At 45.6% G+C, this 144,179-nt stretch overlaps 2 protein-coding genes across 4 annotated transcripts; one reads left to right on the plus strand and one right to left on the minus strand.

Moving 5' to 3' along the window:
- Positions 1-68,994: 68,994 nt before the first annotated feature.
- Positions 68,995-103,525, minus strand: Fam114a2 (family with sequence similarity 114 member A2). 3 transcript variants are annotated; one of them, XM_059270599.1, is made up of 14 exons: positions 103,405-103,525; positions 98,962-99,200; positions 98,514-98,613; positions 98,121-98,213; positions 94,460-94,548; positions 92,599-92,733; positions 91,971-92,129; positions 90,522-90,645; positions 84,180-84,259; positions 79,129-79,251; positions 78,218-78,357; positions 75,746-75,818; positions 72,300-72,353; positions 68,995-70,162 (listed from the first exon to the last, which is right to left on the minus strand). In XM_059270599.1, the coding sequence occupies exons 2-14, from the start codon at positions 99,181-99,183 to the stop codon at positions 70,028-70,030; spliced, it is 1,527 nt and encodes a 508-aa protein (XP_059126582.1). In that variant the 5' UTR covers positions 99,184-99,200; positions 103,405-103,525; the 3' UTR covers positions 68,995-70,027. The 3 variants fall into 3 exon arrangements, 2 of the variants coding, with proteins under 2 accessions (XP_059126582.1, XP_059126583.1); XM_059270600.1 differs by having other exon boundaries at positions 98,962-99,197; positions 103,405-103,513; XR_009380623.1 differs by lacking the exon at positions 68,995-70,162 and having other exon boundaries at positions 72,299-72,353; positions 75,746-75,873.
- Positions 103,472-120,151, plus strand: Mfap3 (microfibril associated protein 3). The gene is made up of 3 exons (XM_059270601.1): positions 103,472-103,574; positions 113,651-114,088; positions 116,788-120,151. The coding sequence occupies exons 2-3, from the start codon at positions 113,815-113,817 to the stop codon at positions 117,555-117,557; spliced, it is 1,044 nt and encodes a 347-aa protein (XP_059126584.1). The 5' UTR covers positions 103,472-103,574; positions 113,651-113,814; the 3' UTR covers positions 117,558-120,151.
- Positions 120,152-144,179: the final 24,028 nt, after the last annotated feature.

Consider the following 144,179-nt stretch of genomic DNA (forward strand, 5'->3'; position numbering starts at 1 on the left):
CAGGATAAGCTTTGTTCCAGTGTTGTTTTGTTGTGTAGGACAGAATTTGAAATTATAACTAAGTTTGTAATTATAATTTAAACTGCTAACCCTTAGGGTTTCTGTGAATATCATGTCTTTGGTCCTCACAGACTCCACACGTGATGATGGCATGAGAGACTGTTCTTTAGGACACTGGAGAGAACCAAGATGTCTACAGGGTCCCAGTGCATAGCCCAGGGGCCAGCAAGGAGCATATACTCCGGTCTAAATTTGCTTTTTCCAAGACAGGGTTTCTCTGAGTAGTTTTGGTGCCTGTCCTGGATCTCATTTTGTAGTGCAGGCCAGCCTCGAACTCACAGAGATCTGCCTGGCTCTGCCTCCTGAGTGCTGGGATTAAAGGCCTGCACCACCACCGCCCAGCCCGGTCTGAATTTGCAATTCAGCTCTATGAGCGTGCTTGTCACAGTGTGGGCAATGGTCTGGAGCAGAAGGAAGCTGTCTCAGGGATTGGAACGCTTGTTCCTCAGTACATCGCCCCTGCCCCCACTACACTCTACACACCACAGGCCAGGTGCCAGCACTGTTGCCTGCCCATCTTCAGCAACAGAGTCTAAACATGTCCAACCCAGCCGAGCCCAGGCTCCCAGCCCCTCTGTCCTCCCATCCAGGCTGGAAGCAGCATGGCCTTTGGGAGACAAGCATCAGCATTTATGCCAAAACTGCCTGCTGTGAACAATGTGGCAAAGAGTTAACATTGTGGGGGGGGCTATGATGAGAACTTGCTGCTGGACCCCTGAGCACCTTGGACCTCCAGATCTGATTTTCCAAATGGCGCTGTCCCTGGAGCCGTAACAAGTCAGGTTCAGCCACCTATCCTCAGTAGGCCAACTAAATAAGTAGTAATACAAAGCAAGGAACGGAGATTTATTAAATGTGGCCACAAAGGAAGAAGAACAAAGAGGTTCAGTGACCCCTCCAAGTTCATCTTTGATACCTTGACATGAAGTTTGGGTTAAAGTAGAAAGCAAGGAGTGCTCATAGCTAAGCAGTCCTGGTCAAGGTGTGCTCCCCACCCATCATCATCTTCTCAGTTCCCATCTCCCATGCAAGGTGGTCTGTTAAGCTATCAGAACTGTGGGAAATTTCTTCCTGGAAGACAGGTTCCCCCAGTGGCTGACACCAAACTTGGGCCTTTTCCTTCTCCTGACATGAGACTCCTGAGGACATCCTAATTCCTTGACCAATGTCTCAACAGTCGATACCTACATAGCAAGTCCAAGGCCAGCCTGAGCTACACAAGGCCCTGTCTCAAGAAAACCAAAGAAGCTGGGACTGTGGCTTAATAGTGGAGTGTTGCCCACCATGTGCAAGACTCTGAGCTCAATCTCCTGCACAGAAGGAGGAGGGAAGGGAGGAGAGGAGGAGGGGAAGAAGAGGAGGAGGGAATTTGCTATAAGATGGTTGCAGTGATTCATGCTTGTAGTAACTGCCCTTGGGAAGGAGAGGCAGAAGAATTAGGAATTCAAAGTCAACCTCAGCTACGTAGTTAGTTCAAAGCCAGCCCAGGCTACAAGAGACCCTGTCCTTTCTAAAAATAAACAAATAAAATCTAGTAGCTCTTTTGTTGAGAGTCCACAGTATCAGGAATTTAACGAGGTGTTCATATGTTGATCTATGAACCTGAGAGAGAGAGAGAGAGAGAGAGAGAGAGAGAGAGAGAGAGAGAGAGAGAGAGAGAGAGAGAGAGAGAGGAGGGAGGGAAGGAGGGAGGGAGGGAGGGAGGAAGGAAGGAAGGAAGGAAGGAAGGAAGGAAGGAAGGAAGGAAGGAAGGAAGGAAACCTGGAAGCCAGAGTTCAGGTTATCCACAGAGGAAGAAATTGAAGCAGAGCAATTAAGTGGCCTTTTCAATGTCATAATGGCAATGTCCAAAACCTTCACAGCCCAGCTTGGTTCCAAACATCCTCTCTCAGATATGTTGCTCGTGTCCCACCAACAGCAGAAAGGTCTTTAAAAGCCTCAGCTCACTAGCTCTGCTTACGAAGTTTGCAAGCAGATGACACCTTTGTTAGGACCATGAGCTCCCGGGAGGTTCAGCTTAGTCCTAACAAGAGGGAAAAGGAGTGTGTGTGTGCGTGTGTGTGCATGTGTGCGTGTGTGTGTGTGTGTATGTGTGTGTGTGTGTGTGTGTGTGTGTGTGTGTGGTGTGTGCATGTGTGTGTGTGTGCGTATGCATGCTGATATTGATAAGGGGAGAGTGCTGTTTTTAATTCCACCTCCTGTGTGATGTCATTGCCCGAGTCTGTCAGCCGTCCGTCCGTCCGTCCGACAGTGGGTGGCTCCCCCTCTCTCAGGATGACCACTCGTAGACCTCAAAGTCCCAGTGCAGGGCAGGAACGGAGACAGGCCCTGAAGGTGGTAGCTGCTGCGGCAGAGCCATGGTGAGACAGATGCTGTGCAGACACGCAGCTCTGGAAGGGCAAGGGAAAAGTTTAATTTAAGCTGTGGGGGCAATCCCAGCACTCCAGAGGCTGAACAGGAGGAGGGTGAATCCACAGCAAGACAGTTGTGTGAGACATTCTCACACAATAATCCTACTTCAAAGATAAGTTCCCCAGGCTCTCCTGACTTTGAAATCTTCATGAACACAGTCCTCTCTCTCTCTCTCTCTCTCTCTCTCTCTCTCTCTCTCTCTCTCTCTCTCTCTCTCTCTCTCTCTCTCTCTCTGTTTGCACAGCTTCTCTCAAGTCCAGATAGCTCCAGTCCCTGTTATAAAAGCCTTCCTGTCTGGGCATGGTGGCACATGTCTGTAATCTCAGCTCTGGAGATATGGAGGCATAAGGATCGGGAGTTTGAGGTTGGCCTTGGCTACACAGTAAAGTTGAGGATAGCCTGGGCTACATGAGATCCTGTTTTTAAATGAATAAAAATAAATAAGTAAGGCCTTCCAGAATCTTCCAATTTCCACAGGTTGGCTCTTAATTAATTCTGGTTCTCCTGTGGGATAGTATCCCACAAAATGCTTGATTCTGGCCAGCCCAGCCATTGCAGAGTTCCCGGCTGACCTCCCGTTCTGCATCCACGACATTGGCTGGATAGAACACAATCAGTTCTACCTCATGAGACTTTTCCATTTGTTGGGTAGTGACTGTCAGGAAGGCATGATGCTGAAAAGGATTAGGAAACCAACCCTAAAACCAGAATGCAGGACTGTTGAGACTGGCCGGTGACATATGCCATGGGCATCAGAGGGATGTGACAGATAGTAGCGTCTGCTCTCTGTCCCTGTAGCACACTCAGCCAAGGTGGACCCAAACTTTTCCACCAGAGCAATGGTGCAGTGAAGGAGCATTAACTCTCACGCCCCAAGAGTCAGAGGGAATGGAAGGTGAAGGAGAGCAGAGTGGAGTGCGAGGAGGCTCTGGGATTCCCAGCTCAGTCCCTAGGAAACCAGCTGGCACTCCTTTTCTTCTTTCATCCCCACCCTGTGGCACTCAACCGGACTCCTTACAACTAAGATGGAGCTGCCTGCTCACTCCTGCAACCAGATTTACTCTATTCTTCCCAGGAGCCTTTGACGGGCATCACTCACCGCAGACTCTCGGGACCCAGACATTCGATAAAGGACCGAACTTAATTTCATTTGGTCCCCACAATGACCCTGTGAAGCAGGCATCCTTGCTCCCACTCCACATGTGGGGAAACTGAGTTTCCACGAGGTTATGTCCTGTGCTCAAGCTCACTGGTACCAGGACCAGACATCACTACAAACCCTGTGTCCCCTTAACTCAACGTTCATAGCACAGCTTCCAAATTACATGCCAATTCATTTTGATCTTTTGAATGATTATTTGAGTATTTATTTTGTGTGTGAGAGTGCAGGTGAATGAACACCTGCCATGAGTGTGGAGGACAGCTCAGTTGTGTTCTTCCACCTTGCTGAGGTAGGGGCTCTCTTCTTCTGCTGCTATGCAGCTTGCTCGGGGGCTAGCTGGCCCATGGACTTCTCCGATGGATGTCTGTGTCTACCTCCCATCTCACCACAGGAGTGCTGTGATTACAGATGTGTGACACCACAACTGGCTTTTTATGTGTGTTCTGGGGATTGAACTTGGATCTCCAGACTTGCCGGGCTAATGCCGTTACCAACTGAGTCGTCTTCCTGGCTCTCACTTGAATCTTCGAAGGAGATGGGACATCTGAGACAAGCTATTGCCACAGGGTATGTGTGGTGTCCTGTGACCTCAGATGCCTCCCAAGCACAGCCCCAAAGCCTCAAAGGAAGTGCTTTGCCAATTTGAGAAGCAGAAAGTCCACTACTCCTTGAAAAGACAGGGGAAGTTATCCTGCCATCTCCCGGGAAGCATTTTGTAGTACGTTCCAAAACTGACAGCTAGCTCCCTATGTCTGTGGCCTTTGACAGCCACTTGGCCTCAGTGGCCTGCGCCTGACTGCACCCACTGTGGATGCCACCTCCTAGCTGGCATCCTCTTTTCAAACTCTCCCCCTCCAAAACGCTTTCATCATGTGGAAACGCGGCAATCAAATGTGTCCTGTGAGCTTCGGGGAGATTTAGTACTGTTCGTACTTAATCTCTTGCCCAATTTTTAAATCAAAGCTGATTTTAAAACACTAGGTTGGCCGGCTGGGCAAAAATAACATTCCTGAAAGTAAAGAGGTGGGTGCACCATCGACAGGAAGCTTTAAATTAATCTGGAGCCACGGGGTGGCGGGGAGGGGTCAAGATCATGATGGGAAAACCTACAGAAACAGCTGACTGACCGGGACCTAGTGGGAGCTCACGGACTCTGAATGAACCTGCAGGGGACCAAACCAGGCCCTCTGAATGTGGGTGACTGTTGTGTGGCTTGGTCTGCTCATGGGGCTCCTGGCAGTGGGACTTGGATTTATCCCTGGTGCTTGCTTTTTGGAGCCCACTTCTTATGGTGGGATGCCTTGCTCAGCCTTGATGCAGGGGCGAGGGGCTTGGGCCTGCCTCAACTTAATGTGCCAGACTTACTTTGTTGCCCGCCCCCCCCATGAGAGGCTTTACCCTCTCTGAGGAGCAGATGGGGGGATAGGAACTAGGTGGGGGGGAGGGAAGGAAAGGGGAACTATGGGTGGTATGTAAAATGAAAAATTTTTAAATAAAATAATATATATATAAAAATTAACCTGGAGCTATTTCCAACACAGACCCTACCTCCTAACACACTTATCGATTTTTGGACTCATGCACCTAGCTGTGAAAGAGACTCACACTTGTAAATTCTAAGCTCTCACAGACTGGTATTTCAAATTATTTGAACAAGAGGAGGAAGAGAAGGAGGAGGAGGCCCATAGGTCTTTAATTGGCCTGAAACTTGCCAATTAGACTAGACTGGCTGGTCACCAAGCCACAGGGATCCATGGGTCTCTGCCTCCCCAGAGCCAGGGTTACAAAAACACCACCTGGTTGGATATGGCACCTTTAATCCCAGCACTCGGGAAGGAGGCAAGGACAAAAGGATCTCTGGGTTCTAGGCCAGCCTGGTCTACATAGCGAGTTCCACCAGGACTACACAGTGAAACTCTGTCTGAGGAAGGAAGGAAGGGAGGGGAAAGGAAGAGAGAGGAAAGGAAGGGAGGGAGGGAGGGAGGGAGGGAGGGAGGGGGAAGGGGGAGCATGCCACTGTGCCTGGCCTATTTTACATAGGACTAGAATTTGGGCCCTCCTCTCACAAGGCAAGCACTTTACTGACTGAGACATCTTCCCGGTCCCCTAAAGAGATACTTTAATGGTTATTTTTAAATTAACCCTTCAAGGTAAAAGTAAATTTTTTTAACTATTTTAATTATTTAATTAGTGGATTTTTCAAAAGATAAAAAAATAATTCTACAGAGAGAGCATTTTGGAAACATCCATTAGAAGTATTTTCTCATTGCATAATGCCTAAGCCAGGTCCTGAATAAAAACTTCATCCCAGTCATACATTAGAAAATCTTCCAACTGAAGCATTCCAGTGGGTTTAACCTAGTTTTAAATTAAAAGAAAAAAAAAAAAAAGCACAAGTTGGCAACCAGTGAGAAAGAAATTCACTTGCTAAATCTTAACTAAAATCCTTACAGAAAGAGTCAGGAGCATTTAAAGTGAGCACTATAATTTACACGGCCCACCTGGTTATGCTTTCTTCTTCTTCAGAGGGATCAGTGTGTCCTGGTTTATGTATGTTTCTGATGTTGGCAGTCATTAAAAAGGAAGTATCAAAATAAACTGAGCCTGGATAAGAATTCATAAATCTCAAAGTCTTAAGATTTCAAAACAAACAATGGGGTCTGGAGAGATTGCCCAGTGGTTGGTTAGCAGCTGGCTCCCGCTGCCCTTGTGGATGACCTGATATCAGGGCTCCCCAGAACCTGTAGCTCCAGCTCCTGAGGACCCAACACCTTCTTCTGGTGTCAGTGAGAACTGCATGCAAACGCACAAACCCACAGAGGGACACACATAAACACATAACTGAAAATTAAACTCTTCTGAAAAATACAAAGCAGCAAGCTACAGTTTAATCCCACTGGCATCCTATGACATTTTAAATGCTTTTATCTTAAAATATCTAATTTTGGCTCTTTGCTTTTATATTTTCTAGCTGCCCTGTGTTTTTAATGTACCAAATTTCAAGTCCAGCAGAACGCAAACACAATTTTAAAATGTGTACAAATTTGAGATGCATGCTCAACTATATCAACTGAGAGGGGATCTGGTCAAGGAAGCTTAGTGGCCTGTGGTCTGAAGGCTCACAGCTGGGGGACTAGAAACCACTCTCAGCCTGCCAGACTTGGAACAGCTCAGCCTCAGATGCCAAGTTCTGGTCATGGTAGCAGGCAGATAAGAACCACTAAGCTGTGTGTTTTCCCTGAGGGTCACCCTGAAGCCGTATCTCCAGCCAAGCAGGCCACCAGTTCATTGAAAGCTTCACAGAGTTTGGAACTGTGTGCCAACCTGGAACCAACTTTCTCCTCTCTCCTCTCTCTCCCCTCTCCCCTCTCCTCCCCTCTCCCCTCTCCCCTGTCCCCTCTCCTCCCCTCTCCCCTCTCCCCTCTCCTCCCCTCTCCCCTCTCCTCCCCTCTCCCCTCTCCCCTCTCCTCCCCTCTCTCCTCTCCCCTCTCCTCCCCTCTCCTCCCCTCTCCTCCCCTCTCCTCCCCTCTCCCCTCTCCCCTCTCCTCCCCTCTCCCCTCTCCCCTCTCCTCCCCTCTCCCCTCTCCTCCCCTCTCCTCCCCTCTCCCCTCTTCCCTCTCCCCTCTCCCCTCTCCCCTCTCCCCTCTCCCCTCTCCTTAAAAGAGAGAGGAGTAGGAGGCTGGGAGGCAGAGCCAGGTGGATCTTTGTGAGTTCGAGGCCAGCCTGGTCTACAGAGCGAGATCCAGGAAAGGCGCAAAGCTGCACAGAGAAACCCTGTCTCAAAAAAAGAAAATCACACCTGCAAGGTCATTTGCTGTTGTGTTCTCCCTGAGTCAGAAAGCAGCCACTTTAACTTTCTTCCCTGCTTAATAAAGGATCTCTCTGAAAACAGTGTTTGAGTGCTGTTTATGCCTAATCCAGTTTGGGGAGCCCCCTCTGTGCAGGGGGTTTTCTTCTGTATATATGAGAACTTCACTCCTTCGGAGGTGCCAACTTTATGATTTCTGGTCTTCAGCTATAAAACCAAACTACATAAAACCTGTAACAGACAGCAAGTAGAAGCTCAGTATAAACCTACTGGATAAATGAACAAGAGTGAAGAAGAGTCCGAGACTTGGAATCTATACAGCTGTACCTCTAAACATAGAGTGGAGTGTGCCAGGAGCCACTGATAAAATTCACTGGTTTCTGTGGAGTGTTTTTCTCAGATACCCAAGTGAGGTAGGGATACTGCAGCAGCCCAGCTCCTGGAGACAAGTGCTGCCATAGCCCTGCTGAGCTTTCTTGAACACTACAGTGGTCGACAATTTTCCCACCAAGCCTTCCTCCCCTCTCCCATTCACCAGGAGCCGGATTTACAGTCTAACAGCTCTCCCACTCCAATTTTTCTTTCTCTCTTCCTCTAATACAAAGCTTTACATTTATTTCTTGGGGCATCCAGACTAATACAGAAGACACTGAGCTAGCAAAGCCTCTTGCCACCACGGCTTCACGTACTTCTTCCCAATGCAAGCATTAAGCCACATGGAAGCCAGAGGTCAGACACAAGAGCTGCTACTAAAGCAAAGGGCATGTGAAGGAGAAACTGAGGGAAGATCCTGGAAAAGCCTTTCCTAGTTCTTCCTATTTCTTACCATACAGGACCGTCTCATAGCCCTAGTTTAAAGCCCCTGTATATCTATTTTGGTGCCTCTAGAAGTTGGGTTTTTCATAGCTATCATTTCCATAATTTAGTCTTTGGTCATGCAGCAATTCCTCATATCCTCTGAGCTAGAATTGTATGGAAGAGGAAATAGTGATGTGGATTGTAAAATATTTCTGCAGTGTGGGCACCCAAATGTACACACACACACACACACACACACACACACACACACACACACACACATAAATATATAAATTAGAAAAGGTCTTGTGCATCCCAGGCTGGCCTGAAACTCTGTGTAACTGAGAATTGCTGTGGGATTGTCTGTATGGCAAATGTGTTGCTGATTAGTCAATAAATAAAACACTGATTGGCCATTGGCTAGGCAGGAAGTATAGGCGGGACAAAGAGGAGACTAAAGCTGGGAAGTGGAAGGCTGAGTCAGATAGACACTGCCAGCCGCCATGATGACAAACAGCATGTGAAGATGCCAGTAAGCCACGAGCCACATGGCAAGGTATAGATTTATAAAAATGGATTAATTTAAGATATAAGAACAGTTAACAAGAAGCCTGCCATGGCCATACGGTTTGTAACCAATATAAGTCTCTGTGTTTACTTGGTCGGGTCTGAGCGGCTGTGGGACTGACAGGTGAGAGAGATTTGCCCTGATCATGGGCCAGGCAAGAAAACTCTAGCTACAAATGGCGTCCAACGTGGTGGCAAGAGTTTCCACCTAAAAACTAAGAAAAAAGATTCTAAAACGGAGCTAAAAACAGTTCCTAATTGTCTCTCTCAAATGAGCAGCAGCTGCTGGTTTGAGCTACTGGTGGATACCCAGCGTGAGAGCTCGATCTGCAGTATGGTGGGAATGAGGCCTCTGCAAGTGGCACATTAAGCTGCATGGTGGATTTAGCCTTTGCTAATACAAAACAAAAAAAGAGGTTTCTGGGCTACATGCTGCTTTGATAGAAGCATAGACCCATGATAGCTCCCAGAGCTGGCGGTAAACGCACCACTGCCATGTTGGGAAGCTGAGGTGGGCGGAGCCAGCAGCTACAGCTGCTGCAATTTAAAGCAATAGATTCACAATAAGACAGATTCAGATGTAATAGTTTACAATGTGTGTAAAATATACATAGGCTTGAAACAGACAAAAAAGGTGATATATACAGTTATATAAACAAATACATAGTTTTAAAAAATAAAGTCTTTAAAGAGACAGTAAAATTAATATAAAAAATAAGCCACGTAAAGATGAATATTACACAGAGAATCTGGATTGTGTTGTCTTTGGGATTTTTTTTTTTTTTTTTTTTAGTTTCTCCATTTGTATATTGTTTTTTTTTTTAGTCTTTTTTAAAGATTTATTTTGAATTTTTTTTTAATTTTTATTTTGCAATACAATTCAGTTCTACATATCAGCCACAGATTCCCTTGTTCTCCCCCCTCCCGCCCCCCTCACCTTCCCCCCAGCCCGCCCCCCATTCCAATCTCCTCCAGGGCAAAGCCTTCCCCACAGACTGAGATCAACCTGGTGGACTCAGTCCAGGTAGGTCCAGTCCCCTCCTCCCATGCCGAGCCAAGGGACCCTGCATAGGCCCCAGGTTTCAAACAGCCAACTCATGCAATGAGCACAGGACCCGGTCCCACTGCCTGGATGCCTCCCAAACAGATCAGACCAATCAACTGTCTCACCCACTCAGAGGGCCTGATCCAGTTGGTGACCCCTCAGCCATTGGTTCATATTTCATGTGTTTCCGTTTGTTTGGCTATTTGTCTCTGTGCTTTATCCAACCTTGGTCTCAACAATTCTCGCTCATATAAACCCTCCTCATTCTCGCTAATTGGACTCCCAGAGATCCACCTGGGGCCTAGTCATGGATCTCTGCATCCAGATCCCTCAGTAGTTGGATGAGGTTTCTAGCACGACAATTAGGGTGTTTGGCCATCCCATCACCAGAGTAGGTCAGTTCGGACTGTCTCTCGACCATTGCCAGCAGTCTGTTGTGGGGGTATCTTTGTGGATTTCTGTGGGCCTCTCTAGCACTTTGTTTCTTCCTATTCTCATGTGGTCTTCATTTACCATGGTCTCCTATTCCTTGTTCTCCCTCTCTGTTGTTGATCCAGCTGGGATCTCCCACTCCCCCAAGCTCTCTTTCCCTCGACCCTCGCCCTTCACTACCCCCACTCATGTCCAGGCTGTTCATGTAGATCTCATTCCATTTCTCTGTCGTTGGGTGATCCCTGTGTCTTTCTTGGGGTCCTGTTTTCCAGGTAGCCTGCCTGGTGATGTGAGTAGCAGTCCAGTCATCCTTGTTCCACATCTAGTATCCTGTTATGAGTGAGTACATACCATGTTTGTCTTTCTGAGTCTGGGATACCTCACTCAGGATGATTTTTTCTAGATCCATCCATTTGTCTGCAAACCTCATGATGTCATTGTTTTTCTCTGCTGAGTAGTATTCCATTGTGTATATGTACCACATTTTGTTTATCCATTCTTCAGTTGAAGGGCATCTAGGTTGTTTCCATGTTCTGGCTATTACAAACAACGCTGATATGAACATAGCTATACAAGTGCTCTTGTGGTGTGGTTGAGCATTCCTTGGGTATATGCCCAAGAGTGGTATAGCTGGATCTTGGGGGAGATGGATTCCCAATTTTCTAAGAAATCGCCATATTGATTTCCAAAGTGGTTGTACAAGCTTGCATTCCCACCAGCAGTGGAGGAGAGTTCCCCTAGCTCCACATCCTCTCCAGCATAAGGTGTCTTCAGTGTTTTTGATCTTAGCCATTCTGACAGGCGTAAGGTGGTATCTCCGAGTTGTTTTGATTTGCATTTCCCTGATGATTAGGGATGTTGAGCAATTCCTTAAATGTCTTTCAGCCATTTGAGTTTCCTCTGTTGAGAATTCTCTGTTTAGTTCTATAGCCCATTTCTTAATTGGACTGTTGGGCATTTTGATGTCTAATTTCTTGAGTTCCTTATATATTCTGGATATCAGTCCTCTGTCAGATGTGGGATTGGTGAAGATCTTTTCCCATTCTGTAGGCTGTCGCTTTGCTTTGTTGACCGTATCCTTTGCCCTACAAAAGCTTCTCAGTTTCAAGAGGTCCCATTGATTGATTGTTTCTCTCAGTGTCTGTGCTACTGGTGTTCTATTTAGAAAGTGGTCTCCTATGCCAATGTGTTCAAGACTACTTCCTACTTTCTCTTCTAGCAGGTTCAGAGTAGCTGGATTTATGTTGAGGTCCTTGATCCACTTCGACTTAAGTTTTGTGCACGGTGATAGATATGGATCTATTTGCAGCCTTCTACATGTTGATATCCAGTTTTGCCAGCACCATTTGTTGAAGATGCTTTCTTTTTTCCATTGTGCACTTTTGGCTTCTTTGTCAAAAATTATTTGTTCATAGGTGTGCGGATTAATGTCAGGGTCTTCAATTCGATTCCATTGGTCCACATGTCGGTTTTTATGCCAGTACCAAGCTGTTTTTATTACTGTAGCTCTATAGTACAGCTTGAAGTCAGGGATCGTGATGCCTCCAGAGGTTGTGTTATTGTACAGGATTCTTTTGGCTATCCTGGGTTTTTTGTTTTTCCATATGAAGTTGAGTATTATTCTTTCCAGGTCTGTGAAGAATTGTGTTGGTATTTTGATGGGGATTGCATTGAATCTGTAGATTGCTTTTGGTAAGATTGCCATTTTTACTATGTTAGTTCTGCCTATCCATGAGCATGGGAGATCTTTCCATTTTCTGACATCTTCTTCAATTTCTTTTTTCAGGGACTTAAAGTTCTTGTCATATAGGTCCTTCACTTGCTTGGTTAGTATTACCCCAAGGTATTTTATGTCATTTGTGGCTATAGTAAAGGGTGATGTATCTCTGATTTCCTTCTCCGCTTTTTTGTCCATTGTATATAGGAGGGCTACTGATTTTTTAGAGTTGATCTTGTATCCTGCTATGTTGCTGAAGGTGTTTATAAGCTGTATCAGTTCCTTGGTGGAATCTTTGGGGTTGCTCAAGTATACTATCATGTCATCTGCAAATAGGGAAAGCTTGACTTCTTCCTTTCCAATTTGTATCCCCTTAATCTCCTTATGTTGTCTTATTGCTCTGGCTAGAACTTCAAGTACTATATTGAATAAGTATGGGGAGAGCGGACAGCCTTGCCTCATTCCTGATTTTAGTGGAATTGCTTTGAGTTTCTCTCCATTTAATTTGATGTTGGCTGTTGGCTTGCTGTAAATTGCCTTTATTATGTTTAGGTATGTTCCCTGTATTCCTGATCGCTCCAAGACCTTTATCATGAAGGGGTGTTGGATTTTGTCAAATGCCTTTTCAGCATCTAGTGAGATGATCATGTGGTTTTTTTCTTTGAGTTTGTTTATATGGTGTATCACATTGACAGACTTTCGTATGTTGAACCATCCTTGCATCCCTGGAATGAATCCTACTTGATCATGGTGGATAATTGTTTTGATGTGGTCTTGGAGTCTGTTTGCCAGTATTTTATTGAGTATTTTTGCATCAATGTTCATGAGGGAGATCGGTCTGTAGTTCTCTTTCTTTGTTGTATCCTTGTTTGGTTTGGGAATCAGGGTAATTGTAGCCTCATAGAAGGAGTTTGGTAATGTTCCTTCTGTTTCTATTGTATGGAACAATTTAGAGAGTATTGGTATTAACTCTTCTTTGAAGATCTGGTAGAATTCTGCACTGAAACCATCTGGTCCTGGGCTTTTTTTGGTTGGGAGACTTTTAATGACTGTTTCTATTTCGTTAGGGGTTATTGGACTATTTAAATAGTTTATCTGGTCTTGATTTAATTTAGGTATGTGGTACCTATCCAGAAAATTATCCATTTCTTTTAGGTTTTCCAGTTTTGTGGAATAGAGGTTTTTGAAGTATGACCTGATGATTCTCTGGATTTCCTCAATGTCTGTTGTTATGTCCCCCTTTTCATTTCTGATTTTGTTGATTTGGATGCTCTCTCTCTGTCTTTTGGTTAGTTTGGATAAGGGCTTATCTATCTTGTTGATTTTCTCAAAGAACCAACTCTTTGTTTCATTAATTTTTTGTATTGTTCTCTTTGTTTCTATTTTATTGATTTCAGCTCTCACTTTGATAATTTCCTGGCATCTATTTTTCCTGGGAGACTTTGCTTCTTCCTGTTCTAGAACTTTCAGGTGTGCTATTAAGTCACTAGTGTGAGATTTCTCCAGCTTATTTATGTGGGCGTTTAGTGCTATGAATTTCCCTCTTAGTACTGCTTTCATAGTGTCCCATAGGTTTGGATATGTGGTGTCTTCATTTTCGTTGATCTCTAGGAAGTCTTTAATTTCTTTATTTCTTCCTTAACCCATTGGTGATTCAGGTGGGTATTGTTCAGTTTCCATGAGATTGTAGGTTTTCTGTAGTTTTTGTTGTTGTTGAAATCCAACTTTAGACCATGGTGGTCTGATAGAACACAGGAGGTTATTCTAATTGTTTTGTATCTGTTTAGATTTGCTTTGTGACCAAGTATGTGGTCGATTTTAGAGAAGGTTCCATGGGGTGCTGAGAAGAAGGTATATTCTTTTTTGTTAGGATGGATTGTTCTGTAGATGTCGATTAAGTCCATTTGAGTCATGACATCAATTAAGTCCTTTATTTCTCTGTTAAGTTTCGATTTGGGGGATCTGTCCAGTGGTGAAAGTGGGGTGTTGAGGTCTCCCACTATTAATGTGTGGGGTTTTATATGTGATTTAAGCTTTAATAATGTTTCTTTTACATATGTGGGTGCCCTTGTGTTTGGGGCATAAATGTTCAGAATTGAGACTTCATCTTGGTGGATCTTTCCTGTGATGAGTATGTAATGCCCTTCTTGATCTCTTTTGATTGATTTTAGTTTGAAGTCTATTTTGCTGGATATCAGGATGGCTACACCCGCTTGTTTCTTAAGACCGTTTGATTGGAAAGTCTTTTCCCAGCCTTTTATTTTTAGGTAGTGTCTATCTTTGAATTTGAGATGTGTTTCTTGTATGCAGCAGAAAGATGGGTCCTGCTTTCGTATCCATTCTGTAAGCCTATGTCTTTTTATAGGTGAATTAAGTCCATTGATATTGAGAGATATTAATGTCCAGTGATTGTTCATTCCTGTTATTTTTTGGTGGTGATGTGTGTGTACTTTTCTTTGTTGGGGTCTACTGCTATGGCTTTATCTATTGCCTGTGTTTTCGAGGTTGTATCTGACTTCCTTAGGTTGGAATTTTCCTTCTAGTGCTTTCTGTAGGCCTGGGTTTGTGGATAAATATTGTTTAAATCTGGCTTTGTCATGGAATGTCTTGTTCACTCCATCTATGAGGATTGAAAGTTTTGCTGGGTATATTAGTCTAGGCTGACATCCATGGTCTCTTAATGTCTGCATTACATCTGTCCAGGACCTTCTGGCTTTCAAAGTCTCCATTGAGAAATCGGGTGTTATTCTGATAGGTTTGCCTTTATATGTCACTTGGCCTTTTTCCTTTGCTGCTCTTAATATTCTTTCTTTATTCTGTACGTTTAATTGTTTAATTATTATGTGGCGAGGGGACTTTTTTTGGGGGTCTAGTCTGTTTGGTGTTCTATAGGCTTCCTGTATCTTCATAGGCATTTCCTTCTTTAAGTTGGGAAAGTTTTCTTCTATGATCTTGTTGAATATATTTTCTGTGCCCTTGAGTTGGTATTCTTCTCCTTCTTCTACCCCTATTATTCGTAGGTTTGGTCTTTTCATGGTGTCCCAAATTTCTTGGACATTTTGGTTCATGACTTTGTTGACTTTAGTGTTTTCTTTGACTGATGAATCTATTTCTTCTATTGTATCTTCAACGCTAGAGATCCTCTCTTCCATCTCTTGCATTCTGTTGATTATACTTGCATCTGAAGTTCCCAATCGTTTTCTCAGATTTTCTATTTCCAGCATTCCCTCTGTTTGTGTCTTCTTCATTTTTTCTATTTCCCTTTTCAGGTCTTGGACTGTTTCCTTCATTTGTTTCATTGATTTTTCTTGATTTTCTTTCAGTATTTTATTGTTCTCTTCCAGGACTTTTTTGATTTCTTCTAATTTGTTTGCCCTTTCCTCTAGTTGTTTACAGCGTTCTTCACATTTTTTTGTCTTTTCCTCTACACGAGCCTCTAGCTTCTTCATGATGACATTCATAAGGCTATTTTCTTCTGCTTCTTCCAATTTCTGATGTTCAGGTCTAGGTGTTGGAGGAGGGCTAGGGCCTGGTGATGGTGTATTACTATTCATTTTGTTGTATGTGTTTCTGCCTTGACGTCTGCCCATCTCCTTGTGGTTCGTTCCTGGCCTTATCCGCACACTTGGTTCAGATAGAGCTGACAGATTCAGGAAGTCTCTCTCTCTTGTCCAGATGGGAGCTCTCTTGTCCAAATTGGAAGTCCAGGGCAGGATGGAAGCTCTTGTTCAGAAGGGAAGTCCGGGGGAGGATGGGTGCTCTCCTCTCTCTCTCTCTCTCTCTCTCTCTCTCTCTCTCTCTCTCCTGTGCTTCAGAAGGGAAGTCCTGGGCAAGATGGGAGCTGGGGGGCCCGGCCTCTAAGTCTCAGGAAGAGGCTTGGGGCTCAGGCGGATGGGCGTGGGGGCAGGGCGTGGAGACTGCAGGGTCTGCCAGGGGTCTTGGAGAAGGGGATCCTTCCCGGTGGGGCTAGAAGGACACCTGTGCTTCAGAAGGGAAGTCCGGGGCAAGATGGGAGCTGAGGGGCCGGCCTCTAAGTCTCAGGAAGAGGCTTGGGGCTCAGGCGGATGGGCGTGGGGGCAGGGCGTGGAGACTGCAGGGTCTGCCAGGGGTCTTGGAGAAGGGGATCCTTCCCGGTGGGGCTAGAAGGGCACCTGCCTGGGGACCAGAACCTGTGCTTCAGAAGCGTCTTTGGGATTTTTAACTGCAGAAAAACATTTGATTGTAAAAGCTGTTGAGTTATGCCAAAATGTATATTTTAAAGGTACCTTGACTTCAAAATTTGGATATAAGGATATGTTGCTTTGGAAAGGAGACTCTGCTTTTGTTCCCACAGAAAGCCAAAGGCTATGGATTTGTTCCAGATTAAGATACACCAGGTTTGACCAGCCAAGACCCCCTGAAAGGTCTCTGATGACACCATGGCCCAGATGATCCAACATCCAGAATGATTTGAAGGCAAATGGCTCAGATGATATGCCTTCATGGACTATTCCATAATTCTAAAATTTTCTTTGTGTCCCCATAAGATACAGAGCCCCCCTACAACAGGAAGTAGTAAGAGAAGCTATGCCCAAATTCCCAAATTATATGTAATTTTACTTTGTTAAGGTTAAAACCTTCCTTTTTGGAAAAAAAAAAAAGAAAGAAAAGGGAAAGTGCTGTGGGATGGTCTATATGGCAAATGTGTTGCTGATTGGTCAATAAATAAATCACTGATTGGCCATTGGCTAGGCAGGAAGTATAGGCAGGACAAGGAGGAGAATAAAGCTGGGAAGTGGAAGGCTGAGTCCTGACCGTGGGCCAGGCAGGAAAACTCTAGCTCCAGAGAATGGCCTTGGACTTCTGCTCCTCCTGCCTCCACCTCCCAAGTACTGAGGTCATGGCCACACCCACTTTATGTAGTGCTGGGAACTGGACCCAGGCCCTACTTCATAGCAGGTGATCATTCTATTGGTTGAGCCATATCCTCAGTTCTTACAAATCCTTAATAAGAACTTATTCTACCATGTCTGTATAAATTAAATGGCGTGTGCTTTCCACATGAGAGAATGGTCATTGATGAGCTTAATCAGTTCAAGAGTACAATCCATCATGGTCTGGGAGGCATGGTGGGAGAATCCTCAGACAGTTGATCATATCACATCCACGGTCAGGAAGCAGAGAGTGATGAACGATGGCCGTGTTAGTTAGGAGTACCACTGTGTGATGAAACAGCATGACCAAAAGCACCTGGGGAGGGAAAGGGTTAGCTTACACTTGCACATCACTGTCCATCATCGAATGAAGTCAAGGCTCCTAGGAACCCAAATAGGGCAGGAACCTGGAGGCAGGAGCTAATGCAGAAGACATGAAGCAATGCTGCTTACTGGCTTGCTCCTTATGGCTTTCTCAGCCTGCTTTCACCAGCCCAGGGATGGCACCACCCACAATGGGCTGGGCCCTCCCACAACAACCACTAACTAAGAAAATTGCCTATAAGCTTCCTACAACCCATTCCTATAGAGAAATTTTCTCAATTTGGGTTCCCTTCTCTCCGATGACTCTAGCTTCTGCAAATTTGGTATAAAACCAGCCAGTACACTGGGGCTCGGCTTTCTCCTTTTTGTACTATGGGTGGAATGGTGCCACCCATAGCTAACCTAATCAAGATAGCCCCCGCTCTACCCCAAGCAACAGCCATGCCTGGAGGCCTATCTACCAAATGGTTCTAGATCTCATTGGGATTAATCATTACAAGTTGCTAAACTTGTAAACTGTACAACACAGTGCTAGGTAATCCCTGCCTGGGAATGAATGCTTGCAAGGAGATCCCATGGAGGCACACCAGAAACACCATCTGAGCCACTGCACCCGGTTATGCCTGGTGCTGTTTTCCATACTTGGTGATATAAGAACTGATAGCTCCCTTGAAAACATTAGACAGCTTGGGCTTTGGTCAGCTGTAAAGAGTTTGAAAACAAATGATATTATACAAATAGTGTTAGAATCCAAAGAAACTCAGAAAAGAAAAGGAAGTAACTACAATAATTGTTATTATTTAGGTCAAGAATTTCTTGAGGGACCAGGAATGCTGGCATACACCTATAATCCTAGCACTTGGGAGGCAGAGGCACCTCAGCTGCATATTCAGTCTGAGGCCAGCCTGAGCTACATGAGATCCTGTCTTAGAAAAACAAAAGGGACTTCACACAGCTTTATGAAAACCAAGGGTCTTGCCATTTTTATAGCCCCACCCCCTTCTACCAAGGAGCAGAGAACAGAACTGAAAAAAGAAAAAAAGACTCAAATGCCTTTTCCTTTCAACTTCAAAAAGTCAGTTGGATGATTGTCTCTGGGTGTGCTAAGAGTTACACCAGAAAGAAGAAAACACAGGGTCTCTGATTCTGTAAGCCATAATCTATGGGGCGCTGGGCAGTGGAGGGGGTTAATGCTAACGTGGAGATGAAAGGTAGGAACAGAGGCATCTCCAGGGAAAGGAAAGACAGATCAGTGCTCGAAACGCCAGAGTGGCCAAGTACATTTCATCCCTGTTCTCCGTCCCCCTCCATTCTTCTCCAGACCACTTATCATTGAGCACGTAAGATATTTGTTTGTGTGTGTGTTTAATACCTGCCTCCCCGCAAGAATATAGGTTACATGTAAGTAGTGGTCATGTCTGTTTTCTTTATTATTGTGGCCCCAACTTCTAGAATCAGCTGGTGTATAATGGATGCTAATAAAGAGTAACTCCACATTTCAGAGGTATTTGTGTTGTTATATTCAAAAATATATACCATCGTATTATACATAACCAGAACAGTTCAAGATTACAAAGTATCTACAGATTGCAATGTTCCACTTTTTTTGTTTTTGGGGTTTGTTTTGTTTTGTTTTGTTTTTTGAGACAACGTCTCTCTGTAGCTTTGGAACCTGTCCTGAAACTCACTCTGTAGACCAGGCTGGCCTCAAACTTGCCAAGATCTGCCTGCCTCTGCCTCCCAGGTGCTGGGATTAAAGGTGTGTGCCACCACCACCACCACCACCACCCAGCTCAATGTTCCACTATTTAACTAGAGTTTTGTAATTATACAAACAACAGAAATGTGTGCTACGAGCCATTTATTCATTTACCATGCTAACTGGAAGTGGATGACTGAATCACAAAACATGAAGGTCTCATCTTTGTAGATAAAATACCTCACTGGAAACAAATAGACACAGGGATATATGTATATGCTTCATACACTAACCACCAGCCACATGTGACCACTGAGCACTGAGAGGTGGAAAATCTGAAATTAAGATATTTTAGCTAGCCGGGTGGTGGTGGTGCACATCTTTAATCCCAGCACTCGGGAGGCAGAGCCAGGTGGATCTCTGTGAGTTCGAGGCCAGCCTGGGCTACCAAGTGAGTTCCAGGAAAGGTGCAAAGCTACACAGAGAAACCCTGTCTCCAAAAAAACCAAAAAAAAAAATAAAAAAAGATATTTTAGCTATATAAAACATGGATAGACACACACAGGTGCAGAGAGGAGAGGAAGAAGGGAAGGAGACAGACAGACAGACACACACACACACACACACACACACACACAGAGGGGTAGAGAGAACGGGGCATACACAGAGAGAGACACACTAGACTTCCATGTGTAATTGTATGGGTGTATGTGTACGCACTTGTGCATGTGAAGACCAGAGGCTGACATGAATTCTGCTATTGTTCTCTATCTCCTCTTTTTAGATAGGTTCTGTCAGTGAACCCAAAGCTCACAGATTGGCTGGACTAACTGTCCGGTATGCTCTGGGCACCTTCCTGTTTCCATCCCCTCAGCATTAGGGTTACAGATGTGTGCGGGCTACACTATGGATCTGAACTTGGGTCTTCATGCTTGCACCTCAGGCTCTTTACCCACAGAGGTGTCTTCCCAGCCCAACTTCAGTCCTGGTACAAAAAAAGAAAGAAAATACGATAGCATTAATATTTAAAAATTACATTTTTAAACTTCTGATATATTAGGTTAAATAAAATTAGTTTCAATTAATTTCTCCTGTCCTCTTTTCTGCTCTTGAACATAGGTAATTTTAAAACTGTAGCATGAGTTTTTCATTCACACCAGCTACTTCTTTTTTTTTTTTAATTTTTATTTTGCAATACAATTCAGTTCTATATATCAGCCACAGATTCCCTTGTTCTCCCCCCTCCCGCCCCCCTCACCTTCCCCCCCAGCCCGCCCCCCATTCCCATCTCCTCCAGGGCAAAGCCTTCCCCACAGACTGAGATCAACCTGGTAGACTCAGTCCAGGTAGGTCCAGTCCCCTCCTCCCAGACCGAGCCAAGGGACCCTGCATAGGCCCCAGGTTTCAAACAGCCAACTCATGCAATGAGCACAGGACCCGGTCCCACTGCCTGGATGCCTCCCAAACAGATCAGACTAATCAACTGTCTCACCCACTCAGAGGGCCTGATCCAGTTGGTGACCCCTCAGCCATTGGTTCATATTTCGTGTGTTTCCACTCGTTTGGCTATTTATCCCTGTGCTTTATCCAACCTTGGTCTCAACAATTCTCGCTCATATAAACCCTTCTCATTCTCGCTAATTGGACTCCCAGAGATCCACCTGGGGCCTAGTCATGGATCTCTGCATCCAGATCCCCCAGCAGTTGGATGAGGTTTCTAGCACGACAATTAGGGTGTTTGGCCATCCCATCACCAGAGTAGGTCAGTTCGAGCTGTATCTCGACCATTGCCAGCAGTCTGTTGTGGAGGTATCTTTGTGGATTTCTGTGGGCCTCTCTAGCACTTTGCTTCTTCCTATTCTCATGTGGTCTTCATTTACCATGGTCTCCTATTCCTTGTTCTCCCTCTCTGTTGTTGATCCAGCTGGGATCTCCCGCTCCCCCAAGCTCTCTTTCCCTCGACCCTCGCCCTTCACTACCCCCACTCATGTCCAGGCTGTTCATGTAGATCTCATTCCATTTCTCTGTCATTGGGCAATCCCCGTGTCTTTCTTGGGGTCCTGTTTTCCAGGTAGCCTCCCTGGTGATGTGAGTAGCAGTCCAGTCATCCTTGTTCCACATCTAGTATCCTGCTATGAGTGAGTACATACCATGTTTGTCTTCTGAGTCTGGGAAACCTCACTCAGGATGATTTTTTCTAGATCCATCCATTTCTCTGCAAACCTCATGATGTCATTGTTTTTCTCTGCTGAGTAGTATTCCATTGTGTATATGTACCACATTTTGTTTATCCATTCTTCAGTTGAAGGGCATCTAGGTTGTTTCCATGTTCTGGCTATTACAAACAATGCTGATATGAACATAGCTGAACAAGTGCTCTTGTAGTGTGGTTGAGCATTCCTTGGGTATATGCCCAAGAGTGGTATAGCTGGATCTTGGGGGAGATGGATTCCCAATTTTCTAAGAAAACGCCATATTGATTTCCAAAGTGGTTGTACAAGCTTGCATTCCCACCAGCAGTGGAGGAGAGTTCCCCTAGCTCCACAACCTCTCCAGCATAAGGTGTCTTCAGTGTTTTTGATCACACCAGCTACTTCTATCAGACCAATCATGACAGAGTGCATGACTCCAGCCTGAAAGAAGAATCCTAGACACCTGTCATCCATTCTGGGCTCAGCCTGATCATCCCAAGAAATACCAAGAATCAATATTATAACCAAATCCACAGTGTTCTTCTCTTGAGTTGATTGTTTGGGTCCTTCACAAAATGATGCATTTAATATATATATATATATATATAACATTGTATTTCTTCTTTGAGAATTTCATAGACATATATAATGTGTTTCAATCGTGTATACCCGTCCAACTCACACCTTCAACTCCTCCCAGATCTTCTCCCTATGTTTCTCCCTCACAACTTCATGTCCTCCATTTTTTTTTAACCCACTCAGGTCAGTTTGTGCAGCCCATATACGCATGGGTGTGGATCCATCCACTGAGGCATGAGCAACCTATGGGGCCACACCACAAAAAAAAAAAATTGACCCTCTCCCCCAAGAGCTGTCCATAGGTCCTAACCTTGTACAGGTCTTGTGAATATTTTTTGCCAAGAATTTCCAGGCATGTGACTCCTGGCAAAGCAAGTACCACAAAGGACTCTGGCCACATAAATTTTCTGACTCGTTCATTTTCATGCCACAGACAGGTGGACCTGTCTTTGCTTATAAAGCACGAATATTAAATCAGTATCATTGGAAAGAATGAGCCTCCTGAATCCCGGCTCCCCACCACTCGGGGTTCATAACATACTCCCTCCCGGGGACTTTTCTCTAGTTTTTTTCATCAATTTCAAATGTTTTCCCATCTGATCACATTAACAGAGCTTCTTGAATTAGAACTTAATGACTTTTGGTGTCTATTTATTTCACTTTAATCACCCAGAGCAAGATCAAATCAGGTTTGCCCTCCCCTCCTCCCCACCCCAGCAACAGACCCTCTAATTCTTTGTTGCAATTTGAGCTCCCAGGAGACCGTAGTCAGAACGGATGGATGAGTCCACTGAGCCCCCAGAATATGACTACATCATTCAGCTAGTTTCCCAAAACAAACCACTCTGACTTCCCACTGGTGCTTTCCTGCCTTCCCGTGCCAAGTCCAATACAACTGGCTGGAAAGACTGTTTGTAGAAAGACTGTCAGATTGTGTCCTCAGACCTGGCCCTCAGGAATCACTTGGGGCTGTTGACAATGCCCATCTGGCCCCATATCACAGCCATGGATGGGAATCCTTTGGGTGGGCCCCCAAAACCTTTATTTCATCAAGCTTGCTGTTTACACACATCCTGGAGTTTGAGAACCAGAGAGAATGAAACCAAATGTGTGAAAGGGGACATGTCTGGAGATGATGGGGAGGTCGATGGGTGACCCGTCCCGCAGGCCACGTTATTTGATGAGACCCGAGGAGGCACCTCCTGAAAGATCAATGGGGGTGAGAGAGAAAGGAGACCAGGCGCGTAAAGGAAGACAAAGTCAGTCTGAGTTGCGTCAAGGTCTCGTTTATTGCAAGGGGAATCAGGCTTATATATGCTAGGAGCTAGGAGAAGTAGATAGGGGTATGGAAAGTTACTAGGAGGAAGTTAGGGTAAGGTAGGGTTCAGGAAAAGGTCTCTTTGTTCCAGGGCCTGATCAACGGACCATACAGCAAACCATTATGTTTCAGGGAGTAGATCAAAAGGTACATACTGTGGTTTTGTTGAAAAATGGTTGCTACTGAAACTGTTAACGGAAGATTGGGTACACAGCTTTTTCCCATGAGAATCAGTTAGGCTACTTGGCTCCTGACAGATGGGAAGGCAAGTCTTCGGCTTTCCAGAAGATTCTGTCACTCTAATATTTGAGCAGGACCCCTACCTCCTCTTTCTTGTATGAATTCCCCGCCTCTAATATTTTTCTTTAGGACACATGATACGACAGACATATAGGTGGCACTGTGTCCCCACGTGTCTTCACCAGAGGCACTGAAGCACTGTGCCAGTATTTATGGACAATGGTTGAGGCAGGAGCTATGGGTTCTTTGTTCAAAGGAATGGTCCGGGCTGGGGAGATGGCACAGATGGTAAAGTACTTACCTCAAAAGCATGAAGACCAGAGTTCGATTCCCCAGAACCCAAGCAAAAACCCAGACACAGTGGTGTGTGCATCCCAGCAAAGGCAAGATGAGAGTCAGAGACAGGCAGACCCTGGGAGCTAGGCCCAGCTAGCCTGGTCTACTTGGTACTGGTCTAGGCCACGAGAGATGCTGTCTCAGACAGAAAGTGGAAGGTGGACCTGTTGGTCACACCTGAGTTAAAGACTCTACAGACTGATTAAACCTCCCAAAATGATCCTTGTTCCCTTCATAGGCATTTCTCACTTACCTCTTTGTCTAAACTGACAGACACCCTTTCACTGCCAAGGAAAGTCTTTAGGATGCATTCATGAGCCACACTATTAGCAAATCACCAGCCTCCATCAACTCAGAAGCTAATGTCATCAGATAAAAATCCCAAACCTAGAATAGAGACTTCCGGGTTTTGCTTTTCCTTGCCTATCTGATGTTCCCGCCAATGTGTTTAAGACTGTGTTTCATTTTCTAAGTATCAAAGTTCATGGAGCCTTTTCCATGGTGGAATGTGTCATTTGGGACAACCTGAATCTGTGTTCCCAGGCCATGGTCACTCATATTGGGCTCAGAATAAACTCTCCTGTGTTCCCTGTGCAGACGAAAGTAAACAGTGGCTGTGGCTGAGAATTTGGAAACATGGAAGTTTTAATTCTGAGCCACTGGTTACCTGTGCACTGTCTCCCTCTTAACGTTGCAGAGACAACAACCACACACCCTGTGAGATTATCCGTCTCTGAATTTGTCTCCAGTTACTGTGAAGAATGAAAAGCCAAAGTTTACAGCTTGAAAGATGGAGACTCAGGAGTTAATGGTGTCATTCTTGTTCAAACCAAAGTGCTGAGAACCAGTAGAGATGACAACCTAGTCCAAACCCACAGGCTCCAGACTGTTGGCTTACTGTATCACTTCCAGCCCCAGAGCAGAAGACTTCCTCCCTTCATGGAGCAGTCAGGTGGATGGGACTCCCTCGTACCCACTCCAGTGAGCACATTGGTTCCAGCCAGCCTCTCACTCAGCAGCTGAACACTCACCTTGAGGAAGGTGAGTTTTACTGTCACAATTCAAATGTCGACTTACTGTGTAAAAAGATTCCCTTCCTCCAGACACTGGTCTAGAGATGAGAGGGAGAGCCTCACATTGAAGAAGGAGGTGTGAAGAGTGGAATAATGACCAAAAGTTGGACCAAAAACTTGACTGCCAGGCTATGGTGACATGAGTAACTACAGCTCTTACCTTACAAGTGTGAGGGCCTACACTTGATTCACCAAACACAAGGGGTGGAAACACAGGGTCCCTGTGACTTGCTGGACAGGCAGCAGCAGTTAGTTCAGTGAGTTCCAGGCTAATGAGAGACATTTGTCCCAAAAGTCAATGTGCATGGTGACAGAGAAATGAAGCTGATGTTGGACTCTGGCCTTCACATGCACGTGCGCACACTCATGCACTTTTACACATATGAACTCAGGCATACACAAACACACAAAGAACTGGACTACATACAAAGAAAGCAAAAAGACAGCCTCAATCATGAGAGTTCAGGGGGAAAAAAAAACAAACAGCAGTCCAGACAACCAAGGAAAAGCCTTTCTCCTTTGCAGCCTTAAATGTAAATGGGCCTCAACCCACCAGCAAAGAGACATAGAATAGGCTGTCTGGATTCAGAAATTAGATCCAATGGTCTGTTATCTCCAAGAAACATACTTCACCAAAAGTCAAAAAATTGGGGGGCGGGGGTGTTCTGTCTAGTGAATGGAAGCCACAAACATGTTGCAGTACTTGCAGACTGCAAAGACAAAATAACCAGAGAAGTAAAGAAGGCCACTGCATATCAGTAAGAGCAACAGCTCATCAAAGGGACATGACAATTATAAATATATCTATACCGTGCATCAGGGCTCCTAGTTTGATAAAAACAACATATAGGCACTGGGAGTGGGCAGCAGGGGAGTCTGTAAATACCACAGCCAGTAGAGTGTCAATCACAAGAGATAAGAAGGCAGTTTAGTTCAACATGACTCAGTAGCTGGTGCCAGTTCAAACTTCAAGAGTCTGACCCCGAGTACTTATTTTAGGCATATTTAAGCACAGTACAATTTGGTGAAAAAAAAATGTTTCCTGGCAATAATTAGCTCAACAAAGCTTAAGACATGTTCACATTGAAATTCTTTGTAAAGTACATGTGACATCTTCCACAAAAATAAGTTCTGTAGATCCACTGAGAAAAACAATCCCTATAATAAGGATCTAAGGGGGAATCTGGTATGGTCCTGGCCACACAGATAGCGCAAATGTTACCAGGCTATTAATCACCTCCACTCCCAGCCTTCTGGGTGGAAAACAGTTTATAAATATCTCCCTTTGAAGAGAAACCTTGCCATGTTTAACATGCCTGGTTTCTCTAGTGCTTATCTGTGGGCACAAAGGCTGCTGTGCCTCCAACAGGGCACAGAGTATAGACAGGTGATGTTACAATCGTGTGGGTGATTCTAATACTCCACCCTCATCTTGAGATAGGTCACCCAAAGTACAAATCAACTAAAAACTTCAGTTAAACTATGCCAAAACTCAAATGGGCCTAACAGATATCTACAGAATATTCTGTCCAACAAAAACAGAATATGCACTCTTCTCAGTAGCCCACAGGACTGTCCCTAAGCAGTCTACATTCTAGGTCACAAAGTGTGTCTTGATGAATAAAGAAGCAACTAAATTATGTCATTATTTTATTGGATTATGGTGGAATAAAATTAGAAATCAATAGCAAAAAAATCACAGAAACTACACAAATACTTAGGGATTAAACAATGAATTCTTGTTTGTTTGTTTGTTTTGGTTTGTTTTGTTTGAGACAGGGTCTCACTGTGTAGCTCTCACTGTCCTGGAACTCTCTATGTAGACCAGACTAACATCAAATTCACAGAGATCCACCTGCCTCTGCTGGGATCAAAGACGAGCACCACCATGCTCAGCCTTGAACAATGAATTCTTGAATTACCAGGGTATCCTTGAAGAAATCATGGCAGTGACTAAAATCGAATGAAAATGAAAGCAGAACTTTCTAGAACCTCTGGGAGGCAGTGAAGGCAGTTCTGGGAGGACAGATTACAGCTGTGAGCGCTTACACTAAAACAGAGTATTCAAATAATAACCAGTGAAGCAACCTCAAGTTTTAGAAAACAAGAAGCCAAACCCAAAAGCAGCAGAGAGCAGGAGAACAGTAAAGAGCAGAGCAGAGGTGAGTTAGACTAACGAACACCACACAGAAACCAAGAAACAAAAGGCAAGTGCCTTGACAAGATACACAAGGGTGACAAAGCCCTGGCTAAACCAGACAAAAGGAAGAGAGGGAAGACACCCCTTGATGAAATTAGGAACGGATGTATGAGTGTGACGACAAATCCCAGTGAAACCCAAATAATCTAAAACTCATAGTCAAAAATAACTCTGGAAGAAATAGACCAATTCCTAGACAAGCATGACCTACCAAAGTTAAATTTTTTTAAACAATGAGCAACTTCAACAGACCTATGAAAGGCAACACGCCTTAAAGGAAGGCCATGGCTGGACAGACTCACGTTGAGCTTTTCCAGATCTTTAAGGGAGCTAACACCAGTACTCCTCGCTGTATCCCACAAATTACTCTGATGTCAAAACCGGATCAGGACACAGCAGCAACAAAACAACCAAAGGAAGCTATGGGTCAGTGGCTCCTGGACGAACAAAGACACACCACTCCTAATCAAATTCCTGCAAGTCGTGTTCAGGAACACACTGAGATTAGGTGACAGAGGTCCGAGCTAGTTTCATCACAGTGCAAGGTTGGTTCAACACACACAAACCAATACATGCAACAAAACTCACAGGCATTATATAGTCATCACAAGGAAAAGGCCGGTGACGAAGCTCAACAGCTCTTTCTCATCAAAGCCCTGGAGAAACTAGGAAAAGACAGGGCTTGCAGATGAGAGGCATTTTTGTTTCATGGATCTCTAAGGCATAGTAATTAGAACTTAAAATGTAACCTGGGCTCTCACACAGCCCCCAGAATTCAAGGAGGTTATCTGTCCTCGGGCAGGTAGGGCTTACAGGTTAGAGGCATTCTTGTTTTATAGTTCTCTTAAGCACAGTAATTTTAAACTTTTAAACATAATGTTCACCATCACAAACATACTCCTTTGCACGCTAGCACGGGGACAAATTTGAAAAAGAAACTCACTTATGAGTCAAAGAATGTTGCCAGGAATACTTTCACTTTGGTCTTGAGGGTAGGATTACAGCTATGCATCGTATGTTTGGAGAAAACCCCGCTCTTAAATTAACCAGAGTCAAGGGCACTGTCGAGCAGAGGTGGGGTCTCTTCTGGTGGTCCATGATCGCTCTGGTCTCAAGGCTAGGCAGGTGTGCACTTAAAAACAATTGCTCTTTATCTGTAAAAGTGATTGCCTAAAAGTTCCTGGCACCATTTGAGAAAAACCTTAAGGACAAAGAGAATGTAGTAATGCAAACTGCCTTGAACTTGGAGGGTTGGCTACTCTCCACAGGAGACTGAAGCCTTGCTGCACATCCCCCAGGGTTCTTGCCCTGTGGCTACAGGGATGTTCCCTTTAAACATGTAAGTAGCTTTTGCAGTCATGAAATCCCCCTGATACCAACCCCAGGAGAAGACTGAAAACCAAGATGAGCCCATCTGTTTCCTGATTATAGAAAGCACAGACGCCCAGAGAGGGCGTAAACAATGTCTCCTTCCTTCTCCAACTCTATTAGACTGATAAGCATCTATTAGTAATTCACTTTTTTAAGACTTCAGCACAGAGTGTCTGAGGTCAAAGGCAGCTCCTATTTTGCTTTGCCTTAGCCAGGATCTCAGGGACTGAGAGGAGATGAAATTTCTCTTCCACTCTGGGGAAGACAAAAGGGTCTGTCCAGAGACGCAGAATCCAATGATGCATAATGCTGTGTCAGCATGGACAGAGGCGTGTCTGCCACTAAGGCTGTCCTGTGCCTTCCTCCGCCTTCCTTGTCATCCTCAAGGACCAGAAGTCATTTTGTGTAGTGTTTACCTTTGGGGGAAGATATTTTCTTCATGTTAAAATAAACTTGGTGGCAACACACGCCTTTAATCCCAGCACTCGGGAGGCAGAGCCAGGCGGATCTCTGTGAGTTCGAGGCCAGCCTGGTCTACAGAGAGAGATGCAGGACAGGCACCAAAACTACACAGAGAAACCTTGTCTCAGAAAAACCTAAATAAATAAATAAGTAGGCTTGGTGATTCTAGCCCTCACTAATCTGAATGTCAAAATGCCAGTTAGAGAGGAAGGCAGGGACTGAGCCTCTGGAAAACAGCAAGGGAAGAGAGAATGATGGGATGTCTTCTTGTTTCAGAGGATGATTCCCCTCCCCCACACCCTATCACTCTCTTGGTTCCCAAAGTATACTGTCTCCCCAGCTCTCTGTAACCCATCCCCCCAGAATCAGATTTCCGAGCTGTGTCAGGGACAAAATAGAGCAAGCCTGGTGCACTGTCTGTTTCAGAATTATGACAGCTAAGAATCTATTAGAGTTTATGTTTTTAAAAAAACACACTCTTTTCAGGGTCAGAGTTAGGGTTCAGAAAGAAGGATATTCTAAAGAGACACCCCTGCCCCTCTAGCTATTAGACTATGGAAACAGTAGACACCAAGGAACTGGATTTTCTCCTGGAATCTCACGCTGAGGAAAGGGAAAGGCTAGATCTGGTGTAACCAGGGGGGACTTGTTTTCCTAGACAGAGCTTTCCCTCATGACCTCAGTCAAGCAGCTTTGCCTTCTTAAACACTTTTCCTCTGATGAGCTCGACAAGAGAGTAACCCACCCATTGGATGCTGGGACCGAGGCTGCTGGGAAGGAAGGCGTCAAAGCCATAAGTGGGTGGGGCTCTCCTTGGGGATCAGAGGCCATCAACATCCTCAGGAAAAGTGGATTACCTCTTACTGTGTCGCATCAAATGCAACGCTTGGGAAAATGCCACGCCAAGCCATGGGTGAGTCCCCAGACACGTTCTGAAACAGTTTCTCAGCTAAAGAAAACAGCAGTCCCCAAGCCTGCACTAACAGTAATGACTTTCTTCCCCTGAGACTCCTCAGTCCCATGTAGCTCTCTCCCTTCCCCCACACCTCCCTCCCACACACATACTGTGCTCCCCTCCCTCCCACACACATACTGTGCTCCCCACACCCTTCTCCCACTCCAGCACCAATCCTCCAGGAACCTGGAAGGACAGCACCATCTGAGAGGCGACCAGAGAGACTACGGGGCTTCTTAAAAACAGGAATCACAAAAGGGCATCATGAAGGGCTCTGTAGCCCTCCAACCAGGCTTCACAGAACCCCTGTCTTTGAAACTCTTCCAGCGTGAGGCACCCCTAGTACACATTTGTAAGACGCTGTGAGAAGCCAAGATCGTCAAGGGGAGTAGAAGGAGGTATAAGGAAAGAGAGGCAGAGAAGCAGATAGAGTCGGTCCCAGCAGGCTGAGGCTGCCTTATTGAAGAGTGAGGGGCCCCAACCTTTCCAAGAGATGAAGGGTGAGGACATTTAGAGAGGCTGGGGGATATATACACATACATAGGTAGCTACCAGGAAGTTATAGCTATTTTGATTGATTGATTGATGACTGATTGAATGATTGACTGATTGGAAGCAGGGTGGGTGGTTTTTGAGACCAAGACATACTGTTTCTACAGATGGAGCAGAATGATCAGGCTGAGGCTAAACTTCCTTAAGGCTAAGGGCTGTTGTCCAGTGTATCCTGACTCAATTCCTCGTGACCTGAGACTATTGCTCAACACATGGTCTCCTCCTCTCCGGCCTAAGGGAAGGCAGAATGCACCCCTAGTGATGTGTGCTGCTGAGAACTGGGCTGGGGAGGGGTGGGTATCATGGGTATTAATCTCTGTTTACCACCTAGGGAAATGCCTGGAACATGGAAGGTGCGCGATAAATGAACAATCGAACCTAAGGAAATGTAGATTTGATTTGACTGGATTGGGGATATGGGGACGCAATTGGAGCCAGGAAGCTAATTCTAGAAGATTCTGATAAGGTGTGAAAATCTTGATGAAGCTTATGGAAAACTTTTAGCCAAAGAAATCCTAGTTTTCTCGGATTCTAAAACTAGTTTTAGTTGATTCTAAAACTCTAGACACTGTTACTTATTTACCAGGTGCAAGAAAACACAAGGTAAAACGGATTCCACTATAAGTGGTTTTATTAGGGACAAGAACAGGTGTAGGTGGGTAAAGCCTATCGAAAAGAATGGTGCCGGAGGAAGAGGAAGGGGGGAGGGAGAGAGAGAGAGAGAGAGAGAGAGAGAGAGAGAGAGAGAGAGAGAGAGAGAGACGCACTCTACCCCTGGTGAGAGGGGGAAAGAGCTGGGAGTGGCTACAGCCTGCTTTTATAGGTGGCCTCCAGCATGCGTCTATGGGTTTATGTAGCTATCCACTCTCATGCGCACCGATTACATAGGACGTAAGTCCCTGGAGTGACTAAGCATTTTGCCTGACTGCTGACAGCGCATGTGCTGTCATGTGACTCCAGAAGTGGCTAGGAATAATAACAGACACAACCAAGGGAGGACATCAATGGTCAGCTGTTTACTTTTTAGATAGAGATCACTGAAATGTTAAGTCTCCATTCTAATTATCTCCTTTTTATTATCAACTAACTCCCTGCCCCTCCTCCATGCTCCAAGGCAATAGAAGGATTTTTTTTTCTTTCTTTCTTTTTTTTCTTTCTTTTTTTTTTTTTTTTTTTTGTTTTTTGAGACAAGGTTTTTTGCTGCAGGCCGCAGGAATATATCATAAGAACTCAGCTGGTTATGGCAAAGTCACTGCCTGGAGGAATCAGGGAATTCCTCCAGAGGAAGCCAAATCCCAAAGAGTTTTTGATGTTACTTGGCTTGTTATATATCAGCTGTATTCTGTTATGAAAATCATGTGTGCCTTCATAGTTTTCCCAATTGACTTTTTCCTAAGAAGGACTAACAGTGTGGACTGATCACTCTCTGGACATACACATTCCAGGTATTTGGAGAACAGCCTTGGGAAAGGCTTTCTCTGGAATCAGATTATCTCCCTTAGCCACTTTCTTTTTTTTTTTTTTTCCCTTAGCCACTTTCAATGACTACAGGAAACACCGCCCAGGTAGCCACCCAACTTTCAAGGACTAGCAGCCCACCTACAAGTCTCCTGACTTAAGATAAATTCCACAAGGGGACACCGCCTAGGTCAGGTAGACATTAAGTAATAGCTTTACACAATTCAGCTCAGACCCTCCTTTCTTACAGCCTTACTAACTTTATAGACCTCTAACTCCTTACCTAACCACTTCTAGGAATATTTAGATAGCCTTCTGTGCTGACAGCTATGCTCAGCCAGAACCCCAGTTCAAGCCTCCCTGTAATTATCATCATTAGCAGCATCCGGCCAGGTCCACCCCCAGATGGAGGAAAGTACCTTATCAGAAATACCTCTGTACTCTCTAAGAACAGACTTAAGCATCCAGGCTATCTGTTTGAGAAGGCCTGGCGGATGTGCCAATTAAGCTTAACTTCCTCCTTTCCCAAACCTTACCTCCAGTTCCAGATCTCCCTTAACTATCACCAGAGGCATCTACCTGTACACAGGTCGCCTAGTGACTGAGCACACTTTTCCCCCACCCTGTAGAAAAAAATGGCAGACAGCTTGGATAGATAGGAGCCAAAGGAAAAAAGAAGACAGTTTTATTTTCTCCCATTGACCTAGCAACTTACAGATTTTTAACATCTTTTACCAAACACATTTAAGATTATAGTTGTGCACATAAGATCCCTCTTCTTAGATATTAACTGTATTTAGCCTTTAGTTAATTCATTAGTCACTTCACCTTTGGGTCGAAAATGGTAATTAACAACTATTGCCCCTCTTTGTGATTCTTGTCACCCCTCCATTTGATCCTGATAGCGGACAATCACTGCCTGAGGAAGTTTAGGCAGTGTGTCCTGGGTGGAGGGGAGGATTGTGATTTGGGGGGGATATATAACTGTAAAGCAAGAGACCATGGAGAGAATTAAAGCGAATGGACCAAAGAACTTTGCGTGCGTAGATTGATTCGCCAACCTTAAGAATAGATTCTCAGCTGGTTGATAGATTCTTCCCTGGACCCTGGAAAGGAGACTATTAGGGGCTGGACCCGAATAGTCCCCGATAGTTTTTCTGTGTAACAGCCCTGACTACCCTGGAACTCACTCTGTAGAGCAGGCTGGCCTTAAACTCACAGAGATCCACCTGCCTCTGCCTCCTGAGTGCTGGGATTAAAGGCGTGCGCCACCACTGCCCAGTGGGAATTTTAGTTCTTATTCATTTACTTATTTACTTTTGTGGTGCTGGGCATTGAAACTTGGCATTGTGCATGCCAGACCAGGACCCCACTACCAAATTATACCTTCAACCCTTATTTAAGTTTCATTTGGTGGCGCAGAATCTAGTGGCCTTGGATTTGAACTCCAGATCATCCCGCCTCAGCCTCCCAAGTAGCTGAGACTGCAGACTATACCAGGGCACCCAGAAATAAGCTATAAAGTAGCAACCAACAGCTAATTTAGATGTGCCAAAATACAAGCCGGGAACATAGCCCAGTGGCTCCATGCTCGCCTCCCCTGTGTCCGAAGAACCAACATATCAGAGCCTCAAGAAAACACAACTAATGTGTTTCCACGACCTCAACCCTTCCCTTCCAGTTACAAAGTAGTACTGAGGATCAGACTGCCAGATAAACCCTGAACATAAGGTTATAATTTAAGACAAACATGGGTAAGCATGTTTTTAAATTGAGACATATATAACCCCAGACACAGTGTTAACATCGGCAATCCACTGGGAAGACAGCAGTTATGGTAAACCGTGTCGAGGTCCGTGCCCCTAGGAAAAGTCACTGCTCGTTCCAAAGCACATGAATGAAACTTGCTAAGCTCTCTCCTGTGCCCCTTGGTGCTTTTCCTGGTGGCAGCACCTGGAGAAAGCGCCCTCTTTGGATAGTCTTGTGAGGTCTTTGGCCAATCGGCGCCTTAAAAAGAAAAAATAGGATAATGCAAGGGCAAAAGCTTGGGAGATCTGAGATGATGAACACAGCTCTTCCGCCAGGCCCAGGTCAGGCTACTGGTAGGAACTGTGGACCGTGTTTGACATGCCACAAAGCTCCCCCGAGGCCCCCTTGACTCCTCAGTCCACCAGCTCCCAGTTCGCACTTTAATCAGTGTGTTGTCGCCTGAGCCCCATCACCTGGCCCATTTCTGTGGGTAAGCTGCTCACGGGAGGCCCTGATCCGGCCAGGCTAGCATCACTAATAAACTGGCTTTAATTTCAAGATCTATGATCTATCTACATGCCAGCATCCCTTTTTCTGTAGAAAACACATTGTCGAGGTAAATAAGAAATAATTAACAAAGGCAGACATTCAGAGAGGAGACAGAGAGGGACCAAAGTCACGTGGTCCTGCCTGGGGCTCAGCTGTGGCTCTGCCTGCGGTTTCCATGAAAACAAACCACGTCCTTCCAACAAGCTTCCCTCTTAGTCTAATTAAAGCCAGTTTCTGTGACTTAGATACAGCCCCAGCTATTATTACAAATAATTCCTTTTTTAACTTGCCTCGCCACACGACGGATTTCAGGTTCCCCTGAACAAAGGATGGAAGGCTGGAGAAAGGAGACAAATCAGCTGATTTCCCAGAATGCACTCTGGGGCAGAGCAGCCAAACTACCTATCCTTCTATGTTAACCCATCTAGTCATCTGAAATGTGTACGCAAGTGTCTGCTTTGCTCTGATGCTGAAGTGGACAGTTGGTAAGGTGAACAGGGGTGTCACCCTCTCAGAGCTTTGTATGTTCGCACACTCATACACATAGACACAAATGCACACACGGAGACACACTCATACACAGAGACATAAACACACAAATACACACATACATATACATAAACACACAGACACATATGCACACAGAGAGACATACACACAAACACATACACACAGACACAAACACATACACAAAACACACAAATACACATGCATATGCACATAGATAAAAAAAACACATGCACACACACACACAGAGAAATATACACTCGGGTATGAACTGCTCTCAGTAAACATGAACAAAGCCTCTTCCCCACAGCTGGGCATCAGCCACAGAGGCAAACTGATTGAAATCCAGCGCACAGCGAGTGAACCAAGAGCTGAACTGGGGTAATAGAGTAGCAGCACCTGTGGACAGGTGCACTGCAGAAGACCGCGGGCATTTCCCTCTCCAAGCAACCCTTAACTGTCAGTGCATGGGCAGGAGGCAGGGCCTGTGAGCCCCTCCCCCACTTCCATGAAGGAAAGTTAAGGGACCCAAGCTAGTGCAGATGTCCTGTGGGCAATCACAGCTGCCAGCAGCTCAGGGGGGCAACAGGTGAGTCACACCTAGAGGACACCATTCCACAGCACACATATATACACAGAATGACACACACATATATGCACACATATATATTCATACAAACACTTGTGAACAAGCATGCATAGGCATGTGCACATACAAGCACATACATGTATACACATATACACAAGTGAACAAACATGCATAGATATGTACACACACATACCAATGAGCACACACATGTACACACATACACATGTGAACAAACTCAAAGAGATATGTGTACACACACATACACACAAGCACACACACCAAAAGCACACACAAGTATACACATATGCACACACATACACACCCACATATGCACAAAAGCTCACACATGTGTGCATACAGGCAAGCATGCACATACACATAAGTACACACATGTGCACACACATACACACAAGCACACACACAGATCCAGATAATGCTCAGAAATAGAGACTTTTCAAATCCAAGATATGTCTCAAAGGAAGAAAGAGAATTACTGATGGATAAAACACATGGGGTGGAGGAAGACAGTGTGTGTGCCCTCTGGGAGTCAGGGAGGGCTGAAACATGACTTCCACTTGCCTGTATCACCTGAGCATTCCCTTTTCCCCCCCAGATCAGCCCGGCCCCTCCTTTCAGGCAAGTGTCCTCACTGTATTTCAGAAAGGTAGTTCAGACTGTCTGCTGGGGTCTTCCAGCCTGAGCATCAGAGAAAACAAAGTATCGGTCCAGACCGGTGAAGCTGTTTGTGCAACAGCAGTGTGTGGAGAGTGTCTAAAGGATAACCATCTCGGTGTGCACACCCCAGGGGAACTGAACACACACATGAGATGCAGATGCATAACCGGAAGAAGAAATGCTGTAGCTCTCTGCAGCAGTCACACAGCGTGACCTAAAAGAAGAAATGGTCACTGCCCCTCTCCACCCCGTCAGAACAGCATGATGTGAAGGCACAGCAGCCCAGCCCCAGGGACAGGGACAGCGCAGGGAGCACACTGTGAGAGATGAAAACAAGCGATCTGAACATCCCAAAGAGCAGATTAAGCATGTTTACCCTCAAACCCAGCAGTTCACCTCTCAGACACTTCCCTGTGGAAAAGAGACAACGGCATGTGGTTATAACTACAGTGTATTCACAATGGGCATGCTCACAATAGAAAAATAAATACTAGAAAGATAAATAATAGAAAAAATAAATAATAGGAAAAAAATTAGATGAGAGAGAGAGATAGGGATGGATAGATAGATAGATAGATAGATAGATAGATAGATAGATAGATAGACAGATAACATGGGGAAATGTCCATATGGCCATGAACAAAAGAACTGATCATTGAAGCAAGTTGTGTGACAGAGTGAAACATTCACACAGTGAGAGTGATGAGGTGGGTCTGTTTCGTTCACTGGCATGGAAGGGACACTGACAGTCTAATACAGGAAACAAACAGTCCCAAACAGTGTGGAAACTGTGGCCCCATTTCCTCACTTTGGCCCATTTTTCCCGGGTGCAGGATTTGAAAGATCCTAAAAGAATATTCACCACAGTATCCGCAAGTTAGCTATGGAAAATCAGGCTAACCCTGAAACCTACTTTCTCTTATTTAAGATTGGGGGGGGGGGGAGGTCAGAGGACAGCCTCCCAGAGTGAGTTCTCCCTCACCTTGTTTAAGGCAGGGTCTCTCTTGTGTCTGTCAAGCTGCTTACTCCAAGCTAGCTGGGTAATGAGCCTCTGGATGATTCTCATGATTCTGCCTCCCATCTCGCCATGGGGTGCCGGCATTACAGATGTGCACCATGGAGAGCAGGCTGTTTGGGTTTTAATAATGGGGTTTGGAGATCAAACACAGATCATGAATCCTGATGGCAAGAGTGTTTACCCACCGAGCTCTCTCCCTAAGCCCTACATTCTCTTTTAAAATGTATTTTCCAGGGCAGCGAAGGGCTGCAGTTCAGCTCCTTAGGTAAAGGGCTTGGCCTGCATGCATGAAGATCTGAGTTAAAGTCCCAACACACATTTTAAAAATCTAGTCACATGGAGGATAAATCTGTAATCCCAGTGATAATGGGAGACAAGAGGATCCCTGGTGCTGTCTAACCAGTCAGCCTAACCAAATCAGTGAGCTCCAGGTTCAGTGAGAGACCCTGCCCAAAAAAAGAAGAATGATAAAGGAAGGCATTCAGTGTTGACCCTCTGGCCTCTGCATGTACTCATGGACACACATACACACACATGCACTTGTACATAAAATAATATAAAACAAAATACATCTTCTCTTTCTGATTTTTGTGTGCTTGTGTATGTGTGACCATGTGTATGTGTCCATGAATGCATAGGCACAAGTGCATAAGGACAATTTTGGGTGACAATTCTCAGAAGACATCCACCTCATTTTTTTGAGACAAGCTCTCTATCTCTCTGGAACCTGCTCATTAGCCTATGACGAGAGGCCACTGAGGCCCAAACATCTGCCTCTCTCCTGCTCCTCACAGCTGGGATTACAGACACAGCCTCTCGTCTGGCCTCTGGATGTGGGTCCTGGGAATCAAACTCAGGTCCTCACACCTGCTAGGCAAGCACTTTACTGAGCTCTCTTCCTACCCACCTTTCTGATTTTTCCAGAGGGAAATCTTATAATCAGAAAAAAGTAGCTAATAAAAATATCATTGTGTAAAAACTCACTTGATAGCAATTAAATACCATAATATTCTAATGGCCTAAAGATATGAGTGGGGAAAAAAAACTCTCAGAAGGTTAACTTGTGTGTTTAAAATATTTAGATATTCAGCTTTATAAGCTGTCAAAGAAGTGGAGACTGAAATATACATTTCAATTTCATAAAAGTTTCCTTTTCTAAGTCAGAGCACACAGTACATCATTGCACAACATTATCAAACACTGTCAGAAGACAGGTTAAATGGTGGTATCCTGTGCAAAACAATGCTGCAGTATTGTGCAGAAACCCCTTAATTCTTGGGGTAATTCCTATACTTCAGGGCAACATTTGTATTTTGCAGAGTGTTTTAAAGCCGCCCTAAGTACAGATGCACAGATAGACAAGTCCTATGCATCGTAAATGGAAACTTAGAAACATGTAACTATGAGTGGGTGAGGATGGGTTAGTGTATCTCAGGAGAGAATGTCATGAGACACTAGATGTAGTATAGCGTTTATGAAAAACCTATAGCAAAAATCACTCACTCTTTAAAATATGTAATGCTGAGTATATATGCATCTGTAAATTATGCAAATTATGCATATATATACATAAAGACTAAATCAAAGAAAATAAATGAGGAAAAGGAATACCATAACAAATTCTTTTGAATCTACTTTTATTTATTCTTTAAGAATTTGGCATTTGTATACAAAATACATGTATTTTGATCATGTTGGCCCCCCAGTTTCTTCCAGATCCCCCCATGTTCCCCTCCCAACTTCATACCCTCTACTTTTCTTTTCTTCTTTTTATAACCCATCCAACTTGTCCTGCTCATATACTCACGGGTATGAGGCCATCCACTGGGACATGGGCAGCCTACCAGGGGCCACAACCCTGAGGAAAACTGACCATCTCTCTCTCTCCCCCCACAACAGGTATCAGCTGCCAGTAGTCCCTCCGCTGGGGGGTGGGTACTGGTGAGCCACTTCCCACTGGTTTGGTCTTGTGACTGTCTTGTGCAGGCAACCACAGCTGCACTCACTTTTAAAATATGTAAATTATGCATGTGTATGTAAAAACTTAGTCAAAGAAAATAAATGAGGAAAAGAAAAACTATAACAAATTCTTAAAAATATCTGTCAGTACTAGGGCTAGGAGTAATTTCTCTTTTTTGTGTGCTTTTCTCTATTTTCCAAATGTTAAGCCATGAATACAGAATTTTGTTGTAATTGAGCTTTTCTACCAACTTTCTTCCCTGGATGTGTTAGATTTTTCTACTCCACGAAGTTACAGCAATTAAATATCCCATTTGGACTACAGAGTCTTTCTGAATAGCTCATTTGTTCATATTATTTCCTTGTCAAAACCTCCCCGAGTTTCCCGTTGCCTAGGATATGAAGGTCAAAGGTTGTATTATCATGATGATCGAAAACCCAGTAAGCCGCTCTCAGCCTCCTGGTCTACCTCATTTCCTACTGCCCTCCAGTGGTAGCTGTGTGCCCACCCTGACTAATAATTCAGTCCTAGTCTTGAGCCTTGCTCCAAGCTGTCCCCTTCCCTACACCAATGACCACGTGTGGTCACTTCTGTCTCTCCAAGAAATACCTCTCCTTATGAGGTGAAGACAAACCCCACTGTTTCAGAAAGCCCTGCTCACCCCATCATAACTAGCCACCCTGACCTCACCCTTCCCTAATTCAGTCTATGCCCCTTGATTTGACCCATCCCCACACTGTCTTTCCTGAGTGATGGACACAGCATTTTGCAGGTAGGCTGTGTATTGGCAAAACAAGACTCCACACATTGACACCCACTGTGTATTTCTGGATAGTCGCTAAAATAGATCAGAAAACATATGCCACAGCCAAGTGGCCATGCAGCGTGAAATCAAGGGAGCATCTTTCAAAGGTTCTTCAATCCCCTGGAGGTATCCTCCACAGCTGTGACCTTCCTACCCAAGGAATAGGATCTTCTCTGATCCAAAAGTCATTGAGTTTAGTAGTAGAAAAATCCCTCTATAGGAGAGCCCCACATCACACCCTGGGGGAATATGATTTACCTATGCATTTAGTGTCCCCAGGTGAAAGGTTATTTCCCAATGTTAGGCAGTCTTGGTCCTTGAAATAACCCCAGTGTCAGTGACATCTTGTGTTCTGTGATGGAGAGTCCACTCAAGATTTCCAAGGTACATTGCTCTTTCGAGCACATCTGAGAACCTGGTTCTTCCCTTGGCTACTGGGTCATGGACAGACACAAGGCTTCACATCAGTGAGACTGTAAGGATGAGGGACAGGGACCTCTTAGTCACTAATTTCTGGCCATCAGTATTAGTTCACTATCACCTCCCCATAGGAAGCACCACCAGTTCTGAGCTTCTAAATCACCCAGGATCACAGTACACAGTACCCAGGCCTCTGGATGGTGCTGAGGTTGGGGGTCATCTCCTCTCTCAGCAACACGAGGTCTCTGGAACACTATCTCACCAGAGGTTGTGTACTTCAAAAATAGTGCCAGCAGATACACACACACTGTACCTCAGAGTCTGTTGCCAAGATGGCTCAATCCACTAAGTGCTTACTGTAAAATGGAGGACTTGAGTTTCTTCCCAGCACACACATAGAAAGCCAGGCACAGGGGACCAGAGAGAGGGCTCAGCGGGGAAAGGCACTTACCACCAAGCCTGGATGACCTGAGTTGGAGCCCAAAGATCCACACAGTAGAAGGAGGAACCAAGTCTTGAAAGTTGCCCCCTGACCTCCACGTAGACACTGGCACATACACACGCAGATTTTTTTGTTTTTTGTTTGTTTGTTTGTTGTTTGTTTTTAAAGACATATATGCATAGTAATTCCAGCCCTGGAGAGGTAGAGGCAGGTGATTCCCTGGGCACACTACTACCAGCTTGACTTAATCTATCAACCCCAGGTCCCACTGAGAGAACATGTCTCAAAAACTAAGGTGGAAAGCTGAGGAAAGACATCTAACTCTGACTTCTGACCTCCACACCTGTATGCAACACACACACACACCAAAGCCTTTCTACCCGCCAGGGGGGTTTCTATACATCTCCAGACCTCTCCAATGCCTTAAGGACCATTCCCAGCCTCCCTCCCATCTAATTCAATTCCTGCAGCCGCAGCTTCAAGTCCTTTCTCTTCTTGGAGGAACTGGTCCCTGGGCTTCGAAGCAATCATTCCTCTTCCAGGTCTGTTAAATCGCCCTTGGCCACCTTCCAGGATGAATCATCCCAGGTTTCCCCTGGGCTGGATTTCTTGCACCATTTCTGTTTCCTCTCTCTGTGGCTCCCCAGCACGTACTCTCCATTATGAAAGGTGTTTATGAATTTCCAGAGTAGGCTCAGGGGAAATTTTTTAGAGTAAGTTGGGAGAGGTGTAATGGTTGAGGGGAGGGAGACTTCCCATTCATCTAAACACCTTGTTCCCCAGAGAAGAGAGATTTGGTGGAAACTCAGAGGGTGTGGACCAGGGAGGTAACTTAAGAGAGTTAGAACAGAACAGTTCAAATGAAGATGGATCACGGAAATGGATTATACTTCCCTGAGGGACATGTGCAGCAGGAAACACACGCAGATTTGATTTGTAGATTTGATTATTGGATTTGATTTGAAATGCAAAATGTCTTTTCTTAAAGTAAATAAATAAGTCAATAGGCCAGATGCTGGGTGCAGTCCCTCTCTCTAAGCAGGAGAACTAACCACCACCACACATACCCACCACACAGCTCAAGGAGAAGCCCATGTCTGCCTGAGCGTCCCATCCTAGGGACTAGTATTACATGGCAAGGTAGCTTCTAGAAGGCTGGAAATCAAAGGGCTTGGACCCCAGCTTGGCTCTCCTACTAAATGGAACAGCTTTGACCAGTATCTTTACATCCTTGGCCATCCTTTTCCTCCAACATATGCTTACACTTCTGCAGTGCTATGGGAGAAGCCCAGGGCCTTGCCCATGTAGACAAGGGCTCAGCCACCAACCTATGTCTCCAGCCCAACGAACGAACTTCACCCTATGTGACCTAGAGCAGGGGGCCTCCTAGATCTCAGATTTTGTAGTTTTCCAGTGAATATCAAAATGACATCTACCGAAGGCCAATCCTATCAGACGCTTGACAAAAATGGTATCATATTGTATGAAATGTGTGTGTGTAACCTGCCCCCTGAGACAACTCTGTGATCAGTTGACATCAGTGGACAGACATCAGGTCTGGTGGCTCATGTCTGTAATCCCAGCACTGGGGAGGCAGAGACAGGAAAATCAGTGGTTCAAAATTAGCCTGTGTACAGTGAATTTAAGGCCACCTGGGCTACATGAGACCCTGTCTCCAAAAATTAAAACAAAACAAAAGCTACCACTACCAACAAAAGACCTTATGACTCATTTTACATAAAGTTCAAAATAGCTCAAATCAACACAATCCAACATGGCCTCAATTTATGCCACAGAATACTTTATTTTTCCGTTGTTGTTGCTGTTGTGGTGGTGGTGGTGGTGGTGGTGGTGGTGGTGGTGGTGGTGGTGGTGGTTTTAGTGATTATAGTGGTAGTGGTGATGGTAGTGGTTTTGGTGGTGATGGTGGTGGTAGTTGCGATTGTGGTAGTGGTGGTGGTGGTGGTGGTGGTGGTGATAATTTTGGTAATTGTGGTGGTAGTGGTGTTTGTAGTTGTTACTTCATGGAATGCATTTTAGCACACACTGATAGCAGAGTTAACATCTTTTTTCCTCGAGTTTTATCCACATTTTGTATCCCTCCCCAAGTCAGGTCAGGACCTAGAAATTCCAAAGCCAAGTTAGGTATTGCTGGATGGTTTATCCTTTCCAGCTGTGATAGTTAGCTTTAACTGTCAATTTGACGCAACCTAGAAACACCTGGGAAGAGAGTTTCAGTGAATGATTTCTACATTGGGTTAATCTGTGGGCAAGTCTGTGGAAGACTGTCTTAATTAATTGAAGTAGGAAGACCCAGTCCACTCTGGATGTACCACCCCCCAGGCAGGGGTCCTAAACTCTGTTTGTTTGATAGTGGTAGTGGTGGGCTATAGGTATGTCTGTGTGGAAACATCTTAGGTTAACTGATGCAGGAAGGTAATCTAGTGTGGGCAGCACCATCCCCTAGGCTGGGAGTCCTATACTGTGTAAGAGAGAAGAAAGAGATCTAAGTACATGCAAATGAGCAAATGCACATGCCTGTGTCCATGTGATGTGAGGAGCCATTTAAAATTCCTGCCCTGACTTCCCCAGTGGTGGACTAGAACCCGAAACTGTGAGCTGAAATAATCCCTTTCTCCCATAAGTTGCTTTCTGTCAGAGTTTTATATCACAGCAACAGAAACAAAACCAGAGTGTGACTAGCATCAGGTGACACCTGTGCCTGATCCCTGAGCATCACAATGCAGAACCCACAGAGCCTCCTTTCAGACACTGGACACACGGAGGCAACGCTAAGGCCACCAGGAGAACTCTCTTGATGGTTTTGAGAAGGTGTCACCTCACTGAGAAGCAGTCTGTCTTAGTCTACTCTGCTGCACAACAAAATGGGTTTTCTCCGTTCTGGAGATTAGAAGTTCAAGATCAAGGTCCCACAGAGGAGGCTTCGGTGGGGATCCTCTTCCTGGCTTGTAGAGAACTACATCCTCACATGCCCTTTCCTCTGCTGGACCACAGAGAAAGAGAAGAATCTAATGTCACACCCTCCCCTTGCGAAAACACTAACACCATTGAATGAGGCTCCTATGACCTCGTCTAATCTTAATGATCCCTGGAAAAACCCTATTTCCCCACGGCCACTCTGAGGGGTGGTGAGCTCAACAAGTTGACAGAGGATCAGTTTGATGCATAATGGTGATTCCTCTAGATCTTTCTTGAGGAGGAAGAAGTGGGGAGAGTTAGGGAGCTTAAGAAGCAGAAAGACCAAGAAGAATTCAACACTGCTGGGATGAAAGAGGGTGAGCGGTCCAGGCACCTACTGCCCCCCGCCACTCGGTGCCCTGAGAAGAGAGAGGATGTGGAGAGGGTTGCCTTGTGACTTGAAAGGCCATCACCACATACAGGCCCAACAGGCCAGCTTGGCTCAGAAGGTCCAGAACCACTGCCGTCAAGGTCGAACTGACTTGGACAATCAGGCCAACTGCAGTGATTTGTGTCTGAGCTACCCAGCAAGTACACAGGAACCGAGGACATGGCCTCACGCTCTGGGACAAGGAAGAGCCTCGGGGCTGGTGGAGAATGATTTTTCTGCCACACAGAACAATGAAATCTTACAGCATATTAAATTTAGGAAGCAAAAATGGCTGGGGCTCTCCATCATTCCTGGGTCTACACCCAAAGGAGCTAAGGCTAAGAAGAGACACTCACTCATCCATGGTCCCTGCTTCTCTATTCACAAGAACTGAGAAATGGACCCAGCATAAATGTCCATCAGTAGACGACTAGATGAGGAAAATGTGGTACATAGACACAATGAAATTTTATTCAGCCATAAAAAAAAAGAAAAAAATCACAACATTTGCAGGAAAATGGATAAAACTTGATATTTTTAATGTTGAGAATCTCAGACTCAGAAAGACAAATATGTTTTTCTCTCATGTACAGAATCCAGATTTCAACATATATATAATGTGAGAAGGATGAAAGAGAGGACACTAAAACCAGGGCGTTGGAATAGACAGAAGAGATCTTTTTTGCTTGGTTGGATTATTTTGTTTTTGTTTTTGAGACAAGGTTTCTCTGTGTAACAGTCCTGGCTGTCCTGGAACTCACTCTGTAGACCAGGCTGGCCTTGAACTCACATCTGCCTGCCTCTGCCCCGAGTGCAGGGATTAAAGGTGTGTATGAGCACACCAAGGACAGAAGGAGTTCTCAGGGGAGTTACGGAGGAGAACACAGAAGAGGGTAACAGTGACTAAAAAACACGGAGTTACTGGAGAAGGAGGAGGTCAGCAGGAGAGAGCAGAGGAGGGGCAAAGAGGACCAACAAAACCAAAGCACATAGGGCTGGAGAGATGGCTCAGTGGTTAAGAATTTGATTCCTGAGCCAGGAAGTAGTGGTGCACACCTTTAATCTCAGCACTTGGGAGGCAGAGGCAGGTGGATCTCTATGAGTTCAAGACCAGCCTGGTCTACAGAGTGAGTTCTGGGACAGCCAGGGCTGCACAGAGAAACCCTGTCTCAAAAAATGAAAAAGATAAAAAAGAAGAAAGAAAGAAAGAAAGAAAGAAAGAAAGAAAGAAAGAAAGAAAGAAAGAAAGAAAGGGAGAAAGAAAAATAAATGAGTTTGGTTCCCACCACCCACTTCAAGTGCCTCACACCTTCCTGCAGTTTCAGCTCCAGGGGCTTTAACACCCTGTTCTGACCTCTGCAAGCACCTGCACTCACATAGCACACAGACACACATGCACACACACATATGAGCAAATGCTTTTTAAAGTATATATAAAAATGTCATTATAAAACCCATTCCCTGGTAATGGTAGTCTTTAAAAACACTAATAAAAATATAGCGCGGGGTATAGCTCGGTGGCAGAGCATTTGCCTAGCTTAGGTGAGGTCCTGGGTTCTGTCTTTAGCCCTGCAGTAGATAAATATAACAGACAGAATCTGCATCTCTGGAAATTTCTCAACAGTCACTCTGATGCTACATGCTATGGGTTGAGGATAAATCCACACTGACCAGGAAGCGGGTCAAAGCTAAGAGCAACACCCAGCTCCTAATGAAAAAGATCCATCACGTTCCAAGTACATGCCGGGTGGAAATCACTAAGAGCCTGTGTTCATGAGCAGTGTAGTCCATGAGTCAGGCCTGCCACCTTCAGAACAGCTGGTGCCTGCTAATTCACCCTGGCCCAGCCACAATCTGGGGGTAACGGGTTCAAAATCAAGGCACCACACTTCCTAGGAGGCTCTGGGGGAAAGGTAGGCTGTTTCTCACAGCTTCTGAGGGCTACCAGCATTCCTTGGCTTGGGGCTGCATCATCGGAATCCCAGCCTTCTCTTCAGCCTGCCTGACTCAGAACTTCTCTGCCTTGCTCTTAGAACAGTTGTTCCCAACCCTCCTAGTGCTGTGACCCTTTAATACAGTGTTCCTCATGTTGTGGTGACCCCCAACTGAAAAATTATTTTGCTGCTACTTTATAACTGTAATTTTGCTACTATTACGAATCGTAATGTAAATATCTGCTATGAAGGATATCTGATATGCGATCCCTGTGGGGGTTGCAACCCACAGGTTGAGAACCACTCTTTTAGAAGGACCCACAAGTGCATATTCAGTAAACCAAGACAAACATCTCTCAGGAGCTTCAATCACATCTTTTACAAAATAAAGTAATATTCCCAGGTTCCGATCATTTGGCGTGGGTATCAGGTAGGAGCTATTTTCAGCCTGTTACAAGAGGGTGGGACTATGAAAAGCTTGGGTAACAGTGACAAGAGTCCATGACTAGACAATGTACCAGCAGAGCTCCTGGGAAGACACAGGGTAGAGTGGGCGCTTGGTAGTTGTTGAAGCACCATGGTATGAAAAACGCTGTGATGAACTTGCCCCTAATTGGGCCACTGTGGGAGACCTGCTCCCACTTTTTCCCCCATGGTACTTTTGAGCAGGGAGAAATAAGAAATATGTGGATAGAAATATAGAGGAGAAAGACAGAAACACAGGATAGCCTTGGGAGGGCCTGGGTCAAAACCCACCAGCCCCTTCTATCTCTTCTAAAGGGCTATTTATATAGAAATGCCAAGGGTGGAGCAAAAGACCTCCCCCTAGCACAGCCAAGTGCAGACCCTTCCAAACACCTGGTAACCACGCACGTGGTCAATCCATCCCCTTATGCAGCCCTGCTGTGTAAAGCAAGCTCAGACCTCACTAGGAAACCTCCATGGGCTCCCACAGGCCCCAAAACACTCTGTCCTGGAGAGGGAGGTGCTCCTGAGGCCTCACCCCACCATGAGGATTTACAGACAGTTCATGGTTGCTGGGAGAGAGACATTTTCTTCAGTGGTGTGGCCATGGTGAGGTGTCCGTGCTCCTGTAAACAATCCTAATGAAACTCACTGGGTTAAGAGGTGGGAAACACAGAAGTAGAAGGAGACTAGCTGGGGAAAGGAAGGGGATTAGTGGGGGGGGGGGGGGACCGAAGGGGTCAACGGGGTGACATGTTCAAAATAACATCACACATGTATGAAAGTGCCATGCTGAGATCCATCCATGTGCACGATGCTGAGAGAACTGAAAATCTGCGGGCGGGGTTCACTCTGGCTCCCACAGACCCAAACTTTCTGAGCTGATGAAATTACACTGTTTCAGCTACTTTTCTGTTGCTGTGATAAAAACATTCTGACAAAAAGCAAGTTAGAAGAGGGAAAGATTAGTTCTGGCTCAGGGTTCTAGAGAAACATGGTTCCTACCTCATCTGTCCAGTCTCTGCTTCCTGAAGGTTCCATAATCTCCCCCAAGCAGCGCCACCAATGGGCAACCAAGTGTCCAAACACACGAACCTGTCGGGGACAGTCCTCATTCAAACCTCAACACACACGCAGAAGGCTTGGGAGATGGACAGACATGCCTAGGAAGACCTCGGCTGACAAGGCCCAACTTTTGAAATTGCCCAGGGAAGAGAGTGAAAGAAAATACCACTCCTGGTCTTGAGCCTTTCCTAAGACAGAGGGAGATTTTAGTTGCAGGAGGAATATTCCCTCTGAAGAGAAGCCAGCCCTGAGAATGAAAGTGAGCTAGCCTTGCTGAACTTTCACCCCTGCTCCCCGATCCTCTTTCCTCTCACTTTGCCACAGATGGAGATCTCCTGACAGGCTTAGCACAGCTTGCGAGGAGCAGCCGTTTGGATGCAACCGTAAAGAAAGAGAATTGGGAGCCGGGCAGTGGTAGCACACGCCTTTAATCCCAGCCCTCGGGAGGCAGAGGCACGTGGATCTCTGTGAGTTCCAGGCCAGCCTGGACTACAGAGCGAGTTCCAGGACAGGCACCAAAACTACACAGAGAAACCCTGTCTCGAAAATAAAAAAAAAAGAAAAGAAAAAAGAGAAAAAGAAAAAAGAAAGAGAATTGGAAGGGGAAAACTACTTGTCTAGGAATAAGGGCATGAGCACCCAACTGGGAGAGACTCCCTCACCATGTAACCTGTGATGTCCACTGCAGCCCTGCAGAGTCCGCTGAGAGGCTGCGGGCAGAACCCCATTGGACCAGCCGAGATCAGACCACTCCCATCACTCCTTTCTGCCTTCTTCCCATTCCATCACCCCTTGTCTGCATCTCTGCCTCTCACACATGGCTGCTCCAACCATGAACCACATACACTATCCCAGAGGCCTTTGCTCCTTCAGGGTGTGCTCAGCTTCTCCTGTCAGCATCAGCACGTGAACCTGTAGGGTACCAAGCCCGTCAGAGCCCTCTCTCCACACCGGGTAGCTACTGCAGGGTTGTGCAAGCAGCATCCACTTCCTAAAGTGTTCCCATGTTCCTGCACACATCACCTGCTGCTCTGACTCTCCAGTGGCCTTTTTAAGTACATGATATTCCACCCTCATACAGAAGATCGGAAAGCCGGGGCCCTTGGACACTGCACAGCTCGCTCAAGTCTATACAGCCCACAGGCATGGAAACAAGGACTTAAACTCAGGTCCTCTGACTCTAGGGTGACTCTCATCTCCACTCCACTATCCAAGTCTCCCCAGGGGATGTACTAATGCTAGACAAATGCCCGGTATCATGTGCCTAGAGGTGTCATGGTTCGGTCTTGGTGGTAACACTGTACATCATATTAATTTTTTCTTGTCCATATGGTTCTGCAATGAACATGCAATACTTTCATAGTTAGAGGAAAATCAATTTCTAAAACCACACAGGAAGATCTGCCCCTGTATTACAACATGCTTCCAAATTCCAGACAGGCCCTGGGGGAGGGATGTCCTCTTGAAGCCGGCTCACTCCCAGCTGGGTCTTCACCAACACCCTAGCCAGCTCCCTAGAAGGGATGCAGGAGAGGGAGCATCATAGCCAGAGCCTTGAGCATCCTGCTCTGTCTGCAGCAGGCTTTGAAGGGAGCCCCTAGCAGAGTTCTTGTGAGTGCTCTTCTTTCCCCACCCCACAATCACACTCAGAATCCTGGGGCTGGGAGCTGATGGGCTATGCAGAAATTTCTCTTTCAGGCCCAAGGCTGAGGGACAGCCCATCCTGGCCAGAACAACACATGCCAGACAGATGTCTGCAACACACACACACACACACACACACACACACACACACACACCCCAGAGCTAGGAAAAAAGCCTCCAATTCTGTGTATGAGCTGTCTGGGGAGCTACTCCAAGAGAACACAGGACAACAATGTCCACTGCTCATAACAGGTAAGGGCAGCGCCCAGTGATGTCCCTTCTCTAAGGAGCCACATCGGCCTCGGGGCAGAGAAGCCTGGAGAAGAATGGCAATGTACCATGCACCCTTGACAACTCATCCTTCTAGCTCACAACCCCAGAAGCTTCTGCCTGTCCTAGCTGGGAAATCTTTCCAATGGATCCTAAAAGTTTTCTACTACCCATGGTGGCATTTGCCTTGAGCAGTTCATACCCAGAAGTTCCAAGTCCTAGGAAATCTTTTCCTGCCTCAGGGCCATTACACATGCTGTGCCCTCTGCTTGGAACACTCTTCCTAGGACAGGCCTTTGGGACTCAGCCTAGAGTCACCTGATCTATGCTAAGGAGTCCAGGTCCTAAAGCACAGCCTCCTCAGGCCCAGCATCTCAGACTCAAATCAATGAAAGTGGCCCAGTGTTAATGGTGGCCGGCCATTAGAACTAGTTCCTGGAATGTTATGATAACGGGACGGTGAAGGGCACTGTATCAGACAACGTGATGACCTGGTGATCTTGGAAACAGCTCTCTGTGGGAGCTCTTTATGCTGGTGTAGACTCCAGTGTTCATATCAACTTCCAGGAGCCCCTGAGTCCCCAGGTCCACCCCCTCTGCCTGTGCTTCTCTTCTGGACTCACATACTTCTCCCCAGGCCCAAGGCCAGGTCTCCCTGCTCTCACAGCTGGCCTTCTGACTCTAGCCTTGTGGAGCCTTTCTGTGCAGAGGGCAATAGCGGTGGCTCCTCCTCTAAGCAACCAGGAGAGACCCAGGACTCCAGCAGGGGGTGAAAGCCTGTAGGTCCAATGAGCACCTGTCACCAGCCCCCAGCCCCACCACCACTCTCCTGTTGGTGAGCTCTTTCCACCACATCCTGTCCTCCCACCCACAATCTGGGCGCTGGCATGTGAGCCCGTGGTTTACTTGTCGCAAGCTGACAGGTGGGGCTGGCATGGTATCAGAGCAGGAGTCAGAGATGGGAGCTTCAACTACCCCTAGCTGGGTGGGCAGCACCTGACCATCTCTCTGGTTGGGCTAGGGGACGTAGGTGGAGTGTACAGGCCCTCCATTGGCTCTGCCCAATCTCAGTTGAGACCACTTCAGCCTTTGGTCCTATAAAAGCCCTTGACAGGGAAAGTCAACAGCTCTTTCCTCTCTTGGGAACCCCTCCCAGCTCTCTCATTTTCCCTCAAGGTCTTATTTTTCTATTATAATTGTTAAGAAAGCCCACTTCCACTTTGCATATACCCACAAAGTCCTCAGTGAGCTCAGAGTCGCTGTCCCAGGTTGACCTTTGATGACTGTGAGTGCCCAATATCTTAGGTCTTTGGGTCAATATAGATCACTAGGCCATGAGCACTAGGTGCTCTTCACCACTACGCCATCTTTGCAGCCCCCTAACAATCTTTGAATTGAAATGATCAATGGGTTCAAACAAGTTGGTTCTATGAGACAGGAATCATCCCTCCATAAAGTTAAAATTGTGTAAAAACTGCTTGCACATAGTAGGTCCTCAACAGGTAGAAGTAGCTATCACCACCTCTCACAGACTTGTTGACAGGTTTATGAAGTGGTAGTCCCAATAAAAATTCTTTATTGTACAAATATAGAAAAAAAATCATGTAAGACCAAAAAAAAAAATTAATCCCCTGGAAATACCACTTTATAACCCTGTTGAGAAATACGTATTTCTTGTACAATAAAAAGAGAATGAGGAAAATTCAATTCCATTAAAATATCACTGTAGAAATAGATGCCTTTGTTCTGGAGGTGGTTTAATTTTCTTCCTTTCGCTTACTCTCAGTTTTGTAGCAATGAACACACACCACTTGGCTAACACAGCAGAGGGCTGTTTTCGTAAGCAGCCTGCTTTATACGCAACCTTGGGCTAGACAGGATGCACAAGAGCTTGTTCCCTGGGCTCTTTGCACATGGAATGAGGCGTGATGGGTCAAGGACCACTCTAGAAAGATGAAGAACAAGCCAAGAACAAATGCATTGCCCCTCGGGGCTAGAGGACCCCAAGGAGGAGGAGCCTGCTGGCTGTACCCTGCAGCAGCAAGACGAAGCAGAGGAGCCATGCATCTCACAAATGGGGGCGAATCCCCATCTGTGCCCATCCCTCCTAAGGATAGGGTTGGAGGTGGAAGTCATTTTTAGGGGCATGGACCCCTAAAGCAAACTATTCTAATTTATGTCTTTGGACAAAAGTCACAAGCATCCTTGGCCCTGCCCGGGCTGGAGGCCTGGAATGCCAGAAGGGAGCATGCTTGTTTGGTCTTGTTATCTCTTTCTTCTCCTAAGCGACCACCCCCTGCCTGGATGCGATACAGGAGGGGGTGACCCAAGTAGAGAGCAGACACCTGGATACTTTGAAGTGACCAGCTCCTCCTTCTCTTCATGCCTCACCCCCAGTATCTGCCATAAATCCTATTAAAAATATTTTTAGACACCTAGACTATTGCTTGGATGGTGTCCCACGTACAGAGACCTCTGTCTCCTTTCCATTCATCTGTAATAAAACTCCTTTCCAAACTCAGCATTTGTCCATGAAGTTCATTCTTCGAATCTGAGAGAGGAGAACCAACTCAGTGAAAGTTTTTATGACTGAGCATCTAGTAACCTAACTCCCAAGTTAAAGCCCCACCCCCCACCCTCAGCCGGTAAAGGAAGCCTCTGCATTACTCAAAGACACCCCACTGTGTCCCCTTTTCACCAGGTGCCAAGGTGTGTGGTGATTGAGTTCCATGACGAAAGACCCTGCAGAGTGCCAGGCTGGGCAGGGTTTGCACAGCCATGTCTGAGCTGAACACAGCACTTACCTGTGAGATGCCAGGGTCCGGGGAGAGTAAGGAGCATCATTCCCTGACGGACAGACCTGGTCCATTGCTGGAGAGGGCAAGTTAGAGAAGGCCTGGAGTTACAACCCCTGACCCCCTTCCCGCTCTGCCACTCCCTCCTGAGTGAATCCCTCACTTCTCTGGATGCCAGGTCCATAACTCCTAGGCTCCAGCTCGGCTCTGCCTCTTACCCTGCTCCTTAACATTGGCCAACCGCTTGAGCGCCTAAGGAACCCCCCAGTTTCCCCTTCTGAGCAAATGGGTAAGAGGACCGCACTTAACTCGGTAAGGTCCTATACTTAGGATTTGACAAAGCAGTTCTTGAGAAGCTCCTAACAAGGCGTCCATCACACATTTGGTTTGGGGAATGGGAACTCTAAGTGCAGCCTGCACCTGAATTTATCGCTCTACGGATCCGAAGTTTTGAGACATCACCAGCCTAAAGAGAGGAGAAATGAGCAGCCCCGTCTCGGCGTGCTAAGGAAGGCTCTAGAGCGGACCCTGTGTAGACAAAAAGATTCCAGCGACAGCGTCTCCCTAGCTCATATACTAGAGACGACACTGCCACCTGCTGGCAATAGCGAAGCTTTGCAAGAAGGAGCTTTCTCAGCTGGCCCGGATGAGAAATAAACCTCTAATCCTAGGAGACAGGACACAGGTGGGACCCCCAGAGATGGGGGTGTGACCAATGGAAAGGACTGCGGGGTGGTACTGAGATTCTAGAGCTATGAAACCCTGTTTCTTATTCCTGCTTTTAAACATAGCAGTTGCACGCTGATTAACTTCCCAGGCTGCCATTCTCTGGTGCGGGAAACTTCTACTGTAGTTTTGTTTCTGTTGTGATAAAATACTCAACAAAAAGCAACTTAATTGAGAGGAAATCGAGGCGGAACTTCAAGCACCACATCCACCGTCAAGAGCAGGACAGAGTAAACACACAGGCCCTTGCTTGATTGCTCTCAGCTAGCTTTCTTCTCTCTTACACTGTTCATGGCCCCCAGCTTAGGGAATGGTGACGCCCACAATGGACTGTGTCTTCCTACATCAGTTAATAATCTAGACAATGCCCCAGAGACATGCCCACAGGCCAACATCTACATATCGCCTCATTAAGACTTTTCCCCAGGTGATTCCACTTTGTGTCAAGTTGACAGTTAAAAACCAGCAGGATCCACCTTTGTGGATCAGCTTGACACACAAACATGTCACTTTAAGCCATAACTTTCTATCTCTTGTCCCCAAAGTAACATGTTAAAATCATACTATAAAAGCAATTCAACTCTAGAAAGCCCCCAAAGTTTTTAAAACTTCCAGCCCTTCAAAAGTCCAAAGTCTATTTAAATGTCCAAAGTCTTAGTTGTGGGTTCATATAAAACAAAAAACAAGGGGCTGGAGAGATGTTAAGAGCATGTTAAAGAATTGAGAGTGTTTACTGCTTTTGCAGAAGACCCTAGTTCAGATTCCAGCACCCACATCAGGCTGCTGTCAATCACATGTAAGTCCATCTGCAAGGAATCTGGTGCCCTCTTCTGGCCTCCACTAGTATTGCACACAATGTGTGCATACCACCCACCAATACAAGTGCATTTACACGATTACAAATAAAACAAAATCTTTTTTAAAAAATCAAAAACAAATAATACTGCCTCATTTGGGGGTGAAATGAATAGTAAATACTTGACTAAGCTGAGGGACCAGTGAAAGTGTCTCTCCCTTCACACACACTAGAAATTCAAGGTAAACTGCAGTATAGAGTCCCCATGCTCTGGCTATGTCATTACCCCAAGTGCTTGTCACAAAAACAGGTGCTTAGGCCCCTCTGAATCTGCTCTCTGGGTGACAGCCTCAGTGTCTGCAACACTGTGTCAAATACCCCACTCCCATGTAATTCCTCATGCCCATCAGGATTCAAGAGTTCCCACAATGAACACATGAGAATCCATAGGATGTGTCAAGGTGTGCTCAGGGATCCAGAGGAGGTAGGGAGGTGTTTTATTTTGAGATAGTGTTGCTGAGAGAGGGGGGGTCAGTCCTAATAGGATAAAGTTGGGAGGGACCCAAAGGTCTTACATCCTGTCTTAGTTACTTTTATAGTGCTGTAATAAGACACCATGAGCAAGGGAACTTATGGAGGAGTTTATTGGGGGCTTACAGTTTCAGAGGGTGAGTCCATGAGCATTATGGCAGAGGGCATGGCAGCAGGCAGGCAGGTTTGGTACTGGAGCAGTAGCTGAGAACTTACATTTTGAGAGAGAACCACGCCAGTTCTCATCCCTTCTCTTGCACATTTGTGAACATTCTCCAGCTCTGGGCAACTCAACTCTATTCTCAACTTCTTCAGGAAGCCCCCACCCCAGCCCACACTACCCCTGTATTGCTATCTGTTGTCAGCGCTGTGACCTATGGGCTCAGATGGTGTCTACTCAAAAAAAGCTCCATCACAGAGGAATGGACTTTGAGATGTAGTCACAGTGTCCAGTGTTAAGGCCCTGAGAAGCTCTGTCAGGAAGATCGCATCTCAGCCTAGCTATGGTGGACTAATTTTACCATGAACATGACCGTGTTAAGAAATACCTGGAGCCCGGGCAGTGGTGGCACACGCCTTTAACTCTAGCACTTGGGAGGCAGAGGCAGGCAGATCCCTGTGAATTCCAGGCCAGCCTGGTCTATAAAGCAAATTCCAGGGACAGCCAGGACTGTTACACAGAGAAACCCTGTCTCAAAAAATCAGAAAAAAGAAAAAGAAAAAAGAAATACTTTGAGCATTAGTGACAGGCACCTTTGGACATATCTGTGAGGGAGTTTCCAGAGAGTTTAGCTTGGGGTGGGCGGGAACCCACCCTTAAAGGAGGGGGCACCACTGCATGGACTGGTATGCCAAAGTCAATAAACAGGAAAGGAGGAAGCCAGCTGAGCACTCACTGGTCTCATTCTGCTTCCTGATCCTTGCAGACGTGACCAAGCAGCTCACTGCTGTGGATGATTGATTGATAAATAAAACACTGATTGGCCAGTAGCCAGGCAGGAAGTAGAGGTGGGACTAGCAGAGAGGAGAATTGAGAGAACAGGAAGGCAGAGAGGAGGAGACGCCAGCCTGCCATCCAGGGAGCATCATGTAAAGATGCAGGTAAAGCCACAGAACACGTGGTGACATATAGATGAACAGAAATGGGCTGAATATAAGAGTAAGAGCTAGACAATGGTAGGCCTGAGCTAATGGCTGAGCAGTTTAAATAATATAAGTGTCTGTATGTTTATTTTATAAGTGGTCTAGCTACAGCTCACTTCTGCCACCAGAGTCACAAGTGGCTCCTGGCACCATGCCTTGCTCCCATGATGGAGTGAACCCTAAACGTGGGCCAGGCTAAGCCCTTCCTCCCTTGCGATGCTCCTCGTCAGGTGTGGCCATGGTGGCAGGAACGGAGCTGCGCTGGGCCTCCCCACACTTACAAGAAATTTGGGGGACTTCTTATTGTTTTAGTAAAAATCTATCTAACATCCCCAAAACTGGCATTCAGTGAGCCACCCTAAGGAAATGAGAGGAGCTGGCTGTTGAGTAGGTAGATATGAAAGTCAGGAGGCCATTCCTTCACTCACCCTCAGCTCCATGCCTGTCAAAATGTCTGCATTGTGTAGGAAGTGCAGCTAAGATAAAGGAATGGAGTCCCCCTGGTGGAACTTAAGACGGCAGCCAGTGCCTGGGATGGAAGGCATGACAACCATCATTTAGTAATGATGTGGGCATCTGTAAGCTCCTTTATTTCTCTGGGCCAGACTCCTGTCCTGTCAACAGTGTGAGGATGGATGAGTCACAAGTTAACAAGTGCTCAGGTCAGTTCCTGAAAGACTCACGGCCTCCAAATAGCTCTGTGTGTGTGTGTGTGTGTGTGTGTGTGTGTGTGTGTACGCGCACTATGTATGCAAGAACACATGCAGGTCTGTACGCATACATGTGGAGGTCAACCTCAGGTGTTGTTCCAAATTGCATGAAAGAAACACTGTTAGAACTAAAATCACAGATCTGCCACGCCACAGTGAGAGTGGAGGACTTCAATACTCCACTCTTACCAATAGATAAGATATGGGGGGGGGGGACTGAACAGAAAAACACTGGAGATAAATAATGTCATAAATCAAATGGAGCTAAGAGACACACAAAGCATTTCACTCAAACACAGAAGAGCCCACGTTCTTCTCGGCTGCCTATAGAACGTCCTCCATAATAGACCACATAATAAGATACAAAACAAGTCTCAACAACTATAATTAAAATAATACCCTATGGTCTACCTGACCACAGAAGGATAAAGCTAGATATCAACAATAATAGAAATTATATGAACTCATGGGAACAGCACACTGCTGAATGGTAATTGGGACAAGAAAGAAACTTTAGAATTCCTAGAGTGAGTGAAAATGAAAATACAGCATACTAAAATCTACACAACATGGTGAAGACAGTCCTAAAATTAGGAAAGTTTAAAACACTAAATGTCTACATGAAAAAAATCTTAAATCTCAGATTAATAACTGAGTGATGCAACTGGGAGAATAAACAGCGCCTAAGAGGAGCAGATGGGAAGGGGCTGGAGAGATGGCTCAGCAGTTAAGAGCACGGGCCGCTCTTGCAGAGGACCCGGGTTTGGTTCCCAGAACCCACATGGTGTCTCCCAAGTCAAAAAAGCCCAGGGCCAGATGGATTCGGAGCAGAATTCTACTCAAAAGAACTTCAAAATGGAACTGACACTAATACACCTCAAATGATTCCGTAAAAAAGAAAAGGGGGGGTATTTTCAAACTTTTTTTATGGGGCCACTATTACCCTGATACCAAAACCACACAAATACCAACAAAAAAAGATATTATAGGACAATATCCCTGATGAACATAGATGCAAAAACCCCTGAATAAAATGCCTCCAAGCCAAATTCAAGAACACATTTTAAAATGTCATCTATTATCTACCATGATCAGGCTGGCTGCATCCCAGAGACACAGGGATGGTTCAATATAGGTAAATCAATAAACGTAATCTACCACATAAACAGAGTTAAGGACAAAAACTTCATTAGATGCAGAAAGGGCCTTGAACAAAATCAACATCCCTCCATGATAAAAAGTCCTAGAGAAACTAAGAGTTGGAGATATCAGGAATGCACCTCAACATAATAAAGGCAATTTACAGCAGGCCCACAGCCAATATCACGCTAAATGGAGGAAAAGCTCAAAAGCATTTCACTAAAACCAGGAACAAGACAAGGGTGCCCACTCTCTGTGTTCCTCTTCAACGTTGTAACTGGAGCCTCAACGAGAACTGTAAGTGAAGGGGCTAAAAGGGATGCAGACAGGAAAGGAAGAATTTGAAGTATCCTTCCTTGAAGAAGATATGATTTTACACATAAAACATCCTAAAAACTCCTCCAGAAAACTGATAAACACATCCAGCAAAGTAGCAGGATGCAAAACTAACACACAGAAATCAATAGCTTTCCTAGCTCCAACAAGTGTACCAAGAAAGAAATCAGGGACACACTCCAACTCACAATACCCTTAAAAACAATAAAGCAGCTTAGAATAAATTTAACCAAGGAAGTGCAAGTCTTATACAAGAAAACACTGGCTACTTACATGTGGGTTTGGGGATCAAACACAGGCCCCTATGCTTGCCTGAATGGCACCTTACCAGCTGAGCCATCTCCCCAGCACCAGCCTCTATATTTAACAGCTTTTATTATCTCAAATTAATTAAGCAGTTTCCTGTTCCCCTCATAGGAAACTTAATGGGCTCATAACCTAGAAAAAGAGGCCTTGATGTGACATAAATCTGGAACACTAGTCCTGAGAAGTTTGGCAAGGAAGGATTCCTGTACTGCAGGTCACCCAGGAAGGCTTCACAGCAGAATGGAAAGGTGAGCTGGACCTGGCATGAACAGCATGGACACCCGGAGCCCCGGGAAGACACTAGCATCCGTCAGCAAAGGCCTCCGGGTACCAACAGTCTGAGCTCCCTGTGGGCAGGTCGTCTGCTTCAAGGAGACCACACCAACCACTGGGAGTTGGGCAGCCTTGTGGATGGTTTGTAGAGGATAGAGTCATCAACTGGTCCTGGAGGAAACCCAGAGTGACAGCCAGTCTGTTGAGCAGAACACGGCGGCGGCAGCATTTGCCACAGCTTGCAACATGTGCTTCCCCTGAAGAACTGAGAGCTCCCTCCCCGAAGCCACCACCAAGCCTGGAAGAGCAACTTTGAGAGTGACAGACTGTGTCCTATGGTTGCTGGAGAGATTTGGGGCCTCTCAGAGACAGCGAGGCAGGAGGGGCGGGTGAACTATGGAACTGGAAAAATACTCCGTGCTGGGGCAGCGGATGCATCTACCCCACCTCTCCTCTCTGTCTGCCCCGACTCCCATCTCCTCCTCAGTCCCTTCCTCCCCAGTATTTGATGTCATTTGCTTTTGTTTGAAGTTTGTTTTTTGGGTTGGGTTTTGTCATTTTTAGATGGAGTCTCACACCATAGCCTAGTCTGGCCTCAAACTCCTGGTAATCCTCCGGGGTTCTGGAGCCGATGGTGTGAGCCTTCATGCCTTGACCGTTTTCTTGAACAGCCGTTCTGACTGGATTAAGATAGAGTCTCAATGTAAGTTTGATTTGCATTTCCCTAGTGGCTAAACATGTTAGCCATTATTTTCAAGCCTTTATCTGCATTACTTTTGTTCTTTTTGTTTTGTATTGTTTTGAAGACTGGGTTCTCAGAGTAACCCAGGCTAGACTTAACTGGGTGTGTAGATGGGGATAACCTTGGACTCTTGATCTTCCTGCTTCCACCTCCTGAGTGCTGAGGCTGCAGGTGATACCACACATGCAGCTTGAATTTCTTCTGTTGAGGACGGTCTGACCCGTGCACCCATTTGCTGACTGGATGGTGTGGGCTAATTTTCCTAGTTCTCTATGTGCTCGGGACAGCAAATCCCATGTTAGACGGAAAGTCAACAAAGGTTCTTCTCATTTTCTACTGTCGCTTCGCCGAGTATTTCCACGGCTGCATGCCCCTTCACTCCGCCGCCGCCACCGCAGCCCATTTGTCTATTCTTGCCGCCATTGCTGTTGGAGCCTTTCAGAAAAGCCCCACCCATGCCCGTGGATTAAAGAGGCCTCCTTCAGTCACCTCGGAGTTTTAGTCCTTAGGTTGAAGTGTTTGATCCACTTTGAGCTGATTTGGGTAGAGCATGAGACAGGGATCCAGTTCCGTCTTCTACGTGGGGATGACCGAGGCTGTCTTTTCTCCAGTGTGTGTTCTGGCGTCTTTGTCAGAAGTCAGGTGACTGCAGCTTTGGGAGTTATTTCTGGACGCTCTTCTGCTTGTCTATGTGTCCATCTTTGTGCCAGCGCCAGGCTGTTTTGTGGCTGTGAGAGTCGTGTAGCTCGAGTTTCCCATGTTGTCACCTCTCTGGCCTTGCTCTTTTCTTGAGACTGTTCTGGCTATGCAGGGTGCTGGCACTTCCCTGTGGGGTTTTAGGATTGGTTTTCCTAGCTCTGTGAACAAGGTCACTGGACTTTTTATGGGGTCTGCATTGAATCTAGATGTCGCTTTTAGTAATACATCCATTTTCACAATGTTAACTCTGCCAATCCATGAACATGGGAAATGTCTCCATCTTCTACCATCACCCCGCTTCCTCGCGCTGCTGCTTTCTGAATCACCTTCCAGCTCCCCACACACCTCTCTGCTCTGAGGCTCCATCGAACCCATACTAACTGGACAGCAGTTAGCATCTAGTGTTCTGAAGGACTTGGGAAAAAACACAGACATGGAAGTTGGATACTTTGACAGAAGGCTCTCTAACTCTTAGAGCACTTCACATCTAACCACCCACTCATCCTTCTCAGCCATCTCACAGAGCTGATTGGCCCAGGGAAACCGAGGCTCAGAGAGGCTGAAACGGAAGAGGACCAGCGCTGGAGACAAATGCAGGGCCCTCCTCCTTTTCTCCCCCCACGTTCCATTCCTCCAGGAATGCTCTGGCCTGGAGAGAAGAAAGAACACCCCACCAAGTCAGACTGGGGCTAGGAGCAGAAGGAGGTGGTTGTCATGGTAACAAGTGGATAGAGCACTGCGGGTATTAATTGGCTCTCCCTGCTTCGGGGAGAAATAGGGGTCAGCCAGGACAGAAGGTCTGGAGACGGCGGAGGAAGCAGGTAAGGGGTGAACTGTAGATTTGGTGTTGGAAAACTATACCTGCATGTGCGACCTGGAGTGAGTCCCTGCCTTTGCGTGGGCCTCTGTGACCCCCCAGAAACATCAGGCCCTGTGATCCCCAGCACCCTACAGTCCTGACACTTAGGACTTCTCTATTGTGAATCAAGCTGAGAGCTTGCAGAAGGCTGAAAATAGCACCAATGTGACCTAGAGATGACAGCAACTCTCTGGATTCTCGGAACAACTGTGACGTGTCCAGCCCTCCCCCAGGGCCCACAGAAGACAGAAATTTCCTAGAAATCTTAGCCTTCCTAAATACTTACTGGTGGCATTATTGCAAAAAGGTACAGTGACCAAAACTGACCAGCAGATGGAGCCAAGCACCCTGGAATCCTAAGCAGATTTCTAGTTGGGTTTTTTGGGGGCGAGGGGAGGGGCAGAGGTTGTTTTTATGTATTTATTTCTTTATTCGTTTGTTTGATTGTTTGCTCGCTTGTTTCTTTGCTTGTTTTTGCAAGGGCCACACACATGCCACCGGGTTTGTGTGGCAGTCAGAGGACGACTTTCCGGAGTTGGTTCTTCATGTAGATCCCATAGATTGAACTCAGGACTTGGCATCAAGCACCTTTAACTGCTGGGTCATCCCACTGGCTCCTATTTCCAGTTTTTTATTTCCAAAGCTCTGGGGGGCAGAAACAAAGTCCCTATAAGAAACGTGTTTGTGCCGGGCGGTGGTGGCGCACGCCTTTAATCCCAGCACTCGGGAGGCAGAGCCAGGCGAATCTCTGTGAGTTCGAGGCCAGCCTGGGCTACCAAGTGAGTTCCAGGAGAGGCGCAAAGCTACACAGAGAAACCCTGTCTCGAAAAACAAAAAAAAAAAAAAAAAAAAAAAAAAAAAAAAAGAAAGAAACGTGTTTGAGGTTTCCCACTTGCTAGCTGTCACGGCTAGACATAAGACTCTAGGCCAGTGGCTCTGTTTGCCCTACGCTGCACAGCCTGCAGGACTCTGTTCAAGCAGAATATATTCCAACGTAACCTGATTTAATTACAGTTTGCTTGTGATAGATGAATAAGGAAGGGGTCACCAGTCAGAGAGATTCGGGTTAACAAATCAGAGCACACAGGTTTGCATATACACAAAGCACATGTCAAAAAAGAATGATTCAGATGAACATGAAGTCTTAGTGAGTATATGTGGACTGTTTGATGTACGGCCCTTCCCCGCTACTGCTGCCCTTCCCCTGGGTTCTCACACCTGTGCAATCCTTTTCCCTTACCCCCTTCTGTCCTCACCCCCTCCTTGGGCTGTGAACATGTGTCTGTCATCTGGGGCCTGAGGCTAGGCCCTTTTTCTCTGTTTCTTGGGCATCACTTCCTGATTCTGTGTGATAAGCAATCGGACATTACCAAGACGATGAGGCAGAGGGAAGTGGTGGAGGCTGGATGGCCAAGGCATGAGAGAGCAGAGGTCATTGGAGTCCCACGCCTTCCCATCCATCGGCTGCTCCACAATCTAACCTTCTTAGAACTGTGTCCACTGCCTCGGGCTAGCTCCATCCCCTCACCTCTTGTGTCTCCAACCTCCTTCTACAGAATCTGGAGCCAGTCTGCTGCCAGCTGTGAACAATTCCATCTCCCAGCAGCCCATGCTAATCCCTCCCTCCCCAACCAGACCCTTTGATTTCCGCTACAGGTGTTTCTCTAGCGAAGTCCTCTGGAGGCAGAAAATCCTGTCTCAAGGTCAGGACCCACACTGTTTGGGACAGTGAAAGGGCCACCTGTTCTAGTTTGATACCTACTACTGTGAAAAATATCTCTAAACAAGACAACTGAGAGAAAGAAACAGTTTATTTCACCTTATACTTCCAGGTCATGGTCCATCACAGGGGGAAGTCAGGTCAGGAGCTCAGGAACCATGGAGGAGGATGCTTATTGGCTCTCCACAAGCTATGCTTACCTGGCCTTCTTATACAGCTCACGACCACTTGCCCAGGGAATGGTACCACCCGCAGCGGACTAGGAAGCCTCTCCTAAGTCAAATAACAATCAAGACACTCCCCCACAGACATGCCCACAAACCAACCTGATAGAGACAATTACTCTCCCAGGTGATTCTGGGTTACTAGGACAAGTACTGTAGAGGCCACAAATTCGGTTCAAGTCCAAGCCTGCTCTGATGCCCTGTAAGACACAGGACACTCCTTCCAATTAGAGGTCCCATATTTCCTATTCACTTCACTCTTCCCTGGGATATGGCCGAACCAACTCTGACTCCATCAGACCTTGGCCAAGACTCGGTGTGCCTGAGTGCCTTCCTGGTGGTGATCCACGGATGAGACCTCTCACGGGCATGCCACGGGCTCCCTGCTGCTGCTACTCTGCCCTCCAGCCAGGCCTGTGAGGTGAGACAGGCAACCCCACAGCCTCTAGAGCCCTCACAGTACTGGAGACTGGCCAACCTTTAGTCTCAGCTGGCTGTGAAATATATATTCAGAAATCAGACCAGAAGCCAGGACCTATGACTGTACTGTCATTTTAACGCTACACAAATAGAATTGTGCAGCATGTAGCCTTTAGGGCTTTTTTTTTTCCCCCTATCCACATAATTAATGCCCCTGGGATTGACCCAAGCTCTTGCAAAGAGTTTGGGTTCATTGCTTTAATTGCTGAGCAAGCCACGTAGTATGGCTGTATCAGAGCCTGGGACTTTCCAGTTTGGGGGGTGTTATAAGTGTAGCTGCCAGGCATACTGCTTTCTTTTTTTTTTTTTTTTTCCTTTCCAACTACTAATTAACACAGATGCCCCTACCTCACTGAGGACTTTGTTCCCGCTGTGGCAAGCATGTTCTGTGGCCACATGGTCCTTTCTGTGCCAAGTCCTAGTGGCTCTGGCAACCCCTGACCAGATGTTTCCGAACAAGTTTTATCATCAGATAGGCGTCTCGGTGCTGGTTCCCTTCAGGAAATAACAGAACGATCAGGAGGTTAAAACCACACACCAGACTCGCTGCAAAGGCTCTGTGCACGGAGCTGTGACATCTCAAAGCCAGGCCTCTCAGTCCATTTCATGGTCATCACTGTAACAGCTGAGAATTACCATTTCCTTACTGATGGCTCATGGTGACGGTATCATGTCATGGTGAGTGGGAACTCTGGTGCTCTGGGTTTGAGCCCCCATCACTGACACCTTTGTGACCTTAGACAAATGAACTCTCCCATGCCTCAGTTTCTTCATCTATAAATGGGCATGTTAACAGCAGGGTGGTTGTGGGGATTAAATGGTGTAAGCAGTACATGATACATATTCGGGACAGTGTCTGGGACACTGTCCCATGACAAGCTCTCCGTAGATGCTTTACACAGATTAATCTACCAACCACTGATCCGCGGTGTCACAAAACTGATTTTATAGATAGACTTGAAGATTTGATCTCTTGTTCACTGTCATAGAGCTGGAAAGTGAGGGAGCAGAGATTCACGTATGATTCTGTCTACACTAGTCTTGCAGCCCCAAAACTGGGGATGCCATTACCCTGGCCCCCAAGTCACTGTGAGAATTAAAGTGCACTCCACAGTACTTCCTATTCAAAGTGCTCCCCATGTGAACTTCCTTTTTGCTGCTGGTAGGTGATAATTCTGCAGTTCCAGATTCTGGAGATGTCAGCTCCTTGCATCATATACCAGCCAAGGCAGCAACAGGGGTGTGATGAGTGCATCTATAAATATCAGCAATGTTAACCTGACCGGAGACAAGTCCATCCAACCCAGCCATGGTTCATTACGAGCCGCTGCCCTCTCTTCTCTGAGGCCTCTGCAGCCGCAACATGGAGAAGGCTCAGCCAGAGCCACCAGCATAAACTAACCTGGAACAGAACCCACACAGTCTATAGTCTGTTTCCTCAGCACTTATTCCAGTAACTCTCTACACATGCTAAAGTCAGGTGGGTTCTACTGTCGGAGAGGCACAAACAGATTAGAAGACCTGGGTACAGGGCCTAGCTAAGTCTCCGGACACTGCCTCTTAGGAGGCCTCAGCGTCCCTGGCTGGGAAGTCACACAGTTCAACCACACACACTCCGGACACCTGCAGTTCCTATTGTGTACCGACAGGAAGCTCTAGACTAGCCGTTTCTATGTATTGCTTGTATTTCTATGTATTGTATTGTATTGGCTCCCTTCCCCTCTCTGTCTCCTTTCCTTTCCCTCTCTTTCAGCCAACACGTGTTTCCAGTCTTACCTCTGACCCTGCAACAGAACACCGAAGTGAGCTGGAGAGATGTGGTGACGGATTTTCTTGGTTGTCAACTTGACTACATCTGGAATCAACTATATTCCAAAACTGGAGGGCACACCTGTGAGGGAGTTTTGCTTAATTTGAAGTAGGAAGATCCACTTCTAATCCAGGTCTTCGAGATACAAAGACACACCTTTAATCCAGATCTTCTGAGCTGGGAGAAGACATGCCTTAATCTGGATCTTGAAGTGGGAAGACACACCTTTAATTTAGGCCACATCTTCTGCAAGAAACCTATGTAAGGACATGTGGTGCAGCCATATCTGATGGAAACGACAAAAGTCATAAAGCCAAGCACAGCTGCTTGACGAAAGATCCAGCAAAGCTGAGCTTCATGATGGCCGCCGTGCCACCTTTGGTTTTGATCTCCACATGTTGCATGCTTGAGGGGTTTTTAATATTTGTACAGTTTGGGGATATTAGGTTGATGGGAAATTTCTTATGAATCAATTATGAATCCTTGATGCCTTCTCCCAGGAGTATTGCTTCTAAGTTTCCCCAGGAAAGTCCTGAACATACTACCCCTCGCACTTTTAGGGAGATATCCTTATCTACTTGAAAGTCTTCCTTACGCCTTGGAGGTTGTGACACACATAAAGAAGCCAGAGGTCTCTTTATGAGACTCTGAGATGTTCTTGAGACATCTGTCCCTGTACTTACTCAGGAACAAGGTAGCCAAAACAAAATAAACTTAAAAAGTCAACATGAGTCAGGGGCTAGAAGAGTTGGCCAAAAATCAGATTACAAGCCTCTTCCCACTCTGCACTCAGGTGATTGATTATGTGGCATATACAGCAACAAAGTTAGATTAGCTGAAGTTACCTCTGCCCTACACAGGGACTTATATTGATGGGTAAAGAATGGTGTGGAAAGATGATAAAAGAATGAGGTGTTGCCAGGTGGTGGTGGTGGTGGTGGTGGTGGTGGTGGTGGTGGACACCTTTAATCCCACACTCAGGAGGCAGAGGCAGGCAGATCTCTGTGAGTTCGAGGCCAAGCTGGGCTACAGAGTGAGTTCCAGGAAAGGCGCAAAGCTACACAGAGAAACCCTGTCTCGAAAAACAAAAAAAAAAAAAAAAAAAAAAAAAATGAGGTGTCAGTACCTCCCTTTCGTAGAAAAGTTAATTCATACAGAGCCACCATGATATCTTATGACCAAGGAACAACAGAATGCCAGGATTTGACATATAAGTAATTCTATAAAGATACATAAATTCTATAAAGATATAAAATGTAAAACACTGTATTATGCCAGAATTTAAATAATAACTATAGCAGCTTTGGCCTAGAGATTTTTCTTGGGCACTCAGACCATTAAGAGTTAATAATACATTGCTGGGGACATGGCAATCTGCCTGGGCTGGCTTGGAGATTTTCTTTGTATCTGGTATCCTTGAAGACACAAGAGCTGCCAGCCTGAGAACGGGTTGTCGTATGTCTCTAGATTCTTAAAAATTGGGTTATGGAGTTGACGAGTAAAAATGATTATAAAAGATAATTCTGTTTATCAATGATGACTAAACTTGAGAAAAAAAGATTGTAAAAGTTAACTGTTCACAGTTCATCAATGATGACTAAACTTTTGACCCCAGATGTGCAAGAGAAAAAATTAAACACTTGTCCAGAAACAAAAATGATATGATCTACATTTTGCAACAACATTAATCTATCTCTGCTTACTGAACTCTGTATAAATAAAAAGGCACTCTGACTGCAAGTCAGTCGGGCCGCAAGATTCTCACCATCACCACGGCCTGGCTCACTTCTTCCTCACCTACTCCTCTCTTCCTCTCTGGAACCTGTCAACCGCCAAGGCCCACCCACAGCACACATGAAAGAAGGAAGCTTTTGCTCCTTTGCCTGCTCACCCTTGCCTTCCTAACGAGTCCATTCCTTTACTGGCCTTAGAGCCTAACGTCTTTGGGATTCCAGCATATACTGAAGACCAGCCGAGACATCCAGCCTCATGGACCGAGCATCACCCAGATTCTTGAACTTTGCATTCCTACCCAGCCATTGTTGGATTAGCTGGACCACAGTCTGTACGTCATCCTAATAAACCCCCTTTCTATATAGAGCAATTCATTCTATAAGTTCTATTATTCTTCTTAGTAAGTTCTAGAACCCTCACTAATACAGTTGTGCTAGGTACACAAGCACATCCTGGTTTACTGAAGACAATATACTCATGTTCAACTTCTGAAACTTCTTCAACACACAGCTGAGCTATGCAGCCAGAATTATTCAGTGCCACATGAGACGTAAAGGAGGTTTCAGTTGCATGAAAAATTTAAGCCCCTTGGGTTTAAAATCTCGGTTGAAATTCCCACAGTCACTGTAAGTTATTCAGATGAGACTGCCCATTCCTGCTCATAAATGTGCTTTCAAAAGTTATGCAAGCTAGATATGTCTTTAATCCCAGCACTTGGGAGGCAGAAGCAGGTGGATCTCTGTGAGTTGAAGGCCAGCCTGGTCTATATAGCAAGGTCCAGACTAGCCAGAGATATACAGTGAGACTCTGCTTAAAAAAAATAAATTAAAAAAAATAAAAAACTAAGCATGTCTAGGTCAATGTACAGAAAATAAGTGATAGTGGAATGTTTGGCCACAAATATGACACGTGTATCATACCCCATCCCCACAAGGCTCAAAGGACAAACAGCATGTAAGCGTAGACAGACTGTGAGAGCGGAGTTTGTGGAGGACTGTTGTGAAAGTGTTTTCCAGACATGGCAGGAACACTACACTTGTGAGCTCACAGCAGCTGCGGATGCCTGCACACAACCTGAAAAGGATCAAGCCAGTCAGCAGTCTGCCGTGGATGAGCAGGAGTTCATGATGGCTGCTGTGTAAGGGATGAGTCCGTTTTCCTCAGGGTGAGGTCCCTGGTCAATTGCCCATGCTTCAGTGGATGGCCCCCCACATATGCTGGGACAGCTCAGCAGGGAAGGGTACCCTGACTGTCTGGGTATCAGGCTATACCTGGTGTGGTAGGGGATGGTCTCCCTGCAGGATATAGTAATCCTGCTCCTCTCCTGGAGAGTCCCTACAGCTGAGCTTTGCTCTGCCCCCACTTAAGGGGACTTCCTAGCAGAGCTCTGCTTCTTCTCCGGCCCAAGATGTTGCTTCTTTTGCTTCACTCTGCAAAAGGGGAAACCCCAGCAGAAATATAGCAATCTCCTCCAGCTCCGGAGCAAAGTGTTACTTTTCCAGCTCTCCCTTGCTCTGTCCACTGAGGGACATCTCAGCAAGGATCTTCTGTTCAGCTCCCCCTTGCTGTCCATTATGGGACATCTCAGCAAGGATCTTCTGTTCAGCTCTCCCTTGTTTTGTCCACTATGGGACATCTCAGCAAGGATCTGTTCAGCACCAGTGAATGAAGATCTTCACACCCAAAACTCTTTTGAGAAAGAGATTTATTTGGAAAGGAGAGGAGTCCATGAGAACAGCTGCCTCTACCAGGGTGGAGAGAACAGCCCACAACTGACCAGGCAGGCTGGTTTATATAGGATCTCTTAGGGGCAGAGCCAACCAGGAATTGGTTAGTTTTTTTCTGCCCAGGGATTGGTCAGTTTTGTGAGCTAGGGGCAGAGATAGCCCTGATTTAGAGCCAAACTATGTTTCTTTCACTGGCCTTTCTTGGCTTTTTGATACTAATTCTAAGGCCAGAGCATATTTCTTCACTGACTCTGATTCTAAGGACCAAGAGTGTTTCTTTGGTACTGGTTTCAGAGTCAGGGCATGTTTCCTTGGTTCTGGGTTTGGGGATAAAGTGTTTATTTCTCTGGCTCAGGTCCCAGATCTAGGCTGTGTTTCTTTCCCTGGTTCTGGGCTTCAGGGTCACGGTGCTACTTTCCTGCTCTGTGATTGGTTGGTTTCACAGGTCAGTTGGCCAGGGGCAGAGAGGGCTCTGATCTGAGTTTCTTTAGCCAGCCCCTTTTCCCTACATAGAATACCAATGTGTTGTTCACATGTATGAAATTCTCAAACAATAACAAAAATACTTTAAGAATACCAATGCATGCATAGTCACTTGACCTCTGTTTTAGAACCAGTTGGAGGACACAGCAGCAGCAATGTGTACAGAAAACACACATGTGGGGCCCACTGCACCTTCCTTCTGCTCAGGTCTTCACACAAGCTCAGGCCACTCAGAAAATGTACTGCCTGGCAAGTGCAGCACTGAACGTGAATGAAACTTTCAAAACTTTTCCGTACCTTTACCTCAAGTGCTGAGAGAGCATCTGGGTGTCCCTTTAACTCTCTGGGAAAGTGACAGACACAAAACACTTAGGGATATGAGATTTCTCCAGATGATACAATAACCAGCAAGGCTTATGAGCAGACTGGTGTCTGAGAAATGGACTGCAGTTGGCATCATACCAGTGCGTGGATTTTCAAAGTTCCCCTCACAGATTCAATAGGGGCCTTAACAAAATGTTATCTTAAGACTATCTCAGAATATCCTTGTTTCTCAAATGCTTCATTTCTAAACCTTTTATGAAAAAGGACAACATTAAAGTAAAATATTTTAATTCTTAATTTTTTTTAAATATCACACGTAGAAGTAAGTATAATTATATTTTATTGTAAAGGTGTTCAAAGATGAAGGGCAGGGCTCTCAAGTTACCAGAGCCACTAAAAACTACAAAGTTAACAAACATTTTTTAAAAGCTTGGATATCAAAATAGCCTTTAACTGTTGAAAACTGCAAAGGAGCCTTAAGAGTATAGGATGGCCACTGAACTTTCTTCAAAGTGCACTAACTACTATATTAAAACAAAAGAAGAATGAGGGGGAAATGTATTATGTCTGAGGCTAGATCTTGTTAAAAGTACACATTTTCACAGGACACAAAAACCCCATCACCACAAGAGCCTCCTCCCCTCTGGAGCAGGCAGCTGAGGAATGCACCCTGCATGAATGCAGCCTCAGGCAGCGTGTGCATGATGCAGCCTGAAGAGACTCAGAGCATCTGTGGACATGCAACTGCATGGTCTTGAATGAGCTGAGCAGGGGTTTCGCTGGGAATCATTTGAAGCCAAAGGGCACTTTGCTGTGGTTCATACATGTAGCTACGAGTTTCTCCACTATGCCAAACATCTACCGAAATGAAAGGGCAGAGGACACAGCCAGACCATCTCACTTGGGGCTTATGTAGTCTCAGTTCTGTAAAAGCCACAGACTATTCTGGTAAAGAGAAAGTCCACAGTGAAAAGAATGTCATAAATCCCAGGATACCAAGTTGACGTTTTGCTCTTTCTTGCTTAATAACCCACTGGCTGCAAATTACATCCATGGCAAACTTGTTAGTGTTTTCGGATATTTCTACATAAAGTCCAGCGTTTTTGCCATAATGTCCCACTGACTTTCCTGAAAGAATGTCTTTTCAAATAATTTATTACTTCTAAGACTCAGAAGAGCAGTGTACAGACCTGAGTGCCTCAGCCACATAGAGAAGCAAGCACCCCTGTGAGTCTGCGCCCCTGCCTGGGTTTTCACACACTCAGTAATGTGTCGCTCACTCTGGCTGCAGGGCTTCCCTGAGGAAAGTTGGGTTTCTCAGCCTTCATGATCTCAGGTAGACTCTTCTCTGTTCTTTAGTGCTCTGTCAGAGGGCTCTGGGCGGGCAGCTCACCCCTGGGTGACTCTGTCTTGCTCTCGATGAGAGAGATCTGCAGCACAGGCAGGAGAAGCTGGAAGGCATCTTGAATGTAGGAGGCACTGTTTGAAGCCTGGCAGGATTGAAAAGTCATCAAAAAGAAAAGGTTACAATTGCCTGGGAGACAACAAAGGACAGACCTGTGTCTGCAACCCAACAGAGCCACAGCTTGTGAAGTAAGAAAGGACAGCTTGACTCCTGCACTCAAGTTTGAGACAGGACGAGGCAGACCTAGGAGACAATACAGCAACACAAAAAGAATGCCAGCACCCCAACTCGCCCATCAGACATGGCAGCTTTGACTGCTGCTCAACTGGACATTCGAGGATCATCTAGCACCAGAGTCAGGCACTGACATGCTCTCAGGAGGCTCTGAAACATCATGGCTCCTCCCACAGATTCAGCGCCATGACAGAAGCACTGCACTCAGGTAAGGAGAGTCCAGACAGCTCTGCCTGGTCAGTGGACAGGAGACAAGAGCCTTGGAAAGTCATTTTACCCCAGGTTGCAGATCTGATCTGTATCTGACAAGCTCTCCCCTGCCAGAATAACAACAGATAGTTCGTTACACTAAAGATGGGACATTTTCAAGGACAAGAGTATTTCAGATCTGTATGTACCAACAGCCCATTCAAAATGGTAACAAGGAGCTCACACCAAGACAGCCTGCCTTTTGTCAGTGGCTGGCACTCCTATCAGAACTTCAGTGGGACACTTGATAACACAGTTTCCAGCAAAAGAGACCTTAGAAGTCATCTAGTTACAGCTCCATGCACTTAAAACAAGATTGCCAGAAAGGGCACCTCCAACCCAGGACTACAGAGCACTTGAGGGAGGCCCAGGGAGGCTTCCTGGCTACAAAGTCTTTCAACTCTGCCAACTACTAAACCACAGACTCAAGTTGAAAAATAGCTTAACTGGCCAGGCGGTGGTGCACACTTTTAGTCCCAGCACTTAGGAGGCAGAGCCAGGCGGATCTCTGTAAGTTCCAGGACAGCCTGGTCTACAGAGCAAAATCCAGGACAGGCACCAAAACTACAGAGGAACCCTATCTCGAAAAAACAAAAAAACAAAACAAAACAAAAAATAGCTTAACTGATCACAAGAGTGCTGAGCTACTCAAAGCTGTGTAGCTGGAGGGTTGGGACCATTTCCTTAACAGTAACTTAATTTTAAACTGAACAGTCTAGTTGGTTCTTATTCACTTGTGTATGCACATGTGGGAGTATGCGTGTTATAATGCACATGTGGAGATCAGAGAACAACTTTAGTGAGTCCATTCTCTCCTTCCACCATGGAGATCACACTCATGTTGTCAAGCTTGGTAACAAGCACCCTTACCGACTGAGCCATCTCACTGACCCTCAATTCATACTTTAAACCTAGCCAATTATCAACATACTTCTTTCACCAGCTTTATGTAAGTGTGTTCTAAACAGGCCATTACATGTCTCAGTTGTCAGAGTTTGGAAAGCATGGACTCCAGAAACCACCCCACCCTGGTAGCAATTTGATCAACTATGGCATCCTCTCACACCTTCTCTGGAGACATTTCTGTTATGTGCATTGGTGTTTGCCTTCATGTATGTCTGTGTGAGCATGTCAGATCCATGGAACTCGAGTTACAGACAGTTGTGAGCTGCCATGCAGGTGCTGGGAATTACACCCTAGGGCCTCTGAAGAGTAGCCAGTGCTTGTGACTGCTGAGCCATCTCTCCAGGCCCCCCTTCTGGAGACTTAACCCTACGGTGCTGATGCTCACAGACTGACAAGGAATGCATGCTCGAGTGGGACTCTGTCAAAACAGAGGACTTCTTCCTCGGAAATGGCCACATGCTTTGTCTTCTAACATCTCTGCACAAGGCCCAGCCCTTCAGGAAGCAATGCTTGTCTGAGTGAGTGTCAGTCCCTGGTGCTCAGCAGCTGGTCTCCAGAAGGTGTTTCATTACTGAGAATTGTGCATTAAGCTGTCAAGGGGTAGGGACTGAGTAATGATAGCCTATGGCCTCTTCCATCCAAGTTTACCCTGCAGCTTTGTTACACCTTCCAAATACTGAGCAGGGAAGTTACATCAAATAAACAGCAATTAGTCATATCTGTCCCTGTAGGGCTAAACTGCAATCTGATTTGTAAAAAACAAAAACTAAGGAGGTAATAAATTAATGCAGGATGTCTTAGGAGTCAGAGATGTAAAAACCATTACTACTCACCTCTAGAAACACTGCGGTGATTAATGGATTAAGAACGTCCACCTTTTCTCTGACCTGGAATAAAGGAGACAGTTTTGTCACAGTACACCTTAAGAAAACAACAAGCAGAACAGATTCCCACCTTGAAACACACATAGATAAACAAAGGCACAGAACATCTCGACCAAGGAAGGGCAAAGTGTCATCTCTGGAAAGAAACTTTAAGTGCTGTAAACTTCTTTTCTCTACCTTTCTACACTACCAAATTGAGAACATACTGCTTTGCAGTTTTGAGGGGATTGCTGCTGTTAATGTTCCTTGGTGTGTGAGTGTGTTGACTGTGTGTGTGTGTGTGTGTGTGTGTGTGTGTGTGTGCGTGTGTGCGCACATGTGCCTGCTCTCGAGGTCCACACGAGGCACAGCATGAGTGTGGAGGGCAGAGGACAGTGTTCAGGAGTCAGTTCCCTCCTTCTGCCTTGGTCCTGGACCCTGAACTCAGATCATCGGGTTTGCTGAGTCAGTGCCTTCGCCCCGAGCTACCTCACCAACCCCGTGGTCTTTCATCAGCTCTTTAAAAACCTTCATTCTGAATGGTGTAAACACAAAATGAATTGTATTCGGGCAAAAAAAGAAATGAGTGTCCTTAGCAGGAGAGGTGATGCTCTCTAGAACATCCTCACGTTGAGTAGAATAGGTGGAATCCAGAGTGACATCATATCTCTGTGCGTGTGGAGAACAGATTGGGAGGGAGAGCAGTATGCAGGACTATTTAAGGGACGGGTGATCAACCAGCACTAGGAGGGACAAGAGAGAAAAATGGGGGTGAATTTGTACACATGAGGGCTAGTACTGTTAACTTGACAGACTCCAGAATCAGCCAGGAGATGGGCCTCTGAGCATGCCTGCGAGGGGTTATCTAGACTGGGTTAAGAGACTGCTGGGGGGGCCACTCCCTCAGCTGAAGTGGAGTGCAGGATGCACACCAGCGCACACGCATCTGCTGCTCTCTCCTCTTGACCACAGACAATGTGACCAGCAGCTTCTAGCCCTGCTGCTTGACCTCCCCACCAGGGTGGACGTCATCCCGTAACTTTCCCTTCGACTGTGTTGGTCACAATAGTCTATCACAGCAGCAGGAAAAGAAACCAAGACAGTGCACTCAAAAAAATTAAAACAATGAAATACGCACGCAGATAACCCAGAAGAAGAAAGGCATCTGCATCTTAGAAGGGCAGTCGGACCCTGACTAAAAACTTCAGAACAATTTTAAAGCAAGCACAGTCAACCACCTCAACTGTTTGGAAGAGAGGCCTCTTGTGACTCTCGTTTCATGCAAACATTTTCAACCGAACACATCAGCAGTACTTTGTCGCTGACTAGCTATCTTAAAGTGCCTTCACAGAACACAAAGTGACTCCATTAAACTAGCTTCAGAAAACCTAGCAGCTCCTTTAAAGAAAACACTAGGAGGGAAGAGAAGCTACAATCTAGCATATTCCAAAGAGAAAAAGTCCAAACTCCAGCTTTAGGATTCATTTGAGCTACAATTTTGCTAAATTTCGGGCCCCATAGCAACTCTGCCAGCAAGACATGATTTGAAGAACACTGTGGAGTTATTTTCTCCACTTTCGTGCTCTTGGTCTCTCACTCCGTGATCATTGGTTTCCCGATCACCTTCCACATCACTCATCAACCTTAGTAATCTTAGACCACGAAGGTGGAGCAGACAGAGTAGCAGACAGCCAGAGCAGGAGACTGGCTGAAACACTGTCAGCAACACAAAGGAAAAAGAAAGTGAACAGCAAGGCTACAAACTCTATAAGCCCACTTCCAGTGACATACTTTCTCCAGCAAGGCTCAACATCCTATAAACTCCATGACCTTCCCAACAGCACTGGGACCAAACAGTCAAACATATGAGTCTATGGCGGGCATTCCTCACGCAAACCACCAGAGCACAATCCATGGCACTCAAATAAAGACTAAGAAACAAAACTGTGTGTCTAGGGTCTTATGACCTCTGGCAAGGGGACAAAGACTTCAGTGGGGGGAAGGGATAATTTTTACAGTGGTGCATGAGACAGAAGAATGCAAACCAATGAAGCTGTACCCTGCCCCTCACACCACACACACAGATTAACTCAACATTCATCACAGACATAAGAGCTCAACGCTCATCAAAGAAAACTCAAAGTTGATCTTGGGTTAGTTGATGCTTTCTCAGTTAAAACACCAAAACTGTATGTGCTGATGAATACCACTGAATATAGACTTCTGTTGAAATTTTTAAACTATGCATAAGATACTATCAAGAAAATCAAACAGGAACCCAGATATGGTGGCGCACACCTGTAATTCTAACAGTCAGGAAGCAAAGGCAAGAGGATACCAAGTTCAAGGCCAGCCTGGGATACACAGATCCTGTGTCAAAAACCCAAAAGATAGGCCTGTAACTCAGTGGTAGAGTATTTGCCATGCATGTGTAAGTCCCTGGGTTTGATCCCCAGCACTGCAAAAGTAAACAAGCAAAAAATAAAACAACCCACATACTGAGGGAGAGTCTGTGTCTATCACATACCTGACAAGAAACTGACATCTGTAAGACACAAGAAGTTCCAACATGTCAGTAATAAAACCAAACAACCCAATTAGTTACTGCATCAGACATCTCCCTAAAACCACACAAGCGGCCCGAGAAGTGTGGGGAAAGACCCTCAGTGTCATTAGACACTAGAGAAGTGCAAATCTAGTCAGCAGTGAGGCACAACTTCACACTCACCAACACACTGAAAACCACAAAGAAACCACAGCTAACACTGGTGAAGCTGCAGGAAGACTGGCATGCCATACATCGCTGGTAAGAATGTAAAATTATGGAGCCACTTTGGAAGCAATCTGACATTTACTATCTCACCTAGAAAGCCCTGCAATTCTGCATCTAGTATTCTACCCAAGAGAAGTGAAACCATGTTCACACAACAGCTCACACCATGTTCATGACAACTCATTCACAATAATCACAAATAGGAATAGTCCAAACGTCTATGAACTGAAAAAGATAAAACGTGGTATACTCAGCCATAAAATAAAGCATTAATAAAAAAACAAGAAGTACTAACACATGCTAAAACAAGACCAACTTCAAAACTACCATGCTAATCTAACAAAACATACATGTGTGATCTCATTGACACAAGATGTCCAGCATAGGAAAGTTTTATGGAGAAAGAAATGCAGCATCATTGTCTAGGGTTAGGGAGTGTGGAGAAGGAAATGGGGAGTGCTACTGTGTGGAACACTCAGGGGCAGTGATGAAATGTCCTAAAATCCAATTCTGTAACAACTATACATCTCTGTAAATACATGTACTAACAACCATCAACTTGTGCCCTGAAACATGCGAACTTTATGGTGTGTAAATTATATCAACCATTCAGCCATTAGCCCCACGAGGCAGAAACTCTTACCCCAGCAGTGGTGAGGCAGGTGGTGAACTCTTTAGACAGAGAGCCCAGGTCTTTACACAGCACGACTGTCACCCTGGAGAGAAGAACATGTCAGAAGAGTCCTGCTCTTCTTCTTTCTCTTTCTACTCCTTTAATAAACGAAACAGGTCACTCCTAAGAACAATGGAGAAAGAAGCCTTTAAGGGGTAAACACCCCTTTCTCTCCTAGTGTTTCAGTATGAAATACACAATCCTAAAGTGACACACTTAAGAGACAGAGTGACGCTGCCACTTTTTCTGGACTCCATCTTGGGTTCCGTGGCCATCAGCATACTTGGAGGGAGGATAGTAAGTGCTAATCAGTGCCCATTTCTTCCTGCTACAGACAGACCCTTACCTGCCTTTTCCTACAAGGGATGCTTCTTGGGGGAATGAGCTCTCTGATTCTGCACTGGAAGCCATGCTGTTCTTCCTCATCACGACTTGTGAACCGACCTTCCTCTCCCAGGCTCCAGTCCATGAAGGGCAGCCCCTCTATTTTCTAGCTCCCTTCCTTCTTGCCCAAGTCCCTCCAGCCTGAGTTGTGAAGACAGCTCCCTGCCCTTGCTCATCTCTCCCCTGCATTTGTTTTCTCGGCTCTTCCACACCTAGTGTGATAATGCCCCAGTGCTCAAACACTGGCATAGTCTCCTTATGTATTGACTCCTTTACTCTCTCAACACCACTCTAAGCTAGACAGGCACTGACATTATTGGCTTGGGTTTTTTTTTTTTTTTGTTTTGTTCTGACTTTGAGATAGGGTCTCTCTATGTAACTCTGGATGTCCTGGAACTATGGACACCAGGCTGGTCTCAAACTCAGAGATCCATCTGCCTCTGCCCCCAAAATGCTGGGAAAACAATGAAACTAAAGAAAGTGAAGCAACCTGGCCACTGTCACTCAGCTTACAAGTAACTGTCAGCTTCAAAAGATTAGTTACAAGACGTCCTAGAACTAAAAGTCTGCTTAGACCCTCACATTTGGGTGTCTATTGGCCTTATCCTATATGACTGTTCACAGGGTACCCCTTTTTGCTCTCAGGGGCATCTTTCAGTAGGTGAATACAACCATCTCCTCCTAAATAAGGCCACACTGACTAAGAGAGCTTTCCCTACGAAGCCTGTCTACTTCCCCATGAGAAAAGGCAGCAGTCAGTGCTGCTGAGGTTAGCACCAAACACCAACCTTAACTCCCACCAGAAGAAAAGAAATAGAGCTCAGCATGCACTCACTCAGAAAATACCTATGGAAAATCCTCTGTGGGCCACAACAGTGAGGAGGAGAGCTCCAGCTCTCACAGGTTTTAACCTACTGGCCAATCAAGAGTGAGATTACACACAAACACATACACACACACACACACACACACACACACACACACACACACACACGCACACATATGCACAAAATTTGTATATGGAAACATAAACACACATTACAGAAGGTGAGATGAGCTACAATAAAGCTGAACAGAGGATCAGAGAATGATGGGAGAAGCTGTTTTAGACTGTGAGGTGAGGGGATGCCTGAGGTGGCAAGAAGTAGATGGTTAAGGAATGAGGCGGGCATAAAAGGGCATTCCAAGCTGCAGGAATGGCCACTCTTCCACACAATTGGGTCTGTGTCCTTCATCCTCAAGGATGCTCCAGACAACACTAGGAACCCTGTAAGGCAGCAAGGATGCTGTAGCTGGGGAGAGCTGGAGAATCACACTAGACTCTCAGATGGCCATCTAACTTCTTTACGTCAAGTGAATGGCCAGGTGTCTAATTTCAGCACTCAGAAAGTAGGGGATTGTGAAATTGAGGCTGGCTTAGGCTACATACCAAGACACACACTCTGTGTGTATGTGTGTGTGTGTGTCTCTCTCTCTTTCACACACACACACATACAAAAGAATGTCTATTTAGATCTAGAAACTACTAAGCTTAAGTTTATCTTTCCTACTGGAATTATCCACATTTTACTACTTTGAAATATGTTTGTTCAAAATCAGCAAAAAGAAAAAAAAATATGTGTCAGGCTTGGGCAGCCTCCCTTAACTGCCCAAGGTCCACAGCACCTCCATTTGCAAAGTTGTGCTGCTGTAAAAATCATAGTTAACACAAATTAATCCCTTAGCATGGCGCCTGGCATACAGTGCACACTGGTAACTAACAACTGTAATTAAGAGCTAGAGTGCTGAGGACTACTTTCTGTTGTTACTTGTGCCAAGTTCCCCTCCTACTGAGACTAACAATCTGCAAAGAAACAGTTTTCAGAGGACAGATCCGTTAATGAAATGGGCAGGTTCATATGTAGACTTGTGCTTGCTCAATATGTTTTGATCCTAAACATATACCCATGTGCAATGGGAACAGAACCTTGTTAAAAAGCAAGTTTCTAAAAGCTAGAAGGAGCAAGAAAAGCCTCTCAGCAGTCTCCCTGTGAGAGATGCAGACTGCACTGTACTTACTGGGAGAGTGTCTGGCTCCTCTCCAAGGCTGTCACCTCCTGCTTCTGGCCATGCAAAACCAAGGCCGCTGTTTTGTGGAACAGTTCAATGGAGCAGGCAGTCAATTCTGCTAAGCTCCGGATTGCAAACGCATGGATATCCTAAAAATCAAACAAAGAAACAGTATTATTATTGCTGTTTGTCACTCTAAGTGGAGATGAAAGCACCTTGCTTCTCACACTGAAGAACTTGGAACTTTCCAAGCAGAAACGACGAAAGGCCACTGTTGAAGAGACCTGCTCTTCTTCCACTGTACAGCACCTTTCACAGCCGGGCTCCTACCTACAGCAGGCTCCTGCACAGTGGGCTGGGACCACGTAACTAAGTCTGGCCAAAGGACTGAGATAAGTGTCTGGCAGCTTAATCTGAGTTACAGCCAAGTTCCCTTCCTCCCTCCTTCACTTCCCATTTTTCATCATTCCTGTCCTACAGTCTGGAACTAAAATGATACCATCCTGAATCCTAATGTTGAAATTACTGATCCCAGCATAACAAAATAAACTGCAATGTCGACTTCTATCTTAGTGGGGAGGGGGGCTATGCACTCACCTGGGGGGGGGGGGCGGTTAGAGGCCCATGGCCAATGCCTTCCTCTGTCACTCTCCACTTTATTTTGGTGACAGAGTCTATCACTGAACTTGGAGATTAATGTTACAGGTAGACGGGCCGGCCAATGAGATCCAGGAGAATCTCCCTGCCCTCACACTCCACATCCTCCAGTGCTGCAACTGTGACAGCACACCCAGCCTTGTATGTGGACGCTGGGAACCCACGTTCAGATCCCAGTGCTTGGGCAGCAGCACTTTACCACTGAGCCATCCGTCAGCCCGAAATTTTATCTTTGTTTAAAAGAGCTTAGTTGCTTTGCTTACCTCTACTGAAGTTTGTTTGGCTTCCTCAGTATTTTCTGTCTCCAACTGATTTTCCCCTTCTTCTTTCTCTGCTACTGGGTTAGCCAGAGATGTCCTGATCCATTCGTATGCTGTATTTCTTGCCTAAGTAAGGAAGATAATCCAACAGTTCAATGCAGTTCTTACCAGGACTACATCAGCACCCTGAGGACCAGCTCTTCTCACCAGAGCAGACCATGTGACTTTTAAGTTCTTGTCTTACTAGACACAAACTCGTACACTGAACCCTGTCCAGTGGCTCCCTGTGTTTATGTTAGGCAGAGCATATGCATCTGAAGACAGAGCAGACGTGTCCACAGGTCTGTGCTTCTAAAGCTGGAAGCCAGGTTAAGTTGTAAAGCGCTGCCCCCAGCCCAGAGAGTCCTCCACATCCCTTACTCAATCCTGCTTACACCAAAGACTTCTGCTCATCATCTACAACCTCAACCATTCTTAAAATTCATAAAATCGGCTCTACATTCATTCTCATTTGTGCCTGCATGTTTAAAGCACAGCCAATGTCAGACACGCCCAGCTGCATGTAATAATTCACTGACTTACTATGTGAAGATTGTCACTCCATACAAATTCCATAATTTTCCTTTCTCCTGACAATGAACTTTTCTGAGTTTTTCTGTTTTTGTTGTTTGTTTGTTTTAACATGATCTTCTAGTTTTTCACCCACCCTCACAGTCACTGTCTCTCAGTCTACAAGATCAGTGTAATACTGATCTTGCTGGCCTGCCTATACTCTACAGATCTCACCCCACTCACCCTACTACTGCTTCTGCCTAGATCATTATTTCCAATCTTAACTTCTTCCTCTGGAAAATCAAAGCACCCTAAATGCTTGTTAGACACTTACTGAAGTTCTGCAACTACTCCACATACAGCATGTAAAGGAAATGTAATAGTTTTATTTTCCTATCCCTAATCGATCCTTTCATTAGCCAAACTTTAGAGGTACCAATCTAAGGACTCAAGCAAAAGTATGAGAGTCAACCAGGATTTTTCTGATGGTCTGATTTTGCACAAGATTCTTCTCCAATCTGCCCCCACCTTCCTCCTCTGTTACCATCATTAGCATTCAGAGCCACATCATGACTAGTCTATTGCTTCCGGTGCAGCTCATCTTCAATTTATTTTCAGTCAGAATGCTGTCAGTGATCTGCCTACCATACAGGGCCAACCATTTCCCTTGTGATGGCTTGAATGAGAACAGACCCATAGGCACATGTGTTTGAATGCTTAGTCAGCAGTCAGTGGAACTGCTTGGGAAGGATTAGGAGATATGGCCCTGTAGGAGGAGGTATGTCACTGGGGGGGTGTGTGTGGGGGGGTGTTTCAAAAGCCCACACCAGGTCCATGGTGTGTGTGTGTGTGTGTGTGTGTGTACACGCGCGTGTGTCCAGGTGCCATACCTGCCTGCCTGCCACCATACTCCCCGCCATGATGGTCATGGACTAACTCTGAAACTGTGAGTAAGTGAGCCCCTAATTAAATGCTATCTTTTAATAGGTGCCTTGGTCACAGTGTTTGGTCACAGCACTAGAATAGTAACTAATACACCTCTTTTGGTGTGTGGTCCCCCATCAACTAGATCACATTCCATCACATGATCTAACTACTTTTCAATCTCACTTCTCACTGTGTGGTCCAGTAAGATGACCTGTAACTACATCTGTTTTCTCCCAGCCCTTCACCCAAACATCACCTCCTCCACATAATTTCCAGAGACCTTCCAGGAGACAAGGCACCCAAGCAACCCTTCTCTGAATTTCCACAATCCCAGAATACCACTTAAATTCAGTGCTTACCTTCTGGTCTTCTGACACTGAAACCAACTATCTTAGTCTCCTAACTAGAATGCACACTGAAGGTCAGTGGTAGAACGTCTATTTGGTTTGCAAACCTAGTTCTGGCATGTGTGTCCCTCTACCTCTACCTCCCTTCTTTTTGTAGCATACTGCTTTGGGTTCTAGATTCTTCTCGGTTTATGTATTCTCGATGAGTCTTGCCTACAGTTAGCAAATGATTCCAATAGCTACAAGAACAATCAATCCCTATGTCCCCTCAATGACTGGTTTGTGGACAAGAAAGTGATCCAGTGGGGTCAATGGACTCACACAGTATCAGTAAAGTTACTAGGGAAGCTAAGCCACCAGCCCAAAGCTGTCAGTGGTCCCTCAACACCATGTACAAAAGTGTCCTTCAACAAAGCCAAGGAAAAACAGCAGAGCCCAAGGGACAGGCTCCTCACAGCGCCATGCCTGAAGCAATACTGCTCCTCGATGTTCTAGCTTCGTTGGCTACTGTGTCCTCTCTTTATACCACTTCACTTGGGTTTTTATCATTTGTAGAGGAAGCACTTTGATGCCTGTGCTGGTTAGGTTTGGTCAACTTGACACAAACCTAGACACATCTGGGAAGAGAGAATCTTAATTGAGAAATGCCCCAGAAGACTGGCCTGTAGATAGCCTGAGGGGTTGTCCTGATTAATAATTGATGTGGGAGAGCCCAACTTACTGTGTGTGGTGTCACCCCCCGGGCCAGTGGCCCCAGGCTGTATAGTCAGGCAGGCTGAGCAGGCTAGGGGGACTAAGTCAGGAAACACGGTTCCTCCACGGAGTCTGAAGTCAGTCCCTGCCTGCAGGTTCCTGCCATCACTTCCTTTGGTGATGGAATGTAACACCCTTTCCTTCCTGAGTTGCTTTTGGTCACAGAGTCTGAAGTCAGTCCCTGCCTGCAGGTTCCTGCCATCACTTCCTTCAGTGATGGAATGTAACACCCTTTCCTTCCTGAGTTGCTTTTGGTCAAGGTGTTTATCACAGTGACAGAAAAGTAACTTCCCTTGAATGAAGGCACCCACTTAATTAATTTTATACAGATACAAAAAATGCACTGAAAGCTGAGTCAAACAAGAGAGACCACAAATGACCTTGGTCATGTCACTGGACTTGAGCCTCTAAGGGACTCAGGTAGTACCACAACCAGTTGAAGAGAACCTGATATCCATCCATTTGTTTCAGGGTTCTTTCCTTCCTCTTTAAAAGAGGACTACTCCCAAAGAACCTACAGGAACAATCCAATCTAGTTCTAAATAAACCCGCCCTTACCATTACTTAAATAGTAACCTCTCTGTCTCCCCCGACCCAAAAAAATGGGAGGGGGGGCACACGCTAGGGAGCTGATTAAGCTTTAAGTTGGCAAAAGCCAGACACAGCAATCCATGCCTGTAATCCAGCACTGGTGAGCCAGAGACTAGAGGATCCCTGGCCCAGTTTCTCTGTCTGCTGCCTTTGGATCAGGACGTAGCTCTCAGCCACTGCTCCAGCACCATGTGTGGCACCATGCCCCCTGCCATGACAATAATGGCCTCTGAGACGATAAGCAGGCCCCCAATTAAAGGACTTCTTTTGTAAGAATTGCCATGGTCATGGTGTCTCTTCACAGCAATAGGACAGTGACTAAGACAGTCAGCTGACACATATGGAGAACGATGAACTCCAAGTCTGCTGTTGATGTTAAATATGCTGAAGTGACAACTGTACTATGGTTATGCAAAGGGACAGCCACATCTTCCTACCTATCCTCCAACAGCTACGAGAACAACAAGGGGCATCTGAAGACAGAGAAAGTACCTGTGCAAGAGAAGTAGTGTGTCAACACTAGTGAGTGCACAGTAATGTTTTGTACTGGTTTTTTTTTTTTTTTCACCCTTTTTCTTGGTTTGATGTTGTTTCTAATATGCTATCAGCAATGTCATGCTTTGAATCTGAAATGTCCCCTAAGGGCTCATATTTGGAACCCAGTTCACAGCTGGTGGAACTATGCTGGAGGGCCATGAAGCCTTTCAGAGGTGGGGCCTAGACTGCCATAAGAACAGCCACCACCTCACACTCCTGGTCAGGGCTGAACTACCATGCCTTCCCCACTGAGATCCTGTGGTCCTCTGAAAACATCAGCTAAAATAAGTCTTTCCTCCCTTGGGCCATTGATGTCGGGAATTTCAGCGGTGGTGATGCAAGAACTGCCGGGAGGCTAAGTGTTAGAAGTGACTGCTGAGCACACGCCCCCGGAACGCACCATCTTCCCCAGGCCAGCACACTGCGACACAACACAAAGACTCTCACTCTCTACCTGCTGGGAGGGGAGAAAGACAGCTGTGCTGCCTCCAACCAGCCAGCAGCTCTACAGCCAAGCAACACCACACGCCTGTTGCTGCCTGCTGCTGGGATTGCTCAGGGTCGGGAGAGGTGGATGCAGAGACAGGAGCAACACATGATAACAAGCAGTATCTCAAAAGCTGACAGTGGAGTACATGGGAGCGCCCACTCTGAGCTCTGACAAGACTGTCCCAAACCCATGGGGACAGTTCAGAGTCACCACCCAAGACCAGGCTCAGCCATGGGACTTCCTCATTCCCACATTCTAAATGGTCACTAGCAGAGTCACTGTCAGTCATTGTCTGGCCACAGCAATGCTGAGCTCCAGGTCCAACGGGCAGGGCCCACACCTCATCATCTCTGATCAGAGACCTCATCCAATGGACACTTGACATCTGGTTCCATGAAGTCTGGTCAGCACTGTCAACTTTAAATGGCCAGTCCTACAGGCTTGATAAAGCATTCAAACAAATGAAGTATCCCATATAAACAGGTCAGGATGGGACACGTGCTGGGGAAGCAGATATGGGTTCTACACACTAACCTGGAGAGTAGGAGGCAGGGGAAATGTGTAGAATCCTTTTCTAGAACTACCAAGAATAAATCCTCCATGCTGGCAATCTCACTAGCTAGGAAATTACAATCTTATTTTCATTATCTATTATACTATATGTGTTGTGGGGGGGGGGGGGGGTTAATTTGAAACAAGGTCTTGATAAATATAAGTACCCAAGTTGGCCATGAACTTGCAATCCACCTGCCTCAGCCTCCCAAGTGGTGGGATCACAGGCATGTGCCACCACACCTATCTACCCACTAAAATCTTACAAACAAAATAATGAAAATCCCCAAAATGGAATAACTTACCCTGGCAAGTTTCTCTGGTCTGGAAGAGACATGAAGCTGAGCAAATAGCTCTGTTATCTCCTTGGTAAAATCTTCATCCCCTAAAAACCAAGACCCACATAAAACATTTGAGAAAGACTGCCAAGGAGGCTGTGCTGTCTAAATTTAAGTTAACTTGATACAAGCTGAGTCGTCTGAAAGGAGAGACCCTCGACTGAGAAAATGTCCCTCTGAGATGGGACTGTAGGCAAGCCTGTGGAGCACTGTCGTTATCAGTGACTGTTCCGGGAGCCCAGCTGATTGTGGGCAGTATCAACCTGGGCTGGTGGTCCTGGGTTCTATAAGAAAACAAGCTGAGCAAGCCATGAATAGCAAGCTAGTAGGCAGCTTCCCTCCATGGCCTCTGCATCAGCTGCTACCTCCAGGTTTCTTCCCTGTTTGAGTTCTTTCTCTGACTTCTCCCAGCAATGAACTATTACCTGAAAGTGTAAGCAAAATGAACCCTTTCCTTCCCAAGTTGCTTCTGGTCATGGTGTTTATCACAGCAATAAAGACCCTCACTAGGATAAGGAGACATAAACATGCACGCAAATGGGAGTCATGTGATCATGATCACAGCACACAAGAGACATCTGGAAAAACAGTAATGTCCTCCTCTCTTTCTCATCTAAATCCTGTCTGTCCATTGGCCCCTGCTGAGGCCCAGCCCATGCACTGCAGAACAGAACTCTTAAAACACAGAAATCTTTGAGCACAAACATATGTAAGAGTATTTCCTAATCCTAAGTCCATGGTGCATAAGAGCAAATTAGTTCTCCTTTATACCTATTTCCCCAAAAGCATCCCAAAAAATATTCCAATGGGGCCATCTTGGTTCTTTTCCTTCAACTGTACTTTTGCCCTCTCTCTTGATAGCTAAGGCAGAGAATAAAAATGATTTACTGAAGCCGGGCGGTGGTGGCGCACGCCTTTAATCCCAGCACTCGGGAGGCAGAGCCAGGCGGATCTCTGTGAGTGCGAGGCCAGCCTGGGCTACCAAGTGAGTCCCAGGAAAGGTGCAAAGCTACACAGAGGAAACCCTGTCTCGAAAAACCAAAACCAAAAAAAAAAAAAAAAAGATTTAATGATCCCCAGTATGACACTTTGGGAAAAGCTATTCACTGATACAGTCCTCACTCACATAACTCCTAGTCACAACCTACCATGAAAGAATACAAAACCTGACTTCCATAGTCATTTGGTTTTCCCAACTAAGCTCTAAGTATGACTCATGTAAGGGAGGACTCTGAATCCACCTGGAACACACACGGTCCAAGGAGTTTATAATTGCATTGAAGAAAAGAACAGGAATCTATGTTTACCTCACATAACAATACTACCCTGAGGTATATTTTAGATTGTTTGTAACAGAACACTACGGCAATGAATATATTAAATTTATAAGCATTCAAATATATTATCTGAGTGATCAAAAAGCTGTTACTATCAAAAGCAGTGATGAAAAAAGTATGTGGTAATTGCTGTCAAAAACTGAGTATACAAACAGTTGCTGCATTAGAACAGAGGTAGTTGTTGGGCTGGGTGTGTGGCTCAATGGCCCAAGTGTTTGTTTAGATGCATGGATGGAAAGGAAGCTGGGCACTGCTGCTTAAGAGGGCTGTGGGTAGAGGCCGTAGTTGTCCATAAGGGAAGATTCTGAAATGAGGTCTAGAAAACACAGGAGCTCATAGGAACGAAAACAACCAACATCCAGAGCTGGGCTCTGCACTGTCTCCTCCTGTTATACCCACATTTTTGTCTTAGCAGTACCAGTGACATACAATTAACTACCAAGTCACTGAGCATTTTCCACCAAAACCAGAGAACCAGGACAGGGCAGGCAGGGGGATCACAGAGGAGACCTGAGGCAGGGTGGGCAGGAGGACTGTGCTGGAAGCCACTGCTGTGTTTTCAAAGTCTTCACTCCTAGCAAAGGTAAGAAGAAATATCACAGACTGTTCCATCTGTTCAGAAAACTTGGAACCCTCTGAACAGTAAAGAAAAACGAAGATTTCTAATACTGTGCAAACCCAAGTGTTGAATAAATTAAAAAAAATACTGTTAATGTTTCCGTGTACAAATAACCTAAATTAGGTTGACAAATAAATGGGATATGGCATGCCTTGGTCTGGTTAGGAACAATGGAACAACTTAAACCAAAACTGCTTTACTGGTTTCCTGTTAAGGCTTTTAAAATGCAGATTCTTTTTACCTATTTACTTATGTTTTCTAAATAATGAAAATAATAGCGAATGTTTGTTAGTTACCTATTATGTGCCTGACTATAAATATACTTAATTTATTCCTCATAACACCATGAGAGGATTCGGTCATCATCTAACCAAGATGAAACAAAGGCTCTGTGCTAAGACACTTATAGAAGTTACATGGCTTTGTGAGAGGCAGGTCTTCATTCGGAAGCCAAGCCTAACTTCAAATTGTATCACTTGGGGTTCTAAACTGGCATCTTAAGATCACCAGACCATTTCTAAGACATACATTCAAATACCAGTTCTAATCAAGAGCTGAACTTTTACACAAGCTGTCACTTAGTGAGATGTTACATACACAGCCAGCTTGACTTCTCAGTCCACAAAGAGAACAGAAAACATCCCTGTCTTAGGTAAAAGTCACACTCAGCTCTGTTCTTCTCTCACAGAAAAGGCCCTCAGATCTGTCTCAGGGGAGCTTTGCCTTGCTCTCAGTAGACTGAGGAAGTTATTTGATTTCCCACTCATAGTAGATTGGAAATGAGAAAAATTAAGTGAGACCGAGAGATGTCCAACTCAAGCTTCCCGTACTCCACAGAAGTAAAAGATAAACTCACAGAAGGACAGGGACACACAGCTCTAAAGAGCAATCGCAGAGGGTTTTTAAAGTGCTGCAGTTTAGCATAATTAACCCAGAAATTCTCAAACATTAAAACCCTGTGGCCTCCCAGGAGCTTTTATTTTAAATGCAAATTGTATAGTTTAAATGAATTAAAAATTAAAACAAATGTCTAAAGTATTTATTCATTAAAAATAATAAACACTATAATCAGGACATATTGTATGAGAAAAGGATCTATTTTCAATAAATGAAAAAATGCAAACTATTCATAATAATAATGAACACAGGGTGGGAAGATGGCTCCACGGGCAAAGGGCCTGCTGTGCAAGGATGGTGACTTGCATCCAGATCTGCAGCACGCACACGAAAAGCCAGGCATGACAGCTCGTGTCTGCAATAGCGATGCTGGAAGGCAGGGCAGAGGACACTGGGAGCTCACTGGCCAGCCAGCCAGCCTAGCAGAAACTGGAGCTCCAGACTCATTGAGAGACCATCTCTAAAAACTATATAGAGGAAGGCACCTAACATCATCCTCTGGCCTCAACAAGAACATGTACACATGGTCATAAGCACCCCCTGCAACGTCCCCCCCAACACACACACACAAATGGTACTAGCCCCACTACTTGTTAATAAAATGAACTTCTTTTTGAAACAGGGCCTAAGTAGTGGAAGACGAACTTGAACAGAAGCTCTTGCCTCCACTCCCAAGTGCAGAGATTACAGGTATGGGCCACATGTCTCGTTTTATGTGGTTGTGGGACTGAACCCAAAGTATGTGGACAATACCCAACCTTACAGAGATGCACTGTGCAAAGGAAAGATGCATGTTAACGACTTTTCAGATAACAGTAACAATTACCCTTGAATAATCTTGTGTGTGTGCATGCCAGAAAGGGAGAAGGAGTGGGAGAAGTGGAGAGTAGAGAGAGAGAAGACGAGAGGGAGAGGGGCCAGGGACAACCTTGGGTGTGAGTCCTCGCCTTTCTCTTTAAGACGGGGTCTCTGCAGTTCACTGCACTGTCCTCCAGGCTAACTGGCCTGCAAGCTTCCAGGGATTCCCCAGTCTCCACCCGGCACCTCCCTGTAAGAACGCTAAGGTCACAGCTCTCTACCATGCCCAGTTTCCACATGAGATCTGGAGATTCAAACTCAGTTCCAACACTGGCATGGCAAGCATTTTACCCGCCGAGCCATCTCTCAATAATACTACAGAAAAACTCAACAGGTGCTTATTTCTTAAAGGTTAGTTGCAATAGTCTATATGACAACGAACTGAAGACTCACTACCCAGTTTTGTGCATGATGTCTTCAACTAGAGCCCACTAGGCCATCTCTTGCTCAGGTGTAATTATATACATCACACATCAGTCAGTGAAAAAAGTTCATTTCTATTATGAGATATCCAAAATGCTGACACATTTCACTATAAAACATACAAAAGTGAATGTTACTATCACCACAGGATTCCTCAGAAGAGTGTGCAAACAGCACTGGAAACTCCAAGTTCATCAAAATGATAAATATGTCCCACAAAATTCAAACTTCCACTTATTCTGAATTTTTATCATCAGTGACTTAAACAAGTCAAGGGTCACTTCATTTACCTTGTTGTTGCTTTTTAAAGATTAATTTTATTTTAATTATATTTGTGTTGGGGGGGTATGTATGGTAGTTTGAATAAGAATGGCCCCCACATATCTGAATGATTAGGGAGTGGCACTATTTGAAAGGATTAGGGGTATGGCCTTGTTGGAGTGGGTGTGGCCTTGTTGGGGTAGGTGTGGCTTTTTTGGAGGAAGTGTGTCAATGCAGGTGAGCTTTGAGGTTTCAAAAGCCCAGGTTCCATGGCGTTCTTTCTTCCTGCTGCCTGAGGATATGGATGTAGAACTGTCAACTACCTCTCCAACACCACATCTGCCTACATGCTGCCATGCTCCCTGCTATGATGAAACTAAACCTCTGAAATTGTAAGCAAACCCCAATTAAATGCTTTCTCTCATAAGAGCTGCACATAAGTGCACATAAGACACATAAGTGGTCATGGTGTCTCTTCATAGTAACAGAACATTAAGATGGGGTATGTGCATAGAGGTCAAAAGAGGACATTGGACTCCCTGGAGATGTCATTATAGGCAGTTGTAGGCCACCTGATATGAATGCTGGGAACTGAACCTGGGTCTTGTGCAAGAGCAGCTCCTCACCACTGAGCCATCTCTCCTGCCCTGATATTACTCTTTTTGTTTTTTGATTGTTTGTTTGATTTTTGGTTTTTTGAGACAGTCTCACTATGTAGCCCAGGCTGGCCTGGAACTTAATTCACTCCTCTTGCCTTTGCTGGGGTTATAGGCATGTTCCACCAACTACTCCCTTCTGAATGGCCTATGCCATGTTCATACTTCCAAGTGAAAACAGTCTTCTGTGTCAGAAGAGAGTTCAGCTCAAACTCAAACACAACATGCTCTTCCTGAGACAACGATCATCCCTCACTGTCTGCTGCACAGAATATGGGAGTGCACTTTAGAGTCAAGATCTGATAACACTAATAACTGATACCATTTCCCCCACTCCAAGGGTCAATGAAATGCACCCTCTTCTTGTAACTGAGTGTGCGGCAGTAAAGACAGCACAGCAGTGAGCCAGTGCGGCCACGCTGACAGAGCCATAGTGTGGCAGCAACAGTTCCACAGCTGCTGTTCTTCATCATCCAGGTATTCAAACAGTAAAAGCTAAACTAAAACTCCTCCGGGGAAGTTCTATTCCGTTTTGACAGTGCGACGCAGGTCTGACTCCCTGAAGGTGACAGGGACATAGGCTCTCCACACCACACTTCATAAACTACCAGCTTAACCTGCCACACAGGCAGCAGGCTCTGTGTGCCAGGATGATCCCTAAAGTTACCTTTACATTCAACTTCAATGTTTCTAACTGCTTGCTTCATCAAAAAAAAAGGCAAAAATTGTCATTAAACTCTACTTTCTTAATCTTGGAAATATTTTCAACTGAAATATCCAAATAAAAACACTCTCCTGATCAGAGTTTAAGACGCACTTGCCCAGGAACTACACTATAAATAAACCGTATTTCCTAATAATTTTGCATTTCAAAACTTACATTCCCTAACACACACAGATATTGAATTGTAAACATGAGAAGGGACAAAGGATCACTGCAGTCTGGGTAACAACTGCCTTGCATGCTTCAGGATGGGGTTAGGGGCTAGAGAAGCGGGAAGGGAAGACACGGATGAGATGTCTGTGGTCACACAGAAAGGATCCTGACAGGAGCAGCTCTCAAGCAGGAGCGCAGGCAGAGCTGTGCAGATCAGACCAGGGAAGTGGCAGGGCCCTGCAGCAGAGAGTGTGGGCAAGCCAGGGGAGGGGAAAGCATGGAGGATCTGTAAGAAAAGTGCCATCGGGCCAGTGACTGACTCCAGGGAATCACTGCAGCCAACAAGGGAGCCACCCACTTGGGTACAGAAGCCTGCGTTACCTTGTCTCTCCTCCTCCTCTTCCTCACAGAACTCTGCTAGGGAAAACGCTTCTTTGAGCTGTTCTAGCTCAAGTCTTGTGGTCTGTAATTCTTCTCCACTCAGAGAACTAAGGATAGATTTCACCTAAATAGATATGAGACAATGAAAATTTGTAGGAAAATTAAGAGAATCTCAAATAGAGATGAGTCCACGAGTCAACTGAAATCTGAATTATAAACTAACCAGTCAGCACAAGCTGCTCTGGAGAGGAAGGGGAGCAGTATCTCACCAGGTAGCCCAGACTAGTCCTCAACTCTCAAATCTCCTGCCTCAGCCTTCTGAGAATGGGGACTATAGGCTTGTGTCACCATAGCCAACTCCTATTCCTTAGAAATTTTAACTCAGAGCTGGAGAGATGGCTCAGTGGTTAAGCACCAGCTGTTCTTCCAAAGGACCCAGATTCAATTCCCAGCACTCACATGGCAGCTCAACTGTCTATAACTCTGATCCCAGGGGATCTGACACCCTCACACAGACACACATGCAGGCAAAACATCAAAGCACATAAAATAAGAATGAATAAATCATTTTTTAAAAAACAAAACAAAAACTGTAACTCAAGAAGCTAATTCCTACAGAAAGGTAGGTTGGGGCAGTCTGTACTTTCCAAAGTACCATGGGATTAACAGCAGCTTAGAAACAAAGGGAAATGAAACAGTCTTCAATTGGGTTGGAGATGGCTCAGCAGCTAAGAGTGCGTGCTTCTCCTTTAGTGGACCTGAGTTTAGATCTCAACACCCACACCATGCTGCTCACTACCACACATAATCCCTGCTCCAGGGATCTGGTATCCTCTCCTGGCATCCATGGGTACGTGCCGCACATGGCATACACTTACACAAATTAAAAATTAAGTCTTGATCCAAGTATGATGTCCACCTTTCATCCCAACACTCAAGAAATCAGATCTCAGTGAGTTTGAGGCCAGCCTAGTCTACACAGTAAATTCAGGCTGGTCAGGGCTACACAGTGAGGTCCTGTTTATACAGACACACAGACACACACAGACAGACACAGACACACACACACACACACACACACACACACACACACACACACACACAGCCTGGAACCAACTAAAAGCCAACAGTTAACTGTATGCAAACTGGCAGCTTAAGTCAGTAAGTTGTTTGGCAGCTAAAGCCAAAGAGACTGCAGAAAATAGACAGATACAAACAGACAGATGATGGGAAATGCACATGTGTTAATAACTCTTTTTTAATCCTTCCCTTTCTGAGTAATAAGGACAATCACCTGATTCTTTCTGGCACTTAGTTCCTACATGGTTTCTGCTTCCAAAGTCCTGAGCCTCCACAAAACCACCTCACCTTCTGAATGCACAGCAGAAGAGTGTCTGCAGCACCCCTTTGTGTGAAGACTTTCAGGAGGGGTTCGGGGCTGGGAATTACCTTTATTTCACTTTCTCGGGAAAGCATCTCCAGAGCTTCTAGATGTGAAAGGCCTTGAAACTCATCAAAGAGTAGCCCATAATGAGTTTTCTTGTCTGTTTCCATGGTTACCTCGCTGGAGGGCCGCTGCTCTTCTTTGTCCTTCACCTCTCGTAAAACCTAAAAAGAGATGGAAGTGTCGTACTGCACCAAGTAATGAGTACTCCAGAGTGAGATCACAGAGCACACGGGAGCACAGCTTCTCGGGCTCCATCCAGAGCACAGCCCCTTCAATCTGGGCTCCACATTCAAACCCAAGGAGCTGGGGGACAGCAGGAACCACGTTATCACACAGAATCTCACACTAGACAGTAACGCCAGAGACACCAGGTGCTGGTCTGTGGGGGTTTAAAAGTTAATCTAACAGCTCTGACAGGGTTTAACATCCCACTCTGCTGACAGGAAGCTACTGAGGAAGGGAAACAGAGGGACAACAGCTGGAACCCCTCTATGCACTGGAGCTCTCACTGCCCACCCCATAACCCCAAAGGATTCAAAAGAAACAAACACTAACAAGGTTCCCAAGTCAACATCGGCAAAAATCCAATGAAAACACAAGCAGGCATTGCACAGGTGAAGGACACAGTACCTGTGACAGTGTAGAATTCCGGTTCATCAAGCCCTTGGTTCTTTTAAATCCAGGATCCCCTTCTGCTATGACATCCATTGTCTTCTTCCCAATGAATTCCAAGGCATCCAAGCCCCCGCTGATAACGCTCTTGCCCTAGGGAAGCCATGAAACTCCATTACAACACTGAGGGTGTTTACAAATTGACTCTTGAGTAAAGGCTGACCAGAGTGGGGCTGGTATGCAGGGCTGCAGTCCCAGCTAGAGGAGGCTGCAGGAGGAGAATGTTCAGGTACAGCAAAGGAACATCCAGTAAACTCTGGCCAGTCTGGGCAAATGATGAGAACCCTCCTCAGAATCAAAAGTTAAAGGCAGCTAGGGATGTATTGCTAAATTTAGTGGTGGAGTATTTGTTTGCCATGTGTAAGGCTCCAGGCTCAATCCCAGTACGAGGAGGGAAAAAAAAAAAGAGGCCAACACTACCAAGCACTGGCAGCCTGAGAAGCAGCTGAAGCAATCATATGCCACTCACACAAATGCACACAGGTAGACCCACTTTGGGAAACTGGGGGTCAGCAGCAACCCACTCATAGTTACATACCCAAGAGAAATGTGTGCAGAGATGTACTAGAAGACATGTATAAGAGTGTGCGATGTAACACTCTGTAACAGTTTACATTGGAGCCTGGCTTGGTGGTTACCAACTGTAGGAGCAATAACATATGACCAAGTCCCACTAGGAATACAGCAAAGCTGCAACCTGGGTATTACAGACACAGTGAGTGTGTGAGAACACCGGATGCATACCTAGGCCTCCATTTGGCAGAAGAGCAGGTCAAAACTAACTCACGACAGCAGAAGTCCTGGCAGTGGCCATCTGAGTTGGGGGAAGAACACATGCCTCAAGAAAGAAAGGCAATGGACTTATAGGATTCTTACTACGGTTGAAAGTAGTCTGCTATGAAAATTCAAACTGAACACGTATGAAGTCATAGTCTATATGCTGCCATATTTCAAAAGCTAAAATGGGGTTAAGCATGGTAAAGCATGCCTGCAATCCCTACACTTGGAATCAGAGGCAGGATGACTGCATATTGGAGACTGCATAAAGCAAAGAAACAAAATAAAAAATACTAGCCACCTACCCTCATGTAGGAAAGACATTAAGAGTCCTATACGATCCTTTTTTAAACATTCTCATCATCTATGTGCTGTGGGATGTTCTGTATGGCAAATGTGTTGCTCTGATTGGTCAATAAATAAATCACTGATTGGCCAGTGGCCAGGCAGGAAGTATAGGCAGGACAAGGAGGAGAATAAAGCTGGGAAGTGGAAGGCTGAGTCAGAGAGACACTGCCAGCCGCCACAATGACAAACAGCATGTGAAGATGCCGGTAAGCCACGAGCCACGTGGCAAGGTAGATTTATAGAAATGGATTAATTTAAGCTGTAAGAACAGCTAGCAAGAAGCCTGCCACGGCCATACAGTTTGTAACCAATATAAGTCTCTGTGTTTACTTGGTCGGGTCTGAGCGGCTATGGGACTGGCAGGTGAGAGAGATTTGTCCTGACTGTGGGCCAGGCAGGAAAACTCTAGCTACATCTATAGTTTAGCAAGTGTCCATTAAAAAGGTCAAATGTCCCTTCTGCTTATTAGAGAAATATCTCTGGAAAGCAAAAACACTCCCTAAGGACACCAAACCACGACTTGACAGTCTCTAAAATAATCAGCTCTCACTCCACTTCCGCTCTTACTCTAGTGAGTGACCCTAGGTGATCTGGCCTCTCTCAGGAGCAATAGTACTCACGCATCCTGAGAAAGGGAGGTGGGCACACAGCCCATCAGAACGACACAGGCCAGGCTCCTGCACTTTTTGCTCACCGTGCTCTGCACAGCTGTTGAGATGGTCGAGAGCATCCCGAAAGGCCCAGGCACTGGTGAGCTTTCGTTCTCACTGGCATTTGTTTCTCCTGAAACAAAGGTTTATAAACATGAAAGAAAGGGTCATTAATTGCTTCAATAGAAAATATGTGGTTTTTTAAAAATCAGACCCTGTTTCTCCACACAAAGCCCCAGGCCTTTCTGTATTTATTTTAAAACATCTGCCTATGTTAAAAGGAAAGTTAAAGTGGGCAGATTTTTTTTCTAATTTATTTCATTTAAAAAATAAAATCAAGTCTTGAACAAACTAAAGATTGATATGCAATCAGACTATATATTGAATGATCTCAGAGACACAAACTTCTGGACAAGGGAAAACTATTCAGCACTCGAAAACAGACAAGTGACTGACCAGGGATAAGAGTTACATGGATCTTTTCGATTAATAAAATACTCTTACATTCCAAGTATATAGATCCAGGGAAGTGCCTATCAGTGTTCTATTGATTACATAATATAATATAAACATAACTACCTCTCCAAACATCCAAACATAAAACTATACAGCTAAAAGTAAACTATAACTCACATTGTCATCAAACAGACCAGCATTACAAGGTGATCATGTCTCAAACAGTCTGCTCCACTTTATACTTTAAAAAGCCTGTAAGAGCTCAGCTTTGGGGGCTAACGGGGTGTGATTGGGTGTTCAAGTGTGTGGAGTACACGTTTGTGTGCATATATGTAGAGGCCAGAGGTTAACCCTGGATGTTCCTTGGGAAAGCATTTTTTCTGAGACAGTCTCTCACTGGGACCTGGGGCTCACTGATTAGGCTAGCTGGTCATCAAGCCCCAGACAGCTTCCTATCTCTGCCTTCCCAACAGTGTATTACAGCTTATTTCACATGGGTTCTGGGGTGGAACTCAGGTCCTCGTGCTATAGCAAGCAGGTTACAGACTGAACTACACTGGACTTGCCCTCCTATCACAGCAGCTACAAAACCCCACAACAGATTAGAAACAATGTTCAGAGTCAGACAAGAGAAGACTTTGGACCAGCAGAAAAAAGACATCAAGTGACTCCTGTGACTGAATTGGCTTCCTGTCCAGAAGAACTTTCCAACTACCACACAGAGAGGGAAAGGCAGAGACAAGAGACAGCAAGAGTTGAAGGGAATCTGCAGACTGGAGAGTATGGAGGCATCCCAGAACTCTAAGCCTCTACACACATATGCCTGGGTGCCTCTCCATGAATACTGCATTGCTCAGTATTCAGTATACAGGCACAAGGAACTCTTCAAGGCTGGAAAAAGAACCCGCCTTGGAGCAGGAAGCTAAACAATCCCCATAGCTCACACTAGGCTGAGAAACTTGACTTCCAACCCACCAAGCAGACTCACTAAGCACCTGGGAAGTGGATAGAGCCCCAGAAGAGCCGGACCTGAACCAAAGCCTTCAAGTAAAGGCCACTCCAGGCTCAGTCTAAGCAATCACACCAACCTTTTTGGTTTTGTTTTGAGATAGGGTCTGGCTATGCAGTCCAGGCTGGTCTCAGATTCTCTATCCTCCTGCCTGCACTTCCTGACCGCTGAATAACTGCTGTGTGCCACCATACCCAGCTCAGAAACATTAAAAAGATCCATTTAAGCCACACATACCATAACTACTTGCAAAAAAAAAAAAAAAAAAAGCAGAGAAAAACATGGCCCTTTAAAGGAACACATATTCCTAAAAGATGACCAAATGACTTGCTTCATAGCATCAGCCTTTCTTAAAGTTCTGAAAAGACTCATCATGATGACAATATCCTTGGCAGTGGAATTAACACACACACACACACACACAGTGGAAAGGACGTCTTATCAAAAAGCAGTCTATTCTAATTCGGCAAATTCTATTCTTCTTTACATCTTTCTTAAATTTTTATTTCTGGGCTAATTTTATTTCTAGGGTTTCTCTGTATAGCCCTGGCTATCCCGGAACTCACTTTGTAGACCAGGCTGGCCTCAAACTTGGAGATCTACCTGCCTCTGCCTCCCGAGTGCTAGGATTAAAGGCGTGCACCACCGCCGCCTGGCTATTATTCTTATTAAACTACAATCCAAGCCCATGTAATTTCCACTGAGTAGAACTGCTCTCATCCCTTGAGCCACAAATACTAAGCCTGAGCCCTGTTCTCCGTTCTCATATTCAGAGACATAAAGAGAACCAGTAAATGGGGCTGGAGAGATAGCCCAGTGGTTAAGAGCATTGACTGCTCTTCCAGGACCCAGGTTCAATTCCCAGCACCCACATGGCAGCTCACAACTGTCTGTAACTCCAGTTCCAGGGGACCCAACACCTATAGCAAAACACCAATGCACATAAAATAAAAATAAAATTGAAAAATAAAAAACAACCATCTCTCTCCCTCTCCCTTCCTCCCTCCCTCCCTCCTTCCCTCCCTCTCCCCCCTCCAGTCATTACATTTTCATATCTACTACGACACTTCCACTTGTAAGACATTAACTCTATAGCTATTCCACCATGGAGCTCACCGTGAAGGACTTTAGTGTTTCAGTGTTTTTTGTTTTTTTTTTTGGACGAGAGAGACAGACAGACAGACAGACAGACTGACTGACAGACAGACACAGACAGACCATAAGGAAAGCCAGGTATAGGCTCAGGCCTGTGATCCCAGGACTTGAGGGCTGAGATAGGAGAGTCTGCAAGTTCAAAGCCAACCAGGGTAAGAAGGAAAGAGGAAAGGGAGTGAGGAGAGAGAGAGAAGAGAATGGAGAAGAAGAGAGAATGGGGAATGGAAAAGAGGAGATGGATGGGCACGGGAGGGGAGGAGAGTCACTATGAACAGCGCCTCAAATTCACAGGCAGAAGCCTGTGGGGTCATGTTTGTGTAACATGAGCTTGTCTTCTGACCATAACTGCAGTCAAGTGACCTAATTTTAATACCAATCTAAGTCTTAGGCCAAGGACTCCCTAAAGGGACTAACTGGAGCCAGCTAGTTTCTGATGCCCATGTATGCCACAATTCTATAAAGGTGGAGCTGGAGGAAATAACACAGTCAGGGGACTTCAAGGGGAAATGATAGACATAAGCAAAGAAAGGCAATGACGAGAAACAATAAGGCCCCTGAGAGACCGAAGAAGTAAGCCTGGTCTTAAAACTGCTCAGGTCCCTGACCCCCCTGCTCCCTAGTGATAACTGTGTCCTTTGGGTGAGTGATTGCAGGTTTCCCTTTGATCCAGACAAACCAGAACAAAGCTTCACCTTCATAAAAAGAAAAATCCAAGTGAAAACAAAAACACTAACACACTAAAATCTTTTTGTCTTGCCACGACTTACTCAAAGTCAGCTAATTCTTACTGATGATAAAGCTAATTATGGCAAGCAAAACATGGAGGCCTTCTCACATTCTGTGATCATGGCCTTACTGTTGAATGTTCACCAATCCTCTGAATCACTTCATCCACGCAAAAGTGCAGTAAAGAGACACATGAACGGTTTCAGGAGACACGGCTAGTCCTCAAGATTCCAAACCCTCTTCCTCATAGTCTCAATATGCCTGAGTGTCGGGTACTGAGTTAGTACTATTACTAAGTGCTAGTGCTGACATGAACTGAACTGCCCATTTCCACCAAAACCCCGAGCACACGCACGGACCTGCTGCTTGCTTGACTTCAGCTGAAATTTCAGTGGGGCTAGGGATTCCAAGCGAAGTCTCTGCCTTCTCGATGACATTTGAAATACCTTGTCCTGATGAGAAAAACAATTAACATTTGTGTGCTCTGTGTTGTTACTGAAACTGAAGAATCAATCAAACAAACAAACAAAAGCCCAAATCTGCAATATTTCTAAAATCATGGTCCCAAAGGCACATTATTTTAATGACATATGTATTCTGGTCATTATCTCCTTCCCCAGAAACAAAAATCCCACTGACTTAACATCACTAAAATGTAGGCTTAAACGAATCCCTAGACTTCAACTTCCTAATAGAACATGGGCATGAGCACCAGTGTACACAAAAAATAAGGAAATGACCAACGGTCTTACCTACTGTCGCTACTGTAGCTGAGGCTGAGGAGAGCAGGGACTTGCCCCAGCTGCCCCAATAACCCCATCCGGTCTGGGGTGCATCTTTAGAAACAGTCTCCTATTTTTTCCAGAGAGAAAACAAGACAAAAGAAAACAGGAAAATTAGTGGAGACTCGGATGAGCACAGACAGGTATCTAATCATTAGACAAGCACAGGTGGGCAGATCTGTGACTTGGGTGAACACTGCCTGACCGACAGACGAATGCCATCAGCACAGAAATACCCTGCAGCAAATGCAATTACTGATAAAGGCATTTCCAGAACTCAGAAAGCTGTTACTTTATGGCTGTAAGAAGGAAGTGCCACTGTAAATTAGTAAGTACTGCTACCACGTCCTTTTTAAGCCTTGTAGTTTTAAATCCCAAAATGTTAACAGACTATCACTTTGGCTACAGCCTGTGGCACCTGAGCAGGAAGTTGGGAAGCCTCAAGGTCACTGGAAGGATTGGTCTCTGGTCTTTTCCGAGTGGACGCCACAGGCTGAGATTTATTCTCTGGCTTCTCGGCCGGCTCACAGTTGCCATCTTTGAGGATCGGGGCCGCTTCGGTTACCGCTGGGGCCGCTTCGGTTACCGCTGGGGTCGCTTCGGTTACCGCTGGGGCCTCTGCAGCATCCTCATCTGACATGACTGGAACAGCTCCTGCTAAAATGAAAGCCCAGCAAGAATCTACTGATACCGGCTTCTTCAGCATAAACTATCTGCTTAACGTTTTTGAGACTTTCAGATTCATATACTAGTACAATAACACAAAGAGCTCCTATCTACCTCCACCCACCTCCCCCATCAGAAGCTGACACTGTTACAATTCACCAGTGTCCTTCCAATTTTACAGTTCTGACATGTACCCATACATGTGTACATTAGTTACATCAAATGTTACCACATACACAGCCGTCCCCTGGTATCTGCAGTGGTCACATCCCTTCTATAAAATGGACAGTATCTGCATATAGCCAAAGCACATCTTTGCAGTCTGTCACCTCTACTGCATCTGTAATGTCTAATACCATATGTAATGCTACATAAATGACTTTAAACTGTCTTAAGAACAATGACAAGTCTGCACAAGTTTAGTGCAGATGAAACTTTTCCCAACTGTTTTCCACGGATGATTGGTTAAGTCTATGAATGCCGAGTGGGCCAACTGCCTAACTCTCCAGGCAAGGCGCAATTCAATCCTAAGGATCCCTGTGCCATCCTTTCTGGAGGCAGACACTTTCCACATTTCTTTCAACCTATAGCAACCAACTACTGCTCTGTTCTCTGACACGGACATTTTCAAGTCGTGCACATTGAAGCATACAGATTACCTTTGCAGTGACTTTTTTCACTCAGCCTAAGTCCCTACATTCCACTATGGTTATATCAAAAGTCCCTTTCAATTTCTCAGTACATCAGTGTGTGTGCGTGCGTGCGTGCATGCGTGCGTGTGCGTGTGTTATAATTCCAGGTAATCTGCAGTTTCCAACATTAGGCTATTGAACAACTAAAACTATTTTCAAAGTTCACGTACAGGTTTTTACATGAACATAAGCTTTTTCTCTGGAATAAACGACAAATACTTTATTAATAATATGGGTCATATGGTAAGTCCACGCTTAGTTTTATATGAACCATGGGTTATATAATAAGACCACGCTTCGTTTTGTATGTAGCTGCCATCTTTTCCAGAGTAGTACAAATAACCAAAACTTTCTGCATTCGGACCAGCTCTTCCCCTATGCTGAGCCACTTTTATAGGTACGTGGTGGTGGCTCACTGTAGCTTCTAGGCTGCATTACCAGTGACTAGACAGTAAACACCTTTTCGGGGGTTTGTGTGCGACCTGAAGACTCTCTTCAGAGAAACATCTATCTTTAGCACGTTTCTTTAGTTAGACTGCTTTGTCATTTTCTGTGGTTTTGAAGCACTTAGTATCTAGGTTCAAGTCATCCTCGTCCAAAGCTTATTTTCACTGTCTTATTTTGTTTTGCCTTCTGAGACAGGATCTCCATCTTTGTTGGCCACTAGCTTATGGCAATCCTCCTGCCTCAAACTCCCAAGTGCTGGAATTACAGACATGAGACACCACACCTGTTTTTTTCATTATCTTCATGGGGTCTTGCACCAAGAAATTTTTTCATTTTGATGAAGACCATTATCAGTCTATCCTTTTACTAGCTTGTCCTTCAAAAATTTTATCATTAAGCATTCATTCTTCAGTTTTTTCAGAGACTGTTCAAACCATCAAGTAACACTGTGTCAAATCAGCTTTCTATTTTTTAATATTCTTTGTAAATATTCCAAACACTGTTTGGTAGTTAGACCATCTGATGTAACCAAAGCATAATTGAATTCCACTTTTTATTTCATTTCTTCTGCTGTGCTTGCATCAAACCCGGGACCTCATGCATGCATGCTAAGGAAGAGCTCTACCACCTAAATACATCCCCTGGCCCCTCGGGTCAGCTTTGGAATAGCAATCTTACCCAATTCAGTTCCTTCTGAAAGTACAGCTCTTTGGCAATTAAAGCCAACATGTCACTGGTACTTCCACTAAGAGAAATATCAGTTCCTAGAATAAGCAGTTATCACCAAGGAACACACTCACACAACACACATACATCAGGTATGCTAACAAATATTTTATTCAGGCATGTACTAAGTGCAGGATAAATCCAACTCATGCTATCATGCTTCTAATGCACTAAAAAAGAAATTAACAAGGAAGGCACATGGGCTATAGCACAATAATTGAAGCACATAAAAAAAATCTCAGTGGTGCATGCCTTTAATCCCAGTACTTGGGAGGCAGAGGCAGGCAGACCTCTGAAAATTCAAGGCCAGCCTAGTCTACATAGTGACTTTTAGGATGGACAGAAATAAATAAAGAGACCCTGTCTCAAACACACACACACACAACAAAACTTAAAGAACAGAGAAGACATCATAAGCATCAGGGAACGATTCATACAGTGCACCTAAAATAAGCCTAGAATAGTGGTCACAAACTGGAAATGTGTTAGCTAACTACAGCCTATAGATGTTTTTAACTGGTCTATACTGTTTAAACATTTTTTTAAAATTAGTTACTACCATTTAAAGTTTCATCTTCCGTAGGGGAAAAAAAATAGAAGTTTCCATTTCCCCTTGTAAAAGTGAGACATAAGGCAACAGGGGCCATGTGACTAGGCAATAACTATCTGGTGCCGAGGGCTGTTGAGCCCTTTTGGATGAGAATGGTATCCTCTCATACTCTACTATCTCCAAATTTATATTACTCATTTATAGTAATCTGATTAGACCCTGTACACATTTGTGTTCACAACATCTGCCTTCAGGATGCTTAAGATACTGACAAATGAAAATGCCAATGAAAGAACTCAAGGGTGTGATGGTCAATCTCAATGGCCAAATTGATAAGCTTTAGAACCACAAAGAGTCCTCTGGGCACATCTGTGGGGTTATCTTGATGAGGTTAACCCTGGGGGTGGTACAATGTCACAGGCTGGGGTCCTGAACTGTATAAAAAGGAGAAAGAGAGCTGATCACAAGCATTCACTGCTCTCTACTTCTTGACCGTGGATGCAATATGGCCAGCTTCCTATGTGACCTTCTTGCCACTATGGCCAAGAGAACTGTGTGACTCAGGGTAAGACCGCCCTTTCTTGTTTTTGTCTGGGAATTTTATCACAGTAACAGGAAAGCAACTAAAACAAAGGGTATGGAAACAACACAGGAGAACGGTCAGTGATCCATGCTATGGTCACCTCAAGTAATGACTATATTAGGGAAGAAGCAAAGGGAGGCACAAGGCTAAAAAGGTGGATTAAGACAACAACACACTGTGTCACCTACACTTTGTGGGCACATGGTATGCATATATTCCACAAGCCCAAAATTCACGGAGAAAAAGAATCCATATAAAAGTAAAAATTGCGGTGCAAACCAACTCAGAGGGGAAAAAAAAAAACTCGTTTAGTCATTCATGGCAAACATCTTTCGTATTCCCACTATTGTTAGCCAGCTCTGGAAACAGAGAAGAAATGTAAGGCAATTTCTGCCTCACTCGGTCCAAAGGCTGATCTAATAAGAAGACATTGACATGCCTGCACAAAGTTCAAAAGGTGTTCTTGCAGCTGTATTAAAAAAAAAAAAAATGTATCTTTTAAAACTACCTCCGGGTTTCACATATGGTAATAGTCCATAGATGTGCTGTATGTAAGCAAATGCACATGTTGTAAAAATTCACTTAATTTTATGAAACTAGGACATTCCAAATGAGTAAACTCTGGTTGCCCCTATTCTTTCACTTGCACAACAAAGATTTTAATAAGCGTCAAGAACGTGCCAGGCGTTTAGGCTGTGCCAGACGACAAGATTTCGTGTGCTAAGTTTTGACCGCCTCCACCGTCCCTGTAAACAGAATTAAACACATACCAGACACACGCAATTGTACTATTTAATGTTTTCCGGGTATTCTGGTTGGAAGAGAAAGACCCAGATGACAGGAGAGGTTGAAGGAGGCGCCTCGCAGTCAGAGACGTAAACACACTCACTGCACACGCGTCCCCATCGCATTACCCAGAGGCGGCGTGGCTGGCACCTCGGACTAGCGGGCAGCCGGGCCCGGGGGCAGCGCTGCAGCCGGTCTGCGCCACGAGGAGTCCGGGCAGCGGGCAGCTGCGGCTCCCGGGCTAACGAGGCCAGTCTCCGGTCTCCGCACGGCTGCACACAGGTCCCACCCCACTCCCAGGCTTGAGGTAAACAAGCTCCTCACCCCTCGGGCTGACGAAAACCCCAAACACAGCCGGAAGCGCAGCAGCCGTGCAGCGACCCCAGCCACCCCAGCCCTCGCCGCCCTCACCCGGAAAAGCCGCAGTGCCGACACCGCCTCTCACCGAGGCTACCGCCGCCCCGCTCGCCGCTCCGACGATCACGGAAGTATTCCTGACCTCCGCACGGAGGCGGGTTCGCCTTCGAGGAGTGCTTCCGGGTCAAGCCTCCGCTGGGGCGGAAGGAGCGGAGTCCGGTGAGGTGAGTGAACGCTCTGCTCAGGTAGCTCCCTGAGACATGGAGATGCTTGCGGCTGGGCGCGGAGGGTGCAGGGGTGTCCGCCCTCCGTGAAGGCCTGGTGTGGGTGTGGGGGTTCCGCCATGAAGTATTTACCGAGTACTAGAGAGGGCCAGCGACGCCCCGGGTCACACCGGGAACCAGTGAAGACCCTGCTCTCGGCTCACTGCCGAGACGGTGGGGAAGGGAGACCCCCAAACGTCAAAACAATGGTGTCTGAGATGGTAGTTACGTGCTTTCTGGAAGTTTAAATGAGGTGGTAGAATGGAACCGAGTGAGGAAGTGAAAAGGAGGAAGCCTCCTGCCGATCTGGAGTAGGAGTAGAGCTTTGCAAGAGGAGAGACTGGCCAAGGGCGACAGCGCGCAGGGAGGGAGGGAGAATAGAAGCCTGGGCACCGAGTCGGTGTCGGGTCAGTGGCGAGGAGTCTGACTTTTCATTTGGAACTCGGTGGGAAGTAATTAGAGGTTTCTAAGCAGGAGGGTGACGTGCTCTTGATTTATAATTGTAGGGTTTATAATGCGTCGCTTCATTTGCCCCTGAGCAGTTTGAATGCACAAAACGCTGACTGACAGAACCAGGAAGGCATTAAACGCATTTTTGTAAAAATGGGGACACTTGAAGCCCAGGGAGGCAAGGACTTGATTTCAAGTGTCCAGATCTGGTGCTGCTGTGTAGCTCAGTGGTAGAGCGTTTACCTATCGTGTGCAAGGCCCTGGGTTTGATCCCTTAGCGTCTAAAAACAAACAAAGGTTCCAGCTTCCTCCTTCTCGTCAATCCCTTACATCAGTGTCCAGATGTAATTACCACTTCCTAAAACTCTTCAACGATCTTCCTTTATTTTCGATGAGAATTCTTTAAATTTTGGTACATTGATGTTACTTGGGACCTTACTAAATGCCTATTCCTTTGAAGTAGAATTGCAAGTTAAGGCTAGCCTTGGCTATGTTGTGAATTCTAAGCCAGCCAGAGCTAAATAACCACATCCTATCTCAAACAGAATTGCCTGGTCAACAGATAAACTAAAAGTATAAAATAGATTTCTTCTGGTTTTCTTTGTGAAGGAAAATGTATAGAATGGGAGTGTATCTTGGTCAGCTGGTAACTGTCTTTATCTTATACACATTGCCATTACTAATATAGCAACAATTGTGATATTTTTTGGGTCTTGAGAGCCCATTGCACTTAAACTTATCAAGAATTTCAAAAGGTTTTGTTTATGTACATTACAACTACCAGTAGTCTCCATTTAAGAAATTAAAGTCACTCTCAAAAAAATAACTTATTTTAAAATAGTAAGCTCATTAAGTGATAACTGACATTTCCTTAAAGAATATTTTCCAGTGGGAAATGCTGGCAACGTGTCTATAATCCCAGTACTTGGGAAATGGAACTACAGGCAGGAGGAGGACTTTAAGTTTATCTTGGGGTGCAAATTTGAGGCCAGTCTGGACTATGTGAGACCTTTTCTCAAAAACAACAAAAAGACTTTCTCTAATGCTTGGCTTCCTAGAATACAGCTAGTTTCGGTTTCTCCTATGTTCTCTTGAAGTATGAATATCATTGTGTAACCTTCAGAAAAATTTCATCACATGTGAGCAGAGACATGAAACTGTTTCAGGGATACCCAGGACTCCCTGTTCCATATGTGGGAATTGCTGAATTACAGTATTGTCATGACAATTAACAGAAATGTAAGCTTGATTTGTAAATCAGCACAGCTATAATGTGCATCTGAGAGAGGCCAGAACTCTACATCTTTAACAAGCACCGCAGATTAATCTGGTATTTTCTCAAAGTTGAGTTTGCAAAGCCATTTATAGATCAAATTCTCTGGAGTGTTGTTCCTGAAGAAAAAAAGCCAACAACAACAAAAGGCTGTTTCCCTCTCTTAAGATCTCTTTATAAACAGTTTTCAGAGCCTGAGAATGGAAACTAGTTGCAAGTTTTTGAATGGACACCTTTCCTCCTCCCAGATTGATGCTCATCTGAACTCCAAATATTGCACCCTTCCCCAGGAAGTGGCCTTCTGTCAAAGGCTGAGGTTTTTCAGATGGGCTTCTGTGAGATAACTTAAGGGAAACTGATCAGTCTTACTGAAGTTTAACTTTCAGGGTGCTAGAACCTTGAGCAAGCAAAGAAACCCCAAATAAGTGGGCTGTGGTGGTACAAACCTTTAATCCCAGCACTCGGGAGGCAGAGCCAGGCGGATCTCTGTGAGTTCAAGGCCAGCCTGGTCTACAGAGTGAGTTCCAGGAAAGGCGCAAAGCTAAACAGAGAAACCCTGTCTCGAAGAAAAAAGAAACCCTGAATAAAGAGGGCAGGGGAGAGTTTGGGTAAGTAGGTCTCCTGACTAACAGGAGATGAGAATTGCAAGTAGAATCTTCATGGAGAGATGTTGCTGGGGAAGGGAGTTGATAAACAAAAGAGCGACTAGAAGCCGAACATGAAGTTGAAAACTACGTAGAGGCAGTAGAGAGTAAGACAGACACAGTTGAAGCTTGTTGGTGGGAACACTGTACGACTTTAGGCAAAGAAAGGGTTGATGGTGTGATCAGCCTCCAGATACAGGAACTAAGCGTCCTAGAACACATCTGAGCAAGTAACAGAGGAGCAGGTAAAGATGGTACCAAGTTATAAGCATGCGTACTTCAAGCAACTGGTGCATGTGTGCCCTGCTGCCTACATACTCCATTCCTGGAGAGGTAGAGTTGCTAGCTGGAGTGTGAAGCTTAGCTCTGGGATAGTGAAAAGTTCCCTAATAGATTTTGTCTTTCTTTGAAAGACAGTATTTGGGTATAGCACAAGGAGTTAGATTGGGCTGAGAGTGTGGTACCCAGATGAGATAAAAGGACTGTGATTTGGATAGATACAATTGACCTAACTGGAAAATATCTAAAACGTATAATAATAACTACAGCATGTATTGCGGTGGATATGTTCTGTTTGCTGTGAATGTGTTGCTCTGATTGGTTGATAAATAAAATGTTGATTGGCCAGAAGCCAGGCAGGAAGTATAGGTGGGACAAAGAGAGGGGAGAATTCTGGGAAGTGGAAGGCTGAGTCAGAAGATGCTGCCAGCCGCCACTACTGTGAGAAGTAAGATGTAAAGTACCGATAAGCCACAAGCCACATGGCAACTTATAGATTAATAGAAATGGGTTAATTTAAGATATAAGAACTAGATAGCAAGAAGCCTGAGCCATTAGGCCAAACAGTTTAAATAATATAAGCGTATGTGTGTTTATTTGGGTCTGAGTGGCTGCAGGATGAGCAGGTGAGAGAGGTTTGTCTTGACCACGGGCCAGGCAGGACTGGAGATTATTCCAGCTGCAATGTATTTATAATGTTCCCACAGTCATGCTTCCAGACATTCCAAGATTAATACTGTTAATAACCTCATTCAATAGATGCAAAAACAGAGGCTTTTCCAGCCTGGGCTTCACCCAGAGCAAGGAAGGACTGAGTACTTGTAACTCCAGAACCCATTTTTCTAGCCTCTAAACTACATAATCCTCGAATTATGATATTACAAAACTGGAAGGATTGTATGGATACCCTCTAAGCTGTGTATATGTTGGACAAATAGGTCTGGGGTTACCATGAGGGGTTGTATCTACTAAGTTAAAGATACGGTGAGGTCGGCCGGGCAGCGGTGGCCCATGCCTTTAATCCCAGCACTTGGGAGGCAGAGCCAGGCAGATCTCTGTGAGTTCGAGGCCAGCCTGGTCTACAGAGTGAGTTCCAGGACAGGCACCAAAACTACAGAGAAACCCTGTCTCAAAAAAAAAAAAAACAAAACAAAACAAAAAAAGATACAGTGAGATCTTTCTCAGTTTCAGACTACAGAGGGAAGAAAATGGGGTAGAGAGATCCTAAATCTAAGCCTGCCATCCACTGGCAGTCACTGTTTCAGCAAAAAGGATAAAAGTTAGAATGATGCTGGTATTTAAACAAAGCTCCAAAAAGGATGAATACAGAAGATGTTTTCATTGTGCCAGGAAATATGTTGACGTTTAAGTTGAAATTGCCCCATGTCTGGAGGTAGGGTGGTGGACTCCAGGATATGACTGAAAATATAGACTAGAAACGTTTAAGTAAATGGGCCCTCAAAATGATGACCTCTGTTCAAATAATTGTAACTTCAAATATGTGTGTGTATGTGTGCATATGTAAATATATAGATATAGTTTGTGTGTATGGGAACAGGCAATGTGTGTGCCATGGTACATGTGTAGAGGTCAGATGACAACTGTGTAGAGTCAGTTCTCCCCTTCTATCTTTCTGTGGGTCCTGGGGTAGAACTCACTTCTTCAGGCTTACTTAACGGGTGTCTTTACCCACTGGGCCATCTCTTTGGCCCCAGAACTAACGTTGAATGTCACAGATCCCCACATCAACACCGGCAGTAAGCAGCACAACTGTGTTTGCTCTTTGCGGTGGATGGAGGGTATGTGCAAGCTGCTCTCCATTTGCTTTTCTCCTTGCCAGCGCAGAATGCCACTTTGTCAACTGTGTGGCAGTTTGTGGGAGCGCCTCCACTTTGCACATGTGACTGAAGGCAGAGCAGAGCGGATACGCTGTAAATACAGCAAGGAGCAGTTAATTATGGAGAATGAGACATTAGTATCCTGCTGTAATTGGAGTGAAAAACATTGCCATCTGGGCATCAGTGTTCTCCCCCTTGACTTATCCCAGAATGATTTCTGCAAACGGCGCTTTGCTCAGCCAGCTTAATACTGAGCCCCGGAACGGAAGTCAGCCACATTGCTTCCCTGTTTGCTTCTGTTGCGAATCGGAGCCGAATGGAAATATTTCTTCACTCAAAGTTGGCAGGAACAGCAGCCGAGCAGTCTGCTATGACAGTGAAGGCTCTTCCCTCCCGACTTTTAAAATAATAGTCAATATTCAGAATGGTTGTCTAGGGAAAAATCGTCTACATTTCTGCTGCTTCATGATCCTAACATGTCAGCTGCTACACTGAGAATACCAGGCATGGTGTTGGAAGTGCCAGATTTAAAAGTGGGTCACACTCCTGAAATTCACGATCCCTCTTTTTTTTTTTTTTTTTTTTCTGGCATTCACAGCACAGTTGCACTTCCCTTGAGCACTGCTCATGCCATCGTGTGTGTGCATGTGTGTGTGTGTGTGTGTGTGTGTGTGTGTGTGTGTAGTTAGCTGTTTCTACCCCCAGCTTCTAAACTAGTTCGTAACTTCCTGAGTGTATGGGACAGAGTGACTCACCTGAGGAGCACTTGAAGCGTTGGCTACTTCACTTTCTGAGGGATGGGTTCCTGATTTAATTGATGTAAAGTCAGGCTACGAGTTGAGCGGTGATAGTTGCTAACCTCCGTCATCACTGCTGATGAAAAGGGAATGGTCACTGGACGAAGTTCTGGTTTCAGGTAGCAGAAACCACCGAAGCTAACGTAAGCTTTCATGTGAGGAGTAAGCCATGAGTACGTGAACCCTCCCTCCCCTTCTGCTGTCACCTTGGACTTTTGCCACTGTTGTCCACAACTGCTCAACATCTCCCACCTGCAGGGGGTGCTGTTTATTCACGGCTGTATCAGAAGGCCTTCGTGTTCAGGCTGCCTATGACTGGTCTGAAAGGGCTGGTGCTGACTGGACACTCAAGACTGTTGTCAGATCTGGTTTTCTCCTGGTGTGAAGTCAAGTTCAGGCTGCTGTGCTCCCTTTGGCATAGGTGGCTTCAGGGTGGCTGTCGTGTCTCTCCAGACCCTGTTTTGGGGGGTTTGTGAACCCCCAGCCCACACAATCGCTGTGTCAGTACACAGCAAAGACTGCAGAGGTGAGCCACAGGGCACTTTGCTCAAAACACCCCCAGTGCAGTGGTTCTCAACCCTCCTAATGCTTTGACCTTTGATACAACTCCTCATGATGTGGTGACTCCCAACCATAAAACTGTTTTTGTTGTAATTTTGCTACTGTTATGAATTATAATGTAACTATCTGATATGCAGGGTGTCTGATATGCAACCCCTGTGAAAGGGACATTTGACCCCCAAAGGAGTGGAGACCCACCAGCTGAGAAGTGCTGCCATAGTATAAAGAGAATAAATGGAGATAGGTGTTAACAGAGATCACCTGATGACCACAGCTGTGCTTCTGTTCATTTTACAAGGCTTACTCTTTCTCCTACCTAACCCTTTCCCCATTTGCTTCCTTGTTTGCAAGGTACACCTTAATGATTTGTGGTTTCAATTTTGAGTAAAATCAAATAAAGATGTTTATTTCTTTAAGGAAAAAAAAAGTCATTGGTACCAAGCAGTTCTTTAGGTGCCAAAGCAGCATGTGTGAGCCTCTTTCTCCACCTCCTCCTTCATCTCCTCATGGCTCTCTCTCCTCTTCATCCCTCTTGTCCTGTCTCCAGTTTTCCGTTGTAGGTAGGCTGAACCAAACTGTGTCAACCCCCCGAATGCCTGCCCTTCTCAAATGGCCCTAAATGTCTCCATCTAAATCCCAAGAACAGGTTTCAGTTAGCTTACTTAACTAAAGGATTGACCCAGGCAAACACAGGCAGGGCTTGAAAAGGGACCCACAGGGTACGTGGATCATAGGGAAGCTTGCCTGCCACAAGTGCAGGGCCCAGGTAATGTGACATGTACTGCCTGCGTTTGACTCGTGTTACTGCAGATTACTGATTTGTGGTGAGACCATAAATAAGTAAGTGATGTTTTGAACTGAAAGTTGAAATTTCAACGGTGCCTCCCCACCCCAGATTATTATATAGTTGTGGGGCATTCTGAGTAAAAGTGCCTAATGGTGTAACTGTCAGATGGTGTGCGTGTACGCACCTCTAAAGAACCAGCAGCAGCAGTCACTAAGTGCATTTAGTGAGTGTTGCTGCCAGGCTGTGTTTTACATGAATTACTCTAGTTGTCACTCTCCTGTAAGAATAGGTACTATTGTTTTTCCTACTTTAAAGATGAGAGGACAAGACACAGATTTAAGTCCTTCGTAAAAACTACAGGGCTGGTTAGAATCCAGACCTGAATGCCTGGATGCCCATCAGGAAATCAGGCTCAAGTCCGCACTCTGCACCTCTGCCACCCTGGCTTTACCAGATTGCAGGCATCAGTTGTACCAGTGCAGAAGAAGCCAGAGCCGGGATGGACTGTGACAGCTCAGCTGTGCGGTAGGAAGTGTTCCAGCACCATTAGTCTAGAGCACCATTAGCAGGGCTGTCAGGGAGGAAAGGAGCTGTTGGTGCTGCCTGATGGCAGTCTTGGGACCCTTGCCTCAGAATGACCCGGCGTGTTAACCTAAGCCCAAATCAGATCTGTATTTCTAACAGCTCTCTTGAGTGATGACAATACTTAGATGGGTGTGAATTCTTGAATTTGGTGATTTTTTTTTTTTTTACTTCCACATTTTTCCTCTAGTACCAGGTAATGAAGAAGTTGCAAGTCCCTTGGAAAAATGTCTCTACACTTAAAAATAAAAACAACAGTGCAGCTGGGTGCCGGTGGCACAAGTCTTTTATCCTAGCACTCGGGAGGCAGAAGCAGGTGGATCTCTGTGAGTTCGAGGCCAGCCTGGTCTACAGAGCAAGTTCTGGAACAGCCAATGCTGTTACACGGAGAAACTCAGTCTCAGAAAACAAACAAACAAACAAACAAACAAAAACCACAGTGTTACTCACTCTAGAGGTACTGCCACCTGCTTCAAGCTCAGAGATAGACACCCACCATGTTTATAGGGAAAACAAAATCCAAACCAAGAAGCTCTTCACACTCTAGTCTGTACCAGTTCTGCTTCACCTCCTACCCTGGGACCTCCTTCCTCTCTACCAGCACTGAGCTTCAGCACGGAGACCCACATTCTATTCTATTCACATTTCTACTGAGCAAATACTAGGTGCCAGCCTGTCAGAGGATATACATTGTGCTTGATGCTACCCAAGGGGGAAGTGCAGGAGGACTCAGAATGTGGGGCTATGCTCAGTGCAAAAAGCCTCCCCAAGAACATAACCAATGCAGTAGATCTGAGGGATGGGAAGATCAAGAATGGAACTTCTCAGGTAGAAGGCCAGGGCACAGGCAAAGAGCAGAGGGTTACTGGTCAAGAGGTGTCCAGGAAAGAGCCACAAGCTATAATGACAGGTATATCTCATGACCAAACTCGGGAGGCAGAGAATGCTGGATCCTGATTCTGGAGGAAAGGAGACTGGGTTGGATTTTTGGTTCTGTCATGAAATCAGGGATAGACTCGGGGATTGTAATGACTGGGGTAAGTAAAAGGGATCCTTGTTCAACAACAGGAATCAAAGAAAGTGAGTGGATTTAAAAGCTTTGTTCTAGTAAATAGTAAAAAGTATGGCAGTGGAGTGAATGACATTTTACAGTTTGATTTAGATAAAACTGGGGGAACGCTTGGAACTCTCACCATGAGAACTGCTAGTAAGAAGAAGGACAAAGTCTTGCCTGTCAGCCATTGCTCATCTTCAGTGTCTAAGAGCTTGACGCTTATACTAGCACAGCCTGGCTCCTGGTCCTCACCAGTAAGTGTTTGTGCCTGTCACCTCCGTTATTGGATCAGACTCCCATGAACTTCTGGCATCACTGTGAAGTCTAGTAATTAAGCTAAATCATTTATTAAATGCCCACGGCTGTTTCCTTCAATATCATTTTAGTAGGTTTATAGGAGGAAATGGAAGTAAACACATTTAATCTATCCTGTAGAGCCAAAGTCAGAAGTTTTTGTTTTATTCTAAATAGCCTGTCCTTAAATGTTAAAGATTGAGATTTTTTTTGTTATTGTCATTATTCATCCAGTCCTTCAAGAGCCTAATGAAAATTAAATGACATTTTAAAACTTGTAATTCAGACTTTAAGGGTTTAATGGCAAAATACAATGACCCATTGGTTTTATGTTCTGTGATCAAGCAGCCTTGCTGTGCATATAAAAGTAGATAAACGTCATCTCCAAAGCTAATTACCTTGGACTTTGACAAGAAATAAAGCAGAGCCTCGCCACATATTTATAGGAGTGTAAATTGACATTTTCCTTGCAAGCTGGTGATTTTAAATGGGGAATCAAATTAGCAAGAAGAAAATCATAAACACCTGGGCTCAGGCTAGACTTTTATTTTGCTTTTTAGTTATAGTTTATTCTTCTCCAAACCTAATAGTCTTTCCTTGTAGTTGTATATTGTTTCTACCAACTACACATTTAAGATGTCAATTTTGTTAGACTTCAGTCTAAAAATTTGTTAATTGTACATACCATTAAATATACTGTTGTATCTCTTAATTGTAAAGGATATGCTAAATTTTTGTATAACATTCTGAGAGGGAGATGTATAGACTTAGAAGTCAGTATCTCTGTTCATGTAGGTCACATAGGGGTTGTTTGTTTGTTTGTTTGTTTTGTTTTGTTTGTTTGTTTGGGTTTTCGAGACAGGGTTTCTCTGTGTAGTTTTGGTGCCTTTCCTGGATCTTGCTCTGACACAGGTTTTTGTTTCTGTTTTTTCCTAACAAAGCCAGATTCTACCTCATATGTCCCTGAAGTATTTGTTTAATCTGCATATGTAGTTGGATTACCCAGCTTCTGATCTCCATGGTAAAGAACAAGACATATCAGTTGCTTTACATACTGATACAGCATATGGTTGTGGTGCAGGTTGAAATAAAAGATGTTAAAGTGTATTTCAGCTCTCCATTGGCTCACAGTTGCATAGAAATTGTCCAAGTTAAATGGAAGCTCAGCATTTAGATCCAGAAGCATCCTTAGAGCGTCTCTCATCCTTCCCTTCAGTGGGCAGATGAGGAAATGGAAGCCCAGAGAGAGAAAGCTGCTGCTTGCCAAGATGGGGGAGCTGGCAGTGAGGTTTGGCTGGAATCTAAGTCTGCTGACTCCCAGCTCAGCACTCTTCTCCGTCTCTCGGAGGTGCTGCTCTAATCATCCCTGATGTCAGCACCAGTTGCCTCACTGGTTTCGTGTCTGTTCATTTCTGGGGTATGCAGCTTTACCCCATGATGAGACTCGGTTGGGTAAACACTATGTGGCTTTCTTCTAGGCTGGCCTCCACACTCCTCATCCTCTGAATAGTGAAAGCCTCGGAACACTCTTGGACCACTTTGGAAAACTCTTGTACCAGCAGCAAGTCATCTGCTGCAATCCTGTTGAGCAGAGCCACATTTGAGGTTTCCAAGTGTAAAGAAGACTGTCTTTGCTTTTCCCATGAAGCTGAATCATTGTCTGTCCATCTTAGTGGTGGTCACTCTTGTGCCAGCTGCTCTGGTTTTGGAAGATGTGGCCCCACTGGGAGCAAATCAGAGTTCTTACAATGTATCATTTCTCCCGAGCTTTGAACTCTCAGCAGGTTCCCATTCTGGTGATGATGTCATCATAGCCAAAGAGGGAACAAATGTTTCCCTGGAGTGTCTTCTCACAATGGATCAGTATGGAGATGTCCACTGGTACAACTCGAAAGGACGGCAGCTACATGGCAGAGGTAATCCTATAAAAGTGTGGTCAGCCAGGTGACTCAACCTAGCTTTAGGGGGTTATGATATACTGAGCAAGAATTCTCCAAGATATATGTCAAGGGGACTAGCTTCAAAGGGGGTTAAGGATACAGTTCAGTGGTTAAGCACTTTCCTAAAATGCACAAAGCCCTGGGTTTGATCCCTAGCATGGAGGGTAGGGGTAGAGGTGGGATGGTTAGGGACTGAAGTATTATACATATCAAAAAGAACAAAATAATTATAATTATTTAACAAAAAGAGGATAGGTATAAATTTAAAAGATAATTATGTGACAGTAAGCTACTTTCCTTCCTATTGAGTTTTCTTTTACTTATTTCTTTGTTTGTTTGCTTTGTGTTGGGCAAAGTATTATAGTTCAGGTTCACCAGGAACTCTGTAGCCATGAATGACTTTGAACTCCATATCATCCTGCCTCTAATTCCCAAGTGCTGGGATTATTGGCATGTACCACCATGCCCAACTTCAGCTTTTTTTGGTTTTTTGTTTGTTTGTTTGTTTTTCTTAATTTGGTTGAAAACAAAGTTTCTCTTATCTTTATTTCTGTCATAAGAATTACACAGCGATGTGTCATCAAGATAGCTCAGTAAGTAAAGGCACTTGCCATCAAGCCTGGCAACTTTGTACCCACATAGTAGAGATAGCAGCCGACTTCCACAAGTTGTCTTCTGGTGTCCACACATACACTGGTGTGTGGACCCATACACACACACACACACACACACACACACACACACACACACACAAATTAAAAAAGAATTGTACTCTGATAATTCAGTCCAAGTTTACTTTTTATTGGACTTTTATTTTATTCTTCTTTGTGTGATTTGTTTGATGTACATCTTAATTTAAACTAGTTCTTTACTAGTGTTCTGTTAGATCTTTGAGGGAGGTGCCTCAATGGTTAAGCGCATTGGCTGCTCTTCCAGAGGATTCAAGCATCCATTTGGCAGCTCACAACTGTCCATAACTCCAGTTTAAGGGAACCAGATGCCCTTTGGCCTCTACAGGCATTAGGCATGCATGTGGTACATAGACATATATGCAGGCAAAACATGTATACACATAAAATAAAAATAAATCATTAAAGAAAAAAAAAGATCAAGCCGGGTGGTAGTGGAACATGCCCTTAATCCCAGCACTCAGGAGGCAGAGGCAGGCAGATCTCTTGAGTTCAAGGCCAGTCTGGTCTACAGAGTGAGTTCCAGGACAGCCAGGGTTACACAGAAACCCTGTCTCAAAAAAAAACAAAAAGGAAGATCTTTGTGATAAATACTTGAGTTACAAAGTACCTCAAAGAGAAGTTACCATGAAAGCCAAAATGATGAAGTTCTAGGATCCCCATAAGCTAACCTTTCAGGAAACACTCTTAAACATAAAAGGTATTCGTTCTTCATGTTGAGTTAAAGCAGAAGAGACAGGTGCTTTTCCCTTCTCAAGGACCCATTCCCTAAGCAGTGGAGTGTGTCTTAGTGCTAAATCCTTTCCTAGCAAACAGGTTGGATCTCCATCACCACACACTAAAAGTCTAGTTGCCTTAATCTCTTTCCAGTTGCTGTAGTAGAATACCCTGACAAAGGGCACTTAGGAAGAAGGGTTTGTTACAGCTCAACATTCCAGGTTACAGTCTGTCATTGCAGGGAAGCCAGTGGAGTAACTCAAAACAGCTGGTTGTCTTACATCCATAGTCAAGAAGCAGAGGGCAGCAAAAGCATGCTGCTGCTGAGCTTCAGGTCATCAGGCTTGGTGAGGAGTACCTTTACCCACTGAATTCTCTCTCCAGCCCCATGCTAGGTGCTTTTCTAAAAATAACTTCAGGACCTTGTCATATGAGTTCATGATGAAAGTAAGCAACATTTCAGTAAAAAAGATAAAAGTGCATAGCCCATCACCCCATAAATAAACATATCTATGCTTCTGAGATATGTCCATCTCGTGTATGAAAAGGTATAGGTAGCAGCATGGTGTAGACTCAAACACATGGACGAGGATGTCTTTGAAAGAATCATCTTTTGGATCTATGTGGATGCTTGTTGTCTGGCTGTGAGAAGGAAATGCTGGCCTTAGATGATCAGGAAGTTCAATTTTCATTACTTGTTTTATGCTGATAGAATCCTAATCACACATGGAAGTCTGCTTTTCTTTCTTCCTTTCTTTCTAGTTTTTAGCATGATTGAAACAGTAGCACCCATCTAGTCGGAAGTTTTCCTGTGTCCCGCCCAGTCCTGCAGCTCAGTCCCAAGTAAACACACAGAGGCTTATGTTAATTACAAACTGTATGGCCCATGGCTCAGGCTTCTTGTTAACTAGCTTTTACATCTTAACTCAACCCATTCCTATTAATCTATGTTTTGCCACGTGGCTTCATGGCGTTACCAGTTCTCTCACATCTTGCTTCTCCTGGCAGCGACTTGCAGTATCTCCTGACTCTGCCTTTCTCCTCCCTCTGTCCCTCTTGGATCTCCCGCCTGACTCCATTCTGCCCTGCCATGGCCAGTGCAGCTTTATTTATTAGACAATGGGAGCAACACATATTCACAGCATATGGAAAGACATTCCACAACAAGCCTAACAGACAAGTTACAATAGTTTTATGAAAAGGCGAATATTGACAAGACAGTTGGTCTTTTCTGTAATTTTTTTTCCCCGTTTCTGTTGGATTTATTAGGTGGAAAATGGTTGGTTTCCGATAACTTCCTAAATATCACCAATGTCGCCTTTGATGACCGAGGGCTCTATACGTGTATCGTCACCTCTCCAACTCATGCCTCCTACTCAGTCACCCTCCGTGTGATCTTCACCTCTGGAGACATGAGTGTCTACTATATGGTTGTGTGCCTGATCGCCTTCACAATCACACTCATCCTGAATGTCACTCGGCTATGCCTGATGAGCACCCATCTCCGAAAGACTGAGAAGGCCATCAATGAGTTCTTTAGGACTGAGGGGGCTGAAAAGCTCCAGAAGGCCTTTGAGATAGCAAAGCGCATCCCCATCATCACCTCAGCCAAAACCCTGGAGCTTGCCAAGGTCACCCAGTTTAAGACCATGGAGTTTGCCCGCTACATTGAAGAACTAGCCAGAAGTGTCCCTCTCCCGCCCCTTATTCTGAACTGCCGGGCCTTTGTTGAGGAAATGTTTGAGGCTGTGCGAGTGGATGACCCTGATGACATGGGAGAGAGAATCAAGGAGAGACCTGCCTTGGATGCTCAAGGTGGCATCTATGTGATTAACCCAGAGCTGGGACGAAGTAACTCACCTGGTGGAGATTCGGATGACGGTTCTCTAAGTGAGCAAGGCCAGGAGATAGCAGTGCAGGTGTCTGTCCACCTTCAGTCAGAGACCAAAAGTATTGGGACAGACTCTCAAGACAGCAGTCACTTCAGCACCTGTGATGACCCGGCACCTGCTGAGGGCAGCACTCACCCCAGAGAATGAGCATGTGACCACTGACAGCTTGCCCAGTGCTCAGGAAAAGAGCTTGCTATGAGGACATAGCATTATTACAAGATGACCAGGGTCTTCCCCTTAACCTTAAGCACACCAGACCATGAATTGCCAAAGTCCTTGTGAAAAGACATATTTCTGATAAAAGGTTGCTGAAGCGACATGTGCTAAAAGTGAAAGGCTGGTAACACAGTGAGACTTCTTTTCTGGTCACAGTTTTTCTTTGGCTCACATGTGACACATTGAAGCCCGGGTTTCTCCATGAGTGAAATAAGGGATTTGTTCTCAGTGAGTTGTGTCTGGCCCAACGCTTACCTGTAGCCCTTAAGCCAGCCTTTCACTAGACCTTTGGTTCCTCTTTTGGAACTTTGTTCTGCACTCTAGTTGTCTACACCAATGCCACACACGGAGATGCTCTGCCCTGGGGCGTGAGCAGTCACATGTGCCGGGACAGATCTTTTCAGTGAGGCACCGCTGTGTTCCACAGATGCAGAGAGTAAGTTGCCATTAAAAAACCAGTCTCACTGGGTGTGGTAGCACAGGCCTTTAATCCTAGCACTCGGACGCAGAGACAAGCAGATCCCTGAGTTCAAGGCCAATCTGGTCTATGGAGCAAGTTCCAGGACAGCAAGGACTACATAGAGAAACCTTGTCTCAACCGAAGGAAAAAAGAGAAAAAAACACTCTCCACAAGAAATGTATCCTTCTTGGGAGTACATTCTGTCTTTTTAGCTTACCAAGACCATTGAGGCTGGCCTCGATGTCCTCAAGGAAGAATGTTTTCAGTGTTTTGTGAACAAGAGCAATGTCAAGTCATCTCTGGCAAATCATAAATTTTGATACTTTTTAATAATGTCTCAGGCTTCCTCTTCTTACAAGTACTGAATTCCCAAGTGGGCTCTGTTTGGGTCCAGAACTGCAGATCCACTTTCAAGCGAGCCCAGCAACACTCCTGCCAGCCCTCTGTGGTCCTCAATGTGGTGCTAAAGGTGATACACCTCTTCTTGTCTTGTCGAGACTCATCATTGCTGGTATGTTTGTTCTTCAGATACATCCTTTTGAGTAAGGGCTGCATTTGTATCCTTTCTAGAAGCACTTAGCTGAAATCAGATGAGATCATCGTGTTCAGTGAGTTATTAGAACAGATAATCCAGACCTGCCTGGCCAAGATTGACATGATAGATTATAAATAATCTTCACATCATCTCACCTGCAGGAAGCGCTTAGAGAATGTTAACATCATGGCTGTGGAGCTCAGTGCGATGCTTCACTTCATTTGGCTTCAAATTGTGGAGGCATTGCTTGAACTAGAAGGTCCTGAGGGAAATGTGCAGAGGAGGTGTTCATCAGAATTTAATTTGAAGTGTCAAACAAACAGGATGACAGTAAAGTCATAGTGTAACCAGTGAACTCAGTGCCTGCCTTTGTCCAGGCTTATCAGATATGACGCCTCTGCTCTGGGCAGCATGAACAAATCCGTGTGCAGTTTTATCAGGTGGCATATGGATAATATGGTAATACTGCCTTTTCTATCTCTCAGGCTGTTTCCATGGAAACCTCCAGAGCCAAACAAAAGCTAACAATCATTTAACCAAAAAGCTTGCCTTGGCTCAGAGATGTGTGTTCCTTTAAGGAAAGCTGTTTTTGTACATTTGGCTGTAGAACAAGGGCTTTTGAACAGATCCTAAATTAAGAACGTTTTCCCTTCTTACACTGTTCTCTGGATGTATTAAAATTTTTAAGAATCTCTTCTGTGGGGTCAGTCTCCTGAATGTCCCTCAGATCTGCAGACCCTCACCTGATAAAGCAAGGTTGGGGTCACTTCTTATAATGAAGTCTGTTGCCTTAAATACTGGTTTTACACCACATGTTCCTAAAAGGGACATTAATGTCTTGAACTTTAAAGTAGACACACTTAATGACAAGAGTTTTAGAAAATGATACTTTGCAAAAATGGAAAATACCAAAACAGTTGGGTAAGCTCACATAATTCATACAGGCCACTCCACTGTAGCCTGGGCCCGTCACAGAAACATAAAACAGGCATTGGGTATGGTGGAACACACCTGTAATGCCAGCACCTGGGAGGCAGGGACAGGAGGACTGCAAGTTCTGAGCCAGCCTGGGCTATCTAACAAGACCCCGTCTCCGTAAACTAACCACTGGGCATGTAGTTGGGGGAACGGACTTGATTCTCCCACCAGTGGTATCCCACTTGGTGGCCAAAGAGTTCCATCTCCACAGGGTAGGTGAGACTCAGGAGGAGCGGCGGACTTGCAAAGCTGGTTTTCAGAGTGAAGAGGACAGTTCTGTGTCTAATCAAACCAAATGGACTGAACAGGCGCGGCTGTTTGTAAGCCCGCTTCACCTCAGCTGTTGTTACCAGCTGGTGTCATTGTCTTTCTGTCTGGCTGAATTTTCTAGGTTAGTCTTTTGTTTTGTTAATGCTTTTAAGCAGCAAAATGTGTCTCAAATAGGTCTGTCACCATATTGTGAATTTTGGGTTGTCATTTAATGAACTTGAACATCCTTACAGAACTAAATAGCGGCTTTGTAAAATAAATCTACCCAACGTTGTGATTTCAGCATCTTCCTGTACTCTTCCACACGTGTACTGTTTGAGCTGATGCCCTGTTGTGTTTAAAGCAGTTTGGTAGCCCCAGTCCTCAAAATCATGTCTACTATGCTTTAAATGTTTTTTATAAATATTTATAAACAGGTCTTGCCATATTGTCCAACCTGGCTTCAAATTTATGATCCTCCAGTCTCAGCCTCCTAAATACTAGGATTACAGCATGACTGCTTTGCTGGCCTTCATCTGCCTTTGTCTCAGTACGTAGCCTAGGCTGGCCTTGAACTTGGAGCAATTCTTTTGTTGCTGCCTCCCAAATGCTGAGGTTACAAGTATGTGCCACTGTGCCTGACTTTTAGGCTTGATTCTCGTTAGGCCCGGTGAGTTTGTCCATTTCCTGTCCACTACACATTGATTAAAAACACGGAACAATTTCGAGAAAGCCCCTCTGCTGCTTTGCCCCCTTCCACAAGCTTAAGGTCAGATCCCCACCCGCATGCACTTCTTCAGTCCCCCAACCTCAGGAGCCCTTGGGCCAGCGCTTTGTGTGTGCCCTGCATGTGGTTTCCCTACAGCAGATCAGCTGGGTCCCTGACTGCCCCAGGAGGCTGCATGCTTGCTGTCTAGAACCCAGGGCAGCACACTAACCCTCATCCCCACGCCAGTGATTGTAACTCTAGTGTGTCCTATTTCCCAGCCACAGTCTTCTCACCTGGACAGGAACGTGACAACACTCAGCCTCATGAACACTTCTGGGTGCTTATGGTCCTGTCTCACAAAAGGAAGTGAGTGTTGTTCAGATAGTACTGTGTCTCAACGTTATTTTAATAAAAACTTGAATTAAAAAAGTCAGAGTTGAATGTTGTACATTAAATGGAGTGTTTACTTGAGTCCACAGAGTAGATTTCTTCTCATATATGATCCAGTTTGGTCTCTTTTCAGATTTATTTTGTGTAGGGGTGTTTACACGCTCATATGTCTGCAGCACGGGCATGCCTGGTGCCTGAGAAGGTCAGAAGAGATTGTTAGATCCCCTGGAATTGGAGCTATGAACAGTTGTGAGCCACTATGTAGGTGGCTGGGAACCGAGCCTAGGTCCTCTCTAAGAGCAGCAAGTGCTCTAAACTTATTAGCCATCTCTCCAGCCTCTGAAGTCTGATCTTGATGATTGTAAATAAGAGTGTGTTTAAATGTAGTGTGATTGTTTCGACACAACATTCTCCTAATCTGTGTGGTACCATGCGCCACACTTTGATGGGTACCTTCCGCATAGCAAACAGGTAACTGTCACTCTGGACCCAAACAGCACAGCTTCCCACTTCTGAAGTGAAGCTCTCCATGACTAGGACACAGATCCAACAGCGGGTCAGCGGACTGGTGTGTGTTCCTGCTGTATCATGTATATGCGCTTCAGCAGCCTGAGGCATTGGCTCTGGGATCAGTGCGCTGTTAGCACTGGTGACAGAACCCAGTACAGAAAGGAAAAGGGCAAAGACGGAACATACAGCTCGTTACCGAAGTGCCACAGGCTCCGTGCAGTGAAGATTCAGCCCTGACTTTCAGTGACAAAAAACCATGATCCTGATACCACCACTGGTTTTGCAGTCAAGGTTGGGTGTATGGAATTTGATGTTGATTGTTTTAAAGAGGAGTAAATTTAAATTCAATGGAATTCCACCACACACTCCAGCATTTCTTCACCAGGCTTGATGATGCCTACTTGGTGATGGAGTCCACATGAGGATTAGCTGGAGCAGCATAAGGAACATGGTTTGCTTAGCATGTTGTATGGTGCAAAGGCTGCATCAGCACCGTTAGCCATGTCCAGAGGATACACATGTCAGCCACGAGTTCCTCATACCTCTCAGAATTGCATCTGGCTATGTGCTGAGGCAATCTGGGGATGGGGGCCGACCAAAAGCAGACTGTTTCTCAAATAATTCCAGCACAGGCAGTCCAAGGTTGGCACAAGGGCTCAGGCCTGCTTTTGAGGACTTGACTCCTAAACTCCTCTCCATTCTCGTGTGTGGCTTTCATGGTCACAGGATGTCATACTTGGGTTCTAGAAGGAGCTCCTGAGACCTTTTTTTTTTTTTTTTTTTTTTGTGAAAGCAGTTTATTTTGGAGATGATTCTAGAAATGCAGGGAAGTAAGACAAGAAAGAGAAGGAAGCCAATACAAGAACATTCCAGAGGCTTATGCTGATACTTAGTCTTCCTGGGGACCACTCACATGTAGGCCAGCAAGCTGGGATCTTTGCCCTCCAAAGAATCTGTTACTAGTTACAGGCTGTTCTCAGGCTCTCTCGCATCCTTTAACAGATGAATGTCCTGGGTGGAGCTGCAAGGCTGTCGGTAGGAAGTCCATGGTGATTGCCGGGGCAGTGAGCGGCAGGGCTCTATAGGCAGGTGCCGGCAGCACCTGCTAACAGGACAACCCTTCTGCTTCCAGCATGGCTCTGCATTCAGGGTAGAGAGAAGACCAGACAGTCTAAGGGCGGAAGACAGCAGCTGAGTCTGTTGTTTTAATCAAGAAAGCAGTAGACTTCCTGAAGCTGTGCCCACGTGCTACCCAGCAGCACCCAAAACTGGGTTAGGGTGTGTTACTGACCTTGTCGCTGTGACCAAACACCGGGCAGAAGCAGCCTCAGGGAGGAAGGTGTTTGGGCTCTTGTGAGGATACAGTCCATCCTAGTGGGGAAGGCATGGAGGCAGGAGCTCACTCGCCTGAGCAGATCATGGAAGCAGAGACATGGATGGTAGTGCCATGCTAGCTTTCTCCTTTTCCCTCTTTATCCCATCCAAGCCCCCAGCCTATGAGATAGATGATGTCACCACATCATCTGACAGCCAATCGGTTAATCCTCTCTGGAGACACCATTACAGAGGTCTGCCTCACCAATCTGGGTGATAATAAATGACAAGGTTAACTAACTCTCACAAGTGGTTACCACTGCAGCCCTAAGTCTGAGATGAGGCCAGCAGGATTGCTCAGTGGGTAAAAGCTAGTGCTCGAACAGATGAAAGTGCTTGCTGCCAAGCAGAACCCGAGTTCAATCCCCAGAAGCCACATGGCCGGAGAGAAATGGCTCCCACACAGTGTCCTCTAACCTGCACACAGAGAATAAATAAATGGAAAAATAAAGCCTGAGATGAGTGTATTTTTAGCTGGGTCCATTACCCAAAGCCTGAAGCACTTCTTAGGGATAGAAGAATGAAATCTGTAGGCCACAGGTAGTGTGCAGCAAGGTCACCTCATGAGTCACAGGAGCAAAACGTGTGGGAGTGACTAAGGTCCCTCATCGTGCCTCCTGAAGATACACGTGAAGGCAGGAGAAAGGCCCAGCAAGGTGGCCTGATTGAGAACGAAGGACCAGGCCTGTGGGTCATGAGGAGACAGGCAAGCAAGGGCCATGAATGCAAGCAGAATCCCAAGCTCTTCCAGGCTGTTTCCAGAAGAGATGCTAAAAACAGCTGATCTGGAAAAGGAGGCTTCTTTGTAGAGGGGGGTTTGATATTCAATATTGCTATTGGTTTTGGCTTTTCTGAAGCTGTCTGCAGCTTTTAGACACGCTGGTTTTCTTTAAGGAATGAAACTCCTTCAGAGCTCCTTAAATTCTAGCCATTTTCTTGAGTTTTCGTGTTTTCACTGTAACTATCGATCAGGCAGTGTATATATGTAAATACACATATGTCACCCCATATGCTGGAGAATTCGTGGTGCTGCTGGCTGCTTATTATTTCAGATTGGGCACCCTGCTTTGCCTCCAGCTCAGCCGTTTGAGAAGGAGCCCTCAAGTGTCCTAAGTACCAATGAATCAGCCTTTAGGGGTCCCCTTTGGGAAACAGCTTGTCCCTAAGACAATGGAAATATCTGGAAGAACTAACTCCCTGAGTGGTTGGTATTTGTGTGAACTTCATTGCTGTTTTGGAAACCTCAAGCACACCATTCCCGAGGCTTCTCTAACCGCAACATCTGGAACATCTACAGCTATAATTTCAGTCTTTTGAACGTCGCAGGTGTAGTGTTTAAGGACCCTGAGACAGAACGTTGCAGATAAGCTTACTGTAAGGGTAACTAATGCTGTGAGTGGACAGACAGTCAACAACCTGTCAGGGGCTGTGAGATTTCAGGCCTCAGTACTATAGACAGACAGCATGGCAGGGGTCCTGAAGAGGAATCAGGGTTCCTTCTCATAGGTCTCTGAGGAAGGAGGAAGCTTTCTGTATAAGCCTGCAGCCAGGCGGTGGCAGAGAAAGGAGAAGAGAAGAGAAAGTGTGGGACACCAGTAACTGCAGTAGCTCTGTGATACAGCTGAGCCTGCAAGCTTACTTCCCCAAGTAAGAACTGCAGGCACTTGGAGATCTGTTAGCTGGAGAGTCCCGTGCAGTGCTCTCCACAGGGAGCCTGCGATGACTGGAGAGGGGAGAGGTAGCTGCCGGGGTGGCCTGAGCAGCACTCTGTTGTGGATTCTAACACTTTCGTCAGTGAGTGCTCGCACACACACTGGGTACTGGACCATGAGCAAAACCAGAGGCTCCTCTGGTTCTTCCAGGCTGTGAGACAAAGGGCTTGAGTTCTTTGGCATTAGGAAAACAGTTAGTTTCCTGGAAAAGTTTTTTTTAAAAAAAATCACTTGGGGCTTGGAGTTTGAATGAGAATGGTTCCCCAGGCTTATATTGGAATGCTTGGTCCTTAGTTGATGGAACTGGTAGAGAAAGACTAGGTGTGGCCTTGTTGGAGGAGGTGTGTCACTGGGGGGTGGACTTTGAAGTTTCAAAAGTCCATGCCAGGCCCCCCAATATCTCTCTCTCTTCTCTCTCTCTCTCTCTCTCTCTCTCTCTCTCTCTCTCTCTCTCTCTCTCTCTCACACACACACACACACACACACACACACACACACACACACACACACATTTATTTATTATGTATTGTGTTCTGCCTGCATGTATGCCTGCATGCCAGAAGAGGGCACCAGATCTCATTATAGATGGTTGTGAGCCACCATGTAGTTGCTGGGAATTGAACTCAGGACCTCTAGAAAAGCAGCAAGTGCTCTTAATCTCAGATCCATCTCTCCAGCCCTTGCTTCCTTTTCTGTTCCCAGTGGTTGAAATAGAGCCTGTCACCAAACTGGCAATCATTCACTGTATCCTTTCATGGACAAAGACAGATGGGTGTATACTGATTGTAGGGGCTTAAGGAAATTATTTAGCATCTCTGCCTCTCTTTATCCCTTTACGAGATGAAGAGGAAGGTATTATACTACTTAACTTCTAGAATACAGAAGAATTAAGATAAATGGAAATGCAGAAGACTTTTGAAAGTATTAGGAGAAAGTACTGGAATGTGTAGACAGAGCCATTTGAAAGTGGCAAAATGGAGAGAGTTTTTTTTCTTTTTTTTTTTTTAAGGATTTTATTTTATTTGAGAAAGGGTCTGTCTCTGTCACCTGGCAGATCTGGAACTCACAGAGATCTGCCTGCCTCTGCCCCCACAGTGCTGAAATTAAAGGTGTACACTCTGAGCCCAACCAAAAGATTTTATTGCATGCCAGGGTGCCTGAAGACAATCATACTCAGAGTGATAAACGAGACCAGTGTGCTCTCTGTTCTTCCAAACCCCAGAATGATCGAGTAAGTACGCGTGTGTGTGTGTGTGTGTGTGTGTGTGTGTGTGTGTGTGTGTGTGTGTAGTCTCAAAAGCTCACCAGCAGAAACCAGAGGTGCCTGATTAGCATGCAAAGGCCCTTGGTTCAATCCGAAGCACCACATCAGCCGGACACAGGCTTGTGATCCCAGTACTGGAGACAGAGGCAGGAAGATCAGGAGTTCAAGGTCATCTTCAGCTACATTCAAGGCTAATCTGAGATACATGCAACCCTGTCTTAAAAGAAAAAAAAAAAAGTCATCAGGGACTCTGAAGAGAATGGTTATTGAGTTGATTCATACCGAGAATTTGAGGGCAGGGGTGTGTGGGTAGGTTAGGGGTGTCCCTGGTCTGTGGAGTGTCCTAGCCAAGGCTGTAAAAGAGACAGACTGTATGCATTTGAACAGACCAAACAGCCCAGCCTGACTCCTGATGGTGCTTCCCAGTGGGCCAGTGCCAGACAGCAGATCCATCCCCCTAACAGCCAAGGCGTCTTCCCTCTGAGACTAAGAGGTCTGGTTAGGCTCTTCCAAACACGATGGAGCAGAGCACAGTCACCAGTACCTCTGTGAAAATGAAGGTAAATGACACCATGTGACTCACTTGGCCCACTGTCCACAGCCTGGGACTGATGGCCCTTGGGGATTAGAAAAGGAAAACCAAACAGTGCACGTTCAGATGTGGAGAGTGAGGGTCTCAGGAAGGACCTGTATTTAGTGGGGGCCTTGTCACCATTGTTTGAGACATCTGCTATACATGCAAGCCTAAGAGAAGTTTGTTGAAGCAAGAAAACAAGCACTCAGCGTGGTTCCCTGAGGTCCAGAGCCCCTTCCAGTGTGACACCCTTTCTGGAATGCAGAGATGCACAGCTTTAGCCAGCAGGAGGCAGAATGGAGGCTCCTCCATCCACTTGCCAATGGCCTTGGACAGGTATCCTTACCTCTCTGAATATCAGATGGGCTGTTTGTGGGAATGCTACCTCAGCAGATTGTAAGGGCTGGCTCCCATGTCTGACAAGAGAGAGACCCAACAGCAGATATCAGAGTATGTTGCTAATCTTTAGCTTAATAACTAATGATAAACATATTAGACGTCTGCAGCAGGAGGAAGTGTTAAGAAATGAATGTCTCTGAGAAGAAGATGATGATAGGAGGAGCTCAGGAGGAGAAGCCCTTATAAATTCAAAATTCATGACACACAGAACACTTCTCTACGTCCTGTGAAGCGTTCTAACATGTTGTGAGGCGTCTTGGACCCCATCTGCCCAACATTTGGGCCCTGGACTGGTTTCCCTCTAATAGCTTTTGAACACAGTGTTGCTGTCTCTGGTCTATTCTGAACATCTTCTTGAGTTAGCACGTATCCATATCAATCCTGCTAAAAGCCAAGCTTTCCTTGATGTCAGAGCACACATATGGAAATAAGCTTGCATAGTTGTTTTTTTTTTGTTGTTGTTCCTTTCTTTTTTTTTTTTTTTTTTTTGTGATCTCTTCTCGGTGGACTCCAGTGGTGTTAATGACAAGTCATATACCCTCTACTTTTTACTATTTTTAATAGGTTTTAAATTGTCATACAGTGTAATGCAAGCACATTGTCTAAAAATATCAACAGTATAGAATTTTAGGTTAAGGAAGAAACAATCAATTCTTCACCTCCTGCTCCCCATTTATGCTCTACATATTAACAGCATTTTACACATCCTTCCAGAAATTGCCTTTCTGCCCTTTCCTTTCTTTCAACATACATTCTTCTGAAATGTCTTTATTTTACACAAATGTTACCCCATTTTTCTTACTTTCTTTCTTTCTTTCTTTTTTTTTTTTTTTTTTTTTTTTTTTTTTTTTTTTTTTTTTTTTTTTTTTTTTTGTAGCAGCCCTAGCTGTCCTGGAACTCGCTCTATAGACCAGGCTGGCTTCAAACTCACAGAGATTCGCCTGCCCCTGACTCTCCTGAGAGCTGGGATTAAAGGCGTGTGCCACCACACCCAGCTTAACTTTTAAAGTATTTATTTAGTGTTACTGGGTGGATGGGGGGCACACATGCCACAGTGTGCATGTGGAGGTCACAGGATAGCCTGAAGGAGTCAGTTCTTTGCTTCCCCAGGGTATCCTAGGATGGAACTCAGTCCTGAGGTGTAACAACAAGCACCTTTACCCACTGAGCTGTCTTGCCAGCCCATGAAGTCCCCTTTCCATAGCAAAGGAAAACCTACAGAGCTTCGGCATTAGAAATGTCCTCCGGCCTCATCTCCAAGAGCCTTGACATTTTTGGCAGTAAAATGTCGCTGCAGCCAGGAGGTGTTAACCAGAGCATCTGAAGGAAAGTGGTTTCCACTTCGACAACAAAGGCAGCGCTGGCCTTTATCCTGCAAGCCAGAAACTCTGGGAAAGAAGCTGAACATAGGCATTGTGACTGCTATTCGCTCAACAAATATTTGCTCATCACCTGCTGGAGACCAAGAGGACTGTGAACCAAAGTAGGTGTAAGGCCGAGATCACCTCCTCTGCCAGCTCACCGTGTGACCTCGGATTGGCCCCTTGCCCCTGCTTGACTTTACTCTCCACATCCTTAAAATCAGCTCCAAATCACAGTATCTCCAGAGAGCCTCCCAGCAGGGCCTCTCCTTGGTGTATTCTTAAAGGAGGTCTCAATCACTCACATGAGGGGAGAGGGGAGGATACAAAACCCTTCTAAGGTTACTGCCAGGTTGTGAGGATGCTAGTTTCCTTGATGGCAGTGGTGGCGCACACCTTTAATTCCAGCACTCAGGAGGGGAGGCAGGAGGATCTCTGAGTTCAAGACCAGCCTGGTCTACAGAGGGAGATCCAAAACAGTTAGGACTACACCGTGAAACCCTGTCTCGGGGTGGGGGTGGGGAGAATCACCATGAACTTAGTGGCTTAATACAACAGAAATGTCCTCTCTCACAAATGTGAAGTTTGACATATGAAATCCAGGCCTTGTCAAGGCCATGCTGTCTCTAGGTGGCCTGGGGCAGGATCCTTCTTGCTCTCCCTAGCTCCAATGTTTCCAGCCATCCTTTGTGTTCCCCAGCTTACAGCTGCACCACTGTAAATTCTACCCCCACCGTCACATGGCCTTGTCCTCACAGGTCTCCATTTTCTCATAAAACGGGAACCAGGCATGACGTCGCATGCCAGTGATCTCAGCACTCAACGGAGGAAGGATGATCAGCCTAGGCTACACAGGGAGCAAGTTCCCATCTCAAATTAAAAGGAGGAAGGAAAAAGGGAGGGAGGGAGGGAGGGAGGGGACCAATTCTTGGAATATGACCCACCCTTATCCAGGATGACCTCGTCGTCATAACATTCACACTATCCAAGCCCCTGTTTCTAAATGTCACTTGCTGAGACTCCAAGTGGACATGAGTTAGTTGGGTGGGGGACACTATTCAACCCAATGCAGATACTGTTTCCCTTTGCTTCTGCCGAGGATACAGACTGTCACAGCAGTGTGTCTGCAGACCCTGGGAAGACCTGCAGCCTGGGACAACTCATGGTCAAGGGTAGAGGAGACCATCTGAGCATGCATGGAATCAGCATCTGCCCCCTGCAATGCTGTATGGGAACACTGGGGGTGATACAGGCAGTCAGCAGGCCTGCAAACAGCCACACAGTGCCAGGGTAACAGAGCAGAGTGGGGGGACCTGGGACCTGGGACAAGCTTGTGTGGATCATGGGGATCCGTACATCATGCCATGATCACGATTGCTTTAACTGACTGTTGATTACTATTGTGTCCCTTCTGGGGGGCTGTCCAAGTCCAAGTGTATCTAAAGAGCGCCCTCGGGTTGGCACAAGGGCTACGGGCTCTAGCTCTTCGGGTAGTGAGAGGGATCTCTGCTGTTGGTGCCCTTGGCTGTAGGATGTCTTCTGCTCTCCCATCTCTCTGGCTGTGTCTGTAAGAATGAAAACTCATTCTCCAGAGCTCAGACTCCTTTGTCGGTAAATTACAGACAACAATAGAACTTTCCAGAGCACTGGGGAGAGAAAGAAGTGTTTAGAGGAACATAATTCATGTGCAACATCAAATGCAGTGCAGAGAGCATAAAAATATGCTTAATAAACATTTGTTCTTATTAAAATACCAACTTAATTCCCGTATCAGAGGCTCTTCCAACAAAGAGAAAAGCTTAGGTTCTTATTAAAAGACTAAACTTTCCACCGAGTGGTGGTGGCACAGGCCTTTAATACCAGCACTCAGGAGACAGAGGCAGGTGAATCTCTGTGAGTTCAAGGCCAGCCTGGTCTACAAAGCAAGTTCCAGGACAGCCAGGACAGCGCAGAGAAACCCTGTCTCGGGAAAAAAAAAAAAAAAAAAAAAAAAAAAAAAAACCCTAAACTTTCCAATGACCTGTTTGTCTCCAGTTTCCCCCTCCCACTCTAGAGGGACCTCTGCTGCTTGCGTCATCCCTCTGCAGACATTTCTGTCATTGTGGTCCCCTGTGCTTCATGCCACTGAACCCTGTGGCTGGTTCTCTGTCTTGTTGGTCAGCGTCTGACCAGTGACCACTTTTCTTCCTTACAACAGTTTGCTCTTGGATCCCTGAAGCAACTACTTCCTTCCTGTAGTGGGGTTCCCAAGGGCTGCCTCAGCCATATGGGGAGTTTGTGTGTTTGTTTGTTTGTTTGTTTGTTTGTTCTTTTCTTCCCTCCTAGCTGACCTCATCTGGCTTTAAGTCTTTTAACACCATCTGTCACCTAGGGCTCACGTTCAGCCTGGTCACCTCTCCTGAGTGAGCATCTCCAGTTGTGTCTCAAAAAGATATTTCAGCTGGGGCATGGTGGCACATGCCTTTAATCCCACCACTCAAGAGGCAGAAGCAGGCAGAGCTCTGTGAATTTGAAGCCAGCCTGGTCTACAAAATGAGTTCCAGGACACTGAGCTACATAGTGAGACCCTGTCTCAAAAACAAAACAGAACATCTCAAGCGTATGTGTTTAAAAATCAAACTCCTGGCCCTCCCATAAACCCATCTTCTAGAATGGGAAAAGCCCTTCTGGTTGCTCGGGGTAAACCCAGGAGCCGTTCAGAATTCTGTCTCTCGTGTGCAGTTCTGCTGCAAAAGTCTGTTCTAGCCTCAAGTTAGAGCCAGAAGCCCACAGAACCTTGTCTCCTCACGGCTGCCAGCAAGCCACATCAGCCCTCTCCTGTCTGACAACCACAGTCTTCTGGCTCAGCCCCCGCCTCCTCCTATGACTCCATCAGTCGCTCTCCACCCAGAGGCCAGCATGACCTCATCACTGGCTACACGTTCAAACCCCTTGGGGAGCCCAGGCCACATATCAGACCAATCAAAACCTGGCATGGGTGTGTCTGCTTCTGAAGGTCACATCTTCTCATTCTACCTCCTAGAAACTTGAGATGGTTTCTTGTCTCCGAGTAAAAGTCCAAGTCCTGGACTCTCCTTTAACTAGCAGTTCTCGAACTTCAGCTCTGCCCCATGGCCACATGTCTCACTCCCTAGGTCTGTGCAGGGCCTGATCATCTGTATTCTGTCAAGTTCCCTGCGGACACTAGTGTCCTGGGCTGGGGACCATAGTAGGGCCCACTTCCTGCCACAGCCTGCCTACCACTTCTCAGACAGCATCTTTTTCTACCCTCCACTGACTCGATTTATGCCAGATACACCAGTAATGTTTCCTGTAAATCAAGCCAGACACCCCACACTTTCCCTTTGCTGTTTCTTCCGCCTCGGGACACTCACTTGCCACCTCTGAAGTCACCTTATCACGTGAGGCTTCTCTGGTACCTTGTTTAAAATCACCACCCTCCAGCCTGTCGAGAGGACTCAGTAGTAAGAACACTTGCTGTCGCAAGCATGAGGACCTGAGTTAGATTCTTAGCATCCACTTAGGAAACTGGGCTTGGTCTGGCTCAAACATGCAATCCCAGGGATGCAGGAAGCGAAGATAGGCGGGTGGCTTGGGCTTGATAGCTCCTGGACTAGCTTTAGCTGTGGATTCAGAGAAGGACCATGGCTCAAAGGAATAGAGCAGAGAGTTATATAAGCAGGATACCTGACGTCATCCACCGGACACACACACACACACACACACACACACACACACACACACACACACACACCTCCTCCCCTCTGTATCCCTCATTTCCACTTTACCTTTTCCATAGAATCAGCCATGCATCACGTGTTGACACATATGTGCATCTGGTTTCCAGCCCCACACGTGCTAAAGCATAAACTTAATGACAGCAGGGACTTTTGTTCTCACCGCTATATCCACAGCCTGGCCCACAAGTCTCAGCAGTGAATGGAATAAAAGAAACCCAGACCAAACTTCCTGTAGTTCCGGGGGCAGCCAGCAGAGGCTGCTGTGGTGCCACTGATCGGACACGGGGCACGTGGCTCTTAGTAATCAGTCAGCTGTTCCCATTCCTGGCACAGCCAACCATCAAGCCCAGCTGTGGTGTGGATGTGTGTTTATTATCATCTCCAAGAGCTTGGTGGGAGGGGGGCAGATTTCCTGGAGATCAGCTGCAGCCCATATCCAGTACGCTTTTTGCAGGGGAGGTACCAGGGTGAGGATTTTCAACAAATCCACAATGCATGGACAGACACCAACTCCTGGGGAAAGTGGGATGGGGAAAGAGGGAGTTTGGCCAGATCCAGGAAGACACAGTCCAGGGTTGGAATCAGAGTGAACATGTCGAGTTGACATCCAGAAAACAAATTCCCAAGAATTACAGAGGGCACATGCAGGCACAAAGCCCAGCTTGAAGGAATGTCTCGCTCTTTCTTCCCTGCCTTCTAGTTTTCACATGCACAAATACTTGCAGACATCTGCAGTTCCAGTTCTCCTTAAAACTCACCCACCTTTGTTCTTTATGACAGCATGGTACACAAAAGTTCTGGGCTTAGGAATTTAAAAGAAGCAGACAAGCGTTTGTCCCACTTCTGGCTGTGTGAATCTAGACTTGACTACTTGAAAAGTGTCATGGCACACCTGTGTCTCTTCATGGACTATACTCATCAAGTGATTGGGACATTGATAACACTCTGGGAGGCAGCCAAGTGTCCTGATATGAGGGGTGACTTTCTAGCTTTCACTTATGCACTTAAGGCCAGACTAGATCTTATCAGAGAGATTTTCCTGGCTGCAGAATTCAAGGGGGCCATGGGTTCATTTGCATACAATTTGCGTAAGTTTAAGAATATTAGCTAAACATTCCAAAACCCTCACCATGGGCTCAGAAACCCAGGGCAAACTTAATTTCATGTAATCCACCTGAAAAATCAATGAGATGAAGCCGATTCTACTCTCCATTATCTCAACAAAAGAAGTAGTAACTCACTTCGGTTAAGTAACTTGTCCCCAAAGCCAGGTGAAGCAAGGAGTTTTAGGCCCAGGCAGTCATCCCCATCTCCCATCCTCTGCACCACAGGCTGTGGAGGGAGCCTGCAGGACAAGTGCACTGCCACCTGGCTTGACCACACGTGTTTGTCTGCTGCAAGTAGTTGAGTTTCCTGCCGTAAAATAACTCAGCATTTCCTTTGAAAGTTTGTGAAGATGGAAGCACTCAGCCTGGTAGGCTCGTTACACAGTAGTTTGTCCTGGGCTCTAGGTTAGGAGCACGCACTGCTGCTTTTGAACCAAGTATGATCATCAGCACCCACACTGGGCATATTACAACCACCTGTAACTCCTGTTCCAGGGGACCTGATGCCCTCTTCTGCCCTTGTAGACACTGTACACATGTGGTGCATACACACACACACACACACACAGAGAGAGAGAGAGAGAGAGACAGAGACAGAGACAGAGACAGAGACAGAGAAACCAAAAGTCCTGTAGTTTATCCTGAGCACTCATTAAAGGTTGAGAGTCCTACCAGGCACTGGTGGCACACGCCTTTAATCCCAGCACTCAGGAGGCAGAGGCAGGTGGATCTCTTGAGTTCTAGAACAGCCTGGTCTATAGAGTGAGTTCCAGGACAGCCAAGGCTACACAGAGAAACCCTGTCTCGAGGGAGGAGGAAAAGGAGGGGAGAGAGTCCCAAAGCTCTGAGAGGTGACCACCTTGGCCTCCTCCCCAATGTGTTCCCTCCGGCTTTGCAGCCAGTCCACAGACCATCTCTGAACAAAAATGTCCTCTTGCTGTGACTGGTAGTCTGAAGAATTGTATTTCCCCAGCCAGCCGAGGGATCCTGAGAGGAAGGACCCAAGACAGCCATTGTCCAGCCACCTTCTGTTGTGGAATATTATTTAAAGATGTGTTACATTTGTTTATGCTCTGGAATATTTGTTTTAATAGTGCAAAGATGTGTTATATTCTTTTATGTTGCATTTGTTGAACTCTGTGAAGTGTGTTACTTTGTCTGTCTAAAACACCTGATGGGTCTAATAAAGAACTGAACGGCCAATAGCGAGGCAGGAGAAAGGATAGGTGGGGCTGGCAGGCAGAGAGAACAAATGAGGAGGAAAAATCTGGGAAGGAGATCAAGGAACAAGGAAGCAAGAGAGGAAGGATCGAGAAAAGAAGGGACCAGCCACACAGCCAGCCATAGAATAAGGAGGAAAGAAAAGATATACAGAAATAGAGAAAGGTAAAACCCCAGAGGCAAAAGATAGATGGGCTAATTCAAGTTAAGAAAAGCTGGCAAGAAACAAGCCAAGCTAAGGCCAGGCATTTTTAAGTAAAAATAAGCCTCCATGTGTGATTTATTTGGGAACTGGGTGGTGGGCCCCCCAAAATGGCAAACAGCAAAAGAGTGAAAATAACCAACAACAACTGTCCCCTCTTGCTAGCTCATCTTTTCTACTCCCACTCTCAGATTTTTTTTTTTAAAGAGAAATAAGTCTCGTAAAGGCTAAAAATTGCCTTGATCATCCAGAGAATTAAAGTGAAGAGAAGAGCAAATGTGGAGGGAGAGGAAGGGAGAGAAGGGAGGAGGGAAGGAGGGAGGGCACGGGGGGAGATCATGGCTGGGGACACCCGCTCTCCAATCCAGAGCCTCTTAACTCGAAGCTACCCACTTGGGCACACTTAGTGATACAGTGTAGAATGTTTTTTGGTATGCTGGCTGTAAAATGCCTTAGTGAGCATTTAATTTCGTAAAGCTTCGTGCTCGGAAGATTGTATCACAGATGCCATGGGCTCCCATTGGCCAAGCCAGCCTCAGCACCCCATATCCTGACCGTCAGCTCTGCCTGCTACCACTCTGACTCGGATGACCTTGCTACTCCTTCCAGCATGGCTGTCCTGGACCCTGACTCAATCAAGGCCACAGTGGGGGTGCTTTGCCCTACCGGGACTCTTTAACTACTGGGTAACCCTTAAGCAGGCCCCACACTATGGTACCTTCTTTAGGAAAAAAAACAAAAAAACAAAAAAACAAAAACAAAAACAAAAACAAAACAAAACAAAACAAAACAAAAAACATGTCCTAAAGCTTCCCTGTCTTTTTTTTTTTTTTTTTTTTTTTTTTTTTTTTTAACAGAGACTCCCCTTCCCAGCACCCTTTGTGTCTACGACTGACGAGGACCGGACTGACCCCATAGTTACTTGCGTTCACATACATGGCAGAGGGCAGCTTTTTGGAACCAGTTCTCTCAGAGATGGAACTCAGGTTTTCAGGGTCGTTTTTAAAACTGCTTTCTTAGAGGACTGAACTTTACTCAGAAAGGAAAGACCTTGATGTTGAATTCTGGGAGTTCGGAAGTAGAATCCTCCCAGCATACCCCAAATGTACCAGCATTACCCACCTGCGATTCTAGCCCTGAGTTCAACATTCTGCCATTTCAAGCCATTTCCTGGTGCAGCTTTGGTCTCTTCTGGCTCTAAGGAATCCTGTTCTTCTTATCCTCTTGACTCTAAAGTCATTTATCTCCATTTCCTCAGAGCACTCTCTAATCCAGCTCCCTTCCCATCTAGCGCCTGCAGTCTAAGGACGAGGGACCCAGGCTGCCTGTCCTTCTCTGCTGCTCCTGGCCCGCCCCCACCCCCGGTTAGATTGACCCCTTCTGAAAACCCTCAAGCACCGAATCCCTGGTGCCTTGCTGCCACCGTACATTAATCATGATGGGAAATGGTGCCTGTGCCAGCCCGCTAGAGCTCTTCAGAGCCGGAAAGGCACAGTCAGTAAAGCACTCACTGTTGCAGGCATGAGCATCTGAGGTCCACCTTGTAGAACAGTTCTCCGAGCAAAACTACCACCGTCTTCAGGAGACAGCTGATGCCTCCTTGCAAGAACTCATTGCTATCAGGCCTGTGGACTGGACATTCCCTATAGAAGGGAAGGACCTGAACCCTCAGCTGAGTACCCAGATACCGCTCCCAGCCTTTTGTGTACAATTTTGCTGTAATTGCACGTAGCCTGGAGTGGAGTGTCTTGGGAAGAGCTAGAATACATAGGTTGGGAAAGTTACCTGGGGACCTCCTGTGTGGCTGAGGAGGTCCTCATCCCTGATGGGTTCGGACTTTCCAGTGCTGTTGCTTTGGGGCCACCCCTTCTCCAGTCAGTGATCCCTCACCCACGCTCAGTAAGAAAGCTCTTAGTTAGGGTTTCTACTGCTGTGAAGAGACACCATGTCCCTGGCAACTCTTCCGAGGAAAACATTTAATTGGGGTGGCTCTCTTACAGTTTCAGAGGTTCGGTCCATTGTCATCATGGCAAGGAGCATGGCAGCATGCAGGCAGACATGGTGCTGGCTACATTTTGATCAGAAGGCAACAGGAAATCAACTGTGACACTGAGAGTAGCCTGAGCATAAGAGACCTCAAAGCCCACCCCCACAGTGACACACTTCCTTGAACAAGGCCATACGTATTCCAACAAAGCCACACCTCCGAATAGTGCCACTCCCTTTGGGGGCCATTTTCTTTCAAACCACCAAAGAAATCCAATAAACTTATTGGTTCCCCTGAGTGAATTTTGGTGGAATCAAACTTTGGTCTGTTGTCAAGACCTTATAAGAAAGGGGTAGATGTTGATTCCATCTCTTCAGGGGGAAAAAATAATCTCACAGTGGATCCCGATTCCATCTCTTCAGGGAGACAAATTAATCTCACAGTAGATCCCCCTAACCCTTGTAAAAACACCAGATGTTAGCAAGCACCATAGTGCCAGTGCTGGGGGGAGGGGGGGACAGGTGAGGGTCTGAAACAATCTGCCAGCTAGCCTAGCCAAATAGGCAAGTTCCAGGAGAGTGAGTGATTCTCAAATGGAGGCTATAGCTCAGTGGTAGAGCACTTGACTGGCATTCATGAAGACCTAGGTTCAACCCTAGGCATGGGGGTGGGGGTATGTGGAACCCACACAACAGCAACAGAAATACAAGATGGACAGACAGCTCCTGAGGAACAACACCCTAGGTTGACCTCTGCATCCCCATGAGTGTGCCCATGAAGAGTTCTTCTCCATGTCACAATTCTTGGCTGTCTTGTAGACTAGGAGAGCCACAAAGGAGCTCAGGTCAAGAGCTCTGCAGACCACAGGGCCTCCATATTTAAGACCTCACCTAGGCGTGAACACAGACCCTTTGAGGGTCTTGGAAAAACCTTTATCTTGGAAAAACCTCAGGCTGTAACCAAACAGACTCTCGTTCAAATGTCGGCTTCACTCCTTCGTTCCCATCACTTCAGGAATTGAAATGGCCTTTCTGTGCTTCACCATGCTCATCCCTACAATGGGTATAATACTTCAACACCATTGGGAGGAGCCCATAAGATATAGGCATTGGAGAGCCTGTGTAAGAGTCCAATAGATGCTTTGCCTGATTATGTTTGGGAACATCTTGTAGTTTGTTTGTTTGAGTTCCTCATACCCCCGCCCCCATTCAGAGGATCAAACCCAGGTCCTCATGCATGCCAGTCAAGTACTCTACCATTGAGGTACAGAGACATCAGAGAAAGGCCAGACCTTCAATGGGGACGCACAGTAATGACAGGACAGGGTGGCTCTTTACCCGCCCCATTCTACTTGATGGCTTCTGAGGACTCGGTCCGTCTCCCTCCTGAGTTGGCACAGAGTCCTGAGCCATTGGCATCATTTTCCACTCTCAGGCCCTCTCCAGCGCTCTCCTTCTTTATCATGGAAATTAGAAACTGGAAAGGGAAGCGTGCTGATGGCATGCAGCTGGCCCTGGGCCTTTTGTTCCTAGGGCTGATGTCAGGCTGCTGGTTGCCCGACACTGAGCAACTCACACCGTTCTGATAAGCTGCAATTTCCTCGTGTGCAAAGGGGAAATAAAACTCGAGTTGTTCTCTCAACGTATCTGTGTGTGTGAGAGATGGGCATGTATACATGTTATGCGTGTGTGCAGGTGCACGTGTCTGTGTATACATGTACAAGCAAAGGATAATTGAGGGTGCTCGGGAGCTGTCTACTTGTTTTGAGACAGGTCTTTCACTGGCACCTGGGGCTCACTGACTGGGCTAGACGGGCTTGACAACAGGCCTCAGGGACCCCACGGTCTTCCCCTCCACAGCACTGTGATTTTAAACTTGCACCACCAGGCTGGGCTTTCTAAGTGGATTCTGGAGATCAAACTCAGGTCTCCATGCTTGCAGAGTGGGCACTTGGTCCACCGAACCAATTCCCATCCCCCAATGCATCTTTTAACTTCACCTCATCAGAAGCCGCTCCCACAGCCATGGGTGGGGCCAGTGAAGATGGCAGCAGCTAGTGAAACCACAGTTTTAGGGTTAGAGTCTGTTTCAGGTGCACGGAACCGAATTCAGAAGGTTGGGATTTGGGCTGTAGGAGACGGTCTATTCCTGTCAGTCATGTGGATGGGCACTTCATTTGTGGTGTCTGCATAGCATTCGGCTTGCTTTGCTTTCCACAACCTATGGCTCTCCAGCACAAACTACAGCCTGCCAGTCAAAGCCAAACTGGCCGCTGTTTGTGGGAATAGAGTTTCACTGGAGCACAGCCACATCCACTCTGCGTGCCACCACACCTGGCTTATTTTTTATTTTTGATAATGTGGTGGAGGTGAGGTTTTTGTTTGTTTAATTTAGCTTATTAATGTATTTATTCATTTTTTAAAATTATGTGTATATGCTGGGCGGTGGTGGCCCATGCATATAATGCTAGTACTCAGGAGGCAGAAGCAGGTGGATCTCTGACTTCAGGGCCAGCCTGGTCTATAGAGCAAGCTCTAGGACAGCCAGAACTGTTACACAGAGAAACCCAGTCTCAGAAAAACAAGAACAAACAACAACAACAACAAAAAAAAATGGTGTGTGGGTGTGTGTGTGTGTGTGTGTGTGTGTGTGCATATGGAAAGTGTAGGTGCCTGCAGCGGCCAGAAGAGGGCATTAGATTCCCTGGAGTTGGAGTTACAGGCAGCTTTGAGCCACCCACCTTGGATGCTAAGAACTAAACCCATGTCCTCTGCAAGTGCAGCAAGTGCTCTTAAAACTGAGCCATCGTCTCTCCAGACCCTGTTTTATTTGTTTGTCAGTCACTTATTTTGGCAGAACCTTGCGTCCCTGGCTGATTTGGAACTCACTCCGAAGTCCATGCCTGGAACTTGCAGACATCCTCCTGCCTCTGCCTCCTGTACCACATTGCCTGGCTCACTATGTTTTAACACTGGTAATTACAGTCCCTGATTCTGCTAAGTGCTATGTTGTCTGCTGTTTTATTTTGTGATTTCACTATGTTATCTGCTACTTGAAGGGCTTCTGGATGTGCCTCTTCTTTAATGGTTGTGACAACTTCCATGACACACGTGCTGTCATTCCCAGGTTACAGAGCTCACTTGAGGTCCAGCACTGCCAAGTGGCACAGAGAAGATTCCTGAGCCCCAGATTCAACTTCTAGGAACTTTCCTGAGAAATTTTCCTGATCAGCTTGACGGCTCCTTTGAAAGCTGTTTCCAAGTTCTGTTCAACAGGACAACTCTTTGCCATCCTATCTCTTCACGTGTGGGGAAGCATCTCCGTTTTTCTTCTAAGACAGGGTCTCATGTAGCCGAGGACAACCTTAAACCGATATTCCTCCTGCCTCCACTTCCTGAGTTCGGGGGTTACAGGTGTGCACCCCCACACCCAGTTTACACAGTACTGGGCAGGAAGCCCCAGACTCCATGCGTGCTAGGCAGGCACTCTACCGACTGAGCAACACGCTCAGCCCCACACAAGAGTGTCGTGCTTGCATTTGACCGCCTTTCACAGCATTTATTTCTGCAGTTGCTGACAACAGAGGCAAATGATCCCCAATTTCCCTTTATGGCAGTTGCCTTTCAATATTAATTTATTTAGGAATAAAAGATGGAATTGATTCAAGTATTAAGAAAACCAGGATAATAACAGAGCAGATGGTGTGTAAGTGTGACAAAAAGCAAGAAATGATGGGGCAGAAATGCAGAGGTAGGAACCCCTGACTGCCCCCCACACCCCCACCCTCCCTACCTCCTCACTCCCCACCCCACCCCTGAGCTTGCACACCCAGGAGTCTCATGGCCTTCCTTCCTCCCAGCTGTGGAGCTGTTGGGTCTCTTCACTGAGCTCAGGTTTCTTCTCTTGAGTGAGGGAGTTTATGTTAAATCATTCCTAACATTCTGTGGCATCTGGTTTGTTTCTCCGGGCCTGGAATTCACCAGATTTTAATTCAGACTTGCAAGAGCTGCCCTTTCTAACACTGTGGGGAAGGACAGGCCAGCAGCCCCCATCCCATGCCTCTCCCTCCTTGATGAGTGGCCACCTCCTCTCCTGGCCTCCAGCAGGAACAGGTGAGAGGATGAGTTCTCACAGGGGGATATTTCATTTGCACTTCATGCCTTTAAATCAAACAGGACCAGGTTGATGCAGGACATTTACCAGGAGAAAAATAAGTTCCTTGACATTTCCTTGTTCACAGCTATTCTACCGGAGGCTCTGAGAATTCCTCTTTCATCAGCAGACTCTGTTTGCTCATCCAGAGACAACTATGCCCACAGCTCAACACAGCTGGAGTGGGGGAAGGGGAGAAGGAGGGGTTTTACTACCAAGCAAGAAGCAGCCTTGTAAATGGAGTCCAAACCTGTGTGGATAAACAACATGAGGGCTATGTAGGCGGATGCTGGAAGCCAGTTCCCAATTAGCCACTTAGAGTCTTAATATTGATTGTAAATGCTCGGCCAATAGCTCAGGCTTGTTACTAGCCAACTCTTACATTTAAATTAACCAATATTTCTTATCTATGCTTTGCCACGTGGCTCATGGCTTGTTACCTTGCTTTCTACACATCCTGCTTTTCTGGTCTTCTGGCATCTGTTCCATTCTGCCCTTCTTCCCCTAATTGTCAGTTTGACAATTGGCTCTCCCACCTAACTTTATCCTGCTCAGCTACTGGCCATTCAGTTTCTTTATTAAGCCAATCACATCAACAAATCTTCACAGTGTACAAAAAGATATTTTGCAGCAGGGCTGGAAAGATGGCTCAATCCATAAGTACTTGCTCTGCAAACACAAGGATGTGAGTTCAATCACCAGAACCCAAGTTTTTGTTTTTTGTTTTGTTTTTTTTTTTTTAAAAAAAAGCCAGGCTTGGTGGCATGCACTTGTAATCCCAGCACTAAAGAAGTAGAGTCAGGTGGATCCCTGAGGCTCACTGGCCAGCTACCCTTGCCTACTTGGTGAGTTCTAGACCAGTGAGAGAGCCTGTCCCAACAAACATAAAGGTAGACAACTCTGGAGGAACAACATGGAAGGTTGCTCTCTGTCCTATACACACATGAAAGCACAGATACACATACACCTGGCCAGAAGTGATGAGGAAAAAGACACTTGGGCAGTGGAGGGCACCTAGGAGCTGCAACCAGGCTACCAATCAGAGTTTAGCTCTTCAACTCCCACATCACTCCTGAGAGGCAACAATCATCACCATTTAGTTCATTTATCTTTTTAAAAATTTTATTTATTTATTTATTTATTTATTTATTTATTTATTTATTTATTTATTTATTTTATGTGCATTGGTGTTTTATCTGCATATATGTCTGTGTAAGGGTGTTGGATCCCCTGGAACTGGAGTTACAGACAGGTGTGAGCCGCCATGTGGGTGCTGGGAAATGAACCCTGGTCCTCTGGAAGAGCAGCCAGTGCTCTTAACCATTGAGCCATCTCCAGCCCTATTTCATTTCTCTTACTACTCCTTCTCATGTTGCTTACAGCTGCTAAACAGTGGGTCATGTCTCCAACTGCATGTGATGGTTGTGAAAATTTTAGCAATGATAAAGGTTTCTGAATATATAACAACCAAAAATTAATTCAAAACCAAACATGTCAGGCAAAACACTTTAAAATAATATAAAAATAAAGGTTAACACACACACACACACACACACACACACACACACACACATACACACAGTAAATTCATGTTTCTGGCAGTGCCCATGTTCTCTGTCGTATCCCGTGACTTCACTGCAGCCTTGGTGCTGAATACACAACCCAGGCTCTCTGCATCTCACCTGCTGTCAGCCACTGGATATTAAAGGATGCTGCCTGAGAGGGCTGGGGAGATGGCTCAGTGGTTAAGAGCACTGGCTGCTCTTCCTAGAGGACCTGGGTTCAATTCCCAGGACCCACATGGCAGCTCACACCTGTCTGTAACTCCAGTTCCAGGGGGATCTAACACCCTTACACAGACATACATGCAGATAAAACATATATGCACATAAAATAAAGAAATAATTCTTTAAAAAAAAATGCTATCTCACTAACCTCAGCCCAGATTCAAGGCTGTGATATGTTCGCAATTGTAATGTCTTGCAATTCAGGCAAAGTTTTCAGTTCGGGTAGAAACATAATGGTCTAATCATGAAAAACAAAGACAGCATTTTCTATCACTCCTCAGCATGCATCAAATTAGTATATGTTTGGAATGGATTGTATTAGAATGTTTGATTTTAAAATTGCTGTTTGGGTTGTGACTTAGGCTTCATTAAAAAATCATTAAATGAACACTGGCTTGGGATTGAACAGGATTCCCAACAATTTCTGAAATGACTCTAAACACACTCTGTCATTTGTACCATGTAGTCATGTGAATCAGCCTTGTCGGCTGATGATTATAGAATCAAAACACCTACAGCTCTAAAGAACACTGAAGATGTGTATCCTGCAGCATCAACTATTCAACCCAACATAAATTATATATGTAAAAATAGACCAGCACACCCATCTCATTAGTATGCAAATTTGATTATTTCTGTAATAAATTTCTTAGGCTCAACAGTGAAACAGCTTAATGTCAAGCCTGATGACCTGAGTTCAATTCCCAGGACCCTACATGCTGTGCCGTGCCATGCATGTGTACACACACACACACACACACACACACACAAAACCCAACACAATAATTGTTAATGTAAAAATATTAAAATAAGTTGCTGCACATTTTATCATTGTGAGTGATCATTTGCTTGTATGCCTATTGTATACACCTGCATACTCTTGATCACATAAAAATAATTTCTTGGGTATAAAGGGTCATACGTGGAAAAAGTTTAAGGAACCCTGGTTCATATGGAGAAGTCAAGACTCACTGTTAATTCCAATGCAAGGGACTCATTCCCTATTTTGTAAGGGAGAAGGTTGAGATTCAGGGAGGTAAAGTCACAGAGCTAGGTAGAGATAGAGGTGGGCTTTGAACCCAGGTCTTGCTCTCTGCGAAACTTTTTCCAGTTCGGCCTCTCCTGAAGCCTCAGGAAAACACAAGAGCCCAGCAGGAGAAAGACACACAAGGAGGCTTAGCCTCCTAACTAGTCAGGCTGTAGGTACCTACTGAGGCTGGTTGCTTGGTTATTGTTATAAAGACAACCTGTGTCCTTTGTGTTTTGTTTATTTTCTGTTTGTGTTTGTTTCCAGAGCTGAGGTTTGAACTCAGAACTTTATGAATGCTAAGAGGCACTCTACCACTGAGCCCCAGCCCCAGCCACTGTGTCACCTGAATCACTTCGGTGGCTGATCCTATGCTCTCACTTCCGGGGCACAGACACAACCCCCAACCCAACTAGGCCCTCCCTCATCCCCTAGCTTCCTGCCAAGCTCATTTCCCCCTCTAAAAAACAAGCCAGGAATAACAATATTTGGCTGACTGGAGGAACTGGGCTATGCAGGGAAGGCAGGTCTTCCTGGGGAGGCCTTTACACAGCGTCTACCACCATGTTAGTGGGGCTCCGTGAGATGGCAGCCTTTCCTCTCTCCTGTGGCATCTCCCTAGACAGAGAAGAGAGGAAGCCGGCTCCGCCCTCGCCCTCGAAGCTTCTGCCAGGCAGCAGCGAGGTCCAGGAGCCCTTCAGACACTCTCCGCTCTCTCGCTCTCACCCTTTCCTTTGAGCCCTGAAGTCTTTTTTCCATCCCGCACCAAGGGGCTTTGTGTGTGTGCTTCTCTTCATTAATTTGATCACAGAGGGC

This window comes from Peromyscus eremicus, chromosome 8a, assembly GCF_949786415.1.
Source record: "Peromyscus eremicus chromosome 8a, PerEre_H2_v1, whole genome shotgun sequence".
NCBI lineage: Eukaryota > Metazoa > Chordata > Mammalia > Rodentia > Cricetidae > Peromyscus > Peromyscus eremicus.

What these genes read in the sequence shown, in the direction of transcription:
- Fam114a2 (XM_059270599.1), bottom strand. Translation starts at nt 99,183, where the DNA reads ATGTCAGATGAGGATGCTGCAGAGGCCCCAGCGGTAACCGAAGCGACC. An exon ending in CAACAGCTGTGCAGAGCACG is followed by an intron (nt 92,734 to 94,459) that starts GTGAGCAAAAAG and finishes TGGCTTCCCTAG; the next exon opens with GGCAAGAGCGTTATCAGCGG. An exon ending in CCTGCCTCACCACTGCTGGG is followed by an intron (nt 72,354 to 75,745) that starts GTAAGAGTTTCT and finishes CCTTTATTCCAG; the next exon opens with GTCAGAGAAAAGGTGGACGT.
- Mfap3 (XM_059270601.1), top strand. Translation starts at nt 113,815, where the DNA reads ATGAAGCTGAATCATTGTCTGTCCATCTTAGTGGTGGTCACTCTTGTG. An exon ending in ACGGCAGCTACATGGCAGAG is followed by an intron (nt 114,089 to 116,787) that starts GTAATCCTATAA and finishes TGGATTTATTAG; the next exon opens with GTGGAAAATGGTTGGTTTCC.